Source organism: Aplidium turbinatum, chromosome 6, assembly GCF_918807975.1.
Source record: "Aplidium turbinatum chromosome 6, kaAplTurb1.1, whole genome shotgun sequence".
In the NCBI taxonomy this organism is placed as follows: domain Eukaryota; kingdom Metazoa; phylum Chordata; class Ascidiacea; order Aplousobranchia; family Polyclinidae; genus Aplidium; species Aplidium turbinatum.
Window position 1 is genome coordinate 34,424,376 of NC_137477.1, and position 144,179 is coordinate 34,568,554.

Below are 144,179 nucleotides of genomic sequence, written 5' to 3' on the forward strand. Positions count from 1 at the left end.
AACCACTAACAGTTCTTTTTAACTGTTTCATTACTTTTCAGTTTTTTGGTTGATTTTAGTAAAAGAGATTGTCTTGAATTTTTTAATGTTTTGTGATTATTCGCACATCTCAACATCAATCTTGATGATTGACTTGGTGTTAGTGATTTTAAGCCTGGATACAAAAACCTAATTCTGACTTTCCAAACACCTTTTCTTTGTCAGAGGATAAAGATTCACTCAATCAGTTTTAGCCATATATTTTGTCAATGTGATTTGTTTTTGTGATGATGTTTGAGTTCTGCTATTTTGAATATTTATTAAATGGAGCTGGGTTATTAAATAAATTTTTTGATTTTTTTGATTTCCAGTTGTTATTCAAAATTTAGTTTACAATTTTTAGTAAATTCAGATAATATGAAACCAAGGAACTTTCAGAAATAATTAATTAAACTACCATTCAACGTTTTATAAGCAGATCCGTTCTGCAACACTGTTTTTTGCACTCTGCAATGCTTGATGCAGACTTATCTGTAGATTTCCATCACGCATTGAAGCGGTGATCTGATAATGAAATTTTCTACGGTTTGAGAAAAAGTTTTCTCTGCTTATAAAACGTTGAATGGTAGTTTAATTAATTAATTTTTAGTAAGTTACAGGTACTTAAGTTTACTTATTGTTCAGGCTTCAATAACTGACACGTAGCTGCATGTATGGATCAGGGCAGTTGTAAGGTAGCTGCTTTGAAGACAAAAGGTAATGCGTTTGTGAAGAATGAAAAATATGCTGAAGCTATTATGGAATATTCTGAAGGCATTGCTTTGCAACCAGCTAACCCATTGTTGTACAGTAATAGATCTCTTGCTTTTTTGAAATTAGGACAACATTTTTTTGCTCAAAAAGATGCAGAAACAGCAATTCATTTAGTCCCAGAATGGCCAAAAGGACATTACAGGAAAGCCCAGGCAGAGTTGTCTGCTAACATGTTTGACTTGGCCATAGCCACATACACTAGAGGGTTGAAGTCTTGTCCTTGTGATGAAATATTAATGAAAGCTATTAATGAAGCTAAAGTCTGCAAAGCAAAGTACTTGACTTCTAAACAGCAATCTGTACAACGATACACTATCTGTGCTGCGATTATTGGGTTGCTCATTGTTATTGCAGACATGTCACAACCAAGTACTAAATTTATACCTTGGCCATGGCTTCGAGGCTTTCTGGCCACATTCTCTGGTTTTATTGGTTATATTATTGGATCAATAATTGTTTCATTTCGTCACTCAACTAAAGCATCTCTTCTTCAGCCACCACCAGAGCTTCTCACTGGTGCAAATCTTGATTATCTTCCAACAAAGTCACAGGGTTCCAAGTCATCAGCAAGTAGCTTGTAATGTTTCATATATAGGCTTCATTACAAAGTATTCTACCTAGGGGTGTTCAATTTCGATTTTCGATTAAGGTGATATTCGAAATTCGTTTTTCGTATGGGGCATATTCGAAATTATAGCCGCCCTTTCGGCTGAACGCGTTAAAAGTAACGCGAGTGGCGCGAAATCTGTCTTGTCGCATTTTGCAAGCGAAAAAAGACTTTGACGCATGCGCATCGTCGATCACGTGACTATCACACGCAGGGCTGCGATTTTTTCATTCTTGTCGAACGACCAAAATTTCTGCGTTTTTTTGTCGAATAGTAATATGACGTCACAAGAGTCAGATTATAAGCGTTTGGCCGCGAGTTACCGCACAAGTTGTGTGGTATCAGAGTCACTTAAGCTTTTAATCGCACGCTGGTTGAGTGATTGCAAAGGAGTATCAAGCGCTAAGTTATGTACCTACCGGACATGTATACAGCACTCGAAATTAGCTTGTATCTACGACGGCAAAAACATTGCCGTCGTTAAATCAACAAACCTTGGATTACGGCGGCAATTGCCGTATGCTTTAATGTTTAATCAAACGAAATTTTATGCGCTTTTTCATCGCGTGTCACACGGCGGTAGCCCAGAGCATCACGCAAGCTATTTTATGCGCTGACAATGCTCTTGTGAACTGTAAAAAGTTTGCAACCTTATAAATACCGGCTTATTGTTACGCAAAAGTTATTTTTTCATCGAATGCTCATTGTTTACCGATGTCGTTGCGAATATAAATTATGGTGAAATAAGATTACAGTTAAAAAGTAGAATTTACCTGCTATAGATTTTATCAAACAGAAGGAAAAGTTAGTGTGGTATTTTGCAATATTTGTAAAGAACTTTATGACGGAAACAAATTGGAATTAGAAAAGCTACGGGGTCAAGTTAAAAAAGTAGTACGAAATTCGATAAATGGTTCTTGGGCAGTAAAGTAATGCTTCCGATCATATGGCATCGCGCGTTCATGAACGGGCAGTTTTGCGTCTTCAAGTATTCCAGTGACGACGCGACAACCTCATCCTCCGATACAGCATCTGATAATTCCGATTCTGACAGCTAGTTCTTTATCAAACAGACTCGTGTTTGCTCGCAGTATCCCAATTGTGCCGAAATTATGTTAGTGTAAACGTAAATCGAGGCAATCATCTCACAGTGAGCTATTAATTTGGTACCGGTACCTGGTTGAACAATTAACGTTATTTTATGATAATTCAATTCAACGTTGCTAAATGTCGAATTAATGTAAAACAAACGTAAATCTCTTCTTGGGCATTGATACGCAGGCATCAAAATTCGTTATTTTTGCATTGACTTCACGTCTGTAGACGTTGAATCAATGTAAAATGATGATTTTTGCTGTCTGGGTAGCCTACGCAATATAACCCTCCAGGAAATTTAAATCGATTTTAAAGGTAACCCAAAATTAACTTACTTTTCCTCCCTGAGTTATTTAAGGTGAATTAACGTAACAGCGTGCGTATCGCTACTTTTGGTATTATTACATCACAACAAATCAAACAGTGCGGTCGTGATAGACTACTCTAGTATATTTTTCGCTTCTCGTTTTTTCGATTCAACGTCTGCAGACGTTGAATCAATGTAAAAACGACGGGTTTTGCTAGCTAGGTTGTGTGCTTTTGTGAATGCAAGTGCAAAATCGCCCATTACGTAATCACAGAAACCCTTTTAGTGGAAGGAAGTCGAGTTGCAACCGTGCTTATCTGTCGACTATTCTTTATTCACATTGCAAAAAAATTCTCCATTCTTGGAACAACAAGTGCATAAGTCAGACATAAATACAAACTTGCATAGACGTTGACGAGTAAAAGTAGCCTACTTCGAAGAAAGTTAGAAACCCATTGTGTCGAATAGCACGAAACGTGTGTGGCAAAATATTTGATGCCAGGCGTTAGAACTTCGATCAAAGCATTTTCCCGCAGTGTTCAAAATGTTTCTTTCCATAAAAATAGCGGCTTTTTTCATCTGTATTTCTGAACGTCTGGTCGGGAACTAGGCTGTTTTCTACATGTGAAAAAAATTCATTGCAAGTATCCAACAGTCATTTTACCAGAGCAATATTGTTAATTAGCTCAAACGGCAAAATACAAACTGGCATAGACGTTGACAACTCAACGTAGCCTAGGTTATTTCATCTATAAAAGAAACCCGTTGTGTCGAATAGCACGAAACGTGTGTTGCGAAATGTTTGATGCCAGGCGTTGGAACTTCGATCAAAGCATTCTACCGCAGTGTTCAAAATGGCGGCGCTGACGCCTTGGGAGTTTCTCGTGTGAAGCGTCGCTTTTAGACCTTGCTTTGAAGTACCTGGTGAAGGAAAGTTTACGTAAGTCAGCACTCTTACGCTTGCATCACGTGATGCTCCCCCCCCCCCGATTGTTCTCGACCTGACGATGTTTAGTCCTCTCTCATTTTTTTTCCTTTTTATTTTCAATTTTTTTTCGTTTTTTTTTGTCCGTAAGGCACGGCGTTTGTCGAATAGTGATGGCGCGTGTCGAGTGACCTCGTCACCGAAAAAGGCAAAAATCGCAGCCCTGATCACACGCTCTCGCGGGTCCAACGGCCAGTCCTACACCAGGGATGCCAGGTTGGCGTTTTTAATGCCAAATTTCACAAATTTCTCTCAAGAATGAAGATAGCTAGGTTGTGCAACGGCAGAAAGTGTAGGCTGAGCTTTGTCACAGTTTTATCCATTTTTTACCGAATCCATAGGCGCCTAAGCCGTGAGGGCAGGGCGTAGCCAGACCGCAGAGCAACTTTTTTAGGGGGGGGGCGAAAAAATTTAAATGGGCAAAATCATTATAATTGTAGCTGTTGCTCGAGAATGCTGAGATTTTGTCAAGAGGGGGGCGAGGCCCCCCTGGCCCCAATCTGGCTACGGGCCTGCGTGAGGGCCAGGCCCCCACACATATTTCTGTGTGGTGGCAACTTTTTATGCTGTATTGATACATAAAACAATAGATGAACTAGCGATCGGCAGCAGGAAAACACTTTTTGAATGCAAACCGCAACAGCTTTGCGATAATCACTAGAACGAGTTGCGATGCTACAATCCAACACCAGACAACAAAATCTGTCATATTTACATTGATTTAATGTCTGCAGACGTTGAATCAATATAAAAATGACTGATTTTGCTGCCTGGGACATAGCAAAAATCTACCATTTTGTGTCGATTCAATGTCATCAGATGTTGCATGCACCCAAAAACAACATAATTTGCTACGTAGACGGATCGTGCGTTTCGCTTTATGCGTTTGCATAAAGCGAAAACTTGCAAACATACTCGATGTCGCTTTCGAGTCGAAACCTCTGCACTCTGCAGTGAAATGTCGCGGCAGTGAATCACTAGCTGTGAAAATGAACTTGAAGTGTTTGGGAACCCAGCGACCTCGGCTCCAGCGGAGCGATCGTTTTCAAAAGCTGGCCTGACCGTCACGAAGCGGAGATCCCGACTGACGGGTGACCATGTCGATCAGCTTGTGTTCATAAACACCAACATGGGCCTGGAGCTGTAGACGTTATTTTATGTTCTTTTTTCGCAAATTTTTTTCGCGTGTTCTAGCGAATTTTCATGTCGTTTCTTTCAATAAAATCACATTTTGCAGTGTGGTGAATAGTTGTGATATTCGAAATTCGGAAATCGAAAATAAATGGAATTTCGAATTCGAATAATCAAATAATCGAAATTGAACACCCCTAATTCTACCACATGACATGAGCAATTGATTTGAAAGAGTTGATCACTGAATATAAAGTTTTCCTAAAGGTTTTTTGTGCTTGGCCGAATCTGTGATTACATCAGATTTTTTCCATCTCCTGGTAAAAATACAAGTTCGATTGCAATAAATTTTGAGGCCTCAGAGCTTTGGTGCATCATTTGTTGATGCCCAAGGGATTGGGCTACTAAAGGAAAACCCTGACTTGGCGATTTTCCACGTTCTTTGTGTTTAACTTGCTACCATAAAACGATTTTCAATAAAATTTTGCCCCATTGCGGTCTGATCACCAGTGCGTGCGTACTTTTGTCAGAGCTTTCAAAACCAGAATGGGCCTGAGCAGCGAAGCGTGCGACTGTACAGTCTATGTAACAAAAGACGAGCAATCAGCTGATCACGCAACAGTTGTTACTACCGGCGATTTAACTGTAGGCTATGTATGTATCATCAGATTTCAACGTCAAACATCAGACAGTTTGCTCAAAACCTCAGATCTGATTTTAAAACATCAGATGTTGTAACGTGGCTTATATTATTGCTGTCTTTTATGACGTATTCTCGAGCTGTGTTTGTACTTTTTGGTTATTTTGAAAAATGAAAATAAATGAAACATTGGACTTTGGGCCTTGCCAGCGCCATTGAAAACAATTTTTTTCGGTAATTTTTTTTGAAATGTATTCTTGAATGTTCAGTTTACGCATTTTAATGCTTAATTCCCGTTTGAAAATTTCATTTAGTATGCCTTTTTGCCCCACTAGTAAGGTAAGTTGTTGAACTTCAGTCCTGAGCAAGTTGTTATAGAAACATTTTTTTCTATCGGCGGTACAATAGCCTACATCAGGGCTATTCAACTGGCGGACCGCGGTCCGAATCCGGACCTTCTGGGTGTTGATGGTGGACCTTGAGCTTTTAGAAGAATAACCTCATGGCCACCTTTTGGGGCTTCTTTAAACAGATTTCTACTGGGACCAATAGAGAGAGAAACCTTTTATTTTGTCTGTTGCGAGAATAGTACGGTACAATTATACACAATACGAATATGTAGCGCTAGAGAGCTCTGTCGTCTCTGACGTCACACGTACACGTCACTAGATTTGTCCAGAAGGCTCCGCCTTGAGCGCATAACTGCACGTCTCGGGAATTCAATCCAGTAATCGGGAATTCAACTACAGTAATCAACTTCACTATGCCGAATTCCTACCTTGGTTCATCGTTATGTAGATTTGCAGTCGTGTTGCGTTGTGTGATCATATGTAAAACTCGCAATCCCACACTAGAACCTTCTTAAAGAAGTTTAGCTCATGATTCTAAAGCAGAGTGTGTTAAGTCTTTTGCTATGTGAAAATCAGTCTTTTATCGAGTTTTGCAATATGTAAAATCAGTTTGTTGAGTTTTTGTTCAATATGAAAAGTCGGTTCTTTCAATATGAAAATCAGTTGAATGCAATATCTAAAATCAGAACTTAAAACCAGTATCAAGAAATCAGTCTTGGTAATTCTAAAGCAATATATCAGTTTCGTTGTTGCTACTGTTTCTATTTGTAATCAAGTTGTTGATGGTGGAGCTTTAATGATTCTGGTGTTTTCCTTTACTTTCTGTGTTGCTGGATCGAAGATTAAAACCTATAAACAATTACGTTGTGAGCAAGCATCGATCTTCTGAGTTTGAATTAGCAACAATACAGCAGCGTAGTCGACCTCGTGTCCTATCATTCCTTGCCGACTTCGCCCAGGAATGTTGCCATCTCACTGATGGCTGTGTATGGGTGGATATGCTGAAAGCAGCGTCCGCTACATATTTATGGTGACCCCGACGTGATTTGCTAACTGTGAATTGTAACGACGTGACCTCACTGTGAATTAACCACTTGACTTAACTGTGAATTGACTAAATGTGAACTGATCACTGGATGCACTGGATTATTCTGGATTACATCACGGATTATAACAAGCCTGCCTTTCGTCGGTCGTTCCTTCAATGACGACGCCGTGGAATTCAAGTTAAGTAACATTAATTCATGATGTTTGAATACTCTTTTTACATTATCGTAGTATCCGTAAGCCTTTTTATTTCCCTCGTCGCTGTCGTCCTTGGTCGTCGCCTTACTTGTGGCGCGCGATCGGGGCGTCTTGACAGCAGCGATGACAATGTGTTTCGCCCCCATCCGAACGACTCCCTTCAGACACTGGATTGTGGTGTCTGCAGGCATCCCAGGCCCTATGGCATGTCGTTGCCGAGGTTCTTCGAGACGGACGTATCCCTTTGGATTGAGCTAGTCGAAAGCTTCTTTAGAAATAGGGCCATTGATAATACTGACGAACGATATGACTTAGTTATACAGGCACTCAACGAGCAGCAATTGCATAGGGTCGCCGACGCCGTCGTCGACCGTGACGGTTGTGATGACCCCTATGCCGTACTTAAACGGGCCCTCCTGCACGAGTTTGGTCTTACTGAGGGAGACCGTGTGAGTGCCTTGTTCCACAAGACTCCTCTCGGAGCCGAAAGGCCATCGACTCATTTAACTAAAATAAGACGACTTTTGGGTAGTGCTGCTAGAGAAAATACATCCTTGTTGCGTGAATTGTTTTTGGGCAAGTTACCGACTGACGTTAGGCGCATTCTAGCCGCGCATGCGGGTGATGATTTGGAGACATTGGCGCGCCGAGCGGATGAAATAGTTAAAATTTCAAGCGGCGATGATGCCGTTGTACAGGGTTCACGCAGTCTTTCCTCGCAGGCAGACATTAATCAATCTTTGGATAGGCGTGTCTCCGCATTGTCTGAGTCTGTACAGTCATTCGATCGTAGGATGAACTCTTCCGGTAGTGAGATTTCTGGGAGTTTCAGGACGCCTGAATGTCGGGCGTCCCCCTTTCTCGCCGCTCGGAGGCCCACGCCCTCACGTGACAATCTTCGAGGTCGCCCCTCACTCTGTTTCTATCACGATAGGTTTGGTCCTAGGGCCTGTCGCTGCGCCCCTCCTTGCAACTGGGAATCAGCAAAAAACGTATCGAGTCCCACTTCAGCAGAGCGGGCGAAGTGGGGACTATCAAATTAAACTCCGCCGCGATGCTTCGACTCTACGACCCACACACGAATATAACTTTTCTTATTGACACCAGTAGTAGCCTAAGTATACTTTCTTGCCGTTCCTTTAATCGTGCTAAACCCTCTAGTGTTCTTACCGCTGTGAACGGCTCTCCCATTCGGGTGTTCGGCAGCGTGCGCAAGCGGCTCTCACTTGGCCTACCCGTCGAATTTGAATGGACTTTTAAGCTCGCTGATCTGCCTGTACCCATAATAGGCATAGACTTTTTGTTGCATTTTGGCCTGTCCATTGACATTCCTAATAGGCGCCTGATTATGCCGAATCGTGATAACTATGCTAATCATGTGCGACACACCGCACCCTCTAGCGGACCGAAAGGCAAGGACTCCAATGTTGCCAAGCTAGGCGCCTACGCATTCTTAAACGTCGAGTTCCCAAAGGTTTTTGCTCTGGAAAACTATCATCGTCCGTCTAAACATGAAATGTGTCATCATATTCTCACTTCTGGTCCTCCCACAGCGTCGCGCGTGCGCAGGTTATCGCCCGAAAAGTTAATACATCTGCGCGAGGAGATACAGCACCTCTTAGATCTGGGTGTCATTTGTCCCCCCAATTCTCCCTGGGCCTCCCCTGTTCACATGGTCCCAAAAGGGGACACAGGTCGCTACCGCATCACGGGGGACTATAGAAATCTCGACCGTCAGACCCGGCGCGACACTTATCCGCTACCCTTCTTGCATGACTTCGTCGACGCGTTGCATGGCTCTACCATCTTCTCTAGTCTGGATTTGTTCAAGTCTTTCCATCAAATCCGTGTCGCCGAACGGGACATTCCAAAAACGGCCATCGTTACGCCCATTGGTGGCTTCGAATTTTGTAAATTAAGCATGGGTCTGTGTAATGCTAGTCAAACGTTTCAACGCTTCATGAACGAGGTTTTGCGTGGATTGAACTTCGTGTTTTGCTATGTCGATGATGTGTTAATCTTCTCCAAAAATAAAGAAGAACATGCGATCCACCTGAGGGCAGTTTTTCGACGCTTGACTCACTACGGGCTCATTCTCAATAAGGGAAAATGTGTGTTTGGTGTTCCGAAGGTAAAATTCTTAGGTCATGAGGTCAACTCTGAAGGCATTCAACCCCTTTCTGGCAAGATGGAAGCAATCCAGAAGTTTCAGCGCCCACTACAGGCAGGGCAGCTCAGGAGGTATCTTGGCATGGTGAACTTCTACCGTAAATTCATTCCCGATTGTGCACGGCTCTTGCAGCCGCTACACGGCATCTTAACTCCTAAGCTATCCGGTCAGAAACCGATACCTTGGACCGATGAGGCAATCTCAGCCTTCGACAGGTCGAAGAAAGGCTTAAAGAGCATTTCACTGTTAGCGTATCCAGCCCCCGGCGCCGCGACCTCTCTCGTCGTAGATGCATCTTCCACTGCTGTCGGTGTCGTGGTCCAACAGGAAATCAATGGTAAACAGAAGCCCATTACTTTCTTTTCCAAATGTCTGGATAATACTCAGAGACGCTATTCTACATTTGACCGTGAGTTGTTGGCAATATACCTCGCCTTAAGGCACTTTAGGTACTTCCTGGAAGGTCGCAAGTTCGCCATATTCACGGATCACAAACCTCTCATCACTGCCTTCAAGGGTACGCTTGCCCATGCTACAGGTAGGCAGTCTCGACATTTCTCTTATATCTCGGAATTCACGTCTGATCTACAGTACATAAAGGGTGAAGATAACGTCGTAGCTGACTGCTTAAGTCGCCCCCAGATAAATGCCATCTTCGAATCCCACTTCTGACACCCCCGTCCTGGGCATGACGTAAAACTGCATCCATCCAGCCGTCCTGGGCATGACGTAAAACTGCATCCATCCAGCCGTCCTGGGCATGACGTAAAACTGCATCCATCCAGTCGTCCTGGGCATGACGTAAAACTGCATCCATTCATCCCATCTTTCATCAGCTAGGTGCCGTTCCTGTTATCGTATTAATTACAGCAGTCGTCGTCCTGGACAGTGGACACGACGTAAAACTCCATCCATCCATCCATTCCACCTTTCCTTAGTTAGCTAGTCATCGCTCTTGCATACAGTCATCTAATGAATTACGGTAGCTCTCAACCATTCCTTAGTCCTGGGTAAGACTTGAAACTGCATACATTTCCTCAGTTAATCACTCCCTCGTTTAGCAGTTCCCTGCTCTGTAGTTGTCTTTAGGAGCTTTAGGAGTTGTGTCTTTAGGAGCTGCGCTTCCCTCAGATAGGCGTGCGACGCAGCACACTTCCTGTATATAGTACTTGCTATGATCCTTGTCTGACCATTGGTCATTCGTAGGAGTCGGTTGTTCACGTAGCGCCTTGTCATCTTTGTAGCCACTGTTGTCGGGAATTGCTTGGCGGTATCATAGATAATAGATCATTGCAAGGCGGTATCATAGATATAAGTCGACATGCTGCTTGCGACTACCTTGCCCGTCGCTTTCTGCCTTTTTGGCCTTGTTTCGTCACAGCTGCTCGCATTCATCTGTCCACCGCTTCCTGCTCTGTTGGACCGGTTCCCCGCTCAGTCGCTTCGCATAGCTAGCATGCTTTCAGTCTATCCATCTTTCAGTTCCTATGTTTGCAGGTTGTCGTGAGGCTAGGTACTTCAAGCCTCGTCGCTTCCCCTGGTTGTCTGCTGGCACTACAGTCCTGGTCTGGTTTCATTTAAACGTGTGTCCGTTTTTTCACCTTCCCCGTTTGGTTAGAATACCCATCCTGCTGTCATGACGCTTTGCTCTCGCGTCGCGGTGTGTGGCAGTTTGTGCGACTGCTTCGCACGGCCGTTGTCCGGACTGCCCCTCCGTGTCGTAGAGAGAGTGCGCTCTGTGCCCTCTGGCATGCTTCATCAATTTTCACAACTTAAACTTCGCGTACTGCATATAAACATTATCTGCATCGTCAGTGTTCACCTGTGATTGATTACACTGGTCTACAAATTTCAACTTTATTTTTCAGGTTTGGGTTTTGACAACTGATTTTGGCTAATTTTGGGGCGCTGAATCCCAAAATAAACTCAGATTTTCTCTATCACATCAAGTTTTCTTTCTATCGTTGCCATTATTTTATGAAATTGACCAATTTTTACCTTTTTTAGTGCAGTAAAATGTCAAATATAATTATTTTCTGACAGCTATAAACTTTCAAACATAGAGATATTTTTACACTAAATTCATAAATTGGTTCAGATTTCCTCTAAAATAAAAAAATTCCTGTTATGATAATCGTAATAGGACATCGTGGAGATTGGTAGCGTTGAGTTTTTCCATGCTGGCTTGAACTCCCTGTCTTGGCTTCTCCGGCGTTATCTGTGGGTCAGCTGCTATCTCTGTGCAGTGTGCAGATGGAATATCGTAAGAAGACAGCTGGTGGGAGTAGATTTGACTTAGTAATAAATTCTTGCTTAGTTAGGAAGATTTATTTAGAAGTTTCATAAAGCACATGTACATTGTACAGACCAACATCAGAGTTCAAGCTGAAAAGTGGTTTGTAGAAGGAAAAGGTATTTTCATACTTTATAAGTTTGAGTTCAAGTCGGTTAGAGTTTTTGGTATAGTGGTGTTTCTGTGGAAAAAGTTGCTCTTAGAAAACTACTAACAAAGAAAGGTTATATTTGATCTCAAGCTATGTCTGCTTCCAGCAAAAGAAGAAAATGTTGTAATGATCCAGATATATTTTGTTACATTTGTGGATGCATCATGTTAAAGTCTCAACAATGCAATATTACCACGTTTGTAACAAGGGTATATCTTGCTTACTTTAAAGTCAAGTTGGGGGACCAGGACAAAAGCTGGGCTCCTCATTAAGTGTGCAAGACCTGCGTTGAATGCCGGGTTGAATGTCTGAGAGTTGGTCGCAAGGAAAAGGTTCACAAATGAAATTTGGAATACCCAGATTTGGCGAGAGCAACGAAATCATGTTGACAATTGTTATTTTTGTCTTGTTAGTGTGAAAGGGTATAACAAAAAGAGTAAACGTCGTTTGAAATATCCAAATCTGGATTCGGCATTGCGGCCAGTTCCTCACGGTGATGAAAAGCCAAGTTACTCAAAAGAGCATTTTTAAGCTTATAAGTGAAGAGTTCATATTTTATGAAAGCTCTTTTTTTGACTGTTTCTGAACTCGCCCTGCCCAAGTCCCTTTGAGTCAATCTTTATTTTGGCACTTTGCTATTTCTGTGTGTGTCTTCAGAATTTCTGCACTCCATTGGAATGTCTATGTGCATATTGTGTGAACTGTAGGCTATAATTCAGATAATACCTTGTCACTGTCCACGGCATAATGCAGCGTTTGATGTTATTATGGTTGCTCTTTTGCATGCCTATTTTTTATTCCAAGGCATGAAATTTTAATAAAGACAACGCAAATTTGTGTGAATATAATATAGAATGCTTGTTTGCTAATTAAAGCTATATTATTGCAGGTAAAACAGTGTTTATTGCATCAGAATTCCTTGTTTTGACAACAGAGGGGGGGGCAAAAATTGATTTTTTTCAAAAATTAGGGATATTTCATATCTCAAAAACGTGATGTGATAGAGAAAATCTGAGTTCATTTTCGGATTCAGCGCCCCAAAATTAGCTAAAGTGAGTTGTCAAAACCCAAAGGGAACGTTCAAATATTACGTAACGCTTTTTTTCCGAATTTTTAACCCCCCCTCCCCCATGTAACGTCAACGTAACGCTTTTTTCATTTCCCCCCTTCCCCATGTAACGCTTTTTCACTACGAATTCAGCACAAAAAACTACCATTCCGTACTCGAAAGCGTTACGTAACGTTTTGCTTGAACCCCCTCCCCCCCGATGTGACGCCAACGTAACGCTTTGCATAAACCCCCCCCTCCCCCTCGAAGGCGTTACGTAATATTTGAACGTTCCCAAACCTGAAATTTTGTGTAGACCAGTGTTAGTGATAACCGTAGTGATTAGATTGTGTTTGTCATTGTAACTTCCCACATTTTCTTGTGTTAATTAGAAATCGTCGTAGCCGGATGTCCGCCGCACGAGACCTCTGCTTCAACCAATCGAGAGCCGACTAGCCGCTCCCCGGAATCAGAGGAACTGTTAGCGCTCGCGCCGTGCGGAGGGGGTCCGACCCCGTCTTGTTCACCGTGTGTCAATGTTGTAATACGCATTTTGTGCCTCGCCTGTTTCATTTCATGCTGCAAACGTCTCATCAGAAGTCAAACGGCCACCCCGTTTTCCTTCTTGCGGGGGTGTCTGTAGCGCTAGAGAGCTCTGACGTCACACGTACACGTCACTAGATTTGTCCAGAAGGCTCCGCCTTGAGCGCATAACTGCACGTCTCGGGAATTCAATCCAGTAATCGGGAATTCAACTTCAGTAATCAACTTCACTATGCCGAATTCCTACCTTGGTTCATCGTTATGTAGATTTGCAGTCGTGTTGCGTTGTGTGATCATATGTAAAACTCGCAATCCCACACTAGAACCTTCTTAAAGAAGTTTAGCTCATGATTCTAAAGCAGAGTGTGTTAAGTCTTTTGCTATGTGAAAATCAGTCTTTTATCGAGTTTTGCAATATGTAAAATCAGTTTGTTGAGTTTTTGTTCAATATGAAAAGTCGGTTCTTTCAATATGAAAATCAGTTGAATGCAATATCTAAAATCAGAACTTAAAACCAGTATCAAGAAATCAGTCTTGGTAATTCTAAAGCAATATATCAGTTTCGTTGTTGCTACTGTTTCTATTTGTAATCAAGTTGTTGGTGGTGGAGCTGTAATGATTCTGGTGTTTTCCTTTACTTTCTGTGTTGCTGGATCGAAGATTAAAACCTATAAACAATTACGTTGTGAGCAAGCATCGATCTTCTGAGTTTGAATTAGCAACAATACAGCAGCGTAGTCGACCTCGTGTCCTATCATTCCTTGCCGACTTCGCCCAGGAATGTTGCCATCCCACTGATGGCTGTGTATGGGTGGATATGCTGAAAGCAGCGTCCGCTACAAATAAAACAGTAGCCTACCATAGCTATCTAAATACCACAACTGACAGGAAGCAGTGAAAGACTATATCAAGCATCGGCAAATTACGTTGAAACAAGATAGGCTGATGTTCAGTAATATTAATTAAAAATAAAATCATGTGCTGCTGCGATCCTCAAGTGAAGTCCTGTGGTTTTATTCAAATATAAACTTTATTCCGGGTGAATAAAAATAATAGAGAAAAAAACTTTTGGAATCAATAAACTCTTGTAGCAAGGGCGTTTAAACTTCAGTGCAACCAACAAAAGTTCAAGCCAATAAATAGTACAAGCTACGAGTAAAAACATTTTTAGTAACAGTTACAAAACAAAAATAATCACAATTTAAAAAAAGATATAGGCCTATTGTTCTGTCATAAAAGAAATGGCTGAGTGACTCTCAGTGTAACCTGTTAGGCTGCATGAAACTAGCGCAATGTGACCGTATAACTTGACAAAGAAATTAAATAGAATGTAAATGAGAAATAATTGAGTGTAACCGAATAACACAATAGGTCAATAATGTTTTCTTCAGACGAAATTTAATAAATCAAATCCAGGCAATGTATCATTACAAAGTTTGAGCCCAAAATAACAATTTATGACAATTTTTGTCACTTTTCCACTGACATAAAACAACAAAATTTAATTTCAATTAAAAAAAATCAAAACTTCGCACTGAAATAAAAGCAAGAGAAAAAAAGCATTTTTGTCAATTTAAGTGCGATTGATCCAAACTTGTCTGGCAGCCCTGCTTAAAAACTGACCAGGCTTGACTGCTGGCCAACGTTCGATTTTTATGTCAAAAACTAAGTAATTTATCATTAAAAACTCTTGCACTGGTTTAATTAAATTGATTTATACCGATACAACATACACTAACCCAGAAAAATTAAAAAAAGCATCTGAATTTAAAACAAAAAATTTTAGGATAAACTTTGAACCGATTTGATAATGAGCAACAAACAAGATGTTAAACCATACAGCATGTAAAACAATTAATCCTTATGGCTTACTAATCGTTGTTTGATAAATTTTGTACTGTACTTCAATTCCTTCACTGGGTAATAATCTTAGTTTCCTCATCCTGAGTCTTTCAAAGCTGAGGCTGACGCGTCAATTGCTTGTTTGCTACATGCGGCAACCGCAGACTTGGATTCTTGATATGGGTGTCTTTGAATTGTTCTGTCTCTGCAAATTCTTTATCAATTTCGAAAAATTTTGGACTGATATGACCACAATTGAATTCCTTTCTTAATTTGTCTAAAATTAGCTATTCTCCAGGCCTAAGTTTTTCTTTAATCAAATTCATATATTTAGACCTGGAGAGCAAAATCTTTGCTGCTTAGGCTACTTTGTAAAAGCACGGGAAAAGAAGAACAAGCAGAGAATAAGCAACTTTTACTGTGATTATCCTAGTTGCTTGGGGGCTTCGACTCCCAACACTTTCTCAGAAATCCAATTCGAGTTAGCCTACATTTTACCTGAAAAAGTGGTTTGGTACAGATAATTTAACTTTCGTGGTTGCGTGAGAAATAGGCTAACTTATTTACCGGACCGCTAAAAATATTCAACTTGTCAAACTGGACCTATGTTAAGTTTTAAAAGCTCCAAAAATACTTGAACTGCGGCTTCAATTTGTAGGATGAGTATTGAGTAGGGTGGTCCCGAAATGTATGGGAAATTAATTTATTTTATAAAAAATTATTTATTTTTTTACACTTTAACATCAGGCAGTTTTCTTTGCAAATCAACTGATAGCACCATGTGAGTCAGGACGTGACATTGCAAGCGTTCTTCTAAAAAGATTTTTGATGCAAAGTAGCCAGTAGATACAAAGAACAATAAGTACAAAAGTAAACTTAGTAAAGTACAAAGTAGCTAAGTGGTAGCCCATGGCCACCTGGAGATGTGGCCTGATTTGTCACATTTTGCAGATTTTGATTACAGCCACTGCTAGTGCTTGACTGACATTTTTTGAGATGTTTTTACTTTTTGCGGTCTCCTAATGACATAAAACTTTTTTGTTGCCTTGGGGAAGCAGTAGCAAATGAGAAAAAGTAAGTTGAAAAACACAAAATCAGACTGTTATTGAAAATTAACAGTCTGACGAAAATCTTCGAAATCAAACTTTCTTTGTTTTTCAACATGTGAGGATGTTAAAACCTATTGTGTCATCTGGGGAAAAGAATAAAGAAAGCGTAAAAATCTAAATTTTAGAAAAAATTATTTAAACGTTCGCCCAAAGTTAGAAAAACCTGGAAATTTCTGCAAAATGTGACAAATCAGGCCGTATCTTTAGGTGGCCATAGGTAGCCACTTTACCATAACAACTGTTGTATAAGCCAGTAAAGCTTCAAAGCAATCAATCAATCGGGAGTACAGGTGGAATAGCGTTACAACCAATCAGAAATTAGAGGTAGAACAGAAAAAAACGCAAACAGTTATGATAGAAATAGTCCAGGCCCTTAGGGGAATCTTTAGGCTAAACGTTGTTTTTTTGCAGTTGGTCAACCCAACTTTGATTTTAGTGGGTGCCGCAACTTTTTTGTGTCACGGGATCACCTCCGAATCGGGGATTTCTCCAGAAATCCCGTTTCAGCTTTTTTTACGGCATTTTTGTGCAATTACATATTTGATTTTTCCATATTTCAACTTAAAAAGCACACAGAAATAAGTGAGACAAAACAAACACAAAATAATTTGATTAGGCTAATACTATTAATCATCATTGTCAGCCATTGTTGTTCCACTGCAGGATGAAGGTCTTCCCCATATCTTTATAATTTTGTCTGTGTTTGCACGTTTGTGTCCAGTGTTTGTCGAGTTGGTAGAGTTCGTCTCGCCATCTTGTTTTCTGTTTCCCTCTTTTGCCTTTATTGTCAAGCGGTATCCAGTCAGTAGCTCTTCTTGTCCATCTGTTGTCAGTTGTTCGCATGATATGTCCTGCCCAATTCCACTTTAAACTTTTTATTGTTCGAATGATATCTTTGATTTGTGTTTGTTGTCGTATCCATTTGGCTGGTTTCCTGTCTTTCCATGTAATGCCTAAGAGTACTTTTTCATGTGATCTTTGCGCAGTGCGTAGTTTGAGTGTTAGTGCTTTCGTTAAGTTCCATGTTTCTGCTCCGTATGTCATTGTTGGGAGAATGCATTGATTATACACTTTTCTTTTCATTGAGATCGGTAATTTACTTTTAAATATTGAGCTCGGTCTTCCAAATGCCTGCCAACCAAGTGTAATTCTTCTTTTAATTTCTTCTTCTTTATCAGGTGCTGTTGTTACTATTTGACCGAGGTATGTGTATTTGTTTACTTTTTGGAGATTATTATTATTATTGTAACTGTCTCCGCCGCCAGTGTAGCCAAATCGTTTGGCATCCGCTGGCTTCGATCAGTCTTTCAACAAGGTTGATAGGATCTCCATTCTGTTTTGTCCTTTGCGATGTTTTGCAATCGATGGAGATGTGGTGTGCTGAGCAGGGATCCCAGGCCAGCTTTTCTGATGTCAGATCTCAGCAGTTGTAATAAATTGGTACGGTGACGTCCGGTTCGGCCTTGGTACTTTTTGCTGCCAATTATTGCAAATTCAAGGGCTTTCTGGGAAGGTGAGTCCTGGTGAAGTCTCAGAATGTATCCAAACATAGATTGAAATGTGTCCAAACATAGATTGGCATAGATTGATTTTGGAGATTGGCTCCATCTAATGTAATGTTTTGGTTTCCTTTGACATGGTGATTGAACATAACTTGTGGTTTAGTCAAATTCATTTTGAGACCGACCTCTTTGCTTGTCTCGTCGAGTCTATCATACATAATACAAAACAATTAGCCTAATACACGATGTCATCATTTTTTTTTGCTTTTTTAACCTATTTTGGTCGTTTGTTGTTGGTTTTAGTTGGAGTGTCAGTTACTAAAACCATTTCACAATTCCCAAAAGTAGTTTCGTCATGATTGCATCTTTTATGACATCATCATTACTTTATCAAGACTATAGACAACTTGAAATTCAGGAACCAAAGGGAAGTTTACTCCGAAAAAAGCGATCAAATACTATCATTATAAGTTTTACAAATGCTTAAAATTTTGCAATTGTAAGCAATAACAATAATACCAGTACAGTATGACGCAATAACGACGTCATAAAGGGTAGTCTATAACCAGAAGAGAAGTTACCAGGGGTGAATTTCCTTTTTAGCCATGCCACTTTAAAACTTAAAATAATATATAATTATGTTTGTTTGTTTGTTTATCTTTATCCTGCATTGCGGGAAAGCGGACTTGAGCGCTATGCATCGGTGTACGCCTTCCGACATACACCTGACCCACGCTGCAGCCGACGGCAATGTCTGTTTTCCGGTTGTCTACTTTACTTATGACTTAAATTTGGTACTACCCATTACTCGAAATCGATCACTAGGTAGAGGCAATTATCGTTAAGTTTCTTGCCCAGAGAAACAACAGCATGTGCGGGTGGCTGGAGTCGAACATGCAGGCTCTCGACTGCGAGCCCAACGCTCTTAACACTGTCAATACAAAATGAAAAAACTAGCCGTTTTCGGTGTTAAAATCCTGCCATACGTAATTTGATAGAAAATTCGTACGACAAGTTTTTTTCAAGTTACAACATAAAATTTAGAAAGTCAAAAGCGTTTCTTGAATGATCAGTGTGGATTGGGAATGAAACGTCAATGTGGCTTGAAGATGAAACATCAGAGACGATTGGAAATTTTTAAGTAGACGGACAACTACAATGATGTATCATTTCGTGAATCGATGATGCGGAATGGGTTGAGGTCCAAAACGGAACAAGATGATTTGCATAATTAGGGAAAGGGTGTGTATTTTGACCCCTTAAACTTAAAGAAAAATAAGCACAACTCAGCCAACTTCTGGTCAATGTGTATTATTTTTCACCCAGATACAGTCTAGGTCAGCGGTTCTCAACCAGTGGGCCATGGCCCACTGGTGGGCCAGAGAGCATTTTGAATTGGGCCACAGACCAATATAAAAAACCTATATTTATTTAAGAATTTACTTTCATTTGTGTCACTATACTTAATTTTACAGCAATAATGGCTTAAGAGAGAATTAAGGAGAACTAATGGCTTCCAGGTTCGATTCATGTAGATTGTAGATTACAGTGTTAGATCAATTTTACATGTTATATTTTACTAGTGTTAGTTATATTTTACATGTTACTTGAACGAAAAGGAGGGTCAACTTCAAAACTAAATGTAGTCTTAAACAACACAAAAATTCAAAAAACAAACAACATCAAGTATCTTGGCATATTTCTTGATGACAAACTAAGTTGAAATTATCACATTGAAGATCTATCTGGGAGATTGGCAAAAATATCTGGAATATTTTATAAAATTAGAAACTACACAAACAAACAAAGCATGTTAACACTGTACTATGCTCTTGCACGATCAATAATACCATATGGCATTTTATGTTGGGGTTCAAGCACACAAAAACTGCTCAAGAAAATTTCGACAATGCAAAATCGAATCATTCGCACAATAACCTTTAGCAACAGAAGAGCAAAACTTTCACTACTGTACCAAGATCTTGACATACTTCCCATCACTAACTTGTATCAATTAGAAATTTCTAAATTTGTCTTTAAATTTAAAAATATGCTATTGCCAAGCTACTTTGAACCTTACTTTAAGGAAATTACTGAAGTACATTGCCATGGCACGAGAGCTTCTCAAAAAAATAACTTTCACTTACGTAGTGTCAGCTCAAGAAAAGGCCAAGGCAGTTTGAAATTCTTAGGCCCAAAAATATGGAATGATTTACCTTCAGAAGTAGTAGGGGCTACGAGTATAAAAACTTTCACAAAAAAACTTAAAATTTATTATATGAAAAAACTTTGTCTGTGACTGTTTTTATTGCCACAACATTGACGAGTGTTATCGCAAACTTTTCGGATTGAACATTGTTGATACTACGTAGACCTAGGCCTACTACTCACGAACTGGTGCTAAGTACTATTTATTAACGGCTGTCATCTTATTAACTGTATTCAAGTCGGCCTATAAACTGACTGATTTTGTTAAAAGTTTAAATTTTAAATTTTAAAAGGTTTAAAGTTATATACTATGATTAGGCCTACTTTTAGTGTTCCTGCTTCGTCTTTTATGCTAGCAGTTAGAAGTTGTTGTTTATGCATAGTTTTTTTTGTTTTGTTTTTTTCTCATAACTTACTAGCCTACTTTTGTAGGGCATGATTTTTTTTGATATTTGAATAAAACTACAGGAATTCACTTGACTGCCGCAGCAGTAAACAACTTTTTGTTTTCATTTTTTACGGAACTAAAGCTTATCCTGTTTTAACGCATATCTTGGTTTCAACATAATGCCGATGTTTGACATTTGTCACATTAAAAACACGGGAAGCAGCTGACTCGATGACTAATATAGTCTTTCGCTGCTTCCTGTCTGTTGTAGATTCTAGTTATGGTGCTATTTTATTTGCATTGTCTATATTTTGTACCGTATACTTTTCTCGCAACAGACAAAATAAAAGGTTTCTCTCTCTCTCTCTCTCTCTCAACGTTGACAGTGTAAAGTTATTTATGACGTAACATTAGAGCACAGTGTTACATCAACGTTGAGTTTTTACGGGGTTGCCAGTTTTAATGCCAAATTTCAGAAATTTGGCCTTTTTTTAGGTGGTTTGGCCGAAAAAAATGTTTTGGCAGTTAATTACAATTTTTTGGCATTTTTCATGATAAGTTAGCTGGAAAACTATTGTGTGGCAGTTATGCCATTGATTGACATTTTTTTTTTATGATTTGGAAAGAAGAAATAAATGGTTTCTTTTCCCTGTTATTGGAGCCTATTTTTCGCTGATATGTTTGCAGGTCACTATTGTTGCCTGTATTGCGATGTGTCAAACATTTCCTTGTTTACTGAAACTGTTAATTGTAAGAAAAAAGTCAAAAGTGTTGTAAAAGGAGCTTGGCCTGGCAGTAGCGTTGTTCGATTAATTTTGTTGCTGCGGTATTCTAACATAAATATGATAATGTAACGCTGGATACTGGGTGCGAAATGCGTTCTTTTCTAGCATAAGAGTCAACCTAATAATCATTCGCTATCTCCGCTTGCAGCAGATTGCGCATCAACATGGGTTAGGCTACTTGACAGGGTTCCATGTGATTTTATGAGCCGTACTGCTTCCATGCTGGCTCAAGGCAGATTGGAAGAGGGTGATATGTCACCAGATTGTTACCCGGTTTATCCTCACTGCGTTATGCAAGAAAGATTACAATCGGTACCCTTTTTAAAGTTTTTGGTATGACTCGACCTGGAATCGAACCCAGGACTAAGGCACCTGCAGCTAATAAGGCCCGGCCAGTAATAAGGCCCACCCCCTGGATCTCCGTTGTTACAAATCTTTTAAACAAAATTGGAAGCTCTAATTGGTGCTATGGTGAATTGAGACTAACTGGTAAAGTTTCACAGCCTAAAGTTGAGAACTTTTTGAGTTACGGAAAGTTGAAGTTTGGGGGGGCTGAAATTGAGTGGTTTTATTAATTTTCACATATTTTAGACTGTTCTGCAGTTAACAAACCGCTTTGACTTCCGTTTTTTTGCATTTTATGTGAAAGATATGTGCATGCTGATGCAGTAAAACCAATAAATTCGAATTTTTTTTCTTATTAAAGCAAGACTGATAATGATGATCAGACTAGGCTAATTTTGATAATGAGGCCCATGGGCCCCTGGAGTAACGTTGTGCACCCCTGGTTAAGAAAGTGGGGGTTAAAGACTTGAGTGACCTAAACAATTCTTGTTACACCATTAATCCAATTTGTTATTGCAACGGAAATATCATAATTTCAGAATCAAAATACTTTAGTATCCCTACCATATCTAAAAACACCATGTCGCTTTTTAAAAAATGGAGCATGGGGCGGGGGAGGGAATAGTTGTCTCTGTGTATTTAATTATTAGTTATGTGCCTGTGTTGCCGATTAGAATTTGTTTTGTGGTGTTGTTATTGTGAAAATACACCTTTTCCATCACTTTTGGTGCTAATTCAAACCGGGCCTTATTCACAACACGTGCATCTAATAAGGCCCGCTTGAGATTTTTTTTATTTTTTTAATATTTTACAACTCCTTTAACTTAGAAACTTGTTTCATAGATATGTTGTTTAGATAGACCCAAAGTATCCTCATTCCAAGTTTCGTTCAAAAGTATGCAGTATTTAGAAAAATATTGAGGTTTGAAAATTAGCGGGCCTTATTAGCTGCAGGTGCCTTACCAGCACCAGAGCCGAAGGCGATAACCACTGAGCCACGGGTGCTGGTCAACCTACTTACCTACCAGAGCCGAAGGCGATAACCACTGAGCCACGGGTGCTGGTCAACCTACCAGAGTAAACCTACCTAACATTTTATTAGTGCGGCCCGCCACAGCTTTCCTTAGTGCCAAAGTGGCCCGCATGCAAAAAAGGTTGGTAACCCCTGGTGTAAGGGAACAAAAGGTAAAGGTCCCATACTCAGATACCGAGCTTTAGCGAATGAGAAGATAAGGTTCTCATTATACTAAGCCTTATCGGCACTAAGGAGAGTAGAGTGGCCAATTCCTTTCTCTCGGTCACCTTTACTTCAGCAACTACGCCCACCCAATTTATTAGACCCTGGGTAGCAGTGGCGGCTCGTGGTCTCAAAACATGGGGGGCTGCATGAACCAACCTAAACCTGTACGGTACCATAAAAAAATCCCCTCTGAGCAACAAAGGAAAACGAATATTCTAGCTCAGTTTAGTCATTCGTTCCCCATCGGCTGGCTTGGCGCATTGGGTTAGGGCGGTGGTAGTAATTAGTAATTACATTGACGTGGGTTTGATTCCCACTACAGCTGTTGCTCTTTTTTCTTCTGTAATTACCAAACCAAGTTGAAGGGGGATTTTATAATGGTACCTTTTCAGAAGTTGCGTACCGGACTGCGTTATAAATGCACTGAGTTAGGGTTAGTAACACAATAACATGTTTTTTTAATTGGCTGTCGTTTAATGTTTTTATCATTTGATTGATTGAATGTTTATCCTCGAACTGGGAAAGCTTCTTGCAGAGCTTAATCCTGGCAGTTTCGCATACTTGTAGAGGCTTTGAATCACTGACGCAGGGCCACTTGGTCACAGCGGTAAACCATAATCTCTTCGTGGGAAAATTGTAACATAAGATTCCCAGATCCGTTCGTCTGTATGTAATGACCGAAAAGAAACACTCTTCAGGAAACGTCTATTCGAGAATTGTATTTCTGTAAAAATAGCCTCAAAGCTGTCAAAAATGGGGTGCAACGCGATACACCACTAAAAACTTGTCACTACAGAACAGATTACTTGGATAAAAGACGGAAATTTTCGTCCAGCTGACAAGCACTAAGCAAAATAGTTAAACATGCGACCAACCTCTTCAAGCAACAATTTTAAAATGACTAGAATAATTTGTGATATCTCAAACTCACGTACGCAGTACTGTGACGTAATAATCCATATGCATTGTGAAGTAATTCTCAACAGGTGTGATACAAGTCTTACGAACGATGGTGCAATCTCTGCTCATGTTTTAAGAATTTCCATGACGTAAGATTCAGTAGACCTGAACGGTTTTATATGACGTTTGATTTGTACAGAGATTGGCCGTAACAGGCCGGTCACCGAGATTGACAGAGTGAAGTTTCCGATTGTTGAAGTCTTGTTGCAGGGGAACTATTCCATCCATTAGATGCCGCTGAATGGAGAGCAGTCCTTAACGTGCGTTGCTCAAGCACACACCCCGAGAGTCGAACCAGCGCCGCTTAATCTTGAAGCTTCTTCGTTCCAGAAGTGACGCGCTAACCAACTGAGCTATCGGGGCGGACATAAGTAAACTTTAAAGTAAACTTTTGATAATGGCTTGAATTCGGTCAAGTTTAGGTGGTCACCAGATGGAGCTAGTACTATTTTGAGACTTGGTATTAACTTAGTTGGTTAGATCTATGCTTGTGCTTTCCAACGATAGCAAATTTGTTGAAATTGAACAACAAATGAATAAATGGGAGACAATTTCCTTCAGGTGTTTTTCAGTGCATTTCCACCCCGTACTTCCTCCTTTATAATAGTCCATTCCAACCTGTGTGACGTATCATCCCAAAAGGACGAATTGTGAAAGAGCAGTGGCGTAGCTACTGACTGCCCCGGACCGCCCCGGGCAGCACGTCTGGGGGGCGGCACTTTCACACAGGACGTTTTTTTTTTGTTTTTTTTGATAATGCAAAAGTACACGGAAAATAAAAGCAAACAGAATGGCAACGTTCAAAACAGTGGCGTAGCCAAGGGGGAGGAGGGGTTTGGGGGTTACAACCCCCCCTTTGGCACGCATGTGACGTCACGATATTGAGAATGATGCTTTCAGTCTCTATGTCTCTAAAACAAAGTTTGCCTAATTTTAAACGAAACTCCATTAAAAGAGCGAGTTTTGCCAATAGCCTACCAAACATTCAAATATCTCAGCCAGGAATTAGCAACAAGAAAACATAGAGACTTAGCTTTATTAAGTTACCGAAAAATTCCCAAGAAAACATGATCTTATCCTTTTGCTATGCCACCGGACAGCACCATTTTACAGGAATATTTATACTAAGGAATTTATACCCACATTTTTGTTGAAAATGCTCTCAGAATGCACCAAATCCAAAGTAATTTTTCAAATTTTTCTGGGGGAGGCCCCCCAGACCTCCCGCCGCTGGGTGTCGTTTTTGGCGAGGACGCCGTCGGGCTTTGCCCGCCGGCCCTTAAAACCCCCCTTTTCAAAATTACTGGCTACGCTATTGGTTCACAACATACAATAATTCCACTTTAAGTCAATTAAAAAAATTTCATTTTCACATGCTTTTTCTTGAAGGGCGGCAAAATCTGAATCCGCCCCAGGCGGCATATTCCCTAGCTACGCTACTGTGAAAAAGCATTAATAATTACAGTAATTGGTTTTATTTCACATCAAAACTAGTCTGTCTCACCAACGAGATATAACACAATGAGTGGAAACTCCTCTTTTTGCTCCGTTTTACGTGTCGGCCGTCACGCTTCACTACAGACACTTGCGCAGTAGATTAAACGGACATCACAAGAGTTTTAGATGGGATGTTCCTTCGATTTTATGTGCGTTGAGCTCTACCACTGAGCTATCTCACCGCCTAAGGTGCTTGGCTAATTAGTAATATAGTTTTGTACCATGGGTAAGGTGCTATCCACATCTTAGGCTATTTTCAACCTATTATTTAACATTATGTTATTGTCAGAAGCCTAAAATTAAACTCTAGTGCAGCTCTAAAGTTAACCCAGCCAGGCTACTGTTAGCCTGTCAGCAACTTAATTAATTTTAAAGGACCTGAATTTCTAATAAGCCGTCTAGACTAGCGTCGTAAGTCTTACAATGTTTTTAAAACCTTAAGCTATAGTCTTGCACTGTTGCTAGTTGAACCGTGAAATTATAATAATAATGATAGCATTTATATCCCGCTCAGATTAATGAATGATTGATATCAGAGCGGCTCTCAATTTAATGTTTAGGTATTAGTTGTTAGGTATTTATTGTAAAACAACGAGCAATATTCCGTACATTAGTGTCTTTACTGTAACGCTTTACGCAGACTGATGTTGTTTTTCTGAACATCACCAATGACTTTGAGCTTTAAAATCTTCGTTTTTTGATAGGTACGATTTTTAAAATATAGCTTGCAAATGTGGTTTACAATATATGACACAATGTCCCAGTCGTTGGTTAATAAATACAAACTGTTTATATCAATCTCCTTAAACACAGTCTGCATTGTATTACAAAAGCTGAAATGTTTTCGAAAATCCACTTCCAGCCTCAGCAAAATTTTCATCAGAGTAAGACTTGGCTTCAGTAATGTTCCGTATTCGTCGTTTTGTAGTGTGTCAATCATAGATGAACCCGCTGTGCAACTGGTGTCACTTTCTAGTTTAGACAAAATGCCTTGTTGTTCATCTGTGGCACTGCGCTTCAATTTTCGTAACACGTATCCCCCAATATATTCTATTATGTGTATTTCATCAGTTGTAAGCACCGTATTAGTCGTTTGTTGTTGTTGTGAAACTTTGCTATTTTCATCTCTGAAATGTAAATTTACAAACGTTAATGTTTGTGTATTGAACATAGATGCTGGCAAGAGTATTTAATGGTATACAAATCGTAAATTCGTGCTATTTTTTACGGTAATGTAGGCAAAGTTAAAATATGCATCTTGCCCCGTTTTATGCATCTTGAGTATGTCTCATTTACTGGCTGGTATAGACAATTGCGTTATCTATTTGGCGACTTTATATAAAGTTTTTGGATATCGACCAATAAATACAGACTGAATTAAGACAAGTTTCGTACTTGAAGATAAGACGGAGAGATTGGGATTGGCTCAGTCAACAGCAATCCCACGAGATCACTGGATAAGCATATTAATCATTGAAGGCAGTTTCTGAAATCTGGCAGAACTGTCGTTCGTCGTACCAGACATGATTGAAATAAATGTAAATCACTGTTGATAAGCTACAGTTCAGTTCAGTTCAGTTGTTTTTATTTCTGACCATCATATCAAAACAATACACGTCAACATAGCAAAGGTCGAGAAAAAGGTAGAAGCGACAAAACGCGAACGTTAAAAACGTGCTTGTGACCGAAGTAAGTTATTGAGTTGAAAAAAAAATTTGGCACGGTCGCAACACCTTCAGAAAAATTTAAGATATAAGAAAATAAAAAAAAGAAAATGTTAATAAACAAAAAAAACAAATAAATTTAGGCTATAGCTTTATTAGCCCACATAGCTTTAGCTGATATATTTAAGATTTGTATGGATTGGTTAAACAAGCTATAGCATCGGTATAGAATGAAAATGCCACTATATGTTTGGTTTTTACCTCAGAAACACATCAAACAATTTTCTTGTTTGCTCCACTGCTTCCATACGTTGAAGTTTTCCGTGAAATAAACCTGGGATCACTTCAATTGCATCACAGCTAAACTTGTGAAAAAGTTCGCTCCCATTTGTGGTGGATTCGAATGCACGAATGTAATATTGAAGAGCTGCATCAGTGAAGTTATCAAGTGAACCACCAATTTGTAACCACATCTTCTGTACTGTTGATTCAGACACTAAAAAAATACAAAGTGTGTAATGAATACTACATGTAGTGGCGGATGTCCCGGTAGCACCTTTTGAAAGTGTACCACAATACGTTTCCTAAAAGGAAACTTGTCTACAAATTCCCAAATCAAAGACATCTTAACCAAAATAGAGGATTCAAACCAACGACCTCCAGTCTTCTGGCCAATAGCATACTCTCTACGCCATGTTGGTTGGTCGAAAACTCGATCTTAGCAACTATATTATTACTATCCTTTTCCCTAACCCTCTGATTGGTCCATTCCCTCTATACACCTATGTAATGGTACATTTTCAAAAGATGCGTCCCGGTAGCTTATGTTTCCATTATATATTGGTGACGGTGTAATGACGCTATTCAGTAGAATCAGGGCTCCCGAGAGGGGGGTCAGGGGGACCAATGCCCCCTCTGCAAACGAAAACGCGATATATGATGTCTTAGTTGCAACCTGAAGGGGGTATGGGCCTCCATTTCAAGAAATTAGGGGCCTCATTTTGCTATTTTGACGTCTGGAATGTGGTCTAACAATTTCCCCTTTTTACGTCGATTCGACGTAGGCAGGTGTTGAATAGATGCAATATTTGCGATATGTTTTAATTTGGCAGACTGGATATGCCTACCACAGCAATTGTTACACACAAGTGGCTGACTGCAGTCAGATTTTAACGTTGATCCGTCGTCGCCAGACGTAGAAACAATGTGTAAATGGACGATTCAGGCTATAAAGTTGTCTTGCCGGTCTACAGGCAGGTAATATGCGGAACTGTAGTACCATACCTTTTCTGGTGTTATTACATGTGTTTCCAGCGTGCTTTGACTTGACATGAAAACGCAATCCCCCGTTGGTTTTGTAAGTTTTCGGACATAAGTGACATCTGCAAAAATACCGGATAATATATCCAAACAATTTTATTCAGCTTTCAACACACAACTGCACAATTTAATTAGAGGTGCGAGGTCCTTTGAAACGCTTTCTTACCCAAATTCACGTTGCACTGTAGACGCGCTCGTTGAAATGGGAATACTTTGAAATTCTTCATCTTCGATTATTTCCACAAGATACTCGACGGTTAAATTATCAGAACTGTTTTCCATTGCACTGTTATAAAAAGCCAAACTTCTTCTAGCCCTGTTGGTTGTTTATAGCTGGATAAGATAAACTTTGATAACCATATAGCCTACAGTCAGCCGTTTTGTATCGTATTTCGTAGACCTTTGCTACCCTATACTAATTTAATATTGTTGTTAGCAAGAGCCTATGTATTTACCCTGCTTATTGACCTGTAACATCCTGATTAACCTACTTCAAAATTTCACACAATAATCTGAAAAGACAAGCGGTAACGAAAATAAACTTTTAAACCACCTAACAATAATACTATGGTCGGAACAGTCCAATTGCTTCGTGGTATTCGCCGTCACTTTAGCCTTGCTTTAGTGCATTCTTAGCACGCCGTACACCCGTACGGTCGCAGTCTGTAGCCTTCCATGTGCAAGCAGTGAACCATGAAACGAACGACGTAAGGAAACGAGAGAGATAAAAGAGAAACACTAAGAGAAGAGTGAGTTTCCACTCATTGTGTTATATCTCGTTGGTCTCACTGACTTCTCAAAACACAGATCAAGTAAAGTAACCTACGATCCCTTCACCTAATCACCGATAGCTTCCACACGCTTACCCTAAAGATTTACGAGAACCAAAGTTGGAATCCCTGACCAGGGTCTGTTCTATTTGCAGTCCCTGCAGCGCTTGTTCAGTGACGCTAGAAAACTTTTTTCTGAAAAATCTACGTCATAAAAAAAAAGAACAAGCAACACCGGACCTGCACAATTTGCAGACCCAGAGTTGCCAATTAATTTTTGTAACACAAATTTTTTTTTATTACAAAAAAAAAATAATATTAAGAGTTTTTTTAATTCTTCAAAAAAAAAAAATTAAAAAAACATGGCAAACTATCTATATGTAATATAATTCACATATGCACAAAATGTTGGGGGGGCTGCAGTCCCGCAGTTCTTTAGGACGACCGCCACTGCTGGGTAAAGGTGAGCGGTGTTTTTCAACAACCAGCTGAAGCCGGAGTCCAACCAGGTTTGCATAGGCCTAATTGGAAAGCCAACCCCTTATCCGTTGCGCCATCCCACCGCTGGAACAAAAGGAAGAGGTGGCAAAACCACAGAAGTTTAAAATGTGCATGCAATGTAAATTTAAAGGATACGTCGGTGAAAGTAAATTTAAGCACGGCCACCAAACCTAACAGTTTAAAGAGAGAGAGAGAGAGAGAGAGAAACCTTTTATTTTGTCTGTTGCGAGAAAAGTATACGGTACAAAACATAGACAATGCAAATAAAATAGCACCATAACTAGAATCTACAACAGACAGGAAGCAGCGAAAGACTATAATAGTCATCGAGTCAGCTGCTTCCCGTGTTTTTAATGTGACAAATGTCAAACATCGGCATCACGTTGAAACCAAGATATGCGTTAAAACAGGATAAGCTTACGTTCCGTAAAAAATGAACACAAAAAGTTGTTTACTGCTGCGACAGTCAAGTGAATTCCTGTGGTTTTATTCAAATATCAAAAAAAAATCATGCCCTACAAAAGTAGTAAGTTATAAGAAAAAAAAACAAAAAAAAAAACAAACAAAACAAACTATGCATAAACAACAACTTCTAACTGCTAGCATAAAAGACGAAACATGAACACTAAAAGTAGGCCTAATCATAGTATATAACTTTAAACCTTAACAAAATCAGTCAGTTTATAGGCCGACTTGAATACAGTTAATAAGATGACAGCCGTTAATAAATAGTACTTAGCACCAGTTCGTGAGTAGTAGGCCTAGGTCTACGTAGTATCAACAATGTTCAATCCGAAAAATTTGCGATATCACTCGTCAATGCTGTGGCAATAAAAACAGTCACAGACAAAGTTTTTTCATATAATAAATTTTAAGTTTTTTTGTGAAAGTTTTTATACTCGTAGCCCCTACTACTTCTGAAGGTAAATCATTCCATATTTTTGGGCCTAAGAATTTCAAACTGCCTTGGCCTTTTCTTGAGCTGACACTACGTAAGTGAAAGTTATTTTTTTGAGAAGCTCTCGTGCCATGGCAATGGACTTCAGTAATTTCCTTAAAGTAAGGTTCAAAGTAGCTTGGCAATAGCATATTTTTAAATTAAAATAGATGAATTAGTTGAAAGAATCAGTTGGCTCCACATACCTAAAGCAACTGGAGGTGTGACAGTTGATGAAACCATATGGGCAGAGACAGGCCCGCAACCAGCAAATATTGGTGCTGGTTAAGCATCGTCCGCCTTGGTCAGTGACGTCATGAAAATGTATGACGTCTGCAAAGAAAACGCAACTACTTTTAAGAAGGGTGCAAAAACGCGGAATAGAAGAAAAAGCGGAATGGCTATTGATTTTTAAATATTTGTAGGGAATAGTGCCTCCAGCTTTCTCGTTTCTGCTTAGATCGTTGGAAAGCACGATGCTTCATCTACCCGAATGAATTAATTGCCAAGGCGATTCGATCACTGTTCATCATAAGCCGCCACCCGTTTGCTGTGATCGGTGAATAGTGCCTCCACCAAATATGCTGTAGCTTTCTCATTTCTGCTCGGATTCCAACAATTTTCCTATCGTTGGAAAGCATGATGCCTCATCTACCCGAATGGATTAATTGCCAGTCTAAAGTAGGCATTACATTTATGTAGCGTTAACTTAAACTTTACTATTTTGTACCAATTTTTAGCAATTCAATTTTTAAAATAAAAATACCAAATCAACACAAATTAAAAGAGTATGTCTTGCTTTATTCACCTAACAACTTTCACGTTTATATGTTATCTACAAAATGAGCAATCGTTGTTCAAACGTAACCGCTCGACGAAGCTTTTTTCCAATGCATTTTTCAAGGCGATTCGATCGTGGTTCAGTATAAGCCGCCCACAGTTTCATGTGATCAGTGAATACTGCCTCCACCAAATATGCTGTAGCTTTTTCATTTCTGCTCGGATTTTAACAATTTTACTATCGTTGGATGGCATCATGCTTCATCTACCCGAATGGTTTAATTGCCAGTCTAAAGCATGCATTATATTTATGTAGCGCTAACTTAAACTTTACTATTTTGTACCAATTCTCAGCAATTCATATTTTACAATAAAAATACCAAATTAACACAAATTAAAAGAGTATGTCTTGCTTTATTCATATGTTAACTTTTACATTTATATCTAATCCACAAAACGAGCAATCGTTGTTCAAACGTAACCGCTCGACGAAGCTTTTTTCCAATGCATTTTTCAAGGCGATTCGATCGTGGTTCAGTATAAGCCGCCCACAGTTTGCTGTGATCAGTGAATAGTGCCTCCACCAAGTATGCTGTAGCTTTCTCATTTCTGCTCGGATTTTAACAATTTTACTATCGTTGGATGGCATTATGCTTCATCTACCCGAATGGTTTAATTGCCAGTCTAAAGCATGCATTATATTTATGTAGCGCTAACTTAAACTTTACTATTTTGTACCAATTCTCAGCAATTCATTTTTTACAATAAAAATACCAAACCAGCACAAATTAAAAGAGTATGTCTTGCTTTATTCATGTGTTAACTTTTACATTTATATCTAATCCACAAAACGAGCAATCGTTGTTCAAACGTAACCGCTCGACGAAGCTTTTTACCAAAACAATGCAAACACAAAGCGATCAATTTCGAGTGTTCATTATTAGCCGCCCACAGTTTCATGTGATCAATGAATAGTGCCTCCACCAAATATGCTGTAGCTTTCTCATTTCTGCTCGGATTTTAACAATTTTTCTATCGTTGGAAAGCATGATGCCTCATCTACTTGAATGGATTAGTTGCCAATCTAAAGTAGGCATTACATTTATGTAGCGCTAACTTAAACTTTATTATTTTGTACCAATTCTTAGCAATTTAATTTTTAAAATAAAAATACCAAACCAACACAAATTTAAAGAGTATGTCTTGCTTTATTAACCTAAGAACTTTCACGTTTATATGTTATCTACAAAACGAGAAATCGTTGTTCAAACGTAACCGCTTGACGAAGCTTTTTACCAAAACAATGCAAACACAAAGCGATCAATTTCGAGTGTTCATTATACGCCGCCCACAGTTTGATGTAATCAGTGAATACTGCCTCTACCAAGTATGCTGTAGCTTTCTCATTTCAACGCTGATTCTAACAATTTTACTATCGTTGGATGGCATTATGCTTCATCTACCCGAATGGATTAATTGCCAATCTAAAGTATGTGACTTTGGCCACTTTTGTATGATGTTAATCCACTTTTTATCGTTTATTACAGGATATTAGTTGTGTTAGTGATCCATTTTCTTCAATTTTGGCTTGATGGAGTGCAGATTAATATTTCAAAAATTGACATGCCTGTAGGAAATACAAACGGAAACCAGGTGCCAGGCCATATATTAGTGGTACATTTTCGTTCGATTAACTTGATATTTGATACATAATCACGAGTGCTGATTGTTGAAAGTATTTTAAAAACTCTAAAAGGGGCCAGTGACACCCGTTTTTGGGGTTGGCAATGAGCATGTCTTGAAAAAAGATTACTGCTTATAGTTTTTTTTTAAAACACTGGAGTGAAAACCACTTATAGTTTTTTTTTTGATACTCTACGCATGGACCAAATGACTTCAAACTTGGTAATATGTAAGGGCTCTTGATAGCCCTCAATATCGGTCATAAGTAAAGTTTTCTCCCAGAACCATTGTAAAACTAAAGTAAGCGGTGTCTCATAATTGGACCAAAGTTACCCCATTTTACTTCTCGTATTAAAATAGGCGATGTTAAACTGCTTCAAGACGTAAAATTTGATGCTGTTAAGACTACTGATTTCTGCATCATTAAAGGGTTTCCATTGTTTAATCTTGAAAACTGGTGTTGCTGCGTTTGGCTAAATGTGTAGCCTACTATTTTTGCTTGACCAACTGAATCTTGACTTCAAAAAGTGCGTAGGCCAAGCACATTGATCCAACATGTCTGGAATAATTAAAAATGTTCAAGCAAGATTTAATTAAAGGGAATTAGTAAACACTTTTTGCCTATTGTCTGCTTATGGATATCATTGCTTAAGTCTGTTTGGAGTTCATGGTGTTGTCAAAATGTCATATCACTTTCGGAGTAATTGATGTTATAATAGTGAAGTTTAAGTTAGCACATAAATATACTGTATACCTTGGACATGCAACCAATTGATTCGGGTAGATGCAGTATTGTGCTTTCCAACGTCAGTAAAATTGTCAAAAAAGCTTCATCGAGCGGTTACGTTTGAACAACGATTGCTCGTTTTGTGGATTAGACATCAACGTGAAAGTTAACAGATAAATAAAAGAAGACATTTGTGTTGGTTTGGTATTTTTATTGTAAAAAATGAATTGCTGAGAATTGGTACAAAATAGTAAAGATTAAGTTAGCGCTACATAAATATAATGCCTACTTTAGATTGGCAATTAATCCATTCGTGTAGATGAGGCATAATGCCATCCAACGATAGTAAAATTGTTAGAATCCGAGCAGAAATGAGAAAGCTACAGCATACTTGGTGGAGGCAGTATTCATCGATCACAGCAAACTATGGGCGGCTTATACTGAACCACGATCGAATCGCCTTGAAAAATGCATTGGAAAAAAGCTTCGTCGAGCGGTTACGTTTGAACAACGATTTCTCGTTTTGTAGATAACATATAAACGTGAAAGTTGTTAGGTAAATAAAGCAAGACATACTCTTTTAATTTGTGTTGATTTGGTATTTTTATTGTAAAAAATGAATTGCTGAGAATTGGTACAAAATAATAAAGTTTAGGTTAGCGCTACATAAATATAATGCATACTTTAGACTGGCAATTAAACCATTCGGGTAGATGAAGCATAATGCCATCCAACGATAGTAAAATTGTTAGAATCCGAGCAGAAATGAGAAAGCTACAGCATATTTGGTGGAGGCAGTATTCATTGATCACATGAAACTGTGGGCGGCTTATACTGAACCACGATCGAATCGCCTTGAAAAATGCATTGGAAAAAGCTTCGTCGAGCGGTTACGTTTGAACAACGATTGTTCGTTTCCTGAATTAGATATAAATGTGAAAGTTAACATATAAATAAACCAAGACATACTCTTTTAATTTGTGTAGGTTTGATATTTTTATTGTAAAAATGAATTGCTGAGAATTGGTACAAAATAGTAAAGTTTACGTTAGCGCTGCATAAGTATAATGCCTACTTTAGACTGGCAATTAATCCATTCGGGTAGGTGAGGCATCATGCCTTCCAACGATAGAAATATTGTTAAAATCCGAGCAGAAATGAAAAAGCTACAGCATATTTGGTGGAGGCAGTATTCATCGATCACAGCAAACTGTGGGCGGCTTATACTGAACCACGATCAAATCGCCTTGAAAAATGCATTGAAAAAAAGCTTCGTCGAGCGGTTACGTTTGAACAACAATTGTTTGTTTTGTGGATTAGATATAAATGTGAAAGTTAACATATGAATCAACCAAGACATACTCTTTTAATTTGTGTTGATTTGATATTTTTATTGTAAAAAATGAATTGCTGAGAATTGGTACAAAATAGTAAAGTTTAAGTTAGCGCTGCATAAATATGATGCCTACTTTAGACTGACAATTAATCCATTCGGGTAGGTGAGGCATCATGCCTTCCAACGATAGGAATATTGTTAAAATCCGAGCAGAAATGAGAAAGCTACAGCATATTTAGTGGAGGCAGTAGGCCTATTCACTGATCACAGCAAACAGTGGGCGGCTTATACTGAACCACGATCGAATCGCCTTGCAAAATGCATTGGAAAAAAGCTTCGTCGAGCAGTTACGTTTGAACAACGATTGTTTGTTTTGTGGATTAGATATAAATGTGAAAGTTGTTAGGTGAATAAAGCAAGACATACTCTTTTAATTTGTGTTAATTTGGTATTTTTATTGTAAAAAATGAATTGCTGAGAATTGGTACAAAATAGTAAAGTTTAAGTTAGCGCTGCATAAATATAATGCCTACTTTAGACTGGCAATTAATCCATTCGGGTAGATGAAGCATAATGCCATCCAACGATAGTAAAATTGTTAAAATCCGAGCAGAAATGAGAAAGCTACAGCATACTTGGTGGAGGCAGTATTCATCGATCACAGCAAACTGTGGGCGGCTTATACTGAACCACGATCGAATCGCCTTGAAAAATGCATTGGAAAAAAGCTTCGTCGAGCAGTTACGTTTGAACAACGATTTCTCGTTTTGTAGATAACATATAAACGTGAAAGTGGTTAGGTGAATAAAGCAAGACATACTCTTTTAATTTGTGTTGGTTTGGTATTTTTATTCTAAAAATTGAATTGCTGAGAATGAGTACAAAATAGTAAAGTTTAAATTAACGCTAGATCAATATAATGCATACTTTAAACTTGCAATTAATGAATTCGGATAGATGCAGTATCGTGCTTTCCAACGATGGTAAAATTTCTCAAATCCGCGCAGAAATGAGAAAGCTACAGCATATTTGGTGGAGGCAGTATTCACTGATCACATCAAACTGTGGGCGGCGTATAATGAACACTCGAAATTGATCGCTTTGTGTTTGCATTGTTTTGGTAAAAAGCTTCGTCGAGCGGTTACGTTTGAACAATATAAACGTGAAAGTTGTTAGGTGAATAAAGCAAGACATACTCTTTTAATTTGTGTTGGTTTGGTATTTTTATTTTAAAAATTGAATTGCTAAGAATTGGTACAAAATAGTAAAGTTTAAGTTAGCGCTCCATAAATGTAATGCCTACTTTAGACTGGCAATTAATCCATTCGGGTAGATGAGGCATCATGCTTTCCAACGATAGGAAAATTGTTAAAATCCGAGCAGAAATAAGAAAGCTACAGCATATTTGGTGGAGGCACTATTCACCGATCACAGCAAACGGGTGGCGGCTTATGATGAACAATGATCGAATCGCCTTGGCAATTAATTCATTCGGGTAGATGAAGCATCGTGCTTTCCAACGATCTAAGCAGAAATGAGAAAGCTGGAGGCACTATAAACAGAAATGAGAAAGCTGGAGACACTATTCCCTACAAATATTTAAAAATCAATAGCCATTCCGCTTTTTCTTCTACTCCGCGGCAGAAATGAGAAAGCTGGAGGCACTATTCCCTACAAATATTTAAAATTCAATAGCCATTCCGCTTTTTCTTCTATTCCGCGTTTTTGCACCCTTCCCAAAAAGTAGTTGCGTTTTTTTGCACACGTCACACATTTTCATGACGTCACTGACCAAAACGGCCGATGCTTAACCAGCACCCAAATATTTTCGGGGGGGGCATTTAATTTTTATCAAAGAACAAACATTAAAATGATGCATTGTGACATTTTTATGTTAATGTCCACGCCCATTGATAGAGTGTGTGGCACTGGCGCACTACCATGTTACGATACAGTGGTCATAACTTATGTCAATCACGTTTTTGTTTAGTAGGCTACAGCATTAAAGGAAACTAGCCTTTGTAACCTTTTCTCATTTAGCTATGACTACGCAAGGAAAAAAATTACGATATCACAGTAATGTGTTCAGTCGATTACAAAAAATACAACATCTGTAGGCTACGAACTGCATTGGCACGACTGGAGTCATTAATTTAATCAATAACATATATTTACATCAACATAAACAAACAGATACATATGAATAAACTCAACACGGTAATTACAAATTGCAATCCTGAAACATTTTGTTGACTCAACAAGTTTTTATGTTTGTAGGCCCAAAGAAGTTGACTTTGCAAATGCAAAATGACATTTTAATTTAGAGCATAGCCTAATGTCTAACTTTCTACTTGATTTGGCAAGTTCGTTTTACACCAATTCCGCGCTTGGAGTTTGAGTACGATGGATTGGCATGAGAGCTACCGGTAGTCCAGAAAGCCTGTCCTGCCTCATAGTGCTTCTAAGGTAACTTTTCAAGCGTCGTAGACAGCTAAATGTTCTTTCTGCAGAAGCAGTTGTGACTGGAAGTGTAGCCAAAATTATCAAGAGTTTGTAAATGTTTGGATAAAACTCTTTTTGGGATTCTATTGCTGACACCGCATCAATCGCACTTGCTGGCCTTTTACTTTCAAGAATTCATTTTAAATCAGATTTACAAATGCCTCAGCCCAACGGAGTAGCTTATTCACCACGCTATCGCAGCTGCTTTTGATCTCGAATTATTTAGTTAATAATTAATTAAACTACCATTCAACGTTTTATAGGCAGAGAAAACTTTTTCTCAAACCGTAGAAAATTTCATTATCAGATCACCGCTTCAATGCGTGATGGAAATCTACAGATAAATCTGCATCAAGCATTGCAGAGTGCAAAAAACAGTGTTTGATGCAGATTTATCTGTAGATTTCCATCACGCATTGAAGCGGTGATCTGATAATGAAATTTTCTACGGTTTGAGAAAAAGTTTTCTCTGCCTATAAAACGTTGAATGGTAGTTTAATTAATTATTTCTGAAAGTTCCTTGGTTTCATATTATCTGAATTATTTAGTTGTTTTTAAACGCTTTTTATGGTGATGATGGATGCTGACATTATGTATACGCTAACGAAACAGATAATGAGGATGCCAGCCTAATTTATCGAACAAAATCGTTAGCATAGCTTCCAACCAGCGTAGCCTAATTTCGGTTTCGATAATCTACACTCTACAGTATGGCTGTAGGCCCTACGTGTACGACGTAGCCTATAGTACATTTCATACTGCATAGAACGCTTAAAAAATTTTCAAAAAATTTCGGGGGGGGCAAATGCCCACAATGCCCCCCCCTGGTTGCGGGCTTGGGCAGAGATGTACGTATACGCCGCAAATTCTACGCCGCATACTTGTGGCATAGACTTTTTGTTTACGCTAACGCTTGCGGCCACATTTTTTTGGATAGTATGCGCTTGAGGCTACGCCGTAAAGTTTTCGCGGTTTTTTAGCGCATAGCGTCAACGCATACTTTTTAATGTATTTTTTTTGCTACAACGCGCCAATACCTTCCAGCGCTGCAGTTGAAAGAATGTTTTCAATGGGCAAAGACAGATTGGAACCAAACACACAGCAAAATGTCAGATGAACACTTTCAGATGCTTGTGTTTCTTCGTGGAAATTCAAAATAAAACTTGTTTGTTTCGAGTGGTTTATACCGTGTGAATGTTTGGCACCTAGCAAACAAAATGAGTTTGCGCTAGTGTATGCGCTAACGCTGATGCCGCCAACATTTTTTACAAGTTAGGCCTACGTTGACGCATACGACGTATGTTTTTCGAACGTTTGCGTTTACGCTGACGGCGTCAATATTTTTTGTATGCGCGTACTGTAACGAATAGAATTAAGTAACAAAAGTAGATGACACCATTTAATGGCTTTAATAAACTAAATAGGCACTGCGCCTGAAAAACATAGCAGAACATAAATATACCTTCACGTAACAGCAACAGAAAACTATACTAGCACCACCCTACTTCAACCCAAGCAGCGTGCTAATGGTAACTCAACAAAGGTGTAAAGGAAGACGCGACCTTACACGTGAGCGGCGCCGCTGCAATCAACACAAAGCTTTAAGCAACAGAACAGAACTTCACGACATTCACCCCCGGTTAAATGGAAAACTCGACACTACATAAATTACATCACGGCATTATAACAAGTACAAGGATTCAAGCCAAACCCAGTAAATAAATACATAAATTGCAAAAACTAAGTCACGTATCAAAGCCATAGCGCACAACAGGACGGCGTGTTCGTGTGGAGCGACGTAACGATGAGTTTTGTTCAGGATTGGTAGGACCAGCTTCTGAAGATTCGACATTTTGTAAAATTGGAGCAGGATCCAAGCGAGGTTGAGCTGATTCCAACATTCCAAAATCAATTTCTAATGGCTCCGTTAGCGTTTCGTCATCATGAGTGGTGGTAATCTGTTTAGGATTAGGTGCTAAGTCACGCAATGATACAGTAGTTTCACGTCCGTCATTGAGGCGTACGTGAGCGTATTGGGGGTTAGCTTCAATAAGCTCGGCATCTTCAACAAATAAGTCGCTCTTGTTTCGTACATGACGTTTTACATACACCGGTCCTGATTTTAGCCAGGCAGGCATCGATACCCCATTTGAAGACTTACGAGAATGATAAAACATACGCTCGTGGGGAGTGCAGTTTGTAGCAGTACATAAAAGTGAACGTAACGAATGTAATACATCGGGTAACACGTTTTCCCACAAAGTCTCGGGTAGTTTTTTGACTCGTAGTCCCAAAAGAATAGCTTTCCACACTATGCCGTTATATCGTTCCACTTGGCTATTGCCTCGAGGGTTGTATCTAGTAGACCGACTGGTCGGAATACCCTTTCCATGCAGCCACTCTTTCAGTTCGCTCGACATAAAATTTGCACCCTGGTCGGTGTGGACATACGACGGAAATTCAAACACGGAAAATAAATCACATAATTTTTCGATAACAGTAGATGCCTTCATGTCGGCACACGGATATACAAAGGGAAATCTAGAAAATTCGTCCACGATCACCAACAAGTATCTGTTCTTAGTGGCAGATGCTACAGGACCTTTAATATCCATACTGATTCTTTCAAAAGGTTGGGTTGCTTTGATGAGGTGTTGTTGCTCTTTGGGCTTATAAAAAGCTGCTTTAATTTCGGCGCAGTCTTTGCATTGCATTGCGACGGCTTTCACGGCTTCCAAAGAATAAGGAAGGTTTTTTGTTTTTATATAATACCACAATCGTGTAATACCAGGATGGCAAAGTGATTCATGTAGCAATTTTAAAGCGGCTTCTGATGTTGTTGTCACAGATGCCGATGTTGCTCTAGAGAAGGTGTCAGGTGCAGTATTTTTATTTCCTGGTCTGTAAACGGTAGAGAAGTTATAAGGTGAAAGTTCCAAACGCCAACGTTGTATTTTATCATTTTTTACCTTGGAAGGATGTTTTAAATCGAACATAAAGGAAACGCTTCTTTGGTCCGTAATCAAGTTAAAGTGTCTTCCCAGCAGTAAATGCTTCCACTTTCTTAATGCTTCTACAATTGCGTAGGCTTCCTTTTCAATTGCTGAATGCATTTGCTCCGAAGTTGATAAGGTTTGCGCGTGAAATGCTACAGGACGGCCGTTTTGATTTAATGTTGCGGCAATGGCAAAGTCTGAAGCATCCGTTTCTACAGTAAAAGGAATGGATTCGTCGATTGGTTGTAAAGAAGCATGGGTTAACTTCGTTTTCAGTTTGTTCAAGGCAGCCAAAGCCTCACAACTTAAAGGCAATTTTTCTGTTTGCACGAGTGGCCTAACTGTTGCAGAGAAGTTAGAGATCCATTTGGCGTAGTTGGCGAACAATCCCATGATTCGCTGCAATTCTTTCTTTGTTGTTGGTACCGGCAAATCTTGCAATGCTTTGATACGTTGGGGATCTGGTTTTATAATTCCAGCTCCAACTTGGTAACCCAACAAACAAACTTCAGTGCGGTTGTACAAACTTTTTGCTTCATTAAATGTAAAGTGATCTTCTTTAGCAGCTTTGAGTAGTGCTGCGAGATTGTTATCATGCTCTTGTTGTGTCATTCCTCCCATGGTGATATTATCCAAGTAGGCATTCACGCATTTTAATTTGTGTGTTGCAATAAAGTTGTTAATTACTCGTTGAAACGCGGGTACCGCGTTTGTCAATCCAAATGGTAAGTATTTCCATTGGTACAGCTCGTGCGACGACTGAAATGCGGTATAACGGCGATCTTTGGGGCAAATTGGTATTTGATGGTACGCAGATTTTAAGTCTAATGTGGATATATAGCCTACTTCCACTTGGCAACTTCATTTACTATGGATTCAATGGATGGCAAAGGGTAAGCGTCCAGCAAGGTATACAAGTTGATTGTCTGGCTGTAATCAATGCACATCTTCTTCTTTCCATTACCATTGTCGACGATCAAGGGCTGGGCCCTCCATGGGGAATTGCTTTTCTCTATGCGGCCTTCGCGTAATAATCGTTCCGTTTCGATTCGAATTAGTTCTTGGTCAGCCGATGAGAATTTACGAGTTTTAACAGCCATTGGTTTGCATGTAGGTAGCAAGTGTGAAAACAACTCAGGATATTCGACTTGTGCTGCAGGCATAACAGATGACACAAAAAGTTCAGGCAAATTACCATTAAATTGAAAAGTTACACTTTTATGGCGTTCGAGTAAATCATCGCCTATGATTGCGTCAGAAACCAATTCAGGCATAATAAGAAATTCTGCCTGTTCATAAAAGTGATTGGCAAATTTCAGTTTAACATTACAAATACCATAAATGTCGGTTTTTAACGAAGTGTTAGCCATGTTTGCAACGAAACGAAGAGACGTATATTTAATGTGGTTTTTGTCCACAAAGGTCTTGCTTAAATAACTGTTTGTACTTCCAGTATCGACTAAAGCGTTAGCAAAGGCATCGTTAATTTTCACTTCACTTACAACATGTTGAGAAAATGTAGAATGCAGTGTAGACATTGAATCTAGACGAGGTGAGTTTATGCAATTGCTTGTAACAACACCCTTACGACTTAAGCAACACTTGGCATAATGGCCAGTTTTGCCACAATAATCACATTTTTCGTCTTTTGCAGGACATTGATTTCTGCTGTGCCAATTACGACTACCACAAAAAAAGCATGTAAACTTGTTCGATATGTGCTTTTTAGTTTGTCCTATTGCTGCGGTTGTGCGATCCTGGCTGGACAAATCTTCGCTTTTACTTTGAGTGTCCTACTCATGTCGAACTGTCGGCAGCTCAGTTGAACAACTTTGCACAGCACACATGTTGTGGTGAGAATACGTTTCGGACGTGCTTTTTGCCAATTCTAGAGCCCGAGCCTTGGCGTAAGCTTGATCAAAAGTTAAAGTCTGATTTTCGAGAAGACGCTCTCTTATGAGTGTGGACGAAATCCCACTGATTAAGGAGTCTCTCTTCATGTCGTCTCTATAAGCTACTGCATTGACGGGGACAAAGTTGCAATTTCGGCTCAGATTATTTATACGTGAAACAAATTCGTCAATTGACTCACCGTCTTTTTGTTGTGCAGTAGCAAGCAGATATCGCAAATAGATCTCGTTCCTTGGCTTGACGTAGGCCTACAAGTTTTTGAGAGCTGTTATTGCATCGTCAAAATTGTCGTCTTCTGACACAGTTTTGTAAGTGTTTGCAGTAAGGAAAGCTGTCAATATGTTGAGCTTGTTGACTGGTTCTTCTCCTTCAGCACGAGGCATGGCTTCCACAAAGTTTGTAAAAGTCTTGAACCAACACTTCCAATCGTTTTCTGCTGTTGGTGAATTTGGATCTACGGATAGCTTTTCTGGTTGAAGACATTTCCAGTTATTATTGGCCATCTCCGATTGCTTTCAGGACTTGCACTTTCTATCAACTCTTCTAGCTTCGATTTCTATGTAGTTTATTAAATTGTAACGAATAGAATTAAGTAACAAAAGTAGATAACACTATTTAATGGCTTTAATAAACTAAATAGGCACTGCGTCTGAAAAACATAGCAGAACATAAATATACCTTCACGTAACAGCAACAGAAAACTATACTAGCACCACCCTACTTCAACCCAAGCAGCGTGTTAATGGTAACTCAACAAAGGTGTAAAGGAAGACGCGACCTTACACGTGAGCGGCGCCGCTGCAATCAACACAAAGCTTTAAGCAACAGAACAGAACTTCACGGCACGTACATCACTGCATGTGGGGATGACTGAACCTTACAACCAATACAAAGAAATAAAATCAAAAACACGAGCATTTAATAATAAATGTAGGCTATGGTGACGGTGAGGTAAGAAAAAGTAATGACAGGAGGTAGGAATCGAAATGACTATATCTCTTGCCCAAACTTTAATCCACTTCCTTGGCTACGCTGGTGATGGAGATTCGTTTTGTTTGTATCCAATAACTCTAGGCAAGAACGCTCACAATGTCTCATTTTGTTTTGAAAAATAAAATGATTGATTGATTGATGCTGAGTCACAATGACTCCAATCAGCTGATTCTTGAGGAATCGTAGACTATCTCACGCATGATTGCGTTACTGCTTTGGGAAAGTGGAATACGTTAAACTTAAAATGTTTACTAGTCAAAGCATAAATATCTATGGTCAAAGTGCCTACCAGTCATTCTAGCGCGTTACGGGTTTCCAATATAGATTGTGTAAATGCACAGACTCTACAGTCTACAAGCGTAATTGCGTCTTCACGAAGTCTGAAATAATTCTCAAATATTTTGCAATTCAAAATATTTTGACTGAAAAAAGTTTAACTGTTATAACAAAATACTGAAAAGTTTGGGTGTTATAACAAGTTGTGTACATTTTATTTTTTTTGGCATCCTGACTTTCAGGGTGGCATAACAATAAATATGTCAACGAGAATAGCTTTTATCAGGGTTCGCCTGTTGTTGGCGTCATTGCATTATTTACGGTACGGTTAATACTGTACTGCACGTTTCTTTATGGGCCCTTTTATTAGGCGATTTGGGCAGAGTTATTCTGCCAGAATGATTGTGGTGTCCAGAAGTTATGGTACCGTAGCTCCTGGACCGTTACACCGGCTCCGAAGCCTTGCATAAACATAACAATTAGTTGGGATAAAGAATTTTTACAGTAGAAAGCTCATAATTAATTTTATGAATATCTGAACTTGTTTTGTCCTGCAGGGGTCCTTGTCTGCCAATCCTTTGAACTACCTTAATAATGGCAATTGTAGTAATTTCAGAACCGTTCTGCGAGATTTGAAAGAATTTTCCAAACCCAACTGGATTAAAGCCTAGAAAGTAGGCTAGTAAAAATTGTGTTGATTGTTCGGTTATTGCAAAATGGGAGTTATAAACAAGATAAAGAAAACCTACAGGGTATTTCGAGGAGCTGCAGCAACTGTGGTATTGTTCGGTGTTGCCCCGACACATTGGCTCTTACATTCTGGGTGAGATTTACTGAATTGTTACATTTGTTGCAACCAGAGGTGGGCAAAAAGTAGCGCCTCTCCCGCTACTGCTACTTTGGAAAAAAGTAGCGGCGGTACAAAAGTAGCGTGCTATTGCCCATCTCTGGTTGCAACACTGTTTTTCATGTTCATATATTATATCAGAATGGTGTTTTTTAGCGTTGTGATAGAAAATATGGTTTGCAACATTTTAACATGGTCAACTGATAGGCTATGTGAGTACCATATTCACTGCAGTGGTGGTTTACGAAAATCGATGGAACTTATGTTGCCTGCTTGAGTGCTTGTGCAGCATAGATACCGTGGCCACAAACCTTTAAGACTGAAAGCTGAAGTAAATTGCAGAAAAAAAGTGCACTTTGGATCTACATTTGCATGAAATGTTTTTTTGAAGTGTTTTTAGATTCTTTTGTTTCAGTGTTCCTTTTTTTCACCTTGGTCCTTGCAATCTAAGTATTGATATATTGATAGCTGATAAAGTCATACCCGTCAATGAAAACTAATTCTTTTCAATATTTGAACGTCTGAATTGTGTTTACACATAGCTTGATCGAATATTAATTTTTTTCTCAATCATAATAAAGCTTTTCATGATAAAAAAAACAATTAATAAAAACATTTTAAGCAAATATAGGACCCAAACATGTTTATCTGCAATCAAGTTTAGCCTTCAGTTGTAAAGGATTGTGCATATTAACTAGGCTATTTATCTTCGTAGGTCACAATTTAAACTGATTTGCAGCAAAGACAACTTCCATAATATGGTACATCTTACCACCACAACTACTGCAAAGTTTATTTTCCATTAAGCACATTTTGCCTTGTGTAGATATCACCCTCACAAGTAATCACCAATGTGTAGACACCAATGTGTAGACACCAAAGATCAACAACCGTGCCAAAAGGGAAGAACTATGTCACCTTATCTATTAATCAACTGATTTAACAAAATTTCACAGCAATAACGCCTAACAACACAGAAACTCATCAAAACACATCAAATCAGAGGAGTTCTGAAGCTGCTGTCTCTCTTTTCTTCTTTGTCTTCTTTGCTCTAGTTGCTTCCTCCGCCTCGACTGACGCTTTGCTAGACCCGCACTGACTTCGTAGCGCCATCTGTTGCGGTTTGCTGCGATCAGTTCCCAGCTGGCAGGGTCTATGTCAGTTAGCTTCAGGTCTCGTTTGCAAACGTCTCTGTAGCAGAGCAGGTCGTCCTACTGGGCGTTTCCCTGTGGCAAGTTCACTGTACAGAATGTCCTTTGGAATGCGCCCATCCTTCATTCTGGATACATGCCCCAACCGGCGTAGACGTCGCTGGCAGAGGAGAAGACGTGCATGCTCAGGGAGCTAGAACGTTCCAGAACAGTGGTGTTAGGTATTCTGTCCTTCCAGGAAATACCAAGAATGCGCCTCAAGCAACGAAGGTGAAAGCTTTCAAGACAGTTTTCTTGTCTGGCATAGGGTCTGCTACTATTCGGCGAGTCCGATTCGGAGAGTTCCCCGTTCGGAGACAGTCTTTTTCGGAGAGTTCCCTATTCGGAGATTTTTTGAAATTTTTTTTGAAAATTATTGGGTACCGTAGCCTAATTATCATTGCCGTTTTAACGTTGCTAAACGTTGAAATCGTGCACAAAAAAATAGAAATAAAATGTTTGAACAATTAAATGAAAATTCGTCATGTCAGTTCAGTTGAATTGTTTTTATTATGGTAGCGAGACATGGATATTGAGAGAGAGTGAACTGGCAATCCTGAGAAGAACGGAAAAGTCAATGGTGAGAGCAATGTGTGGGGTGAAAACGAGAAGGGAAAAAGGACTGAAGAATTGTTGGATATGCTAGAGATGAGAGAGACCATAGACCAACTGGCAAGGGCAAATGGAGTAAGATGGTATGGACATGTGATAAGGAGGGAGGAAGGAAGTTTTCTTAGAAAGGCACTAGATCTAAAGGTGGATGGGAAGAGGAAACGCGGTCGTCCAAGAAGAACGTGGAATCAACAAGTGAAGAATGAATTTAAAAAAGTCAAACTGAAGGAGGAAGATGCAAGGGACAGAGTGAAATGGAGAAAAGGGATTAAAACAATTGCTGCGCGGAAACAATCGGCCACCCCCACTAGTGGGGAACAAACCGACAATGGATTATGATTATGATGATGATAGCAAAGGTAGAAGCGACCAAACGCGAACGTTAAAATGTGCTTGAATTCGTCAATTCAGTTGAATAGTTTTTATTTGTGACCATCATATCAAAAACAATACACGTCAACATAGCAAAGGTTGAGAAAAAGGTAGAAGCGACAAAACGCGAACGTTAAAACGTGCTTGTGACCGAAGTAAGTTCGCAACACCTTCAGAAAAATTTAAGATATGAAGGGAAAATAAAAAAAAGATGTTATAAAAAAAAATCATGTTTATGTCTATAAGTTAGTACTTTTGAATAGTTAAACTGCTTACCTGTAGTTTGGATCAACAAATGTGTGGCCTACAGCTTGGATTGAAAGGAAATTATCGGGTACCGTAGCCTAGTTATCCCGACCAGCAAAAATTTGTTCCAAGAACCCAGTTAGTCTAACAGTTCATTTTTACATTGTAGTAACAGATAACCAAATGTGTGGCCTATCGTTTTAGCGTCGCTAAACGTTGAAATCGTGTAGAAAAGGAAAGTTTTGCTGACTAGGATAGGTTGAAACTGAGAAACATTCACAGAAGCCCTTCGATTTGTTCCAAGAACCCAGTTAGCCTAACAGTTCATTTTTACATTGTAGTAACAGATAACCAAATGTGTGGCCTATCGTTTTAACGTCGCTAAACGTTAAAATACCGTAGCCTAGTTATCCCAACCAGCAGAAATTGCCGTTTCTACATCGTTTTAACGTCGCTAAACATTGAAATCGTGTAGAAAAGAGAACTTTTGCTGACTAAGATACGCATACTAGGATATTCCACAATATCGTTTCTTTTATAGTTGAAATGATCGATTATCGAAGCTTTAGATGAGTGGGGTTTAGACCTAACCACTGAGATCTTAAATCATATTTATGACACCGGAAAGATCCCTAGTGATATGGTACGTTGTATATTCATAACTTTACCAAAGAAAACCGGAGCAACAGAATGCTCACTCCACAGAACAATTAGCCTTGTGAATCACTTAACAAACATCTTACTCCGAATCATGATGATGAGATTGAGACTAACAAAACTACAATCGGAAATTTCAACTGCACAGTTTTTATTTGTTCCAGATAAAGGGACCACAAAAGGAATTTTTACATTAAAAATGATAACAGAGAGATGTATGTCCGATCTCCAGATCTTTTCAACGCTTACAGTGGGATGGTTTTGAGAGACATCGAACATATGAATGGAGTAAACGTTGGGGGACAAAATGTAACAAACTTGAGATACGCTTGATAGCAGAATCTGCAAACGATCTACAGGACTTATTAAATTGTGCTGTCAATAACAGTACACCAATGGGTTTAGAGCAGTGGTTCCCAACCTTTTTGTTGTCACGGACCCCTTTAGACAAATTACTAATTCTGCGGACCCCTACCTAAATTTTGCCTAAAACTCAATTAACATACTATTGACTCTTGTAATAATTATGCTGTTCAACTATATACTGTACTGTGTCATATTGCATTGCCGCTGTGACTCCTGCGGCAAATATCAGGTTAAACAGTTGCTCAAATAAGAAAGTGAATGAATTGTTCAAGAAATGTCAGCAGTATTTGAATATTAAGGTGACCCAATGTTAGGCCTACCATAGTTTCATCGCATAAAAAGAGGACACGTTTCGCCATCAAGTAGCTTGAAGAACTTTACGCTTGAAGAATCGTTCACATCATTTTAGATCATTACAGTATAGGCCTACACAGCAAAAGTTCCCAAAAAAAAAACAAGAAAACATATTGACTGAACATTTAACTTATTTTTTCTCATTTTTAGTGCTTCCTTAAGACAACAAATGATTTTATATTATTAAGAGTCAGCAAAAAGTGAAAAAATACCTAATGTTTAGACAGTTTCAGTCAGACAGCAATGATCGCAAAAATATGCAACATGTCAGCCTTGTCAGGCACGATCTCCAGGTAGCCAAGCCTTAACTTTTTTCAACAAGGAATGGTCAGCCTTAACGAAATTGTTAAATTACTTGCAAGAAATATGATTAAAACAGTAGGGTCTGCTACTATTCGGTCATAGGCGCCGGGTTTTGAAAATTGCCGGGGGGGCAAACTTTCTAGCCGACTGATTGCTTACATTCAAAATGCTGATGTTTGTTTGTCAGCATTGATGTTTGTTTGCGTCTATCTGCCATTGTATATCGCCAAGCTTTATAATGTAGGCTCAGGCCTCGAAATTCACGGCGGACATGTCCGCCGTCACAGCATGTGATGTCCGCGGGAAGTAACATCTAGATCGGTCATATTTGTCCGCCGAGAAATAGCACAAGAACTAGCGATACAAATCGTCATTGCATAGCACGAACATTCGAACAGTTGTTGCGATAATATATTTTCCAGCGCATTCTAGCGCGCATCTAGAAAATGTGAATCCTGTATCCCTTAGCTTCCATTCAAGGAGGAAAACTTTCGATTCTTACGTTGCTTCAACGATTGATGACATTGAATCAGCGTAACAAAGGTGAATTCTTCGCTAAGAATCGATAGGAGTTCAGGTACTTCTACACTAATCACGCGCAATTTAGTTCACGTTTTACGTCACAATGTCTGGCTTTGATCTCCGAGTAATAATGATACGGCAAGGTTGGTTACTAAATTAGATTATACGAGTAGGCTATAACCGCAAGATGCAAAAAAACTTGTTAAGTTTTGGTATTACAGTAAGAAAGAAAAGACCCAAAGAAAATTCACTTTCGCTCACATGACACGCAAAAATAAACTTGAAGAAAAAAGCCTGTAAAACTTTGCACAGCAGAAAATAGCGTTGGTGTAGAAATTTTCCGACTCCTGCCCAGAGCATTGTGACGCAATAAGCAACACGACCTCGTTCGGTGGAACGATCGACGGCTAAAACTGGTGTGTCCGCCGTGAGACTTAATTTGTCCGCTGAGATAGCTGCTCAGACCGGACACGTTTGTCCGCCGTCAACAAAAACGAATTTCGAGGCCTGTAGGCTACTTCGAATTATATGCTGATCACTTTGAACTTTGGCTCTTAATACGAGTAGATACTAAACTGAGCAAACGGCACCTCGTTATTGACACTCCCAAGAAAAAAAAAGCGGAAGAAATCAAGAAAAACGTTTTTCAATCATTGTTTGCTTCAACGTCACCATGCTGGCGTTTATCAGCTACCGTACTTCTGTTTCTTTTGTTATCTTAGGAGCAGCGCTCTTGTTAACAAGTAGATCTTTTAAATGAGATCGATCCGCAATGAAGGTCAAACTAACGCAAATCTGAACTTAGAAACATTTGATTTAGGATTTTTTTAATAATTTGCGGGGGGGCAGCCACCCCGAGCTAAATTCACGGGGGGGCGCCGCCCCTCCGCCCCCCCGGAGTCGGCGCCTATGTATTCGGTGATTCCAATTCGGTGAGTTCCTAACCTCTAGCCCCTAACCCTAATACGGCAATGATAATTAGGCTACGGTACCCGATAATTTAAAAAAAAATTGAAAAAATCCCTCGTTAAGGGATCGGACTCACCGAATCGGACTCATCGAATCGGACTCACCGAAACGGCCATTCCGAAAACAGTAGGCTGCACATATCACCGTTAAGATGCTAAAAACAAAGTGAACTAAAAAGCTGCGAAGCAGGACATTAAGGCGCGAACAAAACGGCGCAGAAAAAATGGCGCAGAGGCAAAACGGCGCAGAGACAAAATGGCGCAGTGGCAAAACGGCGCAGACAAAACGGCGCAGACAAAACGGCGCAGACAAAACGGCACCAAAGTCATTGGCAATAATATCTAATTTGTGATAATTAAATGAGTATTTATCCAGCTGGCAAAAGTGCGACCACAGTGCTTAGACGTGAAAATTGTTTGTTTTGAAAGGTGCGAAGATCGGAAACAACTGTTTGCTTGAGATGTAGGCAGATTTGGCTACAAGCCGCAAAAAATATATTCTTACACAGCTAACAATTCCATTGTTTTTGCATTGATGTTGTTGTACAGAATTAGCGCACGTGACAGTTCAGAGAGATGGGTGTCAAACCAGACAGGTGTCAAACCAGACGGGTTTTATTTTTTCTGTTTGATCCAGTTTGGCTAATGGTATAAATTACAGACCGGCATATGTCATTTATTGAGAGCTAGACACAAGGGGTTGAGATTCAAGATGTCATTGCAAATCTCGCAATCGCAAAAAAACCGTGACAAATTAATTGGCAGTGGATTTATGTATGTGTTCAATCGGTTCAGCTCAGACAAATCTAAAAAAATTTGGCATTGTTACCTCAAAAATGATGAATGCAAGGCAAGGATTCATACAAACGTTCAAAACAATCAGGTTAGTGACAGCACAAGATGCTGATCATAAAAATTTAGTTTATACAATGCAAAATAATAATGTTTCTGGTGGCCTAGTGACTAGTATCGATTGTGGCCTTATATGATTGGAAGATCTTAACCATTCTTGTTTTGGAGCATAGAATTTGGACTTTGGAATTTAGAGTGTTATTGAACTCATTTCATTATCACAAATTAGATATTATTGCACGGTAGTTTCTCTTTACAATAATGTTATTTCGTGCTTCCCAAATGAACTTGAAGTGAGCAACGCGTTTGAATCAAAGCTAATATTGATCAACTATAGCGCTTGAGTTAAGTATTTTCAAAAGAAAAAAAAATTGTTACATTGACTTTGGCACCGTTTTGTCTGCGCCGTTTTGCCTCTGCGCCGTTTTGCCTCTGCGCCATTTTGTCTCTGCGCCATTTTTTCTGCGCCGTTTTGTCTCGCGCCGTTTTGTTCGTGCCTTAATGTTGTGGACCGAAAAAGCTGTTCCTTTCCTTGCAAAGCTGTAAAGGCCTATCCATTCCACGATTTCTTTTGCTGGAGGTTAGGTGTTATACACATTGCACTAATAGACATTCGTTTCGATTTGTTTCAAGTAACAAACGAACCAAACTCAGTTGGTAATCAACAATGTCTACAAGCGTTGTATCAACTTAAAACGTATGTAGGTAAAAGAATATTTTTTGTGAAAGTGTGAGGTAAGCATGGCCTTTAAAATGTCGTTTAATATCTTATATACAGTGAACCAGGCAATGAACGTTCAACAACAGTTCCATGAACATTCAACAACAATTTATAAATCAGCATGTTGCATTGGTCGGAATGGCCCGTTTCGGTGAGTCCGATTCGGTGAGTCCGATTCGGTGAGTCCAGTTCGGTGAGTCCGATTCCCTATTCGGTGATTTTTTTAATTTTTTTTTTTAATTATTGGGTACCATAGCCTAATTATCATTGCCGTTTAAGGGTTAGGGGTTTGAGGTTAGGGGTCAGGAGTTAGGAACTCACCGAATTGGACTCACTGAATAGTAGCAGACCCTACATTGGTAGCCTATACAAAATGTTTAGAAAACAAATAGCCTACAAGCTGTCGCTGAAACGTCATCAAGCAATATAATCACGTCGAAAATATAAGCATGAAAACCCAAACTGTCAAAAAAGAGGACATTTGAGCATTTTTTATTGTCCTCGGAGGACAGTTCATTTTTCTTGAAAAAAGAGGACAAATCCTCTTAAAAGAGAACATATGGTGGCCCTACCCAATGTGCCATGCCGAAACTTTTTCAACGTACAAGCAAATTTGATGAGAGAGCTGTTGTTGCCTTTCCTGAAGTAAACGACTGAACTTTGGTTGCACCGCATGCTTTCTATTATGTAATAGACGAGCCAATCCTGATTTGACTGTAATCGACATGCGTTGTGGTAGATGTAGGCCTAGTTTTAGGTCAATGTAGGCCTACGCACTGTAGGCAGCAGCATAGATTTATTTTAATGCATACCGGTACAGTTTATTCTCGCGGCTTGAGCTTAATTGAAAGTAAAAAGATTGCTTTTCGTTTTTTTTCCAAAATTTATCAAGGTAATCACGAACCCCCAAATGCTTTCTCACGGACCCCAGGTTGGGAACCACTGGTGTAGAGTTAAACTCAAAAACAGAATGTATGACCATATCAAAAAAAGAAAACTTATCCTAACTGCAACCTTACACTCAATGGTGTTGCAGTGAAACAAGTTGATAAATGGAAATATCTTGGGTACACTAACTTGCGATGGCAAAAGTGCGTCGCTTAGATTTTGAATCGCCGCATTGATGAGCTGCGCCGGTTGCTCCATTGTATCAACAGCCCGCCTTTTAATGCCGGTTTGTGCTTTCGCGACTTCCACCGACTTCGCACAAACATCATGATTGTGCTGATTCTTGCCAGTGTTCACTACCTGTGTAATAAGTAGGGCCAGTAAAAGTCATTAAAGTCATATTTTTATTGGTAATGCAGAAAGTTGTCAAACCGATAACAGTGAAACAACGACGTTTCTACGGGGTCTATTTAAGAAGTTGTAAAGTCATAAAAAGTTATATTTTCTGCTTTAGATTATAAAATATGACTTCATTTTTACTTTAAAATACAAAGATTGAGCCCGAGTAACTTTGTAAATGCAGTTCAAACAGCTCCTGTAGACATTGAAATTTGATAATTTGTCAATAAGGGAGGCAATGAGAGTTCTCACGCTGAGTCTCACGAAGCATTGGAAGCAACATTTTTATTACTTTCTGTAGCCTAGTAATAGCGCTTGCTGTTTGATGTTAATTTGCATTGTGACACATCATTTTGCAACACACAATCCAGTCTCTGAACATTATAAACACTTGCAGTAGGCCACTACGTCGCTAATATAGTAATAAGCTGAACCATCGTACCTCCAAAAATGCAGTTTTGAGAAAATTGAATTTTAAAGTTCACGCTGTGTTTGCTGTACACTGTTTGATCTTTCTAAAAGCTCTCTAACGGAAAAACATAAAAACTAAACATTGTTTTTCATGAAGTTTTGTTGTTGAAAAAAAGATAATTTTTTTTTGCAAAAATTGAACGTTAGAAAAATAAATATGGACATACGATAGTTTAACAATAAAAATTTGTCGAAATGTAGTTACAATAATACAGCAAAACTGTTGTGCAAAATAGAAAGAAATATAACTAATATTAAATAGATCCTCTATTGACTTTACGTTAATCAGGGTTTAAAGTGTCGAAATTCTCTTGTTTTTATTTTTTTCAAATATAACTAAGCCTTAAATATCAACATGCAAAAAACGACTGAAAGAAAAATTAGCTAAAAGAAAAGGCAGTGTTAACGTGAAACGTGTAAAATTACTTTCAGAGCAGAGTATCGTAAGTCCCATTTTATTATTTTTTTTTTGCAAAACAATCGTAACTCCAATTTACAGTAGTTCATCGTTCTGTATCATCAAAACTAAAGCAGATGGACTTACGATGCTTTAACAAAATAAACTGTAGTCTATAAAGATACCAAATCAATCAAAAACGCAATTTTGAAAAATTTGGACTTAGGATAATTCAGCTTATTAACGGCGACTAGGTCAACCAGTGCTGAGACCTCAAGAGTCAAGGGTATTTTTCGAGTACAGAGCTTTGATTTTTACTAAGTAGCTGGTTTGGTAGGTAGGCCTACATGCATTAGACATTTGAATTTTTGTAGTGATTTTCAAGCGAAACAGAAGTGTTTTGTTAGTTGTTCGAGTGTGTTATTGTTCAAAATATATACATGTAAAAACTTGCATACGAGTTATTAATTACAGAGATTAGCATAAATTTGATGTTTTAAAACAAAGTCATATATTATTATCATAATATAAACTATCTGCGCGTGTTGCACTTTTGAGGCGGCTGGCGGGTTCCGGCTGGGGAGCTGATGCGAAAACCCTTCGCACAGCTACCTTGGCCCTCGTCCATTCTACCGCTGATTACTGCGCACCAGTGTGGTGCCGCAGCTCTCACACCCGCCACATTGACACCGCCATCAATGACGCACTGTGACTGGATGCCTGCGTCCCACTCTAACGGACTGCCTTCCCATCCTTGCAGGCATCCAACCTGCTGAGCTTCGCTGTAAAGGAGCCATGATTTCCCTTGCTCGTCGCGCACTGGACCCCGACCACCTCCTCCACAGTACACTCCAGCGCCTACCTGGAGGACAGCAGCGACTGAAATCAAGATGCCCATTTGTGCCCGCCGCACGACAGCTTCTGAACAACGTTGAAGATCTTGGAATAAGTGCGGCATACTGGACGAACTACACATGGAACATGGAGTGGCAAAGCAACACCTCCCGACTCCGTGATATCCTACCCGACGTCGATCTCCACCCTCCGGGAATGTCCCTCGCAAGACTTGCGTGGGTCCGGCTTAACCCCCTACGAACCGGCGTCGGTCGCTTTCGTTCAGACATGTGCAGATGGGGCCTGGCTCCCTCACCGGGATGCGAGTGTGGCGCCACAGACCAGACAGTAGACCATGTCATCCATGACTGCCCAATCCATCAACCACCACATGGAACGCTTGGACTGAAGGCCCTGGATGACGAGACTGTCGAGTGGCTGATGACATCATGCCCAAACATATAGTCCGGAAGAACAGCTCATACGACGAAGATAATATATTTCAAAAAATAAAGTCATATTTTTCAATTTTTTAGGTAAAAAAATGGCCCTAGTAATAAGTAATAGCACAACGTCACTATCAAAGCAGTTGTAATTACTAGGATAGGCCAGTCCGTGGTGCATTCCCAGCTCCAGCGTCAATGCAGGTAAACAATGGTTGCGATTATTACAATTCAAGTACTTGACATTTCTTGGCACATTTTTTCAAATGATCAAAATATAGTCATCATAACACACATTATTACCTGATTCGTTGCCGCACAAGTGTGGATGCGAGCCTTGCATTTCTCATCACGTCGAGAACAACGCCAGTATTTCTTAAGCCTGTCTGCACTATATGTATCTAGTTGAAACATATAGCCATCATGTAGAAAAACCTCACCTTTGCGTTGCATACTAATCGATTCCTCTGCCATGATCAAGTAACATCAACTGAGGGTCTAACGAAGGAACTAACTAAAGGAATTCCAGGTCATGTAACGCCGAAACCCAGGTTTACTCTAAACTACCACTTAGGTTTTAACTTCATCTTTTATGGCAAACGCTATTTGGCAACTGTCTTTTTTTAGTTGACACGTTTTCGCTGAGTCTTTATCTCATTAACCCCTATTGTTAATCATGAAAACTGTTGTTTTTGATGTAATACACATATTTTGAACAAGCCCAGACAACAAAATTCGTCATTTTTACATTGATTCGAACGTCTGCAGACGTTGAATCAATGTAAAAATGACGGATTTTGCCGTCTGGGAAGGCACTCAAAGGTAAACACTGAATAAAATTCAAGAATGCAAAAGAAACGATATTGTGGAATAAAATACAAAATTGTCTAAATAAACAGAAGAATAGGACATACATCTCTCTGTTATCATTTTTAATGTAAAAATTCCTTTTTGTGGTTCCTTTGTCTGGAACAAATAAAAACTGTGCTGTTGAAATTTCCGATTGTAGTTTTGGTCTCAATCTCATCATCATGATTCGGAGTAAGATGTTTGTTAGGTGATTCACAAGGCTAATTGTTCTGTGGAGTGAGCATTCTGTTGCTCCGGTTTTCTGGGTCAAAACTGGTTTTGACCCAGAAAACCGCTTAGTGGTCAAAACTGGTTTTGACCACTAAGCGGTTTAAACCTGGTTTTAACCAGTAAAAACTAGGTTTAAACCGATCAAAACTGGTCAAAACCCAGAAAAATATTTTTATGTAGGCTATTGAATGGTCGGATACCTGGGCTATGGGCTATTTAGGAAATATAAAAGCAGTTGTGAGTTGTGACCATTTTGATATGCAGGCCTCGAAATAGCTGAACTTTCATTTATGGCCGCCAATATCGACCTGTCAGGCAAAATTTGATGGCAAATGTTTTCATAAAAAAAAATTTGTTGGAATAAATCCTTGTATATACTTCAGTTGACTCTGCAAATTGTTCATCGTTCTACCAAGCATTTTTTGGTTCATCAGAAACTTATTTTTAGAATTTGAATTTTCTCAATAATTAAAATACCATAACTAACTGATTGAAATATCAAAAATAAACAGAGAAATTGAATATTTTTTAGTCCAAACCCAGCATTTAGGTTATTGTTGATCAAAACAAAATATAGTTGAACATCATTACTAAGCATGGAGGGTAATATTTTTAATTCAATTGAAAAGCAACTTGATTCATACACTAAAGGGGTTTTGACCAGTAATATGTGGTCAAAACTGCCCGGTTTAAACCGCCCCGGTTTAAACCGATCAACCCTGAAATAAATTTAATTTGCTTTTTAGTCTTAAGATCTCAATGGTTAGGTCTAAACCCCACTCATCTAAAGCTTCAATAATTTCAACTAAAAAAGAAACGATATTGTGGAATATCCTGGTATGCGTATCCTAGTCAACTAAAGTTCTCAAAAAAAAAAATCATGTTTATGTCTATAAGTTAGTACTTTTGAATTGTTAAAATGATTACCGGTAGCACTCACGAATCACGTGTTTTGTTGTTTGAAGAGAAGTGCAAACGAGAACCACGCACTTTAAACGATCAAACGACATAATACGATGATATTTTCGCACTGGACAGTCGGACCAGTGTGAAACGATTTGTACTGGTCCGCGGGAAACTCGCACTAGACATTGGCCAGAGGACCAGTGCTAAGATCGAACCCTGTACAGTACACTTTGAGTTTTGTGTTAAGTGTCAAAAGATTATTGTCCCTCACTCTCGCCCCGAGTTGAGTTATCACTCTTGCAGCCGTGGCTATCCGTCTGTCGATTTCCTTATCTAAGGACAGGTTGCTGGTGATCGTTGAACCAAGGTAGGTGAAGTGGTCTGTCACTTTGAGCACTTCTGGTCCTATGGTGATGACAGGTGGCTTGGGGACATCTTGGCCCATGACTACTGTTTTCTTGATACTGATGGTCAGTGCGAATTCCCTACAGGCGTGTGCAAACTGGTTGAGTAACTGCTGCAGTTTGTGCTCGACGTGTGCTGACAGTGCTGCGTCGTCGGCAAACAACAGTTCTCTGATCAGCATTCAGCACTGTACGAACCTTTGTCTTGGCTCTCAGTCGGCCAGGTTGAACAGTTTCCCATCACTGCGGGTGTGTAGGTGGACTCCTTGTGTGGAGTGACCGAATGCAAAGTTCAGCAACAGAGAGAAGAAAATCCCATACAAAGTCGGCGCAAGGACACATCCTTGTTTCACACCAGACCGAATTGCGAAGGGTTCAGAGGTCTCCCCGTCGTAGCTGACCACACCCTGCATGTCCTTGTGGAATGAGATGATGATGCTAAGCAGCTGTGGGGGACAGCCAATCTTCTGCAATAGCTGAAACAGGCCTCTCCTGCTGACAAGGTCAAAAGCCTTCGTCAGGTCAATAAAGGCGATGTATAACGGCCTCTGCTGCTCACGGCACTTCTCTTGAAGCTGTCGTTCGGAGAAAATCATGTCTGTTGTGGACCTCTGGGCACGGAACCCGCACTGAGATTCAGGGTAGACCCTGTCGGCCAATACCTGAAGGCGCCTAAGAACCACTTTGGTGAAGACTTTTCCCACGATGCTAAGCAGAGAGATCCCTCTGTAGCTGTTGCAGTCAGTGCGATCCCCCTTGTTCTTGTACAGAGTAATGATCTTGGAGTTGCGCATGGACTGCGGTACTTGGCCCTCTTTCCAACAAAGATGCAGTATCTCCTGCAGTGGTTTTAGCAGGACAGGTTTCCCACACTTTATGACCTCAGCTGGAATGTTATTCTCTCCCGGTGCTTTCCCACTTTGCATAGAGTCAATGTCTTTACTCAGTTCTTCTAAAGTAGGTTCTGCATCAAGCTCTGCAATAACAGGTAAATCTTCAATGTTGTCTAGCACGTCTTGAGAGACTGAGTTTTCTGTTGAATATAGTCCCAGGTAATGTTCCACCCAGCGTGCCATCTGCTTGTCCTTGTCTGTAAGGATCTCGCCAGTCGATGCTTTAAGGGGGGCGCACTTTTTGATTGGTTTTCCTGTTGTTGATTCTAGGCTCATTGGGAATTTCTAGATCTAGAAAATTTTGAAGATGCATCCACACATGAATAATAATTAAATAGTGCACGGGTATTAGGCTGGGCCAAAAAAACTAAGTTGTTTAGAATTTAATGTAAGTTTCGTAAAAGTTGTGAGTGACTGTCAGAAACACAAAAATATAAATTTGATAAAAAAAAATTACGTCTTATGGTAAGACAGTCTGTTACCGTGGAAACCATTACCGACAACTACATAAAATGCCTAAAATAATGATTTATCACGCTTTGAATGACCCTCAGAGATGCTGCTGGTACCAAATGATGCAGAATTGAAAGCCAAAGATGATATAACAACTAGACAGTGGGTGTGATGCAATTTAATAAAAAATATTTCCAAAAAAGCCATTTTTGTTTCAAATTTTGTGTATAAAATTCAAACTCTCTGTAATAATAGGCATATTTGTTTTCTAATTGCTGGGCCTCACTTCTAAAGGCATGAATACCAAAACCAAGACCTTGCTGTGCCTCTTTGACAAGTGTCCCCCCATCTTTAGCGGAATGGCCCGTTTCGGCGAGTCCGATTCAGAGAGTCCGATTCAGAGAGTCCGATTCGGAGAGTTCCCTATTCGGAGACAGCCTTTTTCGGAAAGTTCCCTATTCGGAGATTTTTTGAATTTTTTTTTGAAAATTATCGGGTGCCGTAGCCTAATTATCATTGTCGTTTTTACATCGTTTTAACGTCGCTAAACGTTGGAATCGTGCAGAACAAAATAGAAAATTATCGGGTATCGTAGCCTATTTATCATTGCCGTTTTTACATCGCTTCAACGATGAAATCGTGCAGAGAAAATAGAAATAAAATGTTTGAACAATTAAATGAAAATTCGTCATGTCAGTTCAGTTGAGTTTGAGTTGTTTTTATTTGTGACCATCATATCAAAAGCAATACACGTCAACATAGCAAAGGTCGAGAAAAAGGTAGAAGCGACAAAACGCGAACGTTAAAACGTGCTTGTGACCGAATAAGTGATTGAGTTGAAAGAAATTTGGCACGGCCGCAACACCTTCAGAAAAATTTAAGATATGAAGGGAAAATAAAAAAAAGAAGATGTCAACGTCGCTAAACGTTGAAATACCGTAGCCTAGCTATCCCGACCAGCAGAAATTGCCGTTTCTACATTGTTTTAACGTCGCTAAACGTTGAAATCGTGTAGAAAAGAGAACTTTAGTTGACTAGGATACGCATACTAGAATATTCCACAATATCGTTTCTTTTTTAGTTGAAATTATCGAAGCTTTAGATGAGTGGGGTTTAGACCTAACCATTGAGATCTTAAAACTCAAAAGTGAATTAAATTTATTTTTGAACTATTATTGTTTGCTCAGATAAAGTTGACATGTATCCTGCATCGCCTTCTGCATGCAAACTTAGAATATATTAGAATCCTCAACTATTACAAAATTTTAAATCCAACGACGCCTTCTGTTTATTTACAGTAGAGAATTTTGTATTTTAATCCACAAGATTGTTTCTTTTATAGTTGAAATTCTCGAAGCTTTAGATGAGTGGGGTTTAGACCTAACCACTGACATCTTAAATCATATTTATGACACTGGAAAGACCCTAGTGATATGGTACGTTCCATATTCATAACTTTACCAAAGAAAAACGGAGCAACAGAATGCTCACTCCACAGAACAATGAGCCTTGTGAATCACCTAACAAACATCTTACTCCGAATCATGATGATGAGATTGAGACCAAAACTACAATCGGAAATTTCAACAGCACAGTTTTTATTTGTTCCAGACAAAGGAACCACAAAAGGAGTTTTTACATTAAAAATGATAACAGAGAGATGTACCGTATGTCCTATTCTTCTGTTTGTTTAGAAAATTTTGTATTTTATTCCACAATATCGTTTCTTTTGCATTCTTGCATTTTATCCAGTGTTTACCTTTGAGTGCCTTCCCAGATGGCAAAATCCGTCATTTTTACATTGATTCAACGTCTGCAGACGTTCGAATCAATGTAAAAATGATGAATTTTGTTGTCTGGGCTCGTTCAAAATGCTATTGTTAATCATGAAAACTGCTGGTTGGGATAGCTAGGCTACGGTATTTCAACGTTTAGCGACGTTGACATCTTCTTTTTTTTATTTTCCCTTCATATCTTAAATTTTTCTGAAGGTGTTGCGGCCGTGCCAAATTTCTTTCAACTCAATCACTTATTCGGTCACAAGCACGTATCATGAAAGTTTTACATCAAAACAACAGTTTTCATGATTAACAATAGGGGTTAATGAGATAAAGTCTCAGCGAAAACATGTCAATTAAAAAAGACAGTTGCCAAATAGCATTTGCCATGAAAGATGAAGTTAAAACCTAAGTGGCAGTTTAGAGTAAACCTATATTTTTAAATAATTAATTTTTAAAATTAATAATAATTTTCAAAAAAAATTTCAAAAAATCTCCGAATAGGGAACTCTCCGAAAAAGGCTGTCTCCGAATAGGGAACTCTCCAAATCAGACTTGCCGAATAGTAGCAGACCCCATCTTTAGTGTACCAGGAAATAGAGCTTGACCGATATCACCTTTTCAGGCCGATATCGATATGATATACATCTACGAAAAATTTGTTACTAAAGTTATAAAGCAACAAACCAGTCCGAGAAAGTTTATGCATTGGTTGCTTTAATAGAAAAACCATTCTTAACATTAATCACAAAAAACGCCAAACAAAACAGAAACAACCAAATACAATACTGTTATGTGTTCAAATCAATAACACCATATAACAAAATTTCGGAAAATTTTTAGTTGCGGAAAATTTTTTATATATTGTGTTCTGTTACTTCAAACTAATCACCAAAGTAGCAAAAAAAATCTGAAGTGTCCTTACTTTTGATAAAATGTCACTTTTTTGAATTTTAGTTTTACTCAAAGATTGTCTGTATTAATCAGCATAGTTTTCTATTAAACGTGTAAACATGCAAACACAAAGAAACAATATGAAAATATAAGCCATATATGCATCATGCAAAAATGAAAACACTTCAAAAGTGGTCACATTTGTGTGACTTGCGTCTATACACTGAGAAATCTTCTCTCGTATTGCCGACCATACACCCCCCCCTTTCATGTTGCAAATTCACTGCCCTAGATATTTTCTTTCCATATAAGATGAAACCTTTCACCATCTTTTCCGCTTCCACCAATCACCCATACAAGGATTAATACAATCAAGATGGGAGTGCAGGAAATGCATTTTTATGGACATGAAACACACTATTTTTCATATTCTTTCATCACATTGTTTCCAAAAGTTAATAATTATTGCTTCGTTGAGCCTATTACCAAAATTCTGAATTTATGTCTGCATTAGGTATGTTGAATTCGTCATGAGAGACTTTTTTTATATCTTGAGGCACTACCGTGTCTTATGCAGTTTTCTTGTTCAAGGGTTTGAGAATTGGCAACTCAGCTGCTGACTGCTATGCGAAACAGGTGCAATTGAACGTAATATGGAAGAATATGCAATGTTATGTCGGTTTTTTGTTTTTCTAAACCGTGAACTGTCAACCATATAGCAACAACTGTCTTCTGTATGATTTCGGGGTTCTTTCCAAACTCTTGAAATAGCAAATACTGTAGTATCAAATGTCGTTTTCCCTTAGTCAGCCATCTAAATTGGACCGATGTGTTCTGCAGATCACATAGTGCACAGCTTTTAACTTGGTCAATTTAGTCACTAATTTTCATACCAAAAAACATTTCATAAGTATAAAAGCTTTGCTTCTAGCTTTGTTTCATTGCACATTTCGCTTGTTAGTCTGATGTGGTTACTAGGGTGGAGTGAAAAAAATTTTTTTTTCCAAATCAAAAAACATGGGGTCTGCGTACAGGCCAAATGACCCAAAACGGCTTTTAAAATCATTTTTTGGGGGTAGCTGTCAATATTGGCAGCGCCACCGCCATCTGGTGGCCACGAGCAAGCAAAAATTCTCAAATACGCCATAACTTTTGATACACACATGCTAGAAGGTTGGTTTTGGTGTCTATAAATGCCTAACATATATGTTTATATCTGCTCTAAGAGACATGTTTTCTCTAAAACATTTGTAAATTGAGTTATTAGCAAAAAATGATTTTGACGAATTTTACTGGTCATTTGCAAGTGGAATTTACTATGTACTGTAGTGTAAGGCCCTGGTATGCTGTTGTATGTGTAGGAAATGTAATAGGCTATACATGTTGAGTAGTGTTGAGTTTTATATCATGAATTACAACTTTTTCAATTCAACATTCTTTTTGTAATCAGTGTCAAATTATATTTAATCATAAACCCAATAGCCTACTATTCAATTGGCAATTAATGGCATTTTAAATTTCAATCAAATTCAAATTATTTAAATCAATGGCATTTTAGATTCTCACAATATAGTTTACTAATTTACTGTGATAGCAATATTCTTAACATTAGCTTACCAAGTTACCAAAAGCAATTTACTATTAATTATTTAATTTACATCAATTATGTTGTTTATGTTCATGTTATCATTCATAATCAAATTATTCATTACTTTCGTCAGCAGGAAAATTGTTTTTCGTGTCATATCTTTTCATTAGTTTTCTTGATTCAGTTTTTGACCAATCATTACATCACGTCGACCAAAACCCCAAACAGATGCACTTGCTTCAGTAACAACTTGAATATGACTTTTCACGGCTTGGGTATAACAGGGATGATTCATACGAAAGGTTGTTCTCCTAACGTCATCAATGTCGCTATTAGATAAGCTTCTTAGAATGAGTAGTTCTGTCAGCTCCAACACATTCATGTTTACTGGTTTGTAGTAACATTTTGCACTAACGTTTAACTTGGGAATCATGAACTTCCTGACAGTAGCTGTAGAAGCAGGCGTGTCTGATTGTTCATCCTCCTCACTAGCTGATTGCTCCAATGCCCCATCATCAAAGTTGTCTGAATCAAAGATTACGGCTGATGCTGTATTACCATGCAAAGCATGTATTTTATTGACGGCTATTCTTTTGGTATCTTCATCTCCAAGCATACCAATTAATTTATTTTCAGGGTTCGCGAAGAAAGCATTTCGTTGCAGAGTTTTCAGAGCAATCTTCTGTACTTTTGAGTTTGGAAAGGTCATTATTCTTCTAATCATGTTGTAGAAATTCTTGGCATTGTCAGATATCGAATGTTTGTGTTTAATTACAAACCAAGAGCGGAAATAAACCTTTATGCAAAATTCTACAATAATGACAAGCTTTGATACAGAAACATAAAACCTTACGATCCTACACGCCAAAGTTAGCCATCCTGTGTGACACAGCCCACCGACTTCTAGTAATGCAAGATCTGCATCCACATCGCCAAGAAGTGCCGCCCAACATATTCTGTACGAATAATACTGATCAGAACTGAGACCTTTCACAATAGCATTTGGTAATTCTGGAAAATTAACACTAGAGATTGCTATGGGATGGGACTATATTCCAGTCAGAAACATATTTCCCAATATTTCCAGAAAAGGAATCAGGCCCCTTGGTTGTGCCATCAATTTCCATAAAAACATGAGGCAAAGGAAGCTCATTGCAATGGAGAAAACAAATGGCCTACCTATTAATTGTTCCAAGCAGTTAATTGCCCTTCGATGGGCTCCCGACTCCCGTCATGGATGCTGTGCCATCGCTACCTATCACACAAAGATGATCCAAGAGAACAGTTTCTTCCAATTCATCATGAAGCACTTTTGCAATACTGATGCCCTTTCTATCTTCAGGAATTACATGAGACAAGTAGAACTTACCAGGTTCCCCTACTATTACATAATGCTCTTCAAGCACAGAATTGCGATAATATTTGCTGTTAATTTGGGTAACACTTTGAGTTGAATCATTCCTTCCATCTACATATATTTTATCGACTTTTGAATACAACTCATCATCGTTCTTACTCATTTCTTCTCTGTATTTAGCTCGTTTTCTTCGCAACTTGCAACGGTCTATAACAGGGCTACTCAACTGGCGGACCGCGGTCCGAATTTGGACCTTCTGGGTGTTGAATGTTGAATTTGGGCTTCTGGAAGAATAACCTCATTGCCACGTTTTAGGGTTTATTTAAACAGATTTCCATTAGGAAAAAGCAATTTTTTGTGATTACCCAGGGGTCTGGGGGCGAAGCAACTGGTGAACAATTGGAGTGAATTGAACCACAACAACTACACGTTGGTCGAGGTGACTGCTCCATCAAGTGAGTTGACATGCTATATATATACAGTACATAACACCATCAACTTCCTTCAGGCATGGATCGAGAACAGCACTAAGGAGACGCTTCAACGTGTCACCTGGAGGTGACAGAACTAACACTTCTGTTTCTTGGAGGGCCTGTCCCTGCCAGTCGGAGATCCATCACCATCAAAGCGCCTGGGCATTCCACCACGCCAGTTGGATTAGCAAAACTTTGTACACATTTAAGGCGGCACTCTTCCTATGCCAGCTTTGGGATGTATATGCACCTGAAGAATTGGAAGACATCACCACTCACCAGTCTTGCTGTATTCTTGGCAATCTTCTACACGAAAGCATAGTTAACGTGCATGAGTGCTGCCGATGCACCATTGAATGACCTGGCACTAATGAAGAACCTCCTCAAGGCAGAGGCCAGTATCAGCAAGGACCCAATGAAGTGGCCTGCCAAATTTCTCTCCTTTGTTGTTCTGGCCAGACAAAAGCTACAAAACCATATGTGCATAGGCGTCGATTTTTTCTTAGAAGAGAGGAATTCTGGGTGGACGAGAGTTTTCAAACAGATTTCATTTAAATGTGTATGTTCGCAAATTCGCAATGGTTAGTCTTTCTCACAAAGACTGCATTTAGCGTCATGGCAGCAATTAAGCTTTAATAGGTTTGATGTTTATCATTATCTGTAAAGTGGCGCCTTCGGATTTGCCACATTTTGATTTGTAAAAAGCAAAGATTTGTAAAAAGCGATTGTTTCAGTACGTCCTTAGTTTGTATCGGTTATTTTATTGTCATGTTCATTATGATGTCATATTCATATTCCCTTACGGTGACATGGAACCGAAGTTTGATTGTAACGTCACGAAAGTGAGACCATTCGGAGGAAAGATCAAACGTGGCTTTCTCTCACCAGGAATTGCCAGCATGTGGCAGTTGCCGTAGGCCGTAGCAACAACAATGCAGTGAGTACCGCCTTTTTTCAACACAGCGTTGTTGCGGAAATGCTTTGTTCTGTCGGATACCTAGCGAGAGACATAGTGTAAAACAAGAAGTTGCGCTGCAGTTGGTTGGATAATTCAGAGTGTAACAAAAACGGAAATAATTGTAACGAACACTTCATAAGTGTCATGAAAACTAAGGATGTGCCGATTAATCGGAATCGGCAGGTATCGGCAATTTTTGGAGAATCGGAATCAGCATCAAAACAAAATTGTCGATTCTTTATCAAAGTTTCCTAATCAAAAGTATCGCGGACGCGTGGAAATACCGATCAAAGAACGGTTTCTTTGAACAACCGCATCAGCGTCAACGAGCATTTGGAGAGTGGTAGTCTAAATTATGACGATTGTCCGCCATTTTGTAAACTCTTGTTTAGTAGGCACCAGATCAAAATACTTTCTTTCTTTGAAATGACGAAAAACGTTCAAGGAGAAAATCAGACCAGATAAAATATAAAAGTTGAATGATTACACAACGGTTAGATTAAGGAGAAATGGATTATTACGTAATAGTTATTATTTTAGTGCCGCTTGCAGTATGCGAGGCGCTAAAAGCAAGAAGAGAAAAAGCGAGGGAGAATAAACTGCAAAGAAAATGTGAGCAACTGTTTGCAAGATTTAAAACGCTTTTGAATTAGTGTTCTTTTCATTACTCGGGGTAACCGCAGAAGATTTGCCTTTTTAATTAAAACCATAGTTTGCAATTCGCCGTAAAATATCGAAAGTTTGATAATATCGTTTTATTTTTGGTAATATCGTATCGAAATGATTTTACCAATATCGCCCAGCTCTAGTCGGCATTCGGAAAAATTAGGGAGTTTTCTTTGATCTGTAGAATATACCTTAATGCAGACATTTTTAGCGACAAATAAAAGGCGTGTCTATCACCACTTTGTAGCGTGCAAGAAGTGAAGAACTACCATAAAAAATCACGCTGTCTAGAGCAGGCGACAAAGTGAACGCTTTTAGACATTTCAAAGGCAGCAACTTGTAACAAAATCGCAACCGCTTGTAGAGCGCCAACTAAAAGCAGCTTTAATCATTTAACCAAAGAATCGGAATCGGCATCGGCAAATATTTAAGAATCGGCATCGGCAAAAATTTTGTAATCGGCACATTCCTAATGAAAACAGGGTGGGCGAAACATATTTTGCCCACCCTCGTTTCACTGCAGGGTGGGCGTCGCCCACCCTATTTCGATGCCTATGCATATGTGGTATCTCTCAGAGAGATTGGTCTTTTTGGCACTCTTCTCGGAACGAACATCATCTGACAAGCAGATGATGAGAAAGGCTATGCTGATTGCTGAGGTACCATGACGCGACAGACAGTACCGTTACACAGAGAAGAAAACAGGAGATGCCAGCCTCACATCAATTGGGCACAAAAGCCCTCAAAGACTTCATTGGACATGACTTTTCGAGTATGTTTGAGCTCTTGAATATTGACTCCAGCTTTGTCAAGCTCCCTTTGGCAAGCCCCCTTGCACAATGGACCACCTCAGACAACTACCGTCATGGCAAGAAAGTTGTGGCCAACCTCCGTGTTGTCAATGACGCAGCAAAGCGGGCATTAGGACTCGCCACAGATTTGAACACAAATAAAGCCTATAAATCTGAAAAGCAGCTCCGCTCCAGGCACTATACAGAGTTGTGAAGGGTGTCCGAGAGATGCTACAATGCTACATGGACTGGCAACGTCATCTGAGGTTGTGACAAACAAGTCACTGGCATCCGTTTTGTACAGTTGGGACTAATATGAATGTTTATTGTATGAGTGTGTATTGTGTACTGATGTTACTCGGAAGTAATTGACTTCCATTGGTAGATTTCGGGATAACTAATTTTCATTTTGTTCAATAATTGACCATAAATGTGAAGAAAATATGTTTTTTTATTTAAAAGTGGAATTAATTGTTTCATAGACATCTTGTATATGTTCCATGCTTTTTGGCTGTCTTTTCTGCATATTTTGGTACCAAAATGAGCCCTGACAGTCATTCACAGCCTGAAAAATCACCAATTTAGTCAATTTATTGTCTTGCCGAAAACGGTTGCTATGGTAACGGACTGTCTGACCGTAAGATGTCATTAAAAAATAAAAATTTTATAATGGGTTTGTTCCTGATACCCATTCACAACTTTTAGGTGACTTACAACCTCGTAGTATAAATTCTTAAAAATAACCCCTTTTTTGGCCCAGCCTAACGGGTATTTAAAACTATTTTTTCACTTGCGTTCGTATTTCGAACATTTTTACTCCACTCGATTTCGTTCGTAAAGCCTTTTTTCCTCTCGAGTTTGTACTTGAAACGAGACAAAGTCTCTCCCACACTGATGAGAAATATTTCCGATAAAAGTTCTTCAAAAAATCTAAGCATCAACCTATAAAAACTCGAAGACTAGCTCTACATCTATTTGGGAAGCACTGCATTTAAATACAACTGCAAATATGTTTCCGGGCCTTGTTTGAATTGTTCTTCCTGGAGTGAACGCAAGAAACACAATATCAATTAATGGATTTTTCAAACACAATTTTTAATGCACTTTTTATTTTGGCTACTGAGCATGAGAATTCGGCTGCTGGGAAAAAGCTCTGGTAGGTCATGACTGGTTGCCAGAAAAATAAAGGAGCTTTATAGGTCTGAGTGTGGCTACTTGGTGGTCCACCAATGGAGCTTGGAGTTGAAAAATAACTCCACAAGACTCCAATGCATTTTTGACACTGGAATACTTTTTCCAAGAAAGGTCTGGGACTGGGTGTGGTTCTACTGCTTGCGTACTGCATTACTGGTGTTAGACTATGTCGCTCTAACATGCATTTAAAGTAGAAGTTAGCTCCATCTGCGAATTGTGAGTGCTACAAAGAGGAACTGCAGACCACGCCATATGCAACTGCACTAAGTGGTGTGTGTGGTCGACTCGAACTGGATGATGAATCAATTCAGTGACTGCTTGACACCTGCCCATATATTTAGCCCAAGTTTTAACAAAGAAACTTTTAAATGAAAAAGATCTCATGAATGATCTGTGTTTTTTAGAGTCACCTTTTGTTTCTTCAAATTTTTATAAAATTGCTTTAAATCTGTGTTTCCTAAACTGTGGTACGCGTGCCACTTGTAGGCATTGTGACGTACAGTTAAGGAAGTTAATTAACGGAAACGCCAAAATTGCTACTGATGGTAGTAATGGTAGTGCAACGTATATTTTGACCACGAAACATCGTATAGCTACGCATACGACATGACAAAAAATTACCCTTAATGATGTAACAAAAACAATCGTGCATGAAAATTGTTATCAGCAACAATGATCTTCGCTAACTATTTGAAGACAGATAAAACTGAATATGAGAAATCGCTTGTTGCATCCCGGAGTATTGTAAATGGCATCAACTTTGAAATTTTCTCACCATTATTATGTCAATGTCAAAACTTCGATGAACCATGGAGTGGTAGTGTCGGGAATCAGCTATTCGACTTGTACACGGGTGAAGGAATTATCACCGATTTTCAGCACAAAAGTAGGGGTTTGACATTAGGGTGTACCAAAAAAAATATAGTTCTTTGGATTTTTTAGCCTATTTGCTAAAGGCATTTAGGGTCACAATTAACTTTGCAACAAAAATTTTTCAATTTCAAAGATGTCTGACGCCGGTATTCTGCGTTTCCGTGACAACGAGGCCAAAAATTCATATTTTGGTCATATATTCAGATCCGTAAGTGCTAGAGACTTCATTCTTGGTGCTATGGATGCAGAATGTCCACTTTCCTAGCACCATTCAATACATTTATATACCCTAAAGTCTTTACTTTTTGAGATTTTTGCTAAAAACTAATTTTTGCCCTGTTGTCATAGGGATTTATCCATAAAAAATCTTAAAAAACATGAAATTCAACAAAAAATTCATGGAAATATGAATATTTATGCTGATATGTAATTTTACACCTGTTTCTGGTATACAGCTGACAGGCAGTGATTATTATAAATCAAAGAAAAGAATTGGCCAATGAACATCAGTTATTTACTGAGTAAGTGATACCATTACAATTACATTTACGAATCAATGTCGCATATACCAAACTACATTATTTCATACTCATTACTCTAGCATGTGATGTATAATTATGTTGTTTAAGCACTGATATGTTGCAGTAAGCTAGTTACATGCTAGCAGTTCAAGCTTGTGGCAGAACATTACAATACTGTACACAAAATAATGGACTATTTAATGTATAGGATTATACCATATGAGATATTAGTTTTACTTACATCCGAACTAAAATGTTTTGAAAAGAAAACTGGAAGCAATTAACTCGCCTAAAAAATAGTTAAAACTAACAGCAACAATGCAGAATAATCTACAACTTAACCCTGGAGTCCAATCTGAATAACACAGTCTATAAGACTGCTATATAGCATTATAACAGTCTTCAAAAGGCTCTTTGTGTTAGAAGCTAAGCAAAGTATTTGATCATATTGCGTTTGGTGAATTTTTCGGATGATGTTGCTGTAATAGCTTGTTCTTTCGAAAACTGTCGGACTATTTGGTATAAAAACTGTTTCTCTTGCTTGATGTGGTGATGAGGTTGCTGTGGAATTTTGTCAACAAACCTAATGCTCTTTCACATGAATCATTAACAACACAAATACTGTGAACCATTTCTTCATCTTTCAAGAAATTGCTGTCTTCTGCCCATTTCCTTGGATGGCTGTTTAGAAAAGAGTCTATTCCCATTGTGTCCAGAAGAATCCATGATTCTGAGCCAAATAAATCTCGCAGCTGTGTGTCCTTGCTGATGTTTTTGGGCATTTGCTGTTCAGTTATCTGGTTTATGCTGACGTGTGGTTGTTGTTGTTTTTTTGCATTTTAAAAGGAGGGAGGAAGGAAGTTTTCTTAGAAAGGCACTAGATCTAAAGGTGGATGGGAAGAGGAAACGCGGTCTTCCAAGAAGAACGTGGAAACAACAAGTGAAGGATGAATTTAAAAAAGTCGAACTGAAGGAGGAAGATGCAAGGGACAGGGTGAAATGGAGAAAAGGGATAAAAACAATTGCTGCACGGAAACAATCGGCCACCCCCACTAGTGGGGAACAAACCGACGATGGATTATGATGATGATGAAAAGGATTTTCTCAAAGTAGAGTTTTCCGTTGTAGTTACTTTTTTGCCAAACAAGCTCATCACCACCAAGCGTTCAGTTAGATACCAGAGATGGCAGTCTAGCTTCTTCAAGTTTTCCTCAGCAATGTGACTCAATTGGGCAGGGAGATGAGATGCACCATTCTTCATTAATCTTTACTCAGCTGCTTGTACAGCAGTAAGTCATTTAGTGCGACATCGCATGCACTAGTGCACTCTAACCAGCTTTTTACATTATATAGAGAAAGAAAAGTTGCCAAAGAATACACCTTATTCAGGACTTCTTTATTGAAAACACTTTTTGCTTTCAACTGCGATCGAAATAAAGCAATTTTAAAAGTGTAGAAAAGCTTTGCCATTCATCTAGCATAACTCGGAATGGCCCGTTTTGGTGAGTTCGATTCGGTGAGTTCGATTCGGTGAGTCCGATCCCTTAACGGGGGATTTTTTTCAATTTTTTTTTTTAAATTATTGGGTACCGTAGCCTAATTATCATTGCCGTTTTAGGGTTTGGGGTTAGGGTTAGAGGTTAGGAACTCACCGAATCGGACTCACTGAATAGTAGCAGACCCAGCATAACTGGTGGCACCTGGACTCCTGGAGCTTTAAATGCTAAGTTCTCCTTTTTTGGTAATGCTCCTCCGAGAAACACAACAGAAAGCACAAGAAGTTCTCTATAATCCTTACGGAATTTGTTTGAATCCTTAGAGCCAGGTAACAAAACATCGGCAGTCAGCACATCTGGTCTTAGTCCATCGTGGCCAAGCACTGTTGTCTCAAATATCGTAATAATTAAGGTTCAGTGATGACCAGAGTTCCTTCAAAGCATTAAATGTGCTGTCTTCTGAAGAGGATGTCTTTCCAGTCCATAAACAGTTTTGCATGCAGCACCACATGCTAACTCAATGATGTGGTGCCGGCAAGCAAATAGAAGGAGGTTTCGTCTAAAATAGTCTTCAAGACGAACCACAATATCTTTGTTACAAGGTCAGTGTTCACAGAAGTGGTATCAAACACTAAACCAACAATTTGGGATATATCAACACAATATTTTTGTAATTGTTGAATTGTAGCAGTACATTCAGAGTCACTATTTTTAACATCACTTAGAGACAAGAGGATCTCTTCATCTTCAATGAGGCATTGCAAAACAACATGTGTTGCGTTTTTGTTTGAGTGTGCTGTCTAGGATGCAAAAGTTGGCCATTCATCCCATTGTACCGTAGATTGTATCGCAAATGTTGAGCATTTTTGAGAGTTTTTCACTGATTTCTCTTAATTTGACTACCCTTTCTTTAGTTCTAATTATATGTACATGTACAAATTTCTGGTTCTTTATTGTTTAAGTCTGAACCTATTGCAAATACAAGTTGTGTTAATGGCCTAGCTATGGCTAATTTGATATTTGTCTGCAACAAGACAAACATTCTTGTTTAACAGTTTGTGTTTCTTGCTTTATAATATAACTGGCTTATAAATGCCGGTTTGTACTGTGCTAATTATACCACTCAAATTGCATTATTGTCTCAAAAACAAATGAAAAGCAGTTAGCAAAGCAGCTGGATTTAAACTATCATACATACCGGTACCAGTATAAATATGCACATTTAGCATGAATTTTTTGTTGAATTTCATGTTTTTTAAGATAATTTTTGGATAAATTCCGGTTCCTATGACAACAGGGCAAAAATCAGTTTTTAGCAAAAAACTCAAAAAGTAAAGACTTTAGGGTATATAAATGTATTGAATGGTGATAGGAAAGTGGGCATTCTGCATCTATAGCACCAAGAATGAAGTCTCTAGCACTTACGGATCTGAATTTATGAGCAAAATATGAATTTTTGGGCGCGTCGTCACGGAAACGCAGAATACCGGCGTAAGACATCTTTGAAATTGAAAATTTTTTGTTGTAAAGTTGATTATGACCCCAAATGCAAGTTTCAGCAAATAGGCTAAAACATCCAAAGAACTATATTTTTTTTGGTACACCCTATTTGACATACACGAGATCGACCTATACTCATTACTCAAGTGTACTGTAGTGTATACAGTAGGGCTACCATATGTCCTCTTTTAAGAGGATTTGTCCTCTTTTTTCAAGAAAAATGAACTGTCCTCCGAGGACAATAAAAAATGCTCAAATGTCCTCTTTTTTGACAGTTTGGGTTTTCATGCTTATATTTTCGACGGGATTATATTGCTTGATGACGTTTCAGCGACAGCTTGTAGGCTGTTTGTTTTCTAAACATTTTGTATAGGCTACCAATGTAGGGTCTGCTACTATTCGGTGAGTTCCTAACTCCTGACCCCTAACCCTTAAACGGCAATGATAATTAAGCTATGGTACCCGATAATTAAAAAAAAAAATTAAAAAAATCACCGAATAGGGAATCGGACTCACCGAATTGGACTCACCGAATCGGACTCACCGAAACGGGCCATTCCGACCAATGCAACATGCTGATTTATAAATTGTTGTTGAATGTTCATGGAACTGTTGTTGAACGTTCATTGCCTGGTTCACTGTATATAAGATATTAAACGACATTTTAAAGGCCATGCTTACCTCACACTTTCACAAAAAATATTCTTTTACCTACATACGTTTTAAGTTGATACAACGCTTGTAGACATTGTTGATTACCAACTGAGTTTGGTTCGTTTGTTACTTGAAACAAATCGAAACGAATGTCTATTAGTGCAATGTGTATAACACCTAACCTCCAGCAAAAGAAATCGTGGAATGGTCAGGCCTTTACAGCTTTGCAAGGAAAGGAACAGCTTTTTCGGTCCACGACATTAAGGCGCGAACAAAACGGCGCAAGACAAAACGGCGCAGAAAAAATGGCGCAGAGACAAAATGGCGCAGAGGCAAAACGGTGCCAAAGTCAATGTAACAATTATTTTTTCTTTTGAAAATACTTAACTCAAGCGCTATAGTTGATCAATAATAGCTTTGATTCAAACGCGTTGCTCACTTCAAGTTCATTTGGGAAGCACGAAATAACATTATTGTAAAGAGAAACTACCGTGCAATAATATCTAATTTGTGATAATGAAATGAGTTCAATAACACTCCAAATTCCAAAGTCCAAATTCTATGCTCCAAAACAAGAATGGTTAAGATCTTCCAATCATATAAGGCCACAATCGATACTAGTCACTAGGCCACCAGAAACATTATTATTTTGCATTGTATAAACTAAATTTTTATGATCAGCATCTTGTGCTGTCACTAACCTGATTGTTTTGAACGTTTGTATGAATCCTCGTCTTGCATTCATCATTTTTGAGGTAACAACGCCAAAATTTTTTAGATTTGTCTGAGCTGAACCGATCGAACACATACATAAATCCACTGCCAATTAATTTGTCACGGTTTTTTTGTACCATTAGCCAAAACTGGATCAAACAGAAAAAATAAAACCCGTCTGGTTTGACACCTGTCTGGTTTGACACCCATCTCTCTGAACTGTCACGTGCGCTAATTCTGTACAACAACATCAATGCAAAAACAATGGAATTGTTAGCTGTGTAAGAATATATTTTTTGCGGCTTATAGCCAAATCTGCCTACATCTCAAGCAAACAGTTGTTTCCGATCTTCGCACCTTTCAAAACAAACAATTTTCACATCTAAGCACTGTGGTCGCACTTTTGCCAGCTGGATAAATACTCATTTAATTATCACAAATTAGATATTATTGCCAATGACTTTGGCGCCGTTTTGCCACAGCGCCATTTTGTCTCTGCGTCGTTTTGCCACTGCGCCGTTTTGTTCGCGCCTTAATGTCCTGCTTTGCAGCTTTTTAGTTCACTTTGTTTTTAGCATCTTAACGGTGATATGTGCAGCCTACTGTTTTCGGAATGGCCGTTTCGGTGAGTCCGATTCGGTGAGTCCGATTCGGTGAGTCCGATCCCTTAACAGGGGATTTTTTCAATTTTTTTTTAAATTATCGGGTACCGTAGCCTAATTGCGACAAAGTGAGTCAATGCCTAAAGTAACACACTGTTAATGCCTACGTAATGTGCTCTTGTGACTGCAGCCTACCTAAAAATGTGCTCCTCGGATATTTTTCATCTACTTTCATGCGCTTAGTGTTTGAATATTTTTCTTTTCCAGTTGCTTTGTAGAACATAGTAGAACAAATTATTGCAATAAATGAAGAATATTGCTTATTTTTCAGATGCAGGATAATATCCATCATTTTGCCAAAAAAATACTGGTTTTTTATTGATGATTTTTTATGGGCATCCTACCAAAAGTTAGTCTTATTTTTCTTTGAGCATACAACAGGTATGAGCACATAATTCCTGAAAACATTTAAGGTGAAACTATTTGTTACAAAACAACCTAGTGCATGACGTGAAAGTAGCTATCAACTTAGCAAAAATTTCAAAATCAATTTGTTGTTTTGATCTACCATAGTTAAGTTAAATAGTCCTGAAATCAAAACTGCCGTTTGGCACAGCATTAAACCACAATATGCAGTATAGAAGTGTTTGCATAATAAAACAGTTCCTAAATTATACTTCACCACACAACTACATGTAAATATTTTTAAGTTAAAAAAAAATTTAAGCTTGTATATGGCAATGCAGTGCATATCAAGTGATCAAGTCGTAAAATGATGACTTAAATTTATTACTTTTTAATTAAAGCGATTTGTTTGCTGAAAATGAGTTTAATATCTAAGATGCAATTTACTGTGTGATGGTGGTAATTACTTTTACAAGAAAGGATGCTTTGGACAGGTTGATGTGGATGCAGGGTGTGAAGGCGATTGCGGCATGTGGAAATAAAATTGGCTCCCCGCAGTAAGGGAGACATCCCCGGATTAAAACTGGACTACCACTGCCTGTTCTAGAACTTTTTTAAAGATTATTGGATTTTTCATTGCAGGTGCCGAGATTATACTTTGTGGTGATATTCCTCCTGAAAAGGAGAATGTTATATTGATTTGCAATCACCAGTGTACCATGGACTGGATTGTCACTGATATTTTGGCAGTTCGGTGAGTGAATGTTTTAATGAATTATTTCGAAACAAGATGAGATATTCGTCGTGAAATTAAACAAAATATTGAAATACGGTAGTTTGGCTTATTACTGCCCTACTAGGGCTTGTCCCAAAGAGATGTTTGAAAGTTTTGCTTGACTTGATCAGCGGTCTCAATGGAAACTTACTCCCACACAGGCACACAAGTCTCTACTTTTTTATGGATAAGTTAACCTGTATTGGGTTGACTGTTCATATGGTCACCTCAGGGACCGAACAGTCCTTTTACTCATCATTGGTAACACTTGAAGTTTGGAACATGCCTACTAAAGCACGGCCAAATATGTTTCTATTTGAGGAAATTTCTAAGAGTCTGAATTGTTACAATCATAGCTATGACAAACCTATCATCTTCCCATTTCCAAAAGTAAGTAAAATAAGCAATATTTGCACCTAATATTTTCGGCTTGTTTAACCGGAGATTAGGTGTGTACGCTGAGCACAGTTTACACAATAATAATGTAATAAAATATGTAAGACTTTTCAACTGCTCCCTGAAGGTAGTATCGTTTGGTGTATCGCTTTTGGTGCAATTGCATGTTCCATTTAAAATATCAAGGATTTTTTGTAAATTCTATGTGATAAGCTGTTCATTTGATGTGCAAATTTAAATTTTGGTTTGTTTCGTTTTTCGCCAAGTTTAATTTTGCAAGTAAAATATGGCTATTGGCAAAAGATCGTGCTTTACAAAAAAACCTAACGACTGTATGATGAGACTATCTCCAGGATGCAGTTGGAAAGTCTTACATATTTTACATTATTGTTGCATAAATTGTGCTTAAAATACATATATCCAATCTCTGGCAAAACAAACTAAAAATATGTCTAGATGCAAATATTGCTCATTTTACATACTTCTGTACGTGGGAAAATGACAGTTTTGTCATGGCTATGATTGTAACAAGTAAGACTCTTAGAAATTTTTCAAAATAGCTACATATTTGGTCGTGTTCTAGTAGGCCGTGTTTGGAAGTTTATTGCTACCACTTGCTGGGCATGCGACCACATTTCTGACTTACAAAACTTTGTCAAAACTGCAGCAAAATCACAAGTTATTCAGCAGCTATGATTCTCTACTCTGATTGATTGAATTTTTATCCTTGGACTGGGAAAGCTTCGTGCAGAGCGTAGTCCTGGCAGTTTCGCATCTGTATTTGTAGAGGCTTTGAATCACTGACGCAGGTCCAGTCACCGAGATTGACAGAGTGAAGTTTCCGATTGTGGAAGTATTGTTGCCAGGGAATTATTCCATCCATCAGATGCCGCTGAATGGAGAGCAGTCCTTAACGTTTCATTGCTCAAGTGCACATCTCGAGAGTCGAACCAGCGCCGCTTGATCTTGAAGCTTCTTCGTTCACGAAGTCATGTGCTAACCAACTGAGCTATCGGGGCAGACCTTTATTTTGCAGTGCTTTGTTATGATAAATGAAGACAGTTGTTGCTTGAAAAAATGTGTGAAATCTTAAACAAAAACAATTGTCCTATCCTGATTTCTATCCTATCCTAAACCAGAGGTGACGAACCTGTGGCCCGCGGGCCACATGCAACCCGCAAAAGAATTTGACAATCGCTCATGCATTAAAGACAAAAGACATCTCAAAGCTGTTTTATGCCTTCTCTGGTAAACCTTTCCTTTCCAAGTTGATTTGTTTTTATTTTTACTGTTGTATGTTTCGATTTTGCGTAAGATAATTTCAACTGTGTGGGTTTTATTACTTTCATCTGGCGTTTGTTACTTTTCGTGAATAATATCTTGAGTCGCTTCTAAAAGATTTCATAGTAGGTTATAATTATAAAGTTGTGTTGTCCGATAACTCATGTGTAATTGACAAAGTGGCCGTGACCGCAAAAAGGTTCGTCACCCCTGTCCTAAACAAATACAAAATTCAACAAAATAACCAAAAGTTTTTAATTTTGTAAAGTTTTATTAAAATTTTACTGAAGACATTCAAGATAATGTTCCTCGCACATAGCTTAGTTTCATTGTTGGTTTCCTCGGCTTGCTAAAAGGCTAAAGCACGCAAATACATCATCATCACAATTCATTAACTTGACTAGAAAAGATGCTTTAAAACGCTTTTACTTGTTCTACACACCATTAGCTTAACACTACAATTACCAGGATTTTTTACACCCTAGAATTACCATGGTGTCCCATTGGACACCTTCAGTAATGCAGTGTTTTTCTGTCTAGCTGCTAGTGTTTTAACTATTATTATGCATTCTAAATGAAAGCAGTTTTCCAAGAAAGACATTTGCATGCAACTTGTATTGTTGAAAACCTATTTCGACCAAAAAAGCAGAAGAAATAAGCACTTTATGGGGCACGGTTTAGCAATCTTAGACCAGCCTATAGATGTAAAAGAATATATTATATAGATGAGTACACTTATGACCAGCCATATATATAATGCATCACAGTATCGTTTGCAACACCCGCTGAATTTCACAAGAATAACTTTTGAATCATTTTGTGAACACTTTCCACAGGTAGGATTCTGACACTTGGAACACGTAAATGTCGGTGCATTGTTAGGGGTCTGCTACTATTCGGTGAGTTCCTAATCTCTAACCCCTAACCCTGAAACGGCAATGATAATTAGGCTACAGTACCCAATAATTTTAAAAAAATTGAAACAATTCCCCGCTAAGGGATCGGACTCACCGAAACGGGCCATTCCGATTGTTAGAGCCTCTTCTCATAGCATTTTCTGCGTTTTTTTAACCCAGGTGTCATGACAATAGTTGTGTTTTTTTGTAGTTGGTGGCACAAACATTCAATGAGTTTGAGCATAAAGTCTCTTCGTGATATATGGTTATCAGTCGACTTTATAAAAAGAGCACATGCGTTGATTGCGGTTATATCGAGGATGTTACCCCATGCAGCTAATGGCCACCTCCTGGAAGCTGATCGCGTAACTGTACAAACGAGCCATTTGATCAAAAACGTCGACGCCAACTTTGTTCTCATTGTAGAAACCGATCACACTTGGCTTTTTGGCAGCTGTGGTTGCACAAAATCACACTACAGTATTGTGTAGTCGTGTTTGTAGAAGAAGATTTTCTACAGCAGACAAATGTGTTTAACACCCTCCCTTCTGTGCAGAAATTATATTTCTATCACTAACAGCGTGAATAAGGTCGCCACATTCGCCTTAGCACGTGCGGAACCCAGCTGAGACTTGCTTCTCTGTGACGTTTCTTTTTAACAAACGATCAATGTAACGCAATAATCCTCATTGTTAAAATTAGAATACATATCCTGCTGAAAAGTTCAGACAACTTTATTTCAAGGCAACATTGCAAGGCGTTGAAATGATGTAAAAATGGCTACTTTTGCCATCAGCTCGTTAACCACGCTACTCTAATGTGATCTTTAAAGCAATTGCCTTTAGCTTACTATTATTGTTTCAGCTCCATATTTGTTCGGGTTAAACAAACAATTGTAACAATTCAAATTTAAAATATATTTTTGCTGCATTAGCTCTATTTTTGTCAAGAATTTTGCGGCGGTCATTTATGACCGACCAATGAGTTGGCTTTGGCAGACATTCGAAGTCATTTCGGAGGTCATGTCCGCCATGACTGCCGGATATTTCGAGGCCTGCAAGACGTTGGGAAAATTACTTCTGTAACCTACAAAACAACCAGTCGGTTACACGAAAAATAACGAAACACATTAATTAATTTGACAACAAAATCAAAATTACAACACTAAAACAACTGTTTTTGTAAATCAAAGAAACCGCAAGCAAGTTTTGCCCATGCGAAATTATTACAAATACATTACCAGGACATAAAAAATGGTGACGATTTCTTGTTGTTTGGTTTATCTACCACAGCAGACACTTTGTACATTTTCGAGCGAATGTCATCAGTAGGCCTACTAAAATGCCATAGTTTTCCTTTGAAATGTAGGTTAAGAGCTTGTTTCACGATGCCATTACACTTGCTTATGTGAGGCCCATTCCAGTGAATGAGCAGCTCATTGCTAATGTCTTTATTTTTTATTTGTGGATGTTTTTGTACCTCCGCAAACATTTCGAATTTTTTCAATTACACTTCCCGTGCTTTTTTACGACGCTTTAGGGCGGACTACTGCAATATATTTGCGCAATTTTGCTAAGAACTTGTTCAGCTCTGAGGTACAAGTTGGAAATCGTAAATACGCACTACGCAGTGATACGAATCAGTGTCGGAACTGCAATGTGTCAGCAAATTACGATGACGGTGAATGAAAGACGTTATAGTAATGTGATTCTTACAGTCAAAATTTTCCGCGAACCGACAAATTTCCCGGGAATGTCATTCCCGGATTCCCCATTTTTTCCAGGCCTGCATCTCAACAAAATACAATGGTTAAAAGTTAAATTAATCAACAAGAAAAAACCAAAAACTGCACAGTGCTTCTGGACTAGCTCAACACTCAACAACAAACACGAGAATCTCAAATGTCACTGCATTGAATGGCGTTAAACAGATCACATGATGTGGTATATGTACGCTACATATAGGCATTAGTCAAGGTGCGAAAAAAACTAATTTTGAAATGCACAGAGCAAAAAAGAGCGAGTCTCAACCATACGGTTGTCTGTTTAAAGATGGATTATTGCATTTTGTGTGCAGGGTGCTTTTAAGATCTTGGTTCATGATACTCAAACCATCCCCTGGACATGATCTCAAATTGCTGAATATAGAAACGTTGTTTTGACATGTTGCACATGACAAAATATGATCTTTATCTGCACTTTTTTGTATATATACACTGCACTTATTTTAATAAAATTAGCTAGATTTTTTGAAAGTCTTACTTTTTCTTTTCCCAAAAATTGTACCGCATATATTACTTATAGGTCAACAGCAAACTACTTCATTTCTACTCAAATATCCCACTTCATATTTGGAAGCTAGAAGGCCAAGAAAATTACCTTTCATTTAAGCCAAGTTGCAGAAAAATCGAAGTAGAGTGTTTTTTGCTATAAACGATCAAAGTTTCGTCATGCATGACTGATCACAAATAGTCATGTGTGAAACTAGCTACTTGGTGGCCTGTAGTGATATAAAACAAACAAACAATATATCTTTTCAGAATCTCCTTACTTTGGATAACTCATATGCATTGGAATTTTCAAGTTACCATTTGAAACACCTTCATAATAGGTCAATCAAAATTTGCAGTTAATTTTTACGCATGAGCGATCACGAAAATGCCTGAAAAGGGCCAATTTTCAATCGCCGATATCTCAAAAAGTACTGGGCCGATTTCGGTAAAATTGGTATCACTCTTCTTAAAATTGCACGGAGATTGTACATATGAAATTTCATAAAAATCTATGACATATGGTTTCACGACTGTATCAGTAGCCATGGAATGACCCATTGTAAATCAACGTAACTGGGATTAGTTGCTCTGGATTCTATGGTAAAACGACGTAACTGGCAGTTACGTCGTTTGGCTTTGCATATAATTATGATCTTTATATGCAGTTACGTCGTTTTGACCAACAAATATCTTGCAAACTACTGCAGTTACGCTGTTGAGTCTTTGCTGGAAGAAAAGTATAGTCTTTGCAAAGCGTTTAACAATAAAAAGTAGGGAAATCAAAAATCTGTAGTTACGTCGCTTTACTTTGGGACGGCAGTATTGTGAAGTCTTGGACAACAATTATGACTTCAGAGCCATTATGACTTCACAAAGACATAAAAATGATGTGGTTAACCTCAATTTAAAATAAACAATATAAAATTTAAAATAAACCAAATCAGAAAAATCAATTTATTAAAATATAGACCTTTCACCACACAAGTGTGGCTTCTTCAGTATAATCTCATTCAAATAGAATTATATTTGAATATTTTCAATTGTTTCAATCTTATTCAAATAGAATTATATTCAATTATTTTCAATAGTTTCTATTTGAATATTTGGATTGATTGTTATGAAAAATTGCAAAAATATCGTACATACATATATAACAATGTAATCCAGAAATTGATTGCAGCAGTTGCAAATAAAAGTGCTCAATGTTGAAAAGACAGAGCTAATGTAAATCATTATTTGTTCAACTACAAAAAGTTTGCGCTACCATTGGTTTCATCAGGCGCATACTGAAAAAAAACACATAAGCAGAAAATTAAAAGCTATAGCCTACGTGAAAGGCAATTTTTTTATCAAGCAAAATTTAGAAATGTTTTAAAGATGTTACTAAGGAAAAGCGGACAATCATTCATTGTGACGCCTGAATAACAAATTAAATATAATTTTTTGAAAAAGGAAAGGGAGTAAAAAAAGAAAACTAAAGGCAATGACTTCATTGTTGATTTTTGATTTTTTAATTAATTTTTTGATTAATTGTTGATTTTTATCCTTCAATTACTCCTGCCTTATTGAAAAATTCCATCGAGTTTGCTAAACTTCACACAAAAATTACCCCTCACCAAGAGGACACGATCTGGAAAGCAAGGAATTCTCTCTTGTTTGATTCTAATGGTCCTTGGGTTAAATCTAAAAATAAAGGCACATTTGACGTAACTATGGGAAGCTATGATGGTGCTGAAATTTGTGAATTAGTGGGGAGTTACTTGCTGAGCAAGCTTACCAGTATTTTTGGCAGCACGAACGTTGGACTATACCGAGATGATGGTCTTGCAATAGTGCACAACTCTAACGGCAGACATTTGGATATGTTAAGAAAACATCTCATTAAAGTCTTCAAAATGAATGGTCTCAGCATCACAGTTGATACCAATCTTTCTTGCACAGATTTTCTGGACGTAACGTTTGATCTAAATCTCAACAAATATTGGCCATACAGGAAAGAAAACAACAATCCTCTGTACATTAATGTCAAATCTAACCATCCTCCTTCAATCACATAACAACTTCCACAGATGATTAACAAGCGGATAAGCAGTCTGTCTTCTGATAAAAAAGAGTTTGACAAGTGTAAGACCATTTACAACAATGCCTTGAAGAAAAGTGGATATGACTTCTCATTGAAGTACGAAGCTATTTCTCCGGAGAAAAAACAAAGAAAAAGAAACGTCATCTGGTTTAATCCCCCCTTTAGTACCAATGTAAAAACCAATTGTGAAGAAAGGGGCGTTCTTCCCGGCTATCAGCACAAGGCTGAGCACTCACTAGTACAGCGAGCAGCTGCGATTCGCCAACCATAGTGTTGTGGACCATAGTGATTCTGCGAACCATAGTTAGTGGTGCGATACTGACGAGCCCAGCCTCATGGGCGAAACACGGTGTCTATCGCTGTCAATTCTTGCTACAAATCGGCTGCTGAGAAACGTAAAAACCAATGTTGGAAAACAATTTCTATCTCTTGTTAATAAACACTTCACATCTCATCACAAATATTTCAAACTTTTTAACCAGAATACCATTAAACTCAGTTATTCTTGCATTCGAAAAGAACATATCAGACCTGATTCAAAGCCACAACTGCAAAATTCTAAACAACCCGGATACACCAGCAGCAAAAACAGCAAAAACATGCAATTGCCGAAAAAAAGACGATTGCCCATTGAATGGTAATTGTCTTGCAGAATGCATAGTCTACGAAGCTACAGTTCTCCATCAACCTGACGTTCAAAAGAAATACTACGGATTAACAGAGGGACAGTTTAAAACTAGATTCCGTAACCACACAAAGTCTTTCAATAATATAAAATACAAAAATGAAACTGAACTTTCTAAATTAATTTGGTCATTGAAATGTAATAATCAAGAGTATAGAATCAACTGGAAAATTATTGCCCATTCGAAACCATACCGCTGCGGATCGAGAAGATGTGATTTGTGCCTTACTGAAAAAGTTTTATTTGCAACTGCTGATCAATCAATTTGTATCAACAAGAGAGATAAAATCATATCAAAATGTAGACATCGCAACAAATTTAAATTAAAAAATTATCGTTAGTATTGCTTGTGACGCACTTTTCATGTTTATTGCATTTTTTCCATCTTCACAATTAGCCTACGCTCAATTGCTGCTTCCTATCGAACAGGCCTATTGCTTTTTGCATTCGCTTTAATTTATTTACCATATCGCATATTTTTTTTAACCATTGCTTTTAGTTTTCTTTTTTTACTCCCTTTCCTTTTTCAAAAAATTATATTTAATTTGTTATTCAGACGTCACAATGAATGATTGTCCGCTTTTCCTTAGTAACATCTTCAAAACATTTCTAAATTTTGCTTGATAAAAAAATTGCCTTTGACGTATAGCTTTTAATTTTCTGCTTATGTGTTTTTCAGTATGCGCCTGATGATTGTACCTCGCAGTACATGAAACCAATGGTAGCGCAAACTTTTGTAGTTGAACAAATAATGATTTATATAACAATGTACATACATTTTTGAATAAAAATCATGAAACATGTCAAATATTTTTGTTTCTATGTGTGCTAAAAAGAAGTTGGATCAAGTGGAGAACTGACGTCGCCAGTCTGTTTAAACAAGATTACTTTTTTATCTTCTATCTCGTGCCCGTTTGATCGACAGACTTGCTTTTCCAGAATGAATCTGACAAGTTGAAAAGTATGCTACATATGGATACCCTTCATATTTTTTCGATAAAATGTTGAAAGCTTTTTTGGAAACTAAACCACAAGGATATCTAAAGAAGGGGGTACGGAAGCTTTAATTACGTCTGACAATAGAAGGGCTTCTGTTTATCGTAAAATGACAATTGGCACCGATAGTAGTTTATTAAATCTTATGATAACCTACATTGCGCTATTAGCATCAAGCCTGCTTATTCGCTACATGCTCATAGTTACTTGTGAATACAACTGCCTATATACTTGCTTTACACCTGGCCTGTTGCAAAGGTTTTGTTGAGAACAACATGTCAACTGGTAAGCTTTTTCAACTGTCTTTCCAAACAAGTATATATTCTTTAAATGTGCTCTACATAAGATTTACTAACTGTCTTCTGTAGCTGACTATCAGCTGCACTACAAAACTTATTGCAATATTAAAAAGAACTGAACACAGTACCAACTATCGCCCTAATAGTTTCGCAGAATAAGGCAATGGCTGTGAACCTTTGTATCCCCTTCTTTAGATATCCCTGACTAAACCCCCAAAAAATACTCAAAAAAGACGATTTTAGCAGCTTTTTTGATGTACCATTTTTGGGAAAAGATTTAGTAAGATACGTATTCAAAAAATCTAGCTAAAATTGTTAAAAAGAAATTCGATAGTAATATATATCCTGTATATAAAACGTTCCAAGTAGGCAGATATTTCCAGCTGAAGTCGCCTACTTCCTTTGCTGTATGTTCTAATGTTATGTATAAATTCAATTGTTTGTGTGATGCAAACCTGACATACACTGGTATGTCAACAAGAAGTTTATCGACTAGAACCGGGCAACACCTGAATTTGAATTGTCCACAAAAAAGTGCAGTTACATAAAGATTGCATTTTCTCATGAGCAACATGTCAAAACAACATTTGTATTCAACAATTTGAGATTACGTCCAGAGGAAGGTTTAAGCATCAAACCAAGATCTTGAAAGCCCTGCACATACAACGCAATAATCCACCTTTAGCAGACAATTGTATACTTGCGGCTCGTTTTTTTTGCTGTGTATTTTAACATTAGTTTTTCGCACCTTGCCTATTATTATTATTATGTGATCTGTTCAACGCTGTTCAATGTAGTGACCTTTGACTAAAAAATAAAGAAAAAAAAATGGTAGAGTTAACACTGTACAGTACACGTTTCATAAAATGTCGTTTGTTCAACCTATTGACTATTTACTGATATCACTACTACTGATACATTGGTACACTTCTATTAAATAATGCTTTGTGAAGTCATAATTATCCTTATGTTGCAGGAAGAACATGCTTGGGAACCTGCGATACGTATTTAAGGATTCAATTAAATACTTGCCTTTGTATGGTTATATTTTTGGAGTTCATGGTGGTGTTTTTGTTAAGAGGAACGGTTCATTCAATGAAATAAATATGAAGAAAGTATTGAAGAAGTACAAGGATAAGTATGTGCTTTCACAGTCCTATATATTAATACAATAAAGAAAGGAAGTGTCAAACTAATCTTCAAAAATTTTTTTTATTTGAGTGATAGGGAATTTAATGAAGATTTTGTATGTGTAAATATTTCATGGAATTTCAAACGCATTTATGCAATAAAACTAGTTTTTGTTGCCCTCAGTACCGATTGCAAAACTATCAAAAAAATCATTTGGAATTTTTGAACTGATTATTGACTTGTGATCTAAGCAAGTCCAGGCTTCTCACATTTAATTTTTAAAATAACATTTGAATTAGAAATTTGTATGTAAATTGTACGGTGCTATAATAGTATGAGTACAGTCTGTATGGATGTCTGGATGTCTCTTCAACTTGTTCTTCTTTAAAGATTCGTTTGACAACATTGTACAACACAGCCTACATAGTATATATTCTTTGCCTACGTAGTATATATTCTACATAGTAACACAGCCTACATAGTATATATTCTCTGCCCCTTGCCAGCACCAGGGTCGCAGATAAAAATGAACTTCAAATTAAAAAGAATATTTTAGAAATCTTGAATTGTCAACTTAGAGAATAATTTGCGTTTACCGTGATTTATTGAAGGAAGTGAATTAAATGCCAGTAAAACTGCTTGCCATAATTGATTTTGATAAGAGAAGCCAAATAAAAACGTACGATGCAATAATTGTCGATGTTGGGAATAAATCTATTTAGATGGATAGAATCTCTTTCTATTTGAATAAGGACCTTCTGATGATCCCCTTTTTAGGGTGAAGCAGGCTGTAGAGGTTTTTAGTGAATAGTAACTATTTTTGATGTACAATTGTACTTACATACTATACAGTAAAAACAATGAAAACTATTAATACTACAAAAAGTGCTTAATGCTAAGCAAGAAAGCAAAGCAGACCGAATTACAATTACATCAAATATAGTTATTAATCTCTAAAACCTCTACAGCCTGTTTCACTCTTTTAATGTTTACGAATTTTTAAAAATACACGTGATACGAACAACTTACAAGCATAGGCTTGTGCAAACCTAAAATTGGTACCATAGTAGAAGATATATTAAAAGTCTTGACATTACATGGAATGTAAATTCATGTCTCCAGTAGCAATGAAAGATAAATAAATAGGGGAATTAGGCAAAACAGTATGCAAAATAAAGTGCACAACGAACAAATAAAAAGTAACCTAAAAGCACAAAAAGTGACTTTTGGTAACTTTATACCGGTAGTTAACTTCTTAAATATTGACCCCACAGCCATGAAATTTTGGTTCTACATTTCTTTTGTTAATTGGTACAACTAAAAAGAGTAACTTTAGTGACAAAAAATCGCCCTAATTATAACCTTAATTTAATCTGCAAAAAACATCAGAATTACAAAGGGCTTTGTATTTTCTTCTAAAATTTTCTTCAAATGTTCAGGAATTGTTCATAGCAATATGGGCATTCAAATAATGGAACAGTTTTTTGAAAGTGAATGTACTACCTCTTTAATGAAAAAAATGCCAATAAAAAAACCTTGTTTTGAAGTTTTATATTTTATATCGCAGTATTTCTGGTATAATAATTGGTCTGTTAGAAAAAAATCTTCACGTTATTTTTTGTGTCGTAGGGCAGTATAAGCTGTAAAAAAAACTTTCAACTTGATAAGGTAGCCTATGTAGGCTTTTTTATGCTTGAGCTGTCGTTTGGTGTATGCTTTTGCTTATTGAGAGACTCTGAGTGTCTAGCTACAAGTGGATCATTTAGGTTTTCTGTCTATTTGTTGTTAATCAAAGTTACTTGCTCTTTTTCAGGAAATTGAGAAATACTTCTCCTGTCTAACTCTAACCAATTTAGTTTCTTGCGACCGGTGTCAGAAAAACGACATTCTCCCATCGTGAATTTTACCTTCTTGATCTAGAGTCGCTCGGTCTGTTCTCTTTTTGAAAATCTCTTTTTAAATGGAAATTCTTTTGGTTTATATATGTTTCGAGTATTTTTCAGTTTCCCGCTTATTTCCTAATGTTGTGCCTTTTTATCAGTAATATGGTGGGAGTTATGAAAGCGGAACGGTTACACAGTTATGTCGCTTTAGAAATACGGATGTGGTGAGCTGAATTCCACGAGAGTGGCATTTGTTAACAGGAAGCGTGACCTAAATTCCGCGAGAGCAGAATTTAGGTTTTGAATTTTCACAGTTGAAGTGCATTTGCAAATTGCAATTCTCATAGATTTCGATCAAATGTTCTCGTAATTTAAATTTATTATTTAGAAACATGGTACATGTTACACACTTCCCTTCTTACGGCAAAATAACAGATAATTCATATCACAATAAGACGGTTATACAGACAGGGTGGTCATCAATAATTAACGTTACAACTTCAAACAACTGTATTCAACATCAATATTTAGCGTTACAACATTAATAAATTGAATATTTCTCGATTTTATATTTTCTAGGCCTAAGTTTGGAGGGTCTGCTACTATTCGGCGAGTCCGATTCGGCGAGTCCGATTCGGCGAGTCCGATTCGGCTAATCCGATTCGGCGAGTCCGATTCCGCTAATCCGATTCGGCGAGTTTTTGAAATTTTTGAAAGGGAATTATCGGGTACCGTAGCCTAATTATAATTGCCGTTTTTACATCGTTAAACGTTGAAATCGTGCAGAAAGGAATAAAAATAAAATGTTTGAACTATTGAATTAAAATTCGTCATGTCAGTTCAGTTGTTTTTATTTCTGACCATCATATCAAAAACAATACACGTCAACATAGCAAAGGTAGAAGCGACAAAACGCGAACGTTAAAACGTGCTTGAATTCGTCATGTCAGTTCAGTTGTTTTTATTTTTGATCATGATATCAAAAACAATTCACGTCAACATAGCAAAGGTGTAGAAAAAGGTAGAAGCGACAAAACGCGAACGTTAAAACGTGCTTGTGACCGAAGTAAGTTATTGAGTTGAAAGAAATTTGGCACGGTTGCAACACCTTCAGAAAAATTTAAGAAATGAAGGGAAAATAAAAAAAATTGTTACAAAAAAAAATCATGTTTAACGTCTATAAGTTAGTACTTTTAAATAGTTAAAATGATTAGTTTGGATCAACAAATGTGTGGCCTACAGCTTGGATTGAAAGGAGATTATCGGGTACCGTAGCCTAGTTATCCCGACCAGTAGAAATTGCCGTTTTTACATCGTTTTAACGTCGCTAAACGTTGAAATCGTGTAGAAAAGAGAACTTTGCTGACTAGGATACGTTGAAACTGGGAAACATTCACAGAAGCCCTTCGATTTGTTCCAAGAACCCATTTAGCCTAACAGTTCATTTGTACATTGATTCAACGTCTGAATACATTATGTTAAAAATGCATAATCTTAAAAATGCAACGTATCGAAGGGCTTTGTGAATCTCAGTTTCAACGCAGGCTAGGGTGGCCAAAAAAAATGGAATTTTTTTATTTTTGTTTGCACACCCTCTCATTTGAGGAGGATTCATGAAAAAATGACACTGTGAAAATTTGAAGTGAATCCGACAAGAGGAAGTGCTCTCCCACCGACCTCTAAATTTGCTTTCTTTGGCATAATTCATCAAAATTCCTTGAATATGTGACGTAATTCTTTTTTGACTTATCTACATTGCAGTTGCAGCATTTTTGTGTTAACCATTGTTTTACTCTGAATTTATGATATAATAAGTGTTTCCACATGCAGAAAAACATAAATAATGCACAAAATAGATCACATTAACAAGCGTTTGGTATGAAATTAAACGCACTGAACTTTAGCGAAAACCGTATAAAAGTACGTTCACCAGTCACAATCGCAACGCTTCAGGTGACAACACATTGCCCAGAAAAAGCAAAAGAAATGTTTGTAAAGAGTCAAGCCATTGATTTTATTTAATGGAGCTGTTGGCAAGTTGGCTTTTACTTGCACTTGTTGGAAGCAGCTTTCTGTGGTGCTCGATCACCTGATAGAGAAGCTGGCGCTGTTGTTCATTTTCCGCAAGGACTTCATTGAAGTCAGTAGCTAATTTGACTGCCCAGTGCCCGCTCTGCACAATCATTGACGACTTTGAGATCATGGCATGCAAAAAATAGCAGCCTTCGATTAAATGCCTGCTGCATGACAGTGATAGCTCCAGTGTGGATTCCCGTATTGCTTGATGTCGTGTCAAAACAAAGTGCAGCTAAGTGCTCTGCTACAACTCGTGTATGAATTCCACTACTTTTTGGCCCATTAGTGATCCCGTTCCAACAGGCAGCTTTGGAATGCCAAGCAGTATCTCAACATGCATACCAGAAACTACAATGGCCAAAGATTCGCACTTTGTGCCATTGGCATTAGTCAAATGTTTACCATGAAAATGAACAACAAGTGGAACTGTAACTGTTGGTTTAAATTTTTGCAGCACTGCAGCTGCCAGGCTTTCACGTGAGGTGTTTCGAGCATTCATGACAGAGGAATGTGACATTGTCAATTCATTTATATCAATTCCAGCTGCAGCAAGAGCAGGAGTGACGATCATCATTGCTTGACGACTTGATGTTATAGTTCTGTTCAGTGCTGCATTAAACAGTGGATTATCGATAATGCAGCGTTTTGGTAATGGCTGCTCCTACTGGGTTTTCTTTTGTTTTGGTGTTATTTGGATTTACGGTGCAAACAGTGGGTCACTGGAAGAATCTTCATCATCTGCTAATCATTTTCAGATGAGAAAGCAGCAGCACTTGATGGTACTGGATCAATGCGATTTCTGTTGCGTCTCTGTTCATCATCTTTGCACTTTCTATTATATACTTTGCAGCAGCTTGCCGGTGCATTGGGTCCTCTGTTGTCATCAGTATCTGTCATGCACCACCTTGATCTATCAAAAACTGGCAGTCTTCTGGTATTGTTATGCGGCATTCCCAGTTAGCATGTGCAATATCAAATAATGCACTTAAGCTCTGGGTGAAGTCAGCTTCTGAGGTCAGCTGGGAAGCTGAATTTCGCCTCCCTTTGTGCTTTGATTCTCCTATATGCTCTTGATGGATGCGTTTTAGTTTGGTAACAACGTGAGTCTTTGCAGTGGTAGCGATATTACCGTTCACTCACAAGAACTGTAGGCTACTGCAAGCAAGTGGCAGTGTAACCTTATTGATCTTCATCTCGTAGAACCACACCCCATACAGACAGCTGACATAGCCCCTCAAGGGAGTCAACACTATAGAGTGGGTGTCCATTTGTAGACTCTCTTGAGGGCCATGTCAGCTGCCTGTATGGGGTGTGGTTCTTCGCCGTCTACTACGAGATGAAGGTCAATAAGATTACACTGCCACTTGCATGCAGTACAGTTGCAGATGAAGTAATATTAACTACTACCATCTATGCCACTTTTTGGTTTGCAGCACCTTCATCAATATCTGCCCCTACAAATGACCTAGCAATGTCACAGCTCACAGAGGATTATAAAGAGGTTGACAATGCAATTTCTCAAGTGGCAGAAAAAAGTTGAGGTTGCGCTTGTGGTACATGAGTGAGGATCTTGCTGCACTGCCTTTATTCAGTGATAATAACACAGATGAAAAGAAGGCAATCGTTAATGCTCTTAAGAAAGACCCATTTCCCGAAGATGTTCGTCGTGTTGCCCCAAACAAAATTGTCAAGTTTTAACGTCTCTCTTTGGCACAGTTTGTAACACAGCATTCACTTAACCTTTTCGAGTCACTGCTTCTGTTGACACATGGCGTGATCGTGATGATTATAAAGAAGCATGCAAAGTTTGGCGTCATCTCAAAGCCGTCAATGATTGTGCAGAGCGGGCAGTCAAATTAGCTACTGACTTCAATGAAGTCCATACAAAAAATGAACAACAGCGCCAGCTCCTCTATCAAGTGGTCAAGCACCACAGAAAGCTGCTTCCAACAAGTGCAATAAAGTCAACCAATGGCTTGACTCTTTACAAACATTTCTTTTGCAATTTCTGGGCAATGTGTTGTCACCTGAAGCGTTGCGATCGTGACTGGTGAACTTACTTTTATGCGGTTTTAGCTAAAGTTTAGTGCATTTTGTTTCATACCAAACACTTGTTAATGTGGTCTATTTTGTGCATTATTTATGTTTTTCTGCATGTGGAAACACTTATTGTATCATAAATTCAGAGTAAAACAATGGTTTACACAAAAATGCTGCAACTGCAATGTAGATAAGTCAAAAAAGAATTACGTCACATATTCAAGGAATTTTGACGAATTATGCCAAAGAAAGCAAACTTTGAGGTCGGTGGGAGAGCACTTCCTCTTGTCGGATTCACTTCAAATTTTCACAGTGTCATTTTTTCATGAATCCTCCTCAAATGAGAGGGTGTGCAAACAAAAATAAAAAATTTCCATTTTTTTTGGCCACCCTAACGCAGGCCTTAAAACTCGTGTTTTTTTCTGGCAGCCATCGTGGCCTACCGAGAGCTCCTTCTCGGCGGCCAAATCTGCGTGCTTGGAGGCCAAAATATAATAACGATAGCACAAGTAAATACTTAAATAGCATTAAACTTGCAACAATGTTAAAATGATCACTTAGCGTTGTTGAAGTCTGGGCGACGTCCTGCAATAGAATCGTTGTACCACGCATTAAATGCTTTATCGGGATTGTAATCCGGTATTGCGGGACCACCTAACCACCCTAAATTGTTTTAACTGCTCGCATTACCACGCATTAAATGCTTTATCGGGATTGTAATCCGGTATTGCGGGACCACCTAACCACCCTAAATTGTTTTAACTGCTCGTTGAAACAATTTACGCAGCTCAGTAAATTGTTTCAACTGCATACCGCCTTTCATAAAACCTGACCATTAATTGCACTAACTGCTCGTTGAAACAATTTACGCAGCTCAGTAAATTGTTTCAACTGCATACCGCCTTTCATAAAACCTGACCATTTATTCCGTTATGATGTCACCTTTGAGGGTGTGAAGTCACTAACCCACAGCGTTCTCAACTATGAAGACACGTGTTTTACCCACGGATGTCAACTAACCTAGTTCTCCTTTTTAACAACGATTCAATGTCCGACAACATTGAATCGATATAAAAACGACAATATTGCCAGCCGATGTAATTAGCACTTCGGATTAACACTTCGTTAAAATAAACATTTGGAATTGCAAACAAGACTTACAGCGCTGGTGATCGCAGCTGGATGTATTCAATACGTGGCCTACGAAAATAGATAGAATACAACACGATTCAATACACGAATACAATACACACGATTCACGATTCAATACAACAGTAGTGACTACGATGCGCTGACCTAATTCTGCGTCACTCTTTGATGCTACATATTTTCGACATTTAATCCACGATCATTCTATTACGAAATTAAATAATTGGCTATAAGAAACCGGCGGCCAAACTTGGCCGACGGAAGAGGTAGCACAGGCGGTCATTCAAGCACTACTTAGCGGCCATGGCCGGCGGCTGCTTTAAGGCTTGCAATGTATCCTAGTCATCAATGTTCTACACGATTTCAACGTTTAGCGACGTTAAAACGATAGGCCACACATTTGGTTAGCCTTTTCATTCTGTTACTACAATGTAAAAATGAACTGTTAGGCTAACTGGGTTCTTGGAACAAATTTTTGCTGATAGGGATAACTAGGCTACGGTACCCGATAATTTCCTTTCAATCCAAGCTGTAGGCCACACATTTGTTGATCCAAACTAATCATTTTAACTATTCAAAAGTACTAACTTATAGATATAAACATGATTTTTTTTTGTAACATTTTTTTTATTTTCCCTTCACATCTTGAATTTTTCTGAAGGTGTTGCGACCGTGCCAAATTTCTTTCAACTCAATAACTTACTTCGGTCACAAGCACGTTTCAACGTGCGCGTTTTGTCGCTTCTACCTTAAAAGCAACTGAACGGACATGACGAATTCAAGCACGTTTTAGCGTTCGCGTTTTGTCGCTTCTACCTTTGCTATGTTGACGTGTATAGTTTTTGATATGATGGTCAGAAATAAAAACAACTGAACTGACATGACGAATTTTAATTTAATAGTTCAACCATTTTATTTTTATTATTTTCTGCACGTTCAGCGACGTTAAAACGATGTGAAAACAGTTAGGCTACGGTACCCGATAATTCCCTTTCAAAAATAAAATATCAAAAACTCGCCGAATAGGGCACTCGCCGAAAAAGGCTCTCGCCGAATATGGAACTCGCCGAATCGGACTAGCCGAAACGGATTAGCCGATCGGACTCGCCGAAACGGGCCATTCCGAAGTTTGGAAGCGCTGAAGGCTAATCTGAAAAAAGAATGAGCCAAAATACCTCAAAGAGTTATTCATGACTCTTGCAGGTTCTTTGTGAAGTGTCTCCGACTTGTTATCGATGCAAATGGAGGACACATTGAGTAAAACTTGTTTTTCCTAAATATTTATAAATTTGACAATAATATTATATGTTTATTACTCAAAAATTGTCTACCATTTGTTAAATACAGTTGTTTGAAGCTGTAACGTTAATTATTATTGATAACCCTAGTGTAGTAGGCTATTGTCGCCTCAAGGTGTGTCTGTTTCAGCTTATTTTTTAGTTTTCCTACTTGCATTCGTTTCTGATCTTTTCCTTTTTCACTCGGTCCTGCTTTGTCAACCTCTGAGACCATCGCAGCATTTTCACCTCTGCCACTTGCATTTTCCCTTCCTATATCTTTGTCAGGGCTACTGCCTGATGCCATACTGTAGCAACATTGCTGGTCTTACCATCGTTTCATATAGTTTCCCTTCAGCTTTTCTGAGCAATAAAAAAAAGCTTGTGAAGAAAGGGGCGTTCTTCCCGGCTATCAGCACAAGGCTGAACACTCACTAGTACAGCGAGCAGTTGCGATTCGCTAACCATAACGGTGTAGCTTCCACGCTAGCCATTCAGACCATCCAATTAACAATATGTTTCTCAGCAGCCGATTTGTAGCAAGAATTGACAGCGACAGACACGTGTTTCGCCCATGAGGCTGGGCTTTTTTTTTTTTTTTTTTTTACATCTTTCAGGTTTACAATTTTCCATATGAAATGGTTTTGTTTCCTGTCTCATCATTAGTGCCTCCGCTCCGGGAGCCGTCCACACACCCAAACACTCAGCAGGCACACCATACTTACATGGAAGATACCTACCAGGGAGGCAAGGGACTCACAACGACCGAAGGGACCCACCGCGGTAGATGGTAATTTGTGGATGTAAATGTTTGGTTAGTGGCTGCCTCAAGCTGATCTGCCTGTCTCGACTTTCCTCTTGCTGATCTTGGAGCAGACTAGGAAATGGCGGGTCAAGCATGAGAACTAGCGCGTTTTGGTAGATAATTCATTTTTTAATTTTATTTGAGTTTGTTTGTGTGTGTGTATCTTCTTGTTGCCCGCTTGAAGAAGGGCACCTGTTTGGAGAAAACGGGCCACTGCAGTCTGACATCTCATTTGGCGGAGATGCCAGAGAGGAGCGGCCAGAGGGAGGGTAGCTTTCGCTGACCCCAGAGTCATCTTGGAATGGGCCGCTGCAATCTTGTCATCCCAGGGCGAGTGATACGATGGAGAGGGACGGTTGAAGATACCCCGCTGCAATCACTCTTCCGGCATCAGGCCGTTGCAGATGAGTGAGAGGGACGGGTTAAAGGTGGGTTGTTACGCCCTTGGCTGTCTAAACTTCTTCAAAGATGATCTACGACCGTACTGTGCTAGTGAGACCCACCGCTGCAATCAGTCATCCCTACCACCGAGGACGACTGAGAGGGCGGTTGAAGAGAGGGTCTCGAATGGTTCTTCTTTCTTCTGACCGTAGGAGGAGGTTTAGAAGGAGTAGAAATGTCAGATGACAAAGGAATGTTATGCTTTTGTGTTGTGTCTTTTGTTTTTGTCATGATCACCCACAGGGCTTGAATGGTGGACCGTTTTGTGTCCTGTATATATGTGTCGCCTATGTCCAGAGATATCTTCTTTTGGATGATGGTGTGCTTGGCGATATTCATCATGGTCAGAAGGATCAGGTTGTTCTTTTGTCCTCCAGGGAGTTGGTTGTAGAGGATCATGTCCTTTGTTATTTCCGTGTCTTCGTTGGTTAGGTCAAGATATTGTTGTTTCAGGCGCTCCCATATTCCTATTGCAAAGGAGCACTTGGTGAGGACGTGGGCCACATTGTCTTCTGGTTTTCTGCAGAATTTGCAATTTGTTGTTCTGTCGAAGTGTATTGATCTATTAAAATCTCCCCATTTGTATCCTCCATGTGCAATCCGAAAGGACATGGAGGATAGGTGAGGTGGAAGGAGGAATTTGATTTCTTTATTTCTTAGTAGAATTTCGTTCCAAGGAATCTTCTTTCCGTTTTGATCAATCTTGTTAAGTCTTCTTTTCATTTTGCGTTTTCAGATTGAGGTAGATGTTTTTATAGGAAGTATTTTCCCAGTCGTGTTTCAAGCCTTTGAGTTTGCAAAAGGACTTGAAGATGTCCGCATACATTTCGTTTGGAATTGGGGCAAGCGGAATGCTGTTGGAGAACAGATGAGGATTAATGTGGTCATTCTGTAGCTCAAATTGAACATGATCCATTCATGCCAGATTTCGGTGGCGTCTTCTAGTGGGAAGAGGTGCCGAATTCTGTCTATGCGACTAGTTTGGAACTTTGATTGGATGTCCACCATGTTGATGCCTCCATCTTTGACAGGAGGAAATGTCTTGCTTCTCTGGAGCTGTTCAAATGGCGAAGGATGCCAGAGGAAGCCGAATAGGATTTTGTTTAGTTCTTTGATGTGTTGTTTTGTTGGCATCAGCACTCTACTGAGATGCAAGCTGACGGGTACCAAGAGAGTGTTGATGATCGAGATCTTTCCATAGAGGGAGAGTCTTCGTGGTTTGTTGATGTTGGCAATCGTTTGAGTTTTCCTGATGGCGGTCTGCCAGTTCATCTTGTCGAGTTCTGTTTTGTTTGTTCCTAGCCAGATGCCCAGGATCTTGACGTTGTTCAAGATCGCAGCTTCTGGAAAGAGCTGCTGAGCTCTTTGGGCTAGGTCCGGTTTGGACGCCAGGATCTGGGTCTTTTCCTGGTTCACTTTCTGGCCGTACATCGTCTGGTAGATGGCTAGTTCTTTGTTGATTTCCTTGAGAGATGGAATGTCTCTTGTGATGAATGTGGTGTCGTCCGCATATTGCTGGATTTTGATTGTCAGCTTGGAAAAGCGAAAACCCTTGATCAGATGGTTTTTCTCTATGCGGCGGGTCAACACGTCGGCACAGATTATGAAATAGAGCATGCTGAGGGGACAACCCTGTTGAATGCCCCTTTTGACGTTGATTCGTTTTGTTAAAGCTCCATTGATTTCTATTTTGCTTTTTGTTTTGTTGTAAACCAAAGACAGGTAATTCATCATTATTGGTTTTACTCCGAGTTTCTTTAGGATTCCATAGAGGAAGGAGTGACTAACTCTATCAAAAGCTTTTTCAAAGTCTGTTATCATGATGTACAGGTCCCTGTGTTGTGTTTGAGAAGCTTCTAGGGCAGCTTGTATGTTCATAGTGACATGCTCTATTCTGCGGTTTGGCAGTCCACATTTCTGATTCGGACAAATCAGGTTTGTGATCATGGGTGTGAGTCTGTTGGAGAGGATTTTGCTCAAGATCTTGTAGTCTGTGTTGAGCAGAAAGATCGGTCTCCAGTTTTTGAGCTTTTCTTTTTCACCTTTTTTAAAGATTAACTTCACTTTTGCTTCTCTCATTGAGGGAGTCATTGTTTTTCTCAAGTAGCAATTTGTAAGCATCTCTAGAATGTCGTGTTTCAGAAAATGCCAGCATTTTTGGTAGAATAATGAGCCGAGACCATCTGATCCAGGTGCAGACTCCTTGTTAAGAGATTCGATTGCGGTTTTAACTTCTTTTAGAGTTATGAGCTCTTCTGCTTGTTCAGCTGCGTCTTCTTCAATTTTGGCCTCTCCCAGAATGTTTAGGTAGCTGTTCTGTTCCTGAGGGTTGATGTGGTCTTCTATACCCCATAGGGAGTGGTAGAAGCTGTGTACTTCTTTGAGAATATCTTCTTTCTTGGTGAGAGTTGTGTTGTTTGTGTCGTGTATCTCAGTGATAGAGCTGCTTTTACAATTTTTTTCTTCTGATTTGAAAAAGCTTTTGGAGGGCTCTTCATCGCTTGTTGGAGTTGTTCTGGATCTGATTTGAGAACCGATTGCTTTATAATCGTAGAAATTTTGGATTTTCTCCAAGAATTCCGGTCGACGTTCTTCCAAGACGTGGTTTGGATGAGCGTCCAGAGTGAGGAGCATATTTTTAGCCTGATTGTAATCTTCTCTATGCTTGAGTGCGACATCTTGCGAGAATTCGATCAGTCGATTTTTCAACATTTCTTTGCCTTGATCCCACCATATTAGCATGTCTGGTGGTTCCATTTGTGGTACGCTAAAAGTCCAATTTTCCCAAGCCGTTTCGAGCTCTGTTATGACGTGTGCATATTGCAATGTGCAATTATTGATTTTGTATGAATATTCACCCCATTTGATGTGTTGTTGATATTTGAGATGAATTATCGGTAATGTGCAGTGGTCTGATGATGTGAAGTATTCATGTTTGATGTTATGATAATTTTCAAGTGCATGTTGACTTATGTATATTCTATCTATCCTGGTCCCTCTGTTGCGGTTTTTGTATGTGAACAGTCTTTTGTATGGATGTTCTTGTCTGAATATATCTGTCAATTGGTTATGACGTATGAGTGTTTTAAGTGATGTTTTATCCTGTGTAGTTTTGAAGTTTTGCGGCTTAGCAGTGTCTAACGGATCAAGGATCACGTTAAAATCACCAAGTAAGACCACATGTTCATGTTCACATTCCAGCATAGCCTCGGAGAGTAGCTCAAAAGAAAACTTTCTCTCTCTGATGCTCTGCGGAAGGTATGCGTTGAATATATTTATGTTACTTTTACCACATTTGATGTTGAGAAGATGTATTCGATTTTGTAGTATGGTGTGGTGTGTGATTTCGGACTTGTCGTGTATGTCTTTCTTCATGATGAACATTGTCCCTGCATAGAAGGGGGTTCTGTCAGGTTCTATGTTGGTGTATGTTATGTAATTGTTATGTTGAGCCCACGTCTCGAATTGATCGGTGGGGATTCTGTGTGTTTCCTGAATTGCCAGTACAGAGAGTCTGTGAGATGTAAAGAACTGTTTGACATCGCGCAATTTTTTGGATATTCCGTTGATGTTCATTGAGCCAACCTTGAGGTTGCCCAGTCCGGCGTCCGAATCGTCACTTTTCGTATCTGCGAACATGATTATAGATAGAGAAAGAGCAGGTTAAAGTTTAAGAGGTTGGACTAGATCGTGTAGTTGGCTGGGACGCCATCTGAGTCCGTGAGCTCACCCACCGAACTGAAGACATTTCAATAGGGAGGAGAGGTCCCGGTCAGTTCAGCCCGCATAGACTCTCTCGAAGAAACGGACTCCGAGTCAGTTGACGAGTTGTCTTTGTCAAGTGAGACCGGCGCATCCTTGGAGCTGGCGTGGGATGCGTCGTGGTCTGTAGGATTCGTCGTCCTGGGAGATGCTGGTTGGGAAACTGATCTCCGCTTTAGCAAGGGTTCGTTTGGAGTCGATGTCTTGGACTCTATGTTGGACATGGGCTTATCCCTTATCTCAGCATCTGATGAGAAGATGCTGCGCACGGGGGTTTTGGGGTTGTGTTCCCCTCCTTTGCCCACGGTGGTAAAGCCATCGTCGCTCGTGGGGGGGTTCTTTCGCTTCCTACTGTTTTCCCGGAACTTTTCTCTTGCATTGCAGCCAGGTTTGTGGTGCCAGCCTGTTGATCGGCATACAGAACAGGCGATCTGCCTGGTCGGCGACGAATCTGACACATACGTTTTGCTTGATGTGTTCTTCACTCGTTTTACAAGGAAACCGGTTTCCTTACATAAGACTTTTTCGCTCCTGTCCCGAGAGCGTTTTGATCTTCTTTTAGGCGTCCGATTTCTGGTCGGCTTGGACGCTCGATCTTGAGGTGGATCGGCCTTGGGCGCCGGGTCTCGAGGTGGATTTGCCTGGGTCTTCTTCGGTTTCGTGTGGCACTTTGAAGTTAAGTGGCCCCGGACTTTGCAGATCTGGCAGAGAGGCAAATGTCCCTGCCCAGGCTTGGTGATGGAAATCCATTCACCGAACAGAACATCTGCACCTTTTCTGGGATGTTATCCAGTTGAGTGTTCTGCAGGTAGACATGCAGAAACTCGTTGCAGATGGTGGGGTGCTACTTATGTCTACCTTTGGTCATCTGGTAGACTTTACCCCAGTTTGCTTGGCAAGCAAACTCATTGCTTAAATCCAGATGCCACTCGCCTGGCACTGGATATAATGTGATCACGTCGCAAGGTGGCATCGGTCGCCATACTTTGATCACGTAATCTATTTCTTTGTGATTGTATGTCACGGGTGACTGATGTTCTAGCGCTAGCTGTTCCATCAGCAAAGACTTTGTTTCGTTCTCAGAATCTGAGAACGTGACGTTAAAGACGTGCTGCCGCAGGCTCTTGGCACGCACTGCTTTTAGCTCCTGGCCGTATTTGGAAAGGAAGCCATCTTTCATAAAGAAACCAATGAAAGTGCTTACATCAAGCCAGGTCTGGCTGGATGCTTGCACAACCAAGGTTCTTTCATACTTAAACTCATTGGCCTTAGAATCGCCCATCATGAAGTAAGTATAGTGTAGAGATGTTTGTTTAGGTAAGTAAGAAATAAATTTCAAAAGGACTTACCGTAATTCAAGCTTTAAAAGTTTCAAATTTTCCTTCTGAAGGAAAATTTAGCTAATTCTGACTTGACCACACCCTAAAAGCTGGTCACGTACTGTCTAGACTCGCTGTAGCTAACTAACTATTCTCACCTGACCTTTCTACGTGGCAAACAGCTGATCCCTTAAGGGGAAAAGGCTGCTTCCAAAAAAAAATCTAGGGAGGAAAAAAAGCTAACTACTCGCCTAGATCAGTGGTTCCCAGCAGGGGGCCACTGATCTAGCTGACTTAGGCTATTTTTTAAACTTTCTAGTTATTTTATTTATCTAGCTGACTTTTAAAAAAAATCTAAAAAGACTGGTAAAAGTTAGGCCGGTGTCGCTTTCACTCGCTCGCTCTAGCGAGGAAAGCAAGACTTGCTGTTAATTGCTTTTGGCAGCACTGTCTCCAATGCCACCAGGTCGCAAATAATTGTTCGCACTTTGAATCGGGGTACACCAGAGGGCGACTTACCTTTCAAAGAATAGAATTACAGTTAAGCTACACCGTAACAGTTAAGCTACACCATTACAGTTAAGCTACACCGTTATGGTTAGCGAATCGCAACTGCTCGCTGTACTAGTGAGTGCTCAGCCTTGTGCTGATAGCCGGGAAGAACGCCCCTTCACAATGTCCTCGCCCTGGCGCCTGCTGGTTTTGTTGGCTCTTTTCTTTCCACAAAGATAAGAGTTAAACTGACTGGTAAAGCGGTGGTCGAATAAATTTGTGGCTAGAATACGGTGCGATACTGATGAGCCCAGCCTCATGGGCGAAACACGTGTCTGTCGCTGTCAATTCTTGCTACAAATCGGCTGCCGAGAAACATATTGTTGATTGGATGGTCTGAATGGCTAGCGTGGAAGCTACACCGTTATGGTTAGCGCATCGCAACTGCTCGCTGTACTAGTGAGTGCTCAGCCTTGTGCTGATAGCCGGGAAGAACGCCTCCTTTCTTCACAATGTCCTCTGCCCTGGCGCCTGCTGGTTTTGTTGGCTCTTTTCTTTCCACAAAAATAAGAGTTAAACTGACTGGTAAAGCGGTGGTCGAATAAATTTGTGGCTAGAATACGGTGCGATACTGATGAGCCCAGTCTCATGGGCGAAACACGTGTCTGTCGCTGTCAATTCTTGCTACAAATCGGCTGCCGAAAAACATATTGTTGATTGGATGGTCTGAATGGCTAGCGTGGAAGCTACACCGTTATGGTTAGCGAATCGCAACTGCTCGCTGTACTAGTGAGTGCTCAGCCTTGTGCTGATAGCCGGAAGAACGCCCCTTCACAATGTCGTTTAACAGCAATTAAGTAACTTCAATCATCACTATATCTCTATGTATTAATCAATCAATTGTTTCGAATTATCTTACGCTGCCTTCGCCTTGTAATGCTGTTCTTGCCCGCTCGGATCAACCTCGCTCTGCTTTTAACGCATTGATCAACTCGACGCAGCCTCAAAATTTCCACCCCAATTTTCTACTTTTTCCTGGTAATGTAGCCTATCAGTGCCTCTGGTTTCGATCGCTAGCCTCCCCGACCCAGCTGGGCGAACCTGCCTCAACGTCTGGCCAATGCACATCCGTGCTCGCCGAATCAAAGCTTACTCTTCTCCAGTGAGTATGTATTACATTCCCACCTATATTTTTTGTTTCTATTGATTAATCGAGCCTCTGCTCCACATTTTTATTTGAATTTCGTCTGCCACGAGAGCCAAATTATCCTTAAATAGTTGACTCTCTTCCTCGTGGTAGACCCCAATTTTATCCGCTCTGCCTACTGGCAGACCGGGTATATAAGTATATAAGATATATAAGATCTTATTATATAAGATTATATAAACTTATATATAAGATTATATAAGATCTATAAGATACGGGTATAAGTATATACGGGTATATAAGAGTCAAGTACCTGCGCCGAGGTCGCGTGAGGGAGACGTGGGCGCCGTCCGGCGGTCAATTACTGCTGGTTCCAGTGTCCACATGCGACGGGTCGCCCGGCCCGTCGCAGGCCATCTTTCTGGGCAATGCAGAAAGAGCCTGTCTCCCTGGCCCGCTCCACCATTCTAAATTTGCGGACGGGCCATATAGTGTTTCGATCCACACTCTCCCTCCACATGTACCTCGACTCCCCAGCCTGGCCCCCGCGACCTAAGCTGGTGGACTTACCCCTCCGGGTGCATTGTCACCCCTAAATCACGCCGCCGCCGCCGCGGGGTGTGGCAGGCCGGTTTTTGAAAGTCTTCGACCTGGCTATGTTTGTTTGTGCTCTCTCGCCGTGTCAATTATTTGTACCCGTGCGCCGTTGATGCGAATAAAACAGTTTAACACCTACGGTGCGATGCTGATGAGCCCAGCCTCATGGGCGAAACACCTGTCTGTCGCTGTCAATTCTTGCTACAAATCGGCTGCCGAGAAACAAAAAAAAGCTTTTCTGACACTTTTTTGTCACGTAACTGAGTCTTGTTATTTTCTTCCGTGCTTCCCATCCTGCCTGACATCTTCTTGTCACCTGTAGCTTGTTTCATGCTCATGGACTGTCGAACCAAGATATTTGAACTTTTTTACTTGTTTTACTTTATTAGTTAGTATATGGTACTCAGTACTATTTTATCACCATCGTCTTGTACAGTACAACGCCCAGGAGCATACGTAGCACTGTGGATGTGCTGCTGTATTAATACTATATTATTATAAATCTGTTTAACTCTTTCTTTTCTTCAATTCTCTTTTTAAAATTTACATCATATGTTGTACTTCTCAAGGAACTGAGTAATTGAGTGTGTGATTAAAACTTTATTGAAGTTGTTTATTCTGATTAAGCTGACCCTAAGCCTACAATAATACTTTTTTTACTGGGTTTCATTTTCCATTTGAAGTAATCGATTGATCACAAATTGTTTTCTCAGCCATGTGGACATGTGTTTCGTCATATTTCCTGAAGGAACTAGATTCTCTCTCAAACGAAAAGAACTTCTTGCTAAAAGTCAAGCTTATGCAATTGCAAATGACTTGAGGCCTTTGAATCAGGTAAAATGGTCCACGATTGCCTTGTGATGATAAATATCAGCTAAACAGGTCATTTGTATTAACATAATGTGAAGTAAACAACGATCATGCCGCTAAAAGCAAAACTCAATCAATTGCAATGTCAAATATATTGTACATCCTCGATTTAAATAATGTCATCCACTTAGATCAGGCATGCCCAAAATTTTGTAGCCATGAGCCGCATGTACTGCTTGCGAGTCTTGTCGGGCAGCATTAAGATTTTTACTTATGTTTGTTCATGAAACTTGGCCTAAGGTTTAACCCTAGAACCACTATACGGCGCCACGGCGGAGATATTGAGTAAAACTTGCTTTTTCTAAATTGTAAACATAAAGTTAAGCGTAAATCTAGTTAAATGTGTGTTTTTTTTTATGAGAAGAAGTTAACAACACAACATGGTCCTGTGTTTTGCCATGCTAGACAGGTAGTCACTACCTGGTCTAGCTCCCTGAAGAAGTCAGTCGTGTCTGATTGACGAAACGTCGGAATAAAAGCAGATTGTCACTTTATACATCGTGTGATAGTTTAGCTTAATTTGCACCAGTAGAACGCATCATGTTATTTAACTAAATGCCTGGTGATGGTGAACAGCCTCATTCAATTTTCAGAATTTAAGTTCAAAAGTTGAGCTTTTGTAATGAAATCGTGAACGTTTGATGTCGGAATTCGATATCTGCTTGTCGTTTTTTTGCAATTTGGATTTTTTCCGTGCAAATGCTCGAAACTCTCATACTGTTTCTTTAAATGTACAGCTAATATTGAGTGTGAAAAGAATTGTGACAGTAGATTAATGTTTAAGTCTCATGCGCCCCATCAGGGTTATGCCAAAAACTGCTTATATGATGTCCACCACCGTTTACAGTATGGTAAGTAAAAACTGTATGTTTTTGCTCCAGGTTTTGACGCCGCGCATCAAAGCATTCCACAGCGCTTTGAAGTCAATGGAGGCATACGCAGAAGCCGTGTATGACATTACTGTTGTTTATGAAGACTGGGGCTCTCCAGGCGAAGGTAAAGTTCAACTTGTTACTGTGGGAACTGAATCCTCAAAAACTTTACACATTTTGTACTTTATTAGAAAAGTTAAAACACGAGTTTCTATTTTGATGGCACGAATTGTTTTGGCCTGTAGTCAACTAAACTAACAAACTTTTTTGGATAATTTGATGCAAAACTCCAACTGAACTACACAAAAGTGTAAAATTTATAGGAATTATGTTTGTGCTCGAAATTTAATGTTTTTTTTTCAGCTGGTGTACGCACTCCAGCTCCAAATATGTGGAGATTTCTTGTCAGTTGCTCTCCTCGAATATACATCAGATTCCACCGGATTCCTGTTACTGAGATTCCCCGAAACTCTTTGACATCCACATTCTCTTGGCTTCACCGCCAGTTCGAGATCAAGGACCTGTTAATACAGCGCCATTTTGGACTGAAGTATGAACCAGAGTCCGACAAAGTGATTGCTGGAGTCATTGCAACCCCAGGGAAAGACTTAGATTATTTTTCGAACCATGATGATTTCAGGCAAGGTAAAGTGTCATCTTTACCATTAATCACAACGCTGCCTTCTTTCGTTTTTTTCACTGGCGTGACAGCTATTCTTTTTGCCAACCGAACAGGTCGCATGATATACACTTTTTCTCTGGTTGGGGGAACGGTTTTCGGAATGGGATACGCCAATATTTTCTTTTGATATTCGCAATCGTTGTTAATTCAACTGAAACTGAACAATCATGATGGAATGCAGGAACCTCAGGTTTCCACGAGGCCAATTCCTTGTGAACCTTTTCTGTAATCTGGAAAAATCTAAGATTTCTTTTGAAGTATAGGCTAAGTTGAAAAACGCAAAAAATACATCATTTTTGCTTTAATGTAAGCTAAGTAACGAATTTTGCTTTGAATTTGTGATTGAAACGTTAAGAATTGTTTGTGTTTTAATTACAGTTACTTGTGCTTTGTGCGAAATTACTTATTAACAGATGATTGCTTCTTAAGTCCAAGTTTTATCAACAAAATCTTAGTATGGCGTTTGTAAACAACATTTTACTTGCCTGTTGATGTCTGAAAACAACTTCTCCAAAATCATTAAATTAATTTCTCCTCGATTTCAGTTTGAATCTTAAAACAGCTTAGAAGTTTTTGGGATATATTTTCACGACTTTAAACAAAGTTCAAATAAAGCCAAATTTTCCTTGCATCGGGTGGTTTCAATTTCGCGGGTTAGCGTGAAATAGTTTTTATAATTTCTCAAAAGCTATGTCCCCCTGGCAAAAACAAGAGTATTGAGACCCAAAGTTCCATTTTTCTTTTGTATTCTTGCATATTTCTCCAGTCGAGTGGTTGAGTTTGCTTTTTTTGTTTTACGATTGAATGAAAGTGCAGCACAAGAACAACTAAAACAATAAAGTGACACAACCAGATTGGTTTAAAAATCGCAGTTGATGTTAGCGATTTCACAGTCACGATATGACATTTAAAAACACTTTGTTTTCACACGCTCCTTTCAATTAGCAAACTACAGGGTCATCAATAATTAAATAATTAACGTCACAACTTCAAACAACTGTATTTAATAAATGGTAGATAATAATTGAGTAATAAACATATAATACTATTGTCAAATAAATATTTAGGCGAAACAAGTTTTACTCAATGTGTCCACCATTTGCGTCGATAACAAGTCAGAGACGCTTTGAAAAGGACCTGCAAGAGTCACGAATAACTCAGGTATTTTGGCTCATTCTTTTTTCAGATAAACTTTGGTGGTGTTTAGTCGAAACCTTGTAAGACCAAATGCCAAAGTCCAGGGGGTTCAGGTCTGGGGAAGAAGGAAGCCATTCTTCCTTGAAAATGAAGAACGGCACATTGGCTGAAAGCCAGTTTTGCATTCTCTTAGCTCCATGTGAAGGGGCAGAATCTTGTTGGAATGACGTTTTTTGAAGTGTTTCTTTGCCCAAGGCAACAATGAACCCTCAAGAATATCATTTCGGTGGTTTTCTTGGTTCAATTTCACTCCTTGGTCCACAAAAATCAATGGACTCCTTCCTGATTCGTTGGCTGCGGCCCACACCATCATTGATGCCGCTCCTTGTCTCTGACTCGCCGGGGTTCCATGTCACCATCTCTTGACACGATCATTCTGACTGTTAAAATGATGTTGGACATCAAATTTCTTATCGCTGAACACAAGGTTTAGCAGCGTGCCTCCTCCTTCAATGCGTGAGAGCAGAATTCTGGCTCTGGAGAGACGTTTCTCAATGCTATTGACATTTAGCAACTGTTTCTTCATGTGTTTGAATAGGCTCATCTTTAAATCCTTCTTGAGAACTGTGAACCACGTTCGCCTCCTTTGCCAGTTTTTGAATTGGATCTCTTGTAACGTTAATTATTATTGATGACCCTGTACAGTTTTATCCAAAACCACTACTTAGTGCCCTAAAATATCTTAAATTTAATTAAATTGAAAATTTCAAACAAAATACTGTAGAAATGACTGAGAAATTAGAGTTTGGAATCCATGACGTAATTTAACCAAATTGAGAAAAAAATGTTTTAAAAAAGTAACACCAGAATTAGATGAAGTGAAATACCAATTTTTGAAGTGAAATATCTCGCTTGCAATTTGGGCTTCAAACTACTGGTAACTTCTTGATAAACTGAACTCCCTTGAAATTAAAGTAATCAAAATGTAACAAATCAGGTCTTCTAGGTAGCCATGTTTGAAGCTATGGCCAAAAAAAAAGACTACGGTAGGTCTAAAATGGGTCTCACTCCACTTTTTCATGTTACTTGAACGAAAAGGGGGATCAACTTCAAAACTAAACATAATCTTAAACAACACAAAAAACAAACAACATCAAGTATCTTGGCATATTTCTTGATGACAAACTATGTTGGAATTATCACATTGAAGATCTATCTGGGAGATTGGCGAAAATATCTGGAATATTTTATAAAATTAGAAACTACACAAACAAACAAAGCATGTTAACACTGTACTAGGGAAGGGCGGACTTACGAGCCGATTTTTACAAAATCTCATATATTTTTTGTTTTGTGTCTAAGATTCGTCTCAAAGTTTACATATATATTCCTACCTACAGTCTCCATACTTTCATGGATTTTAAGCATGTTCCGGTGGAAGCGGAAGTCCCTAGAACGAAAAATGTAGCGTCCTCCAAAGTGGTTCACACGACCCGCAATTGAGGGTCCTACGACCATATGTGGAGGGTCCTCTAAGCCGCTTGAAAAAACATGCAGTATTTTCGATTTTCCATTTATTTAACAGTTTTATGTTGTGCTGTTGTCATGCTACTACAAGAAATGTCAAATGGAAAACACTAAATGTATGCGCTCATTGGAAAATCTCTCTGTTAAGAACACAGATGATTTTACTGGTAGCACAAAATAGTCCGTGCACAAAGTTTAATTCGCAATCAGCAAATTGGACAAACATGACTGTACTTCATCACCACAAACTTGTTTATTCAAAATTGTACGCAGAGAAGTCAACAGGTATCAATTAATTTCTTTGGATCGTGTTGTTGACCCAAAACAAAATAGTTTGCAGGTTGCTCCAATAGGGAGGTTTACAGGTCACGCACCACATGATTGGTAATTTTTTTGCTCCCAGCCTAAAACCTGAACTTTTAGTCTCACTCAACATAGCTAAAAACAATGCTAATTTATCTCACATCAATCACTTATCACTGAAAGCCAAGATGTCACTCAAGTTAAAAAACAAGAAAATATGTTGCACGACCTCAAAAATTTACAAAATTATGTCAAAATCAGCAATGAGGTCTCCTGTCCACAAATCAGCTCAAAAAATGACGTTACTTCCTAGGAACACCTAACGAAGCGTGTCAAAGCCAACAATATCCACATTTGGCACTAAAGAGTTGTGGGGGTGGTTCGCAGGTTGCAATGTGGGGGTGGTTCGCAATTACGGGGGGTGGTTCGCAGGTCACCCCCTGTTCACAGGTCCCGCTCTTCCCCTATATGCTCTTGCACGCTCAATAATACAATATGATATTTTGTGTTTGGGTACAAGCACACAAAAACTGCTCAAGAAAATTTCAACAATGCAAAATCGAATCATTTGCACAATAACCTTTAGCAACAGAAGAGCAAAACTTTCCCTACCGTACCAAGATCTCGACATACTTCCTATCTGTAATTTGCATAAATTGGGAGTTACTAAATTTGTCTTTAAATTTAAAAATATGCTATTACCTGGCTACTTTGAACCAGCGGTAGAAAATATGCTAGTATCTGGCTACTGAACTTTCAGGAAATTACTGAGGTGCATTGCCATGGCACGAGAGCTTCTCAAAAAATAACTTTCACTTACGTAGTGTCAGCTCAAGAAAAGATCAAGGCAGTTTGAAATTTTTAGGCCCAAAAATATGGAATGATTTAGCCTACCTTCAGAAGGTGTTGGGGCCAGTGCTTCCACTTCTGACAAGTTAAAATTGATAAATCCTTTTCAGTTTTCTTTTTTGTCCTGAAAAATCTCTTTTTTCTCAGTCAGAAATTTACGTTTACGTTTTAACCTGAAAAAACAGAAAATCAGTGAATTGAAGAACGGTATTCAAATCGCTACCAAAAACAACACCTTGCAGGCAGTAGCTGATTTAGTTGACAAACCCAATCTATTAGAACAGTAGGCTTCACAAAAGCAACACATATTTTACAATAACATCACATGGTTTACTTCCTTTGTTCACTGTACAGCCAAAAAACTGCTTGTCGGTTCTGGGACATTTACCACCTGGAGTCCTGGACATCATTTACCAATTACCACTCTCATCTTTCCCACCCCGACTCCTAACCTATCCCTAACACCGAAAATATACAGGGGGTAAATGTCCAGTAGCCTAATGAATTATCCATCCATTAACAAATTTATTTTTGTGTTTAGTTCGGTTTTCCTTGATGCTCTATTCTGAAATTTTCGTAATTTTCGTAACGAAATTCTGAAATTTCCCATTCTGAAATTGTCGTTCTGCTGAACGGACGTGTTTTTTTTCTCTCTCTTCTCTCTGCTCTCTGGCTTCGGGCGTAATGCCAAGTGAAAAATCAAGAAAGTCTGGTACTTCTGTAAGAGAGGGCAATTCGGACAGCTCTAATCAAGACAGTTTGGATAAAATGGTTGAAAAATGCATGCCTAGAATTGAAGAATTGATAAACAAAGCAATGGAAAGACTGGTAAAAAAGCACGAAGAAGAGATTTTACCACTTAAAACTGAAATTGAGCAGCTAAAAGACAGCCAAAACTTTATATGCAACAAATATGAAGAGATGAAGAAACAATACGAGACCGTGGTTAAATCAAACAAGGTACAGGAAACAGAAATTGAAAAACTAAATACTAGTGCAAAGAAATTAGAAACCAAAACAAACGAAGAATGTATCAAATTAGATAATCTAGAACAATATGAAAGACGACAAAATCTTGAGTTTGTCGGAATACCAGTGAAGAAAAATGAAGACATTTGCAATATCGTTGTTCAACTGGCCAGCAAACTCGATGTTGAAGTAAAAGAAGATGAAATTATAGCAGCACATCGACTACAACAGAAGGATGATGCGAAACCACCTGCGGTCATTGTGCGCTTCAGCAATCGCAACGTGCGCAACCGCATCTATAAAAATCGCAAAGCTGCTCGAGACCAAGTATTCCCAATAGAAGGAATGAGAGAACTGTATATCAACGAAAATTTAACACAGCAACGAAAGAGGCTTTTCTGGCTCTGCAAACAAAAAGCAAAGAATACCGATATGTTTGGACTACAAATGGACGGATATATGTAAGAAAGAGTGATGGTTTCGATTCAATTATAATTAACAAAGAAGACGATCTAAAAAAGCTGTGATGGTGGGTGTATTTGTTATTCTTCTTGTCTTTTCTTTACTTATTACTTTTACCTGTTTTTAACTGTTTTGGAAATACCACAACGGTATGCTTATGGAATTAATAGATGAAGACTTTAGTAGTAACTATCGAAATGTATGTGAAAAACACACAACCACCAGTGTCATAAAAGAATTACTTACTAACACGACGTCAGATCTAACTGTTTGTCATGTTAACATAGTGAGTCTAAATAAAAACATAGAAAAACTAGATCAACTCCTTTCTGACATTTTAAAACCAATAGATATACTCTGCTTGACTGAAACACGACTAACCACTAGCACTGAAAGTCTCGTTCGGCTTCCTGGGTACGAATTAATTAACGTGAATTTCAGCGCAAAAGCAGGAGGAGCTGGTATCTACTTATCAAATAAATTAACTTTCAATAACTTAGACACTCTCCGCCTTAATTTAAAAAACTGCGAAGACGTCTGGGCTGAAATCTCGTTGCCTAACAATGAGTTCCTTATCGTCGGATCGATTTACCGCCATCCTTCTAGCGACATAGGCTCCTTTCAGGAAAGCTTTATTAATTTGATTAAATCATTCAAACCTAAACAGAAGTATCTGATCCTAGGTGATTTCAACATCGACTTTGGAAAGTATAAAGAAAACAATAAATTAAAATTTTACTTTGATGAAGTTACCGCTGCGGGTGCGTTACAACTAATAAACATACCAACTAGAATAACTACAACTACTAGCACAATTATTGATCACATTTACACCAACTGTTTACACGCCCATAAAATGAAACCCTTTGTAATTTCAAGTGACGTATCGGATCACTTGCCCATTATGGTCAAAACAAACTTTACGGCATCACATAAAGAGCAGTCGAGGCCATTGATTAGAAAAATCACCGCACAAAGGCTTGAAAAATATCTAGCTGATCTTGACTCTAACCTTCAAACTTCAACCGCAATAAGCAGTAATAGTATTGAATGGCTTATTGCTAAAATGATCTTCTTAACAAACCTACATTTTCCTAAAGTTAAACAAACACGTAAACAACATTCCTCATCAGGTAAACCTTGGATTTCTAATCGTATCTTGAAGCTTATCAAAAAACAAAATAAACTTTTTCGAAAATTTCTCAAAAATAAGGATCCCACAATACACAATGAATATAAGCAATTTCGTAACAAACTAACTCGCATAAAAACCAAAGCGAAAAATGCTTATTACAAAGAAATATTCAAATTAGGTAGAAGTTCCTCAGATACTTGGAAGACTATCAACAAGATAATACGTAAACAAAACTAAACTAATGAATTACCATCCAAAATCTCGCTTAACAATCACACAACTACAGAAAAACCAGAAGAAATCTGCGAGGAAATGAATAACTATTTTGTGAATATTGGTCATAAACTAGCCAAAGGTAAACAAATAAGCACAAATTACAGAAATACTTTAAAAAATGGACGGTCTAGCCCTGTTACTTCCGTCAGCCTGCAACCAACAGATAATAACGAAGTAATAAATATAATTGATGACCTCAAGCATAACAAGTCCCCAGGATACGACGACATTCCCTTGACTATTATAAAGAGCTCCAAGTTCTTAATAGCTCCTTATCTTACCCGAGTCTTTAATAACTGTATGATTAGTGGACACTATCCTGAAGCTTTGAAAATAGCCAAAGTCATACCTATCTATAAATCAGGCTCCAAGCAGGAATCTCAGAATTACAGACCGATATCGATTTTATCGCCTTTCAACAAAATATTTGAGACAATCATTCACAAACGCTTGGCTAATTTCTGGGACAAATATAAACTCTTCTCCCCTTTGCAATTTGGATTTCGCAAAAACTACTCAACCAATTTAGCAATTACTCACTTCCATGAAGATATCATAAATGAACTAAACAACAATCACATTGTGTGCTCAGTATTTATAGATCTCAAAAAAGCATTTGATACAGTTAATCACGAAATCTTAATCGACAAGTTGAATCATTATGGCGTAAGGGGAAACGTTAAAAACCTTATTCATTCCTATCTAACCAATAGGCAGCAATATGTACATGGCGGGGAAATCAACTCTTCTCGCTCAAGTATTACTATTGGAGTTCCTCAGGGCAGTGTACTTGGCCCCTTTTTGTTTTCAGTTTACATAAACGATCTTCCCGATGCAACTAATTTGAAAACTCTACTCTATGCTGATGACACAGTTCTCTATTTGGCTCAAAAAACTACCAGCAACCTCCAGCCGATAACGAATAAAGAATTATGTAAACTCTACACTTGGCTTGATAACAATCAGTTGACACTCAACTTGAGTAAAACTAACTCCATACTAAGTTGACCACACGCGCTACTTAGGAATCACAATAGATAACAAACTCAACTGGAATAAACACATTGATAGCCTGTCGAAAAACTATCCTCTTCTTCAGGCGTACTCAGCAAACTTAGAAAATTCACTACTAGAAAAGTTCTAATCAATATTTATTATAGCATTGTACACTCGCACCTACAATATGGAATTATCAACTGGGGATGCGCACCCACAAAATACTTGAATAGAATTCAGGTTAGACAAAATAAGATAATTAAAATCGTTACAGGAGCATTTGAAATGAAAACTAAATTACTGCCACTCTATCAAGAAAATAAAATACTAACTGTTAATTCTACTTATAAACTAGAAATAAGCAAATTTATGTACAAATTTTATAATAATAAACTACCGGAAAACTTCAAAACTTTCTTTACACATGTATTATCTATTCATTCGTATGACACCCGACGTTCAAGTTCCAATTGGCAGCAGTGGCCGAGTGGTTAGCGCGTTGGGCTCGCAGTCGAGAGCCTGCATGTTCGACTCCAGCCACCTGCACTTGCTGTTGTTTCTCTGGGCAAGAAACTTTACGATAATTGCCTCTACCCAGTGATCGATTTCGAGTAATGGGTAGTACCAAATTTAAGTCATAAGTAGAGTAGACAACCGGAAAATCAGACATTGCTGTCGGCTGCAGCGTGGGTCAGGTGTATGTCGGAAGGCGTACACCGATGCATAGCGCTCAAGTCCGCTTTCCCGCAATGCAGGATAAAGATAAACAAACAAACAAAAAAAAACAATTCACTTTATACTAAACTGGCGAATACCCAATTATTTCAAAAAAGTTTAAAATGCATGGGAATCAAGGTATGGGACAGTTTACCTCAAAATATGAAAAAAAACATGAACAAAGGCTTCAAATATTTCAGTAAAATGTGCAAAATACACTTCTTCAATAATCAAGAGCTATACAAACGACATCCACTACCTGACTATGTTAATTGTTATTATTGTTTGTAGTATCTGTATTTGTTTTGTTTTTTCTGTTCTTCCTTCCTTCTTCTTTTTTGTGTCAATTTGCAACAATATTAACAACGCAATACTTTCATTTGTGTAACTATTTGAATGAGAGAGTGCAGACTCGACGACCTCCTACGCCTTTAGGGCTACGGTCTTTCGCACTCTCTCATTGGATGCACACTGTCAGTTTTGTTTTATGTGTGTTTCGGCGTTTCGCATCCAAACAAAAATAAAATGACCATCCATCCATCCTCTAACTTGTTCAACTCTATAGGCTAACTAGGCCATCTCTTTTTTTCTCCTTGTCAGTGACGTCTTCACAATCATCTGAGACTAAGAAAAAACTTCAGGATACTAGGCCTATTTATGATACTGACTCAGTCTGACTGTAGTGTATACACTATACATGCCTTATGCACAGCCTAGCTAGCTCTAGTATTGTGATAATAATATATTAGCATAGGTTATAACTTTTCTAAACCGGAAGGATACCACTAGTCTAAGCTTATCATACCCAACTGTCCGTCGAAGCTCAGTGAACTTTGTCATTGCTACTCAAGTTCAACCTCAAATCGACGGATTACCTAATTTTAACTAAAAGAATTGAGAACTAACTCACTCACTGCACTCACGTTCAATTCCCAAAATGGCGAGAATAGAAATCAAGTGACGGAAAGGCGAGAATGGAAAAGAGAGTGAGGCCCGAGGAGGGTTCCGGATGATGAGTGGCGACGGAAACCAGCTGCTCATACAAATTCCAGTCGTTTTTAGAACTTTTGAAAGGAAATATTAATAAAATTTTCTTTAAAATTGCTAAAACAACAATTCCCTTTTTAAGAAAAATTTCCTTGTAAAATCGTTAAAAATCCTTCCGATCTTCATTTTCTTTTTTTATCCTTCAAAGCGCTGAAAAATCCTGATTTCGGGATAAAATCCTTCAAAGTGGAAGCACTGGTTGGGGCTGCGAGTATTAAAACTTTCACAAAAAAACTTAAAATATATTATATGAATAAACCTGGTCTGTGACTCTATTGTCACAACATTGACGACTGTTTCGCAAATTGTTTCGGACTGAACATTGCTGGTACTATGCAGTATAAGTTATTGTATTACGTATAAGCTGTCATCTTATTAACTGTTTTCAAGTCGGCCTATATTATAAACTATGATCAGGCCTACTTTTAGTGTTTCTCTCTCTCTCTTTCTATCAAATTTAGACGACGGCGCGATTACCAATTAACGGACACCAAATTTGTCCGTTACGTAGCTGCCACGTAACAAAAGTATTAGGCTAAATGCTAGCTGTGGATGGATAGAAAAAGATAGAAATTATAGTGAACATTGTCCACGTACGTTGCATCTTCTACAACGCAACACCGCCGGTCGAAACATTTCGGCCTGACGGCGGGGTCGGCATCTCAGTGAGCCACTCGGAATCTTTAGTGTATTCTAGGTAGGTAGTTTACTCGGTGGGCGGTGGACAACCCTGTTTCCGATGGAACTTAATCCGTTGATCCTTGCCCTTCGTATTTTTTGTAACTAATTGAGCCATCCACGTCACTTGGTAATGCCTTACATCGTGCCCTGTGTTGTCTTGCTATTTATATGCATGACACCAATTTGTGCGTGATCTGTGTTACTGTGTATTTTTGCTTTCTCTTACTCCATGAAATTTCTCCTACTATAATTCTCCTACTACTCCATGAAAGCCAATTTGTATACCCTTTTGCGATGCTCTGCGTTTTCTTATTTGGGGGAAGCGAACAAAATTTGCCTACATTTCGTCTTTGCAAATATACTTTCAAAAACGCAATATTACTTACAATCCGCCCCGATAGCTCAGTTGGATAGTGCGTGACTTCTGGAACAAAGAAGCCTTTTAAAGCAAGCGGCGCTGATTCGACTCTCGGGGTGTGCGCCTGAGCGACGCACGTAGTAATTATAAAAGGACTGTTCCCCATTTATCTAATGGTTTGTAGCCAGTGGCGTAGCCAGAAAAAAATTTTGGGGGGGGCCAAATATTTGATGAATTGAAGAGAACGACAAAATGTTTGATTTAAGACATCGCCACCTGATGTGCAGTGGCGCATCCTGGTGGGTTAAGCAAGGGAAGCACTAAAGCTGGTGGGGGTTAGAGCGTGCCGAAGGCACGCGTATTCTAGGGGGGTCCGGGGGCATGCTCCCCCGGAAAATTTTTGCAAAATTACACTTAAGTAATGGATTATAACGCTTTCTGGAAACACTTTCAGGGTAATATTTGTATGAAACTTATTAGCAGATAAACAGCTATTAACTTATTAAAGGTAGCTCTTATCTACACACAAACGGGCAAAAACTGCGGCTAAAATTAGAGAACACAAAAAACTCAGCTACACAAAAACCCTACAGAGTAAGCGATTCTGAAATTGCTTCCACAGATTAGTTAAAAGAAGCGTAAATCGCATAAACTTTGCGCGATTTACGATTTGCAAAATTTATTGGTGTCTTTCTGTGTGTCTAAAACAAGTCCTGGGGGGTGTTAATAATAGCCAGATGTCTTAGAAAACAATATAAATTTATACAAATTATATTATATTTTCAACAAAGGGTTCAACTTCGGAATCCAAACTTTGAAAATTTGGGGGGGGCCATGGCCCCGTTCGCCCCCCCCCCTGGCTACGCCTATGTTTGTAGCTAACTGCTCTAGGCTGCTGCTGAGTCGGAGTCTGCCTCGCTTTCTGACCTAGTTTTGTTCTAATGGTTTGGTTAGAATCTTTATCCTCGGACTGACAAAGCCTTGATAGGTTATTCCTGGTAGTTTCGCATACTCGTAGAGGCTCTTGATGCAGGGCCGGTTACCGAGATTGACAGAGTGAAGTTTTCCGATTGTTGAAGTGTTGTTGCCAGGTAATTATTCCATCCACAAGGTGCCGCTGAATGGAGAGCAGTCCTGAAATGCGTTGCTCAAGCGCACAACCCGAGAGTCGAACCAGCGCCGCGTGATTTTGAGCCGGACGCGCAACCACTGAGCTAAGGGGGCGGACAATGTTAATGGAATAATTCCCCGGTAACAACACTTCAACAATCGGAAACTTCGCTCTGTCAATCTCGGTGACCGGGCCGCGAATTTTTTTTCCCACGAGATTTCTGTCTCATTGATTGTAGTCACTCTAAAAGTAAGATTTTCCAAAAGTGTTTTGAGAGATAGGTTCATTCAGATTGCGAAATAACTATTTGCCAATAAAATTCTGCAATGATCATAAAATATAAGCTTTTCCTAACCCTACTTTTTTTGAAAAGCTCTTGTGCACCGCAAAAATTAATTTAAAGAAGAAAAAAAAGTTTGACTTCGACGGGCGTCGAACCCTCGTTCTCACGAATACTAGGCAGAGGATAAAACCACTGAATCAACCGTGCCAACGCGAAAATGTTGCATTCACACGGTTTTAATACAAACTTTTACCAAAATATGCAAATGAGACAGAAATCTCGTGGGAAAAAAAATTCGCGATTGGGCCTGCGTCAGTGATTCAAAGCCTCTAATACAAGGGTCGGGGACCTTTTTTAAGTAAGAGAGTCATGAAAGCTACATTTTTGTAAATGTATTTCTGTGAGAACCATAATGCTTTAAGACTAAATATAACCAACATGTAGTGACAGGTGATAGTGATGCAAGCCATGCTACAAATTCCCGCGCTTTTCAAAGTAAGCAGCAAAATTTCTCTCTCCAGGCCCAAATCAAAAAATGGATTCATAAAAAAAATGAAGGCCTGGAGAAAAGCTAATTCGAGCAAAACCAAGAAGAAAATTTGATTGTAGTCATATAAACACCAAAAATTATCAAAATTAACCAAGAAGTTGCAGAGATAATTAAACTTGAAAAGACCTTCAGTTAGGCTAGCTAAGAAGTCAGCAGTCATTGTTTGTTTGTTTTTTTTGCATTAACGAAGATAAATCACAGCTGCCAGTAAAATCCTCAAGTTTAGAAGACAAAGCAAAGTAAGTTAAAAGGACTCATTTTGGCATCCTTTACATTTTCTAAACCCAGCCATTATTTTTCACCCAACCGTAAGTAAACTTCAACCCAACCAAGACCAATTTCAGCACAAGCTCAACCATCGACACCAAAGAAGTTCTGGACAGTTTATGGTACGTTACCACTTCATTTTTTGTTTATTTTAGTTTGTTATTCTATTAATTTGTAGTTCTACACAATTTTGAAGCAATCAGCTAGGTCAAGACTGATTAATATTTTTTCCCCCAAGTTTCATACTTCGTGACGTAATAATAATATTTTTGAAATTTTCACCTTCCGAACTCGTATTTTTTTTCTCGTATTTTACGTTTCGTATTCCGTCATTGATCGATATCATAAACCGACTAACTTAGGCTACGTCTACGTAAATATATCCATTATCCTCGCCAGTCTTAATTCTCTTTTTGAGCTGCATATTTTAATCAGGTATCATTTTAACACAATTCATTTGATTCTATATCACTGCTTAACGGAATTTTGCCCTGAGTTACCTTTTATCAACTAAAGTACCGTAATTTAATTCCTAGTTTCAAATTTAAATTATTACTTAGTCAATTTCCAAAATCCTTGCTAAATTAAATATTTCATAACGCAATAATAGTGTTTTGTTTATTTTCTAAAGTGTTTCTCACACCACTTAAACCAGACTTGTTATTTGTTCTTTTTCGGTGCTTGTTGGTCACTGTCCTATTTCGTCACACATAAGTGAATTATTTGGTTATCCTGACTACAAGTTATAAATGCAGGTGTTGGTGATTTTTCTTATTATCTGTTTTGTTGCAAAGTCATTTTGTAATCTTTCGTGTCCTGCGTTATTGGTTGTGTATTCATCTGTTGGTCATACTTTGTTTGTTGCAATGTCTGCGGATTGTAAAAACTTTTATTAAAAAAAAAATCCTTCTCTTCAACTAACAATATTAATAGGAACAAGCTATCGATTTTACATGTAAACATGAGAAGCCTAGTTGGCAACTTTGAAACATTAGAATCACTGCTTGTCGAAATGCAAGAAGCACCGGACCTTTTTATTGCTGTGTCAGAAACCTGGCTGAATGAAAATCGATTGCATTTTGTTAGCTTGCAAGGCTATAGTTTTGTCCACTTTAATAACAAACAAACTGATGCTAAAATACAAGCAGGTGGTGTCGGGCTATACGTAAGCAGTTCAATAAAGTATAATCAAAATTGAATGAGGCTGTTCACCAGGCATTAAATTAAATAATATGAGATGTTCTACTGGTGCAAATTAAGCTAAACTATCACAAGATGTATACAGTGACAATCTGCTTTTATTCCGACGTTTCGTCAATGTTTGTTTTTTGTTTTATTATCTTTATCCTGCATTGCGGGAAAGCGGACTTGAGCGCTATGCATCGGTGTACGCCTTCCGACGTACACCTGACCCACGCTGCAGCCGACTGCAATGTCTGTTTCCGGTTGTCTACTCTACTTATGACTTAAATTTGGTACTACCCATTACTCGAAATCGATCACTGGGTAGAGGCAATTATCGTAAAGTTTCTTGCCCAGAGAAACAACAGCAAGTGCGAGTGGCTGGAGTCGAACATGCAGGCTCTCGACTGCGAGCCCAACGCGCTAACCACTCGGCCACTGCTGCCGACACGACTGACTACTTCAAGGGGCTAGACCAGGTAGTGACTACCTGTCTAGCATGGCAAAACACAGGACATATTGCTGAAAACAACTAAACATGCAAAATAAAAATTCAACTTCTGGACAAAAACTTATCGCGCGCAAAGTTTGAAATAAGTTCGAAAAAAAGGGGGAGACGTCTAAAAATGATATGGAGTTGTTTTTTTCATGTTCTGTTGTGAATTGAATTGAAGAAGATATGCTGTTCAAATGTTGATGGAATTGGTTGACCGCAGACTTTTTTATAATGCAAAAAGTGTCATCTACATATCTCACCCAAAGTTGCGGTGGTGTATGAAATGAAGTGATGGTACCCGGACATTTTGCCGAAAAACATTTTGCCGAAAGACATTTTGCCGAAACCCATTTTGCCGAAACCCATTTTGCCGAAAGACATTTTGCCGAATGGACATTTTGCCGAAACTCATTTTGCCGAAAGGACTAATTGCCGAAAGGACTAAATGCCGAATGGACAAATTGCCGAAAGTATACAAATGCATTTTATGTATTATCATAACCTAATAACACATAAATGTCATTCACAAACAGATTTCACTCACAAATTATGTGCGACAGCGCGTAAGTATCTGACAGAAGTGTTATATGTATAAGCGAACGTCTAATACTGATCTCCAAAACCTGTGGAGACTGCATAGCCTATAGCAGGCGCGGATTTATGGGGGGGGACTCGGGCCCCCCCCGAAATTTTGTGAAAAATTGTATGTTTCCGCATCAAATGGTTTGATATGCTTCTAAACAGCTGATATTAGTTCCTCGGCATCACAATTGATGAAAATGGTTGTTTTAATGTCTATTTTCTAGCATATCGTATATGTCGTAGTATCATTGTTCACATCTGTTTAGCTTTTTCTTTCTTTTTAATTGATTTTCAAATTTTCTGGCCTCCCCCGAAAAAAACTCTTAGATTCGCGCCTGGCCTATAGCCTATACTTATAGATGAGACTTGGTGTCACTTCAAACTAATACTGATTTCCAAAAACTGTGGATACTGTATATAAAGCAATTTTTAGGCAAACAACAGTAGCAAAGTAATTACTACAGTATTTCAAAGCCACTGCTTGCATGGTAACGAGACTTGGTGTCACTTCAAAATAATTATCAGTTCAAAGGCATTGCTTGCATAGCAATGAGACTTGCGACTTGGTGTCACTTCAAAATAATTACCAGTTCAAAGGCACTGCTTGCATAGTAACGAGACTTTGTGTCACTTCAAAGTAATTTTTTTCCAAATTGTTTCGGCAATTTGTCCATTCGGCAATTAGTCCTTTCGGCAATTAGTCCGTTCGGCAATTAGTCCTTTAGGCAATTTGTCCATTCGGCAAAATGTCCTTCGGCATAATGTCCTTTCGGCAAAATGTCTTTCGGCAAAATGGGTTTCGGCAAAATGTCTTTCGGCAAAATGTCCGCGCACGGAAGTGATGGCAGTGCGCTCAATGTATTCCATGAAAATGTTAGCCACGACCGGGGAAATGCAAGAACCCATCGGCGTACCATAAATTTGACGATAAAGAACGTTATTGTAACAAAATACAGTAGACTCAAAACACAATTTCAAAGCTTCTGTGACGTCATTGATAGAAAGTTTAGTGCGTTCGTGTAAAGACTTATCTTGCGAAAGTAATTGAGAAATAATCTGCAAACATTCTTTGAGAGGAACGGAAGTAAATAAGCTCACAACATCAAAAGAAACAAAGCAATGATTGCAATCAACAGAGGTGTTTTTGATTAATTGTACAAACTCAGATAAATTTTTTACAGTGTATTCTTGGTTCAACAATGGCGATAAAATAAGAGTTTGTTATGATACTCTGAACTGTCCATAATTACCGTTGCGTTCCCTTTATCGGCTTTCATTATTTTGATGGAGCTGTCAGATTTCAGTTCTTTTAAAGCTGTCATATCTTCTGGAAGAAGGTTAGGTGGTGGGGGTCTTGCCGTATTCAGAATTTGAGTAATCTTTGATCTGGCCATTGCAACACCAGCTGCGTCATTTACTCCTGGCTTAGATTCCTGGCATTGACTCCTGGCTTAGAGTTCTTTCTGGCTTAGATTTTTCACCTATCGGTTTGTCAACGATGATGTATCATTTCTTTCTGAAAGCTGTGTTTGTCGTAAAGCAGCTAACTTTTTTTCATGAATTTTCTTTGTTTTATTGTTTGAAGAATGTTGCGTTTTAGTGGAGTAGTGCAGTAAATCTTGGACATGGCCTGACTTTAGCTTGCTCTTTAAAAAATCATAAAGTTGACTATAAAATGATTTTTTCTTCTTAATTTGAATGTGACATTCCGTTATGCGCAATTTCAAAAATTCAAAACCTTGTTTAGACGCTAATCGAAAACCACGAGATGTGCAAATAGGTGGAGAAAATTGTAGACTTTTAGGAAGAATTCTTTCTCTCAAACAGCAATGATTAAACTTGAGATGCTGATATAATTTGCTAATCTTCAAATTTTCATTCACAAGTTTCCTCGCTTTTCTTAACACGTCCTTGCCATATTCTTTTCTGATAATACTGAAAATTGAATGAGGCTGTTCACCAGGCATTAAATTAAATAATATGAGATGTTCTACTGGTGCAAATTAAGCTAAACCACCACAAGATGTATACAGTGACAATCTGCTTTTATTCCGACGTTTCGTCAATCAGACACAACTGACTTCTTCAGGGGGCTAGACCAGGTAGTGACTACCTGTCTAGCATGGCAAAACACAGGACATATTGCTGAAAACAACTAAACATGCAAAATGAAAATTCAACTTCTGGACAAAAACTTATCGCGCGCAAAGTTTGAAATAAGTTCGAAAAAAAGGAGGAGACTTAATTGTTAACGATCAACAAGAAACTTAAATAACAACAAGATAGGAGAGTGAACGGCATGAGTCATGAATCGAGTTTTGTACGCACTACTGCACAGTTTTACAATCAGCATGAAACCAATTTAAAAAAACGTCAAATAAGCACTTACAATAGTTTTTTGTAGATCGCAGGAAAGGAGATGCCATCATTGCGATTCATTACATGAGGCTTTTGATTGACGAACCAACTTTCAGAAAACATTCGCTTTTTATAATCACTTTCAACTTTTAGAATTTTAGAATTGCTCCAAGTTCTAAAAGTTGAAAGTGATTATAAAAATTCTAAAATTCTAAAATTCTAAAATTCTAAAATTCTAAAATTCTAAAATTCTAAAATTCTAAAATTCTAAAAATTCTAAAATTCTAAAATTCTAAAATTTTAAAATTTTAAAATTCTAAAATTCTAAAATTCTAAAATTCTAAAATTCTAAAATTCTAAAATTCTAAAATTCTAAAATTCTAAAATTCTAAAAATTCTAAAATTCTAAAATTCTAAAATTTTAAAATTCTAAAATTCTAAAATTCTAAAAGTTGAAAGTGATTATAAAAAGCGAATGTTTTCTGAAAGTTGGTTCGTCAATCAAAAGCCTCATGTAATGAATCGCAATGATGGCATCTCCTTTCCTGCTATCTATAAAAAACTATTGTAAGTGCTTATTTGACGTTTTTTTAAATTGGTTTCATGCTGATTGTAAAACTGTGCCACCCACAATAGTAGTGCGTACAAAACTCGATTCATGACTCATGCCGTTCACTCTCCTATCTTGTTGTTATTTAAGTTTCTTGTTGATCGTTAACAATTAAGTCTTCCCTTTTTTTTCGAACTTATTTCAAACTTTGCGCGCGATAAGTTTTTGTCCAGAAATTGAATTTTCATTTTGCATGTTTAGTTGTTTTCAGCAATATGTCCTGTGTTTTGCCATGCTAGACAGGTAGTCACTACCTGGTCTAGCCCCCTGAAGAAGTCAGTCGTGTCTGATTGACGAAACGTCGGAATAAAAGCAGATTGTCACTGTATACATCTTGTGATATAGCTTAATTTGCACCAGTAGAACATCTCATATTCAACATCTCATTCAACATCATCACATCTCATATTATTTATAGTATAATCAAATTAATAATTTAACCCTATCTTAATACGACACGGGGTCAAATGAGGACGCCCCACTCTAGTAGTGAAATATTTCACAGAAGGAAATATGCCAAAAATGTGAAATTTTTTGACTTTTAGTTTTTATTCTTTGCGAATTTTTTAAACCTACCTTGGTCTTTTTTCTACCTTCCTGCCCTTCACAATAAGCATTTTGTCCCAGGTGGCTAGACATTTTCATGAAATTGCCTACATTACAGCAGTTAATTGTCGTGGGAAGTTTTTCTCCCGCTGTGTGATTCAATTATCCAATATATCGTTTTAGGACATTCGTTCTAATCCTACCCCGAGGCGTTGCTTCGCCGCAAAAGCGTAAAATAGGATTGTGGGGTTTTAATTACAATCTTGTGTGTGTTCGAACAATGCCCTTAGAATTGCGACTGCTTTCCACATTTCGCTGCTTTCCAGATAGAATAAACAAGTTTTAGTCCGTTACAGAAGGTCTGTCCCTGATATTTCGTCGATGCATTTCTACGTTGAATCAACGTAAAATGCTTGATCATTATTGTAACAATATGTTGCTTACTTTGATTGTAGCGTATCGCACAAACTACCAATCAAACATTACAATTTTATCTTTTTATGTGCTCCACTCTTGTTCGACGACATTGCCGAAGTCATAAATACGCTTGTTTCTTAGAAGATGCTGACGAAGCCCAAATTTAATTATTTTTGATTTGATTCTTTTTGATGCATTTTGTATTCCCATAATCATAACAAAATTGCTCGATTATTGATTTCACAACGCCTTACTTATCGTACCTTAGATTCTTGTAAGTATATTCACTTATATTTATCTCGTAGAGCGTCGATACAATATAATATAACACCTGTCATGCTACATACATAACGTGTTTTGTCAGCACCACGGTGTAATGAATTCTAGGTCATTGATTTTCGTTATGCGTTCATAGCGTCGCTACAATAAAGAATGAGAAGTACTTCAAGCGGTCCCATCCTTGCTAAAAATCATTATACGTTTCACATATTTGTGTAATCGGTTGTAACCGTCAAATTATGCCAATTTACTGTTATTCAACCTATTTAGACAAATATAGATGAGTTTATATCGGACAGAAAACAAAGTATCCTCGCTCATTTTAATTTCTTTGCGCAAAAGTTATAAACTTTACAGCTATTCTACGTCATTTTGATGTCTCATGGCACTTTGTTATTTATGAGATAAAGAAGAATACTTTGAATAAGACACAAAGCATTCCTGATTATTGCGGCAAACTCTTGAATTATGTAAAATTGTAATGATGAATTCCTCTAAAGGTGCGATATAGATTATCTGCAACACGTTTGCAGTATATTTAGCTCTGGGAGTACTATGAGCAATTGTCCAAATAAAACGACATCTACGATATGTTAGTATGCTAAATACCAACGTTGCCTACAGGAGTAATGTAGAAATGCACATAATACCATGGCGATATTACAAGTCAGGTTACATCATTAGGCTATATAAAAAAAGATATGTTTTATGGCCCAATTAATTTGATATTGAAAAGGCCAGAAGTAAAGTAATAAACTTCAGAGCATAACCGTAGGATTTAGAGGAAATTCGGACTATGAATATCAAAGCTAACACATTAGCGAACATTTTATTCAAACGTTTTCGAAAACTGCTGTTTTCATCGTCAGTCAAAAGTAAGAATGAAGCTATGTTTTTACAATGGCAAAATCGAGCGAAAAATGCGATACAGTAGTTGAGTCACCTCGGCTATCAAAATCAGTCACTCAACAACGATTCAACATCTGCCAACGTTGCCTGACCAGGAAGAGGAGCGAATGTCGGTGGTTGTTGACCAAAGAAGTAGAGTGAAAGTTGTTTGGAGTACCAAGCAACCATCAATAAGAGGAAGCCAAAATCTGCTAATGTGGTGCACAGTTTACCAGGAGTAATGGGCGATTATCAATATGCAACGAAGTCGTATAATGCATGGCATTTCTTATTTACAGCAGAGATGATCTACATCATTGTTTCAAGCACCAGCACATGTATACGAGAGAGGCTATCGTGAATATCGGAGGCTCAACGAACTTCTTGGCATGCCTCACATTTTCAGCAAACTGATGCCACGGAACTAGAAACATTCATTGGATTGTGGTATATTAGAAGACTACTCAAGCGAACATTTTACCGAATTAACATTGCTTTTCCCATTTATATGGACATCCTTTAGTGCGACAATGTCGTTGAACCGATTAAAATTTCTGTCTGCAAATATTCGTTTTGATAATAAAAGCACAAGGGCCAATCGCTGGCAAAGTGACCGATTTACAGCAATCAGAGAACTTTTCCAATATTTTACTGGAAATTGTGAAAAGATTTTAATACCAGAAGACTTCCTTTCACTGGATGAGACTTTGTTTCCATCCCGCGTTGGTGTGTCCTTCAGGCAATAAGCTTCAGGCAAAAAATAAGCCTGCTAAATATGATTTGTTGCTAAGAAGCATAAATAGTGCGCGTATGTCATTCACCTATACCGCCATAGCTTATGCGGGTAAGCCAGTAGGTGTACCAGGACCACACTATCTGACTTCCACTATGGAATATGTGGAAACGTTGGTACACAATTTGGACAGAGTTTCTTCGCTTCAAGGATGAAACATATCCCCTGATCGCTTTTACACTTCACTTGATTAGGCAGAATGGCTTTGGAACAAAAACTTAACTTTAGTTGGAAAATGGCAAAGCAATAGAAAAGGGGTTAGCGAGTTAAAATCTCTCACTGATTGGGAAGCCTTCAGTACCAAAATTTACTGGGAGGAGTCGAGAAACCACATTACCGTTACGTCGTACGCAGTCAAACCAAAGTCTACCGGTAAACGCATTGTTCTGGTCTTATCAACTATGCAGCCAATCCTTAGAGTAACCAAAGATGACGGAAAGAAAAAATCTGCAATAATCAAGCTCTACGATTTTACCAAGGGTGGGACTGATGTCGTCGACCAGAAGATGGCATATTATAGCGTCAAGCCGAAGTCAGCAAAATGGACTGTGTCTGCATTTTCTTACATTTTAGACGTTGCGCGGGTCAATGCGATGACCATTAGTTACTTGAACCGCGAGTTGTCCTTTTCACAAGCCAAGGGAGACGAAAGTTTTGTGGAGGGGTGGCAGCTAGCCATGTCATTAGTCAAACCACACATGTCTAGACGATTGGATGATGTACCTATTCTACGTAGGTAACTCCGCCATACAATGTCAACATTTTTGGGACGAAACCATAGATTAACAGCAAACTCAAATTTGCTATTACCAGTGGTTTTCATAATGAAATAGCGGGCTATCATAAGATTTGTTCTTATCATGCTATCGTTGATTATGGGATTAGATATTTTAATCACAGTATTTGGTCATCACCGTTTTATTCAAAAGCGGGGTATTTTTCTATCTATAAATTGATCGAAATATTACTTATAAAGCTGTGCGGATCAATTTCATTACCATTATACTGGACGATGCTAATTTACTACACTTGCAATACGGTCTGTTTTGCACAATATTTCGCACAAGTCATATTTTTTTTTTGACTGGAATTTCTTGTCTTCGAAGAATTTTGATAAGTCAGTTTTTCTCAATGCAATGACGAGCTGCATGTCTTCTTTTTCAATAAACAGTGCCTGGATGACATTATGTGCTTCCATTTTCGCTGATAGGCATTACTTTCACAGATCAAATGTTTGTACTGTTTCAACGTCTGACGACGGTGAACCGCTGTAAAGCGGCCGATATTTCCTGGGAAAGTTTTGTGTAACAAAAAAGCATTCATTCAAGAGGGATGCAATTTGAAGCAAACGCATGACTTTCTTAGGTTGTATCGCAACACCGCTGAACGTTGTATCGACATAAGCAAAGTATCTATAAGCTGTTAGCACTCGCAATGATACGATAGGACATATCAAGCTGTGCTTATTTCTCTGCGATGAGAATTGGGTCAGGACAAGAGCGGCAAACCAGAGTTGACCTTTCGCTGCTTGATATTTGAGCAAACAAATTATATGGTAGATTATAAATATTAGTGCAATTTCTTTGTAATGTAAAAACGCCCAAAAATGGCTTATATTTATGAGAAAAAGTAAATTTTTGTTTAGTTTAGCATTACTCCACGTTATAATTCAAAAATATGCGTTCGAACGGTCAATTTTGAAGCTATTTTCGGAAAATTAGAATAAAAACCGACTTTCTATCGTTTTTTCATCTCAAACACTTTATTTTGATAATTTTGTGGGGTAAAATTTTAATTTCTATACGCACAATACACATGGCTATTATCTTGCAAAATATTTTGGCTCTGTGATTTTCATAGTTCCCGTTATTAGCGATTAATTAGCACGGGGCTAAAATAGCCCGTGTCGAACTTTCCACGTACGAAAACAGCTCGTATTAAGATAGGGTTAAGTTTAAACTTACAGGAATGTGAAGATCTCTGGGTGGATATTACTTTATCAAACGGTAGACAGTGCACAGTTGGTGAATTATACAGGCATCCCAAAAATAAGTTAATTGAGTTTCAAAACAAATTCTGTGAGTGCATTGATTCGTTAAATAATTTCAAAAAACAATATTACATATGTGGTGATTTTAATATTGATATGTTAGCCAAGACAAAAAATTCTGCTATAAAAATTACTGTGATGCGTTTCTCTCTTTAGGCTGCAATCAATTAGTGCAATCCCCAACCCGTGTAACTTCCACAAGTTCAACTTTAATCGATCATGTATACACAGGGCTGCGATTTTTGCCTTTTTCGGTGACGAGGTCACTCGACACGCGCCATCACTATTCGACAAACGCCGTGCCTTACGGACAAAAAAAAACGAAAAAAAATTGAAAATAAAAAGGAAAAAAAATGAGAGAGGACTAAACATCGTCAGGTCGAGAACAATCGGGGGGGGAGGAGCATCACGTGATGCAAGCGTAAGAGTGCTGACTTACGTAAACTTTCCTTCACCAGGTACTTCAAAGCAAGGTCTAAAAGCGACGCTTCACACGAGAAACTCCCAAGGCGTCAGCGCCGCCATTTTGAACACTGCGGTAGAATGCTTTGATCGAAGTTCCAACGCCTGGCATCAAACATTTCGCAACACACGTTTCGTGCTATTCGACACAACGGGTTTCTTTTATAGATGAAATAACCTAGGCTACGTTGAGTTGTCAACGTCTATGCCAGTTTGTATTTTGCCGTTTGAGCTAATTAACAATATTGCTCTGGTAAAATGACTGTTGGATACTTGCAATGAATTTTTTTCACATGTAGAAAACAGCCTAGTTCCCGGCCAGACGTTCAGAAATACAGATGAAAAAAGCCGCTATTTTTATGGAAAGAAACATTTTGAACACTGCGGGAAAATGCTTTGATCGAAGTTCTAACGCCTGGCATCAAATATTTTGCCACACACGTTTCGTGCTATTCGACACAATGGGTTTCTAACTTTCTTCGAAGTAGGCTACTTTTACTCGTCAACGTCTATGCAAGTTTGTATTTATGTCTGACTTATGCACTTGTTGTTCCAAGAATGGAGAATTTTTTTGCAATGTGAATAAAGAATAGTCGACAGATAAGCACGGTTGCAACTCGACTTCCTTCCACTAAAAGGGTTTCTGTGATTACGTAATGGGCGATTTTGCACTTGCATTCACAAAAGCACACAACCTAGCTAGCAAAACCCGTCGTTTTTACATTGATTCAACGTCTGCAGACGTTGAATCGAAAAAACGAGAAGCGAAAAATATACTAGAGTAGTCTATCACGACCGCACTGTTTGATTTGTTGTGATGTAATAATACCAAAAGTAGCGATACGCACGCTGTTACGTTAATTCACCTTAAATAACTCAGGGAGGAAAAGTAAGTTAATTTTGGGTTACCTTTAAAATCGATTTAAATTTCCTGGAGGGTTATATTGCGTAGGCTACCCAGACAGCAAAAATCATCATTTTACATTGATTCAACGTCTACAGACGTGAAGTCAATGCAAAAATAACGAATTTTGATGCCTGCGTATCAATGCCCAAGAAGAGATTTACGTTTGTTTTACATTAATTCGACATTTAGCAACGTTGAATTGAATTATCATAAAATAACGTTAATTGTTCAACCAGGTACCGGTAACAAATTAATAGCTCACTGCGAGATGATTGCCTCGATTTACGTTTACACTAACATAATTTCGGCTGTATACAGTATACAGTATACTGTATACAGTATACAGCAATGACCAAACAAATAAAATTCAATGCCATGTTCTTATTCACGATATTTCTGACCACTTTCCGATTGTAGTTGTGATAAACTCTATAAAACCAAAACAAGAAAAATATACACAAAAAGTAAGGAACATGAAAAACTTTGTTGCTGATAAATTCGTTTGTGATTTGGAAAATAGCTTGAACAACCAATACACAGAAAGGAATAATTCAGTTCATAGCAAATTTAATCATTTCATCGACACTTTTAATGAAACTTTAAACAAGCATGCACCTTTACGATTGTTGTCTCGAAGAGAAAGAAAACTCAAGACCAAACCATGGCTAACAAAAGGAATTTTGAACTCCATCAAAACTAAAAACAGACTATTGTTCCAGACAATTGTTCACCTAATCAAACGTCATATAAAAACCGTTCAAGTCTACTGAATCTTACGTCATGGAAATTCCTAAAACATGTGCCAAAATTGCACCATCGTTCGTAAGACTTGTGTCAAACCTGTTTAAACCTGTTTAAACCTGTTTCAGTTGAAACCTGTTTAAACATGAAATATTGCGTCACACTAACTGCTGACGTGCCTTTGAGTTATCACAAATTTTTCTGATTCATTCTCGAAGTTGTTTGTTGGAAGTCGGTCGCACATTTAACTGGTTTATTTGGTGCTTGCTAGCTGGACAAATTCTCCGTCTTTTATCCAAGTAATCTGTTCTGTAGTGACAGTTTTAGAGGCGTACGGTGTTGCGTCCCATTTTCGATAGCCGCGGGCTAATTTTACAGGAATACACTTTTTGAATAGACGTTTCGAGGAGTGTTTCTTTTTCGGTCACTACATGCAGACAAACGGATCCGGGAACTTTATGTTACAATTTTCCCAAGAAGAGATTATGGTTTACCGCTGTGACCATAAAAAATAAAAAACGAGTTCTTGTTAGCTGGTAGGCCAAGAAGCACTAGAAGCAAAAAAAAATAAAAGACGATTTTTGTTAGCTGGTAGGCCAAGAAGCACTTGAAGGCATAAAAATAAACGACGTGATTGTTGTCAGCTAGTGCAGAAGAACTACTTAGAAGTACAAGAAATAATAAAAGAAGATTTGTTGGTTGGTAGTCTACACTCTTACAGAAGCAAAGAAAAGTAAAGACATTTCTTCTCAGTTTGGTACTGAAGAAAAATAACTTTGACATTCATTGGCAAGAAAGAAGATTAAAGACAATCCATCTGTGCTTGTAGATTCAAGTGGAAGAATCCAAGCAAGTTTTGTGGACTTTAGGACTTCATACCCGTACAGCTACGGTATCGTGCATTTAAATTCTTTTTTGTATTTTTACGGTCTTTGCAGTTAAGTTTTTTATAACTACTGTAGCCTAATAATTTTGTGTGTTTGTGTAACTTAATTTTTTTAGCTGTTAATTTAGCCCCAACATTTAATATGTCTACACTCGGTGGCGACAGGGACTCGACCGCCGTAGACTCGACTGAGTTTAAGCCTGATGATGTTCTTTGCGGTCGGGCAGGCCATTCTGGGGAGGAACCCAGTAACGATGAGGCTAAGTCAGTTCGAGAGGCCCGGCATCTTAGAAGGGATATTTTGACTGAAATTGGGGAACTTTCTGTAGCCCTAGGTTCTTTGAGTGATAAGCAGGAACTGTTAATTTTTAGATCTAAGTTATCTACTTTAGAAGAGGAATTACGGCATTTCCATGATCTTTTGACTAAAATCTTTAACTCTGCAATCTTGGCAGAACTTCGTGATAGGGTAGATCCCGAATTTAACTCGTTAAAAAATAACTTTGAACAAATAGAAAGTGAGTTCTCAGATATGTTGGATGCTGACATACATCCTGAGGATAGCGCCTCAAATGTAAGCACTAGGATGTCTAAGACTTCGTCTCGGATAGTGGCACAAATTAACCTGCAGCTAAGACGAGAGGAGCTCCAGATACAAGCTGAGGCCGAAGCGAGAGCTGCTGAGGCCATGGCGAGAGCTGAGGCCATTCGAGCAGAGGCTGCCGCGAGAGCTGAGGCCATTCGAGCTGAGGCCGCCGCGAGAGCTGAGGCCGAAGCGAGAGCAGCTGAAGCCGCCGCGAGAGCCGAAGCTAGAGCTGCTGAGTTCGCACTCAAAGACGCTCAGTTGAGGGCTGAACAACGTAAAGAGGTAGTTTTAGCTGAATATCGATCAGAGGTGGGCTCTCGGCGTAGCTCTAAGAAGGGCTCTTCTAGGCATTCCAGAAATGAACATCAATCGCAGTTTAATTTACATAACCTTTTCCAAACGCCTGTTCAACCTGTGAGTGGACCAGGGCAATCCACACGTTTTCCAGCTGTTTTAGGAGGTCTCGGGGCCGCGGCTAAGGGTCTTCCGAATGCTGTAGAGCCAAGGTCTGCGAATTACAACCGAACTCCTCCCCCAGAGCGTACAGGTCACGAGGCCGCCATTAGTAGTAATGCTTTGCCCCCTTCACAGTTTACTGCGCCGCTAGGTTTTGATCGCCCAGCTACACGTAATTTGGGTGATTGTGAGAGGCGTATCGCGTCTCCTGATTTTAACGTGTGTGAGGATCGTGATCGGGCTGTGCATGTGACTGAGCCCACTCAGCCCCTTAAGGAATATAGCTTGTCTTCTCCCGCTAAATCGAGTTCTCAACAGCAGGATTGCTTTTTTGAATACCAAAATAGTAGGACGTTTTTCGATAAGGCGGCCTTGATTGGTTACAATGGTAATAATATGCCATTTATCTTCTTTAAAAATCGTGTTACGGCCTTAATGGCAGCTTCGCCCTTTAAGGGGACTCGTTTGACTTTGTTACAAGCAGCTTGTGTTAGGACAGCTGCGCAAACGATTGCTAATTTGGTTTCTGACACCCCTGGCTTGTCAGAGGAAGACAGGATAGAAATGTCGTTAGCTCACTTCTCCCAGCGTTTTGGGGTTCGTGGAGGTCTTTTTGCAGAACCAGAAATTAGAAAGTATCGCTATGGTAGCAAATTGACTTCGACCTCTTCCAGTGATCTGAAAGAGTTTAAAGATGAATTATTGCAGTGTCTGCTTTACGCGCAAGCTTATGGTCAGCGTGACAAATTGGAAGGACGTTTTGTTTTGGATTTGGCTAAGCGACTCCCGTTTGACGCTAAGCAGCGTTATCTTGATTTTTTAGGTGATCAGTATGGTGGCACTGATGAGCCTACTTTTCAGAGTTTATTTGAATTTGTAGTACGGGAGGAAACGCCTAAGTCGACTGATTTTAGCATTATGCTAATGGGCGATTCTGGTGAGTCGCAGCAATTTAAAAAGTTTGGCAAAGGAAAATTGCCTTCATGTCCGGTTAGGCAGACGTCCGTAAATCCCCATGATGATGTGATGCCAGGGAGTTCGCAGTACTCGACTGTTGTTGGCGCACCGCGCGGTGGTGAGGCTAGACGTAAAGACCTGCCGGCATGTATTTGTTGTTCGTCACGTGGTCAAGTTGAATATCATTTTTTGTCTAATTGTAAAGAATTTTTGCGCTTGACACCTAAAGATCGGAGAGATGTCATTGTGAAAGCTGGCAAATGCTTGAATTGTTTGCGCCAGCATATGGTTAGGGATTGCGTTCATGCAAATAACTGTCGTAAGTGTGGGCCTAACAACGATAGGAAACACTATTTTCTTCTGCATGATTTTATGTGACGTCACGTGATTCTCTGGATTCTGTTGGGAAAGATGATGCTGGTGCCAGAGTTCCTGTGCGTAATGTTAAGATTGGAAATGTTAAAGCAGCTTTTAACCGCGTTACTGCTGCTCGTGTTTTGAATCCAATGACTGGCAAATCGAAGTTGGTGTATTGTCAGCATGATCCTGGTTCGCAGTTGACGTTTGTTTCGAGTGATTTGGTGTGTGAACTTGATCTTAAACCGTACGATAAAGCGTCGTTTAAAATGGATACTCTGGCTGGTCAGAAACCTACTTGTGCTGACCTTGTTAAACTCAACATCCAGTCGTTAGAGACTGATGAACTGTTTTGTGATATAACCTCGGTGGTTAACCCAGCTTGGGCTGACGATGTTAAAACTTTACCCCATAAACAAGATTTAAGTGGTTTCCGTCATTTTCATGACGTGAATATGTTTCATTTGAATGATTGTAGTACTGTAGATGTACTGATTGGCAACGACAACGCTTATTTGATGTGTGCAAAAGAAGAGCGTGTTGGTGAAAATCGTAGTGAACCGCATGCTTTACTCACTCCTCTCGGCTGGTTGGCTTGTGGTGGTAAGTCACCCTTAGATGAAAGCGTTGCTAACGTGTGCAGAGTGCAAACGTCTTCAGAGTCGGATGTCATCTCTGGCTTTCAGCGTAAAATTGAGTCTCGCGATATGGAAATAGCAGAAATAAAGTCATTCAGGATTTGACCTTGCAAAATGAAACCTGTGAATTGTCTCGCAATGACATTTTGGCTAGAGAACTTGTTAACCCGAACATTGAGTTGAAAGATGGTCGATTTGAGATACCTGTTCTGTTGAAGGAAGATATTGATCTACCTAACAATTTTGTGTTGGCGTCAGATAGAGTTGCTGCTTTAAGGAAGAAGGCTTTAAAACAACCTGAACTTCGTGATTTCCTTACTGACACCATGAAAGATCTTAAATCAAATGGCTATATTGAGCGTACTGGTGAAGCAGGAAATGTCAAGGGATTTGAATGGTATTTACCATACTTTGTTACCTCACAATTAAAAAAGCGCATTGTTTACGATGACAAGTCTGAATTTCGAGGAACTTGTGTTAATGATGTAATGTTTTCGGGTCCTGACTTGTTAAACCCTCTGGTAGATGTCTTGGCTAGATTTCGGCTTGGTAGATTTGGTCTCATGGCTGATGTGACTAAATGCTTCGTTCAAATAAAGTTACCTGAGTCGCAAAGGGATTTGTTTCGTATATTGTGGTTTGAAGATGATGACCTTGAAAATGGTAGGATGGTACCATTTCGTTTTTGTGTACACCCTTGGGGAATAAAGAGTAGCCCGTATATCGCTTGCTTGGCCATAAAGAAAATGATCGAGCAGAATCCCAGCAGTGCTGGTGAATTGACTCTCTGCAATATTGCAAATAATATGTACATGGATGATTTTATATTTTCGGCTGATAGCTTAGAGGAAGCTCAGCAAATCACTCATGAATCAATTGCTTTGTTTGATAGCCGTGGGTTTAAACTTGGTAAGTGGAGTGCTAACAAGGAGGCTATGATTGTCTTGTCAAATTTGGATAATGAGATGCTTTCACCTTTGATTCGTGACATTGACTTTCAGACTGAAAATATGACTTTGCCATCAGCGAAGACATTGGGTTGTGTGAGGCAAACCGAGTCTGACGAGATGCGTATCGCATGTTCCTTAAAGCCCTTAGCTAAACACACGCGCTGAAGTATGCTCAGTCAGCTTGGACAAAATTTTGATCCGCTAGGCTTTAGAGCGCCATTTTTTCTAAAAGCACGCCTTATACTTCAGCAATTGGCGATAGACAAGTTTGATTGGGACACCGAGGTCCCTGATAGCTTTGTTAAAGAGTGGGAGTCGTGGCTTCGCTCTTTGGACCTGCTTAAGGATTTTTCGTTACCGAGATGGTATTTTGCAAACTCTGGTGTGTGCAGTCCGGATGATATTGTTTCATATCAATTGCATGGGTTTAGTGATGCTTCGAATCAAGCTTTCTCTTCTGTTGTTTACTTACGTAGACTGGTTAACGGAGTTCCGAGTGTGTCTTTCGTTCTGGGTAAATCTACCATTGATGTAAAAAATCAGTTTTCTTGGCCGATAGCTAGGAAAGAGCTTGTTAACGCTTTGAATACAGCAAGACTCGTGAAGCAGGCCTACGAGGCATTGAAGATGCCCGACTGCCTTAAGTATTTTTGGTGTGATTCTCGTACTGTGTTGCAGTGGGTTAAAAACCCTGATTTACGTTTGAATAAGTTTATTACGCGTCGAGTTGAGCATATTTTATTGTTGTCTGGAGCCCAGGATTGGCGTTTTTGCCCTACCGATATGAACCCAGCTGATGTTGGCACAAGGCCAAATCTTATTACAAAGAAAGAATTTCGAGAGTTGTGGTTAAATGGTTCTAGTCTTCTCTACCAGTGTGAGGAAATTCCATCTGTAGAAAATGCCACTCCAGTACCTGTCCATAGCCTATATCTTCGTGACGAAGAGGAGTCGCTTGACGTTGGACAGGGTGGTCTTCACAGATTGATCGAGGCCGCACCTTCTTTGTATGTTATGAAAAAGAGAATCGCTTATTTGGTTGCTTTTGTTGAATTTTTGTGCTGTAAAACGAGAAAGCGTAGCTTTGTGAAGCCAAAACTGGATGCATCTTATCTTAACAGTGCTTCAGAGTTGGCTGTGAAGTTTGTTCAGAAGAGCGTGTATGGCGATGTGGTACATTTAATGATCAAACGATCGCCGGATGCCCTTGAGGAAGTGATAAAGCGAGGTAGTGTTGGCGCTTCGCAACGTGAGAAGGAACGCTTGAAAGAATTACGTTCACTTAAAAAGTACAGACCTTGTGTAGATGACGCTGGTGTAATCCGCATTGAAGGGCACTTAAGTAATTCTCCCGAGATCTCTCTTGAAGCAAAGCATCCGATTGTTTTGCCTTCGAAGCACCCCTTCACTAGGCTTGTTGTACTGTCGCATCATAATGGAAATGCGCACTGTGGAGTACAGCACACTTTGTTGTCTACGCGACAGAAGTTTTGGATCGCTAATGGTAATGTCTCCGTGAAGAGGTATCTTAATGATTGTGGTGTATGTGCGATTGAGAAAGCACGGCCTATAAGGCAGCTCATGTCTGATTTACCTTTGTCTCGCACAACTGCGCATAGGAAACCCTTTTTTGATTGCGGCTTAGACTATCTTGGACCTTTAACCTTTGTTGAAGGTAGAAGTCACAAAAAAGCTTGGGGACTCTTGTTCACATGTATGGCATCTCGCGCTATTCATGTTGAGCTGGTTACGTCATTGTCGCTGAGTGATTTTTTACTTGCCTTTACAAGGTTTACAGATTTACGTGGGCAGGTTAATGCTATCTATTCCGACAATGGAAGTACCTTTCAGGCAGCATCTAAGAAGTTACCCGAGTTGATAGAATCAGCTGAATTTCACAACACCCTGAGACAGAGAGAGATAAACTGGGAATTTATACCTCCGTATGCTCTGGCGCAAGGTGGCGCCTGGGAGGCAATGGTTAAACAATTTAAAATTGCATTTTTTCACATTTTGGACTCTTCAATTCGTAAGCCCAATGTTATTGAACTGCTTACGTACACAGGCAGTGCCGTTCGGATCGTGAACGAACGCCCTTTGATACCTTTGAGTGACGACCCTAGGGATTTTACTGTCATCACCCCTGCCTCACTTTTGACCCTATACTTAGACCCATACTGTGCTGTTGGGCAACCACATGATCGTGACCAATTAAGAAGGGATTATCGGTTCAATTTGTCACTTTCTCAGCAGTTTTGGAGTAAATGAATCGATTTTTACTTGCCAGGTCTTCAGGGCCGGAAAAAATGGCTAAAAATGGCCGAGAATTTGGAGCCTGGTCAACTTGTAGTGGTGGGTTCTCTCCAGGACATTGGTAAACGTGGGAAGTATCAACTTGGGAGGGTGCATGAGGTAGTTCCACAAATTAGGAAAGGGAAGCCTGTGGTTCGTAGAGCTAAAGTTGCCGTCTGCAACTATGATGAGAGTACGGGGAATGTGAAAGTAGACTATGTGTTGAGGGATATTTCGTGCCTCGCCCCCGTAAAGAACACCTAAGTGTTAGGGTTTGAGCCTGGTTTTGTCTGCGGTGGCCGACACTTGTCTGAGCCCAGAACAGTCGGTTATTATCGCAACCATTGTATATAGCGTCATTTTTTGCGTGTACCTACTACCTATGGTACCAATTTCATGTATCGTCGTGTTTATTCTTATTGCTGTTCATTCTTTGCATGCCCTTTGTATTTGCGTATTAACTTAAACGTGAGTGATTCAAAGAATTTGTGTATCATGTGTTTTTATTCATTGGCTCACAATTGTCGTCAATTCTTTTTTAGTTATGCCATGTCAGACTGTCATAACTAGGGGTCGCTATGTTCCAGACAATTGTTCACCTAATCAAACGTCATATAAAAACCGTTCAAGTCTACTGAATATTATTCGTCATGGAAATTCCTAAAACATGTGCCAAAATTGCACCATCGTTCGTAAGACCTGTGTCAAACCTGTTTAAACCTGGTTAAACCTGTTTAAACCTGTTTAAACCTGTTTCAGTTGAAACCTGTTTAAACATGAAATATTGCGTCACACTAACTGCTGACGTGCCTTTGAGTTATCACAAATTTTTCTGATTCATTCTCGAAGTTGTTTGTTGGAAGTCGGTCGCACATTTAACTGGTTTATTTGGTGCTTGCTAGCTGGACAAATTCTCCGTCTTTTATCCAAGTAATCTGTTCTGTAGTGACAGTTTTAGAGGCGTACGGTGTTGCGTCCCATTTTCGATAGCCGCGGGCTAATTTTACAGGAATACACTTTTTGAATAGACGTTTCGAGGAGTGTTTCTTTTTCGGTCACTACATGCAGACAAACGGATCCGGGAACTTTATGTTACAATTTTCCCAAGAAGAGATTATGGTTTACCGCTGTGACCAACTATATCACTTAAAAATAAAAGACCCAACAAACACTTCTGCACAAGCAACATACAAAAAGTATAGAAATGTACTTACTCATACCAAAGAGCAAGCAAAAAAAAGTGCATTACAGTTTTCTTATTACGCAAAGCAAGCACAACACTGGAAAAATATGGAAAACCATAAATGACATCATCAAGTACAAACATAAGCACACAGCTCACATACCAGAAGAAATAATTAGCACTGACAATGAAAAAATATCTGACCCTGCACAAATAAGTAACTGTTTTAATGATTATTTCACAGAAATTGGTCCTTCCATGGCATCTAAAATCCCTCTACCGTCTCCTGGCTCATTACTGAAATTGCAAAGTGTCCCATTCTCCTTTTTTCTGAAACCTGTCAATCAAGAAGACGTATTAAAACATCTTAATAATCTTTCTGTCTCTAAAAGTACAGGACATGATGGAATACCTATAAGATTTGTCAAACTATCCTCACCAATAATCGCCCCTTTCCTCACCAACTTATTCAATGAGTGTATCGATAAAGGTGTATATCCTGATGTAGCCTACTAAAGGTCGCTCAAGTTACCCCAATTTTCAAAAGTGGCTCCAGGAAAAATTGTTCCAACTATAGGCCCATATCACTATTATCCCCCTTCACCAAAATATTCGAAAAATGCTTGTATGAACAAATGTACAATTATCTAACAAAAAAAGACCTGGTCACACCACATCAGTATGGATTTAGACCACAATATTCCACTTCGTTAGCTGTGTCAAACGTTTGTGATAACATCTTAACTAACCTAGATAATAAAAATACAACTTGCTCTGTATTTCTTGATTTAGCTAAAGCCTTCGACACAGTTGATCACACTATTCTCATACAGAAACTGTAAACATATGGTTTTCGAGGCCTTCCATTACAATTGTTAAAAAGCTATATCAGAGAAGTTCTTTTATTTGCATCAACAGCACATGTGGAAAAAACAATACAAGATTACAATGTGAACTAGGTTGTTTTAATGTTTGCTGACGATGATGGGAGTGGCAGAAGGACCGAACTGGTCATCAAGTCTGCCAAACCCGTGTGGTGTCATAGCTTATTTGACATGGAACGGTGTCGGAGTTGAACGCAAATATATATTGTATACATTACAAAATAAAAAACAATACACACACGAAATTTAACAGTACAATATAAAACAGGAATACGAGAAGCGATGCAGAAATACAAAATGGCATAGGCTATACATACAACACAGCATAGGCTACTGGTAAGGAAAAAGCGAATATACAGTAATTAGCGAGATACGGTGAGAATAAGTAAAAACAGTTTGATGGCACTATATCAGTTACTTAATTTATACCCAGACATTAAGTGCAGTTTTAATTTATTAGAAAACATACTAATTGTTTGAATTTTTCTTAGCTGTTCCGGTAATTTGTTCCAAGTGTTTGTTCCAAGAAATTTAATTGAGCGTTGACCAAGCTTCGTATGCATTCTTGGTTTAAAAAGTATATCTTTCTTAGCACCTCTGGTATTATAGTTATGAGTTTCATTACAAGGACGAAAGTACTCAGAAAAAATTGCTGGTAGATGTCCTTTATTGCTTTTATAAACAAACTTACATACTTCTATTAAAAACATGTCTTCGACTTGTAGCAAGTTGCTTTTATTGAACAGAGATTTGGTGGAAATTCTGTCCTTAATCTTGGTGAAGTTTATACAGCGAATTATGCGATTGTGTACCAGATTTAAAGGATACAGCTCCGTTTTAGAAGCACGACCCCAACAGATGATACCATACATTAGGTGGGAGTGAACTAGAGCATAGTAAACTGCTTTTAATGTCTGGGAATTTACGCACTTTCTTAATCGATATAGAGCACCACAGCTTTGAGAAAGTTTTGTTGAGATTATATTGATGTGCTGTTTCCATGATAACGACTCATCAAATGTTATTCCTAAGTATTTGTAGGTGTTTGTGCGTTGCAAACTGGTATTTTGAAAAGTTATTTCTAGATTTGAATTTTCTCGAACAAACTTTGACCCAAACAACATGTATTTGGTTTTGCTTAGATTAATTGTTAACTTGTTTGTATGCATCCAGTTTTGAATCATTAGGAGGTTAGAATTCACTTTTTCTTGCAATCTAGTAGGGCTTTTATCCTTAATACATAGTAGTGTATCATCAGCAAACAAACGAGTCTCAAATTCAGAAGCGTGATTAAGATCATTAACGTAGATAATGAACAACAGTGGACCAAGAACTGAGCCTTGGAGTACACCACATTTGATTTCTTCATATTTAGAATTTGTAGTACCAATCTGCACAAACTGGTAACGGTGATTTAAGTAAGACTTTAATAAATTATAGGCATTTCCTCCGATGCCATAATAATCTAGTTTCTTTAAAAGGATTTCATGGTCAACAGTGTCAAATGCTTTGGCAAGGTCAATAAAGATACTACATGTAGTAAAACCATCATCGCAATTTTGTAGTAGTTGTTCATAGATATCCGTAGCAGCTAATGTGGTTGAATGCCCACCTCTGAAACCAAACTGTTGTTGGGACAAAACATTGAATTTTTCAAAAAAATTTACTAACCTTTTATGAATGATTTTTTCAAAGATTTTAGAGAAACATGTTAAGATGGAAATAGGCCTGAATTGATCAACTTTGTTTTTTACTCCCCCTTTATGAAGGGGTATCACCCTTGCGATTTTATAGCTATCAGGGAATTTACCAATTGTCATAGATTCATTTATTATAGAAGCTAAGATTGGGCTTATGACAATATGACATACTTCAATCTTTTTATTGTTTTAATAGTGATTCCGTCTGGACCAGTTGCTTTTTTGTTATCTAAGCTGTTGACAATGCTTAAAATTTCCATTTCATCAGTATTTGCTAGGTGCAGGGAATTGAGAAGTCTGCCTCTCATCAGGGACAATGGATTAGAAGTGGTTTTTGGAACTTTGGCTGCAAGTGAAGGTCCCACTTGAGTAAAATATGTGTTAAATGTATTACTTATTTGCACCCGGTCGGTTGTAACTTCATGACCATTACTTAATGAAAAGTTGGTTGCGTATTGTATATTATGTTTTTTGTTTGTACGGCCAGTAATTTCATTTATTATTTTCCATGTGTTGCTAGAGTTGTTTCTTTCTTTGTTTATTGAGGTTTTATAATAATTAGACTTCGATTTCTCTTTCACATGAGTAAGCAGATTTCTATATTTTTTGTACTTGGTGTATAAATCATTACTCTTAAAGTTAGTTTTACATAGTTGCTTGAACATTTTATTCCTCGTTTTGATGGAGGATAGAATACCTCTTGACAACCATGGCCTCAGATATAACCGACTCTCTTTTTTGTTAAGTTTAGTATATGGCATATGCTTGTTGGTTTCATCATTAATAATCTGTTCCAAGGTTATTACTTTCTCTTGTGGTGTCATATTGAATGTCATGCTGTTATTAATAGATTTGGCAACATCATTTACAAACTGGTTTTCATTAAAATTCTTCATACTACGTATCCGGATGTGAGTGTCTTCAGCAGACTTGGAATAGTTGTCTATAGTAAATTTAGCAGCTACAGGAAAGTGGTCAGTGATATCGCTTTGAATAACAAAGGCCTGAGATTTTATATTGAGAGTGGATTTTGTATAGATATGGTCAAGCAGCGAGCTGGAATGAGATGTAATCCGTGTTGGTATGTCTATTAGGCTATTTAAATCAAAACTTTGCAAAAGATTTTTGTAGGATAAAATATTTTCTGTTGTAGAATTTAAAATATTTATATTAATGTCACCAGCTATCACACAAAGTCCTTTAAAATTTTGTAACTTGTGTAGGGTATCACTAAATGAATCAATAAACATTTTGATGGATGTACTGGGATGTTTGTAGATGACACCAATGATTAATTTTCCTTTGCCTTGATCGCCACAAATATTCTCAATCCATAAGTTTTCACAGCCTTCAATGTTGAGTTTTAGGTCATGTCTGACTTGGTACAGGATGTTATCCCTAATGTAAAGGCAGACTCCCCCAGCATTTGTAATGGAATCCTCGTGGACAAACTGGTACCCTGGTAGTGTTATATTACCAATTGGATCAAAAGGTTTCAGTTTGGTTTCAGAGATGGCAATTATTTCTGGAGGTCTTTTTAATGGAGCGAGTACTCTCTCAATTTCTTCCTTGTTTTTTCTAAGGCTACGAATATTAAAATGTATAATATCCAGTTGATTATTATTACCAAAATGGTGACACAATTCATCTTCACCAATGAATTTGCATGTAGCGTCAAGATCTTCAACACTGTCAAGCCATGAATCATTTAATTGTGTCATACTGCTATCAGGGTTATTTAGAGAATTATATTCTGCTTCCATATTCACAGTATTACCAAATAGAGGATTTGCTTTGACGCATGTTGGGCAATACAAGTTGCTATGTTGTTCATTATAGTGCACAAATTCTGATACACATTTTAAATGCATATGATTATTGTGTACAACACAAGTGATACTATCTTGATCATCAGGAGAAATTAAGTTATTACAAAATGTACAAAGATGGTTGGCCATTGTTTAACCAGAAGGATAGGCTACAACTATTTAAACACCAGTGGTTTAGTAAATTAAAACCAGCCTGCATTGTCCTTCAGTTTTAAAACCTCAATATTATTGTCCATACCATGCTTAAATAAGTCATCAGGACATGAAATAGTGACCCATTTGTCATTTTCTTCATGGTATGCTTTTATGTTGCCATTAATAGTATGGAACTTTGAATATTTATCGCAACAATGATTTTTAACATACCAGAAGAGCTTCGATCTTAGTGGAGTGAGATCTTCTGTTATGAAAGCTTTCTCCATTTTTGCTTTGTCATCTTCCTTGCAGTCTTTTTTGATGTTCCTCTTTTTTTGTATGAATTCCATTCTTTTTTTGTAAGATGTGAAGCGTGCAATTATTGGTCGGGGTTTGTTTCTTTTCGGTCTTCCCAGTCTGTGACATCTTTGAATATCAGTGCTTGAGAATTGTATTTTCAGTATTTTTGCCAATTGTTGAATTGTTTGTTCCCCATCGTCTTCATCTTGTTCCAAGTTTTCCGGTATATTATGAATCCTGATGTTTTCCCTTCTTCCATATTGTTCCAGTTTGTCCAGGGCTGTTGATGTCTGATGTGATGTCTGATCATAATTGTCATTGAGTTTGTCCAGCTTCTTGTTAAGTTTTTGTAGCTCATCCTTAATTGCGTTTATGCTTGATCCTTCCGTATCTTTTCTTGAACCCCCCATTTTTCAATTTTTTTTTTTTTTTTGGTTTTACAGTTAAACAAAAGATATTTACATTCAAATACTACAAACGCTTATTCAAACAGAATTTACCACCTTATTCAAATAGAATGCAATGCAATCGTCTACTACTACAATCGATA

General features: G+C 38.7%; 3 protein-coding genes across 3 annotated transcripts in view; 2 read left to right on the forward strand and 1 right to left on the reverse strand.

Annotated features, from left to right (window-relative positions):
• The window catches only part of LOC145771710 (uncharacterized), a 1,919-nt gene extending 546 nt beyond the window's left edge, over positions 1–1,373 (forward strand). The window contains exon 2 of the mRNA XM_082583437.1: positions 664–1,373. Within this exon, the coding sequence (XP_082439563.1) occupies positions 693–1,373 (681 nt within the window). The 5' untranslated portion in view covers positions 664–692. The remainder of the gene's footprint in view (positions 1–663) is intronic.
• Positions 1,374–25,852: 24,479 nt separating this feature from the next.
• Positions 25,853–28,583, reverse strand: LOC145771712 (uncharacterized). Its single transcript, XM_082583439.1, has 4 exons — positions 28,384–28,583; positions 28,182–28,279; positions 27,159–27,393; positions 25,853–26,360 (listed from the first exon to the last, which is right to left on the reverse strand). Exons 1-4 carry the CDS (start codon positions 28,497–28,499, stop codon positions 25,853–25,855), a joined length of 957 nt encoding a protein of 318 aa, XP_082439565.1. The 5' UTR covers positions 28,500–28,583.
• A 15,608-nt stretch (positions 28,584–44,191) lies between these two features.
• On the forward strand, positions 44,192–106,122 carry LOC145772224 (1-acyl-sn-glycerol-3-phosphate acyltransferase epsilon-like). Its single transcript, XM_082584076.1, has 7 exons — positions 44,192–44,452; positions 75,198–75,307; positions 75,914–76,025; positions 85,931–86,092; positions 103,787–103,907; positions 104,825–104,939; positions 105,179–106,122. The coding sequence occupies exons 1-7, from the start codon at positions 44,346–44,348 to the stop codon at positions 105,622–105,624; spliced, it is 1,173 nt and encodes a 390-aa protein (XP_082440202.1). The 5' UTR covers positions 44,192–44,345; the 3' UTR covers positions 105,625–106,122.
• Positions 106,123–144,179: the final 38,057 nt, after the last annotated feature.

Coding starts and splice junctions, on each gene's coding strand:
- LOC145771712 (XM_082583439.1), bottom strand. CDS start 28,499: ATGGAAAACAGTTCTGATAATTTAACCGTCGAGTATCTTGTGGAAATA. Junction 28,280..28,383: donor ACAGTGCAACGTGAATTTGG/GTAAGAAAGCGT, acceptor GTATTTTTGCAG/ATGTCACTTATGTCCGAAAA. Junction 27,394..28,181: donor ATGTAATAACACCAGAAAAG/GTATGGTACTAC, acceptor GTATTTTTTTAG/TGTCTGAATCAACAGTACAG.
- LOC145772224 (XM_082584076.1), top strand. CDS start 44,346: ATGGGAGTTATAAACAAGATAAAGAAAACCTACAGGGTATTTCGAGGA. Junction 44,453..75,197: donor CATTGGCTCTTACATTCTGG/GTGAGATTTACT, acceptor CTTATTTTTCAG/ATGCAGGATAATATCCATCA. Junction 86,093..103,786: donor TTGAAGAAGTACAAGGATAA/GTATGTGCTTTC, acceptor TTGTTTTCTCAG/CCATGTGGACATGTGTTTCG.